This window comes from Carassius auratus, chromosome 28 (genome assembly GCF_003368295.1).
Source record: "Carassius auratus strain Wakin chromosome 28, ASM336829v1, whole genome shotgun sequence".
In the NCBI taxonomy this organism is placed as follows: Eukaryota; Metazoa; Chordata; class Actinopteri; order Cypriniformes; family Cyprinidae; genus Carassius; species Carassius auratus.
The window spans coordinates 10,742,164-10,886,342 of NC_039270.1; the positions used below are offsets into that span (position 1 = coordinate 10,742,164).

Consider the following 144,179-nt stretch of genomic DNA (forward strand, 5'->3'; position numbering starts at 1 on the left):
AACGAATGCATTTGACAGATTCTTGGGGAATTTGAACTCAAACTGGAGTCTGTGATATCAGTGACTTCTGATAATGCTGGGAATTACGTGAAGGCAGTTGAGAGCAATATGAAAAGAATCATACGCACACGCTAAATCTAATTGTATATAAGGGGCTTCGTGGTGTTTGAGCTATCGAAACAGGGATTAGCAAACTCAAGATGATCGCTGGCCATTTCAGCAAGTCAGTTGTCGATAGCTACCTGCTGGAGAATAAACAAAAACTGCTTGAAGTTAAATCTGACAAACTCATCAATGACTGCCCGACCCGATGGAACAGCACATATGACATGATCGCTCGAGACCAGGAGCAGCAAGCACCTGTGACCATTGTAATCTTTGAAAAGAAGCTGTCTCATCTGGAGCTGGCTACAAGTGAATGGGTTCTGATGGAAATGGTTAGTATCAGTGTTATTTTTGTATTATCGAGATATTGTATTATATTTTATATTGATATTTTGAATTCGTTTTTAGTTTCATTTTAATTTTATAGTAAGTTTTGTGTACGTAGTGTTTTTATTTCAGTTTTTTAAATAAAAAAAGATAAACTACATGAGAATGGCTGGCTGAAATAGATAAAAAAAAAAAAAATCAGTTTCATTTTTATTTATTTGGTTTATTTCTTTACAATTAATGAGATTGTTTATTTACAGGTTAAATAAGCGTATTTAAATGAGTTTTTTTTTTCTTCTGTCATGGGGGCTGAGAGTGGACGGAGGAGCTGAACAAGCGCTGGATGAAACTCTATGAAGCCTCGGTGCGGGTAAATAAGGAGAATTTATGTTGGTTGAGAGGTTATAGTATGGGAAGTGTCAATGGTCCATTTCAAGATAGGTGGCGGTAATGCACATATTTGTCTGTGATCCACCGTAAAAAAGCAAGAAGAAGAAGAAGAAGTTACTTTTAACACTGCTTCAGAGTTTATATACGTCTACACTCAGAGTGTTAAATTAACACTGGGGATTTTGCTGTGTATATTATGAAAAAATAAAAAGAAAGTACAGGTAGCCTCTGATTGTGGTTTAATATGTACAAGATAAACCTGACAGGGTGATACATAGCATCTAAAACCAAGAAGGAGGAGTGCTGGCACTGACCTGAAGCTCTGAGGAATCTGGAAATCCCATCAGATACAGACCAGCAGCAGCAGAATGGAGACGCACATCTGGATTCTCTTCATGTGGGGTGAGAGATTTCTCCATAAGATACAAATCATCCATTAGTAAATTATGTTTAAAACAATTTGTGTTCATCTAGATGTTTTCTTACATTTACATTAAGTTGGAGCGGGGCTGAATGGCTTGTGTTCTAGAGCCAGAGCTCGTTCTTGTGAGAATTGAACTCTTTCGTAACGCTGCTGTGTGTGTGTGTGTGTGTTATCCTGACTGTAATCAGTGTCAAACAAACACTGTTCATCCCGGTCTTTGTGTGAGTAATGCAGCACTTCTGTTATTAATCTGTTCACTGAAGCTGGAGAGATTCTAGCTCTCATATTCACTTGTGAAATCTGTTTCAGTTTCAATATCACTCAGAACAGAACAGTTTATTCACGCGCTGGGTCTCTCAACTGCAGCATGTTGATGATTGTGATTGTTTCATTCGTTTGATATCAGACTGCAGATGAATGATGCTGATGTCTGTCTGTGCACATGTCTAGGTAGAGACAGACTCACTGATTCTCTAAAATCAGAATGAATTTCTAGGCTGGTTTGTTTGGCTCAGCAATCCAATCAGATGTCAGAAAACTACAAAAGACAGTCCAGACTGCAGAGAAGAGTATAGGCTAAGGTTTTAGTTTAGGGAACACTGAAAACACATTCATTATTAACTCTAAATTAGTGAATTGTGTCCACTAAAGGTTTTCTGAGTATTGTTGCTCCTGCTCGCCCTTCAGGAACTGAACACACCCAGAATAAGAAAAGAGGTCAGGGCTGCCTCACAAGCAGGGCTTTTCCTTTTTGTACGGCTTTCGGACACTGTTGTTTTTGGCTGTTCTGGTTCTCAGTTTCTTTCGTCAAACCATCAACCTCACCAGCAGCTACATGCCCTCGTTTTCTCCTCACTGTGTGAATGAACACCTTCTGCAAAACCATACTCACTTTTAATATTTAATAAAACACAACACTTATTCCCTCAGAGGAAAGAAAAATCAAAAGTGAAATGTCTTTACACTCTAAAAAGAAGCGCTGGGTTAAAAAAGGGACCAACCCAGCAGTTGGCTTGTTCTGACCCAGCGGTTGGGTTATTTTGAACAGAGGTGGGTAGTCCAGGGGCCAAAGAGTAAAAGTCCTGACATATTTTTGCTCCACTCAGTAACTCAGCAGCTGATTTAGCCTGGGGAAGGAACCAAATCATTCCTTCCAAGTCACAAACGAGTCTCAAGTTTAACTCTTAAAGGACTTGGGATTTAAGTTAATGAGATAACTAAGTGACTAATTAAATGATGATTGTGTGTTAATGATGAATGCCTGCTGTTACTGAGAATTACAGCGGAACAGATATTGATGTTTTATTGGTTAAAATGATGCCACCATCATGGAGATCAGGGTTTGCTTTAGTTGATCTCTTGACCCCTGACTTGCTGTGTTAGATTTCTCTCTGTAGAAATGCATGTGGTGTTGTACAAAGATGAGATATTAGCTGTTATCATTTGCTGAGATGAGCTTCGTGAGCTGGCCTGAGTTTACTCTGATTGGTTTGATTTGTCTTTCATAGACATACATGATAGGAAATGTCGTAGTTTGTGTAGGAGGGGGTATGTTGTTTAAAAAGCTAAAACACTGTGCAGTTTTACAAAGCCTTTATTATAATGCACAAAAGAAGAAAAAACAATAGCCTGTAACCCTCCCTGTCCCTGAAATGATTGTTTTGCTAAATTAAGCTGATCTTTAGGCTAACAGACAAACAACCCACTATATTTAATACATTAATTGGGTTTATTTTCCACAGTAGGAGGATCAGGTCTTCAGATTAGAATTCATTAGGAATTAAATAATTTTTATACATTTGATTATTTCATATCATCAGAGTATAAGAAAGGAAATAAAGATGTATCAGTATTGTTTTAATTTATATAGCGTAAGACAATTATTGTTACATATAATTATCTGTCATGCAGATGATAAACACCGCAATAGGCTAATGTGTCTGCTGTGTGCATTTTTCTCGGCGTTGGTTCATGTGCATTCGACACTCAAGCACCAGCATGCCTAGCCTTTCCTGTCCAACTGAGGACCGCGGCTCTATTCTGATTATTCCCAGCTTTTAGAAGCTCCGCTCGCCTGGGGCATTGGACATCATCATGCACAGATAGATGCGCTAACCAATTTCGACATTTGGAAACATCTGCGAAAGATTTAACGATGACAAAAGCTTGTACAAGCTCTGCTGATTCGTTCACAGTCACCGGTTTCTGAGTGCAGCAAACTCAGATCAGCTGATTTTGACCGATTAATAATCAGTTAAACGGTTTAAAGAGTCATTTATTTATTTTCAGTAAATCATCAAAATATATAAAAAGGTTTGCTGCATGGCTGCTACGCGTATATATATATATGAGAGAGAGAGAGAGTTTCAGAGAAATAAATAAAATAATTAAAAGAAAATATTTCATTCAGAAATACACATAATGCTGACACCAAATTTTTACAAACATTAGGCTATAATAAACACTAGGCTATTTTGTATAATCATTTGTCATTCAAATACATCGCGAATAGGAAACTTTGATTTTGTGTCAAATGAGAGATCCGTTGGTTTCAGTTTCATTTTAGCCTAAAATAATTAGTTTTAGTTTGTCGTTAATATTGATATAGCTTCTTATATTTTAAATTCTTGTTCTTTTCTAAATACTGTTTTTTGAAATGATTTGCTGTGGAGTGAGGGGAACTAAAATAGCGCAGCGGAGCTGCTCAAATTTCCCAGAAGCTGAACAGTTATCATTTGCTATATTAACCTTAAAATAATTATTAGAAGGAAATTTGGAGTCCGACTTTCGTAATGCATATACAGCGCTACATATTATACATTTAATATTATTCTATATTCCTTATATTAAATATCCAGATACGTCGGGAACATGGAAACATTTGGATTCGAGCAGAATGAGAGAGGTAGGCATCAGCTTCACCTTAGATTAATTTGTTTTTGGATTGACGTTTTTATAGCCTAAACTTGAGAGGACTTGTTTTGGAGAGAAACTAATAACTTTTTTTGTAGCACACTTGAAGGAATGAACAAGCGTGTGTTTTGGTTGGGTTCTTTTATTCAGCCAGCGTCATTCGCAACAGCTCCGTACCACACAGTACAACATGACTCAATACTGATAGTCTCGTTAAAACCTCGCGTGAACTAACTTTTCTTTTCTAGGTTTTTCTCCGGGGGGGGGTTTCTCTGGCTTACTGCCACCAACTGGACACCCATCACATAGCTGTATACTACAAATTGACATGCATGTACTGAATACTTAAATAACCATTATTAATAAAATAACTGAAATTACAAAAACTATTACATGGGGGGGTCTAGCTTTTAACTCACAATTATCTTATAACAATTTGCTATATTAACCTCAAAATAATTATTAGAAGGAAATTTGGAGTCTGACTTTCGTAATGCATATACAGCGCTACATATTATATATTTACTATTATTCTATATTCTTTATATTAAATATCCAGATACGTCGGGAACATGGAAACTTTTGGATTCGTGCAGAATGAGAGAGGTAGGCATCAGCTTCACCTTAGATTAATTTGTTTTTGGATTGACGTTTTTATAGCCTAAACTTGAGAGGACTTGTTTTGGAGAGAAACTAATAACTGTTTTTATAATGTTTTTAAACATTTTGCTTTAGACTACAGGCATTTAGCCTTCATTATTTCGGAAGTAATAGGGCTAATAAAATGCGACGTGATCCGCAACTTTTTTTTTTTTTTTTTTTGCTCTCAAAACGCAATCTGATACAAGTGTTTTTTTTCTTTTAACAATGCAGCAAACATTTTTAAATATCTATTTTAAATACTTTGTCTTTAAAGTGTTGATAGATTTTTTTTTTTAAGTAGCTTACATTTGGCAAAAATCTAGAGATGATGATGCTGTAGCCTATTGGCTGTGACTAAGCGTTAGATCTCTATTTCTTTCCTTTTCTTTTTGAGTAAAGAAAATGCTATACTTTATTATTATTATTATTATTATATTATTATTATTAGGCAAATTATAGGCAAATAATATTGTTTTTTAAAAATAACGTTATTAACCAGTATTTCTTCCACCCGAACCGGTTTCGGAACGGTAATAATATCAGAGGAACGCAGAACATAAACGTTAAAATATCGATTCTGCTCGGAGTGAACCGATTGAAAATTTTTTTTCGTTTTCAAGCCCTGATAGAAAAAGAGGTTTTTAGATGTTATATTGTTTCATTTGAAATCAACATCACAGAGAACAGCGTGTCCTTTTATAGTTGTCCTTGTAAAGAAAAATTTAGCTTTTGGAGCTGCTGTGACACTGTACAAATGCTTGCAGTGTGAAAACGGTGTAAGCCTTGGTTCCTGCTCTTGTTACTCTGTCTGTTTTTGGATTAGCCTTTAGCCTGTGATTTTTGCCCTGTTGTTATTGTCTGGACTGATGTATGTTATTGTTTGCCCTGTGTATATGATTGTGGATTATAATATTATATTATAATATTATGAAATATATTGCCTTTGGATCCTCTACCTTTGTGTCACCGTGCAGTTCATGACTGCTGCATACTGTATACAGTGCTGGGTAATGAAGAGAAACTTAAACTTGACTGTTAAATGTTTAAAACTAGCACTAAGTATTGACATCAAGGCTCAACTGCTCCTCAGACAGCAGGAGTTTGAGTCTGACTGAAGGTACTTTCCGGCGAGTCAGTAAAGAGATCTCCCATGTTCCTCACACCACATTCTCAAGACCAGAAAGAATAATTTAGAAGAAGTCTCACAAGCATCTCCTGATGTCTCAACAGTCTCTCTCTTGTTTCTCCAGCGTCTCTTTCAGAGGCCTTCAACATCGACACTGAGCATCCACTGAGATTTAACGGCACGCCGGAAGATTTCTTTGGTTACAGCGTTTATCAGACTGAGTTTGGAAACAGGAAGCAGTGAGTCAGACACACACTGGTTGCTAGGTTGTTCTGTGTGGTTGCTAGGTGTTTCCTGATGGTCTTGAATGTCTGATTGGTTGTGTTTCTCAGGATCATTGTTGGAGCTCCATTGGAAGGAAACTCAACAGGGGAGATGTACAGCTGCACAGCAGATCTGCAGTCCTGCAAACGGCTGCAGCGTCCAGGTATCAGCATCACAGCCAGTGGTGGACAGTAACGGAGTAGCTTTACTTCGTTACTGTACTTAAGTACATTTTTCAAGTATCTGTACTTTACTGAAGTAGTTTTATTTTGAGTAACTTTTACTTTTACTTCACTACATTCCAAAGCATAAAATCGTACTTTTAACTTAACTACATTTCATAAAACATATCGTTACTCCCTAATATATCACGTGCTCCGACACGCAGAAGCGGTGTCTGATTCATCATGAACGAACCGAGTCTTTTCAAAATAAACTTAAATCGGATCGCAAATTGTACCAAGCGATTCGTTTACGAATTAGAATTATCCGATTGCAGCTGTTCTGGAGTTGACCACTCACTGATTCAAATGAACCGTTTAGTGCGAGTCAGTAAGAACCGGGAGATCTTGTGAGCGTGCGTGCGTCTGATATTGCTAAAGTAAGTTATTAATGTCGAAATTTAGGATTAATTATTGTAACTGAAAATCATATTTAGGTCAAAATTGTCAGTTGTTTGGGAACTAAATCCGCTGTAAAGAGTGATCTATTTAAGCCCACTGAAATGCTCGAGTGCAGACGATGCAGACAGCAATCAGCGTCTCTGTGTTTTAGGTAAAAAAAAAACAAAAAACATTAAACTAACACATATTATATAAAATAATATTATAATATAATATTAACAGTTTTATTAAAATGCTACCATGTCCTATGTGACCTCTGTTTTATATTGTTTATCAACGGTAACGTTATATTGTTTGGATTAACTAGACGAGTAGACATACATGAATGTTTATTCATAACCGTACTGAAAATAAGTAAATATTATTAGCTGATGCTAACTTTCTAGCTAACAAGCTTGCTGGTGCTAACTTGAGGTAATTTTTATAAATAATGTCCAAATATTTTTCTTCAACCACCTATATTCAAGATATATACATCTATATATAGATGTACAGTGGGGCTCGAAAGTTTGGGCACCCCTTGCAGAATCTGTGAAAATGCGAGTAATTTTCAAAAAAATAAGAGAGATCATACTAAATGCATGTTATATTTTATTTAGTACTGTCCTGACTGAGTAAGATATTGTACATAAAAGATATAAACATTTAGTCCACAAGACAAAAAAAATTGCTGAAATTATTAAAATAACCCCACTCAAAAGTTTGGGAACCCTTGGTTCTTAGTACTGTGTTCTGTTACCTGATGATCCTCGACTGTCTTTCTGTTTTGTGATGGTTGTGCATGAGTCCCTTGTTTGTTCTGAACAGTTAAACTGAGCAGCAGTCTTCAGAAAAATCTTTAAGCTCCTGCAGATTCTTCAGTTTTCCAGCATCTTTGCATATTTGAACCCTTTCCAGCACTGACTTTATGATTTTGAGATGCATCTTATCACACTGAGGACATTTGAGGGAATCAAACACAACTATTTAAAAAGATTCAAACATTCACTGATGCTCCAGAAGGAAACAAGATGCATTAAGAGCTGGAGGTGAAAACTTTTGAACACGATGAAGATGGCCAAATTTGTCTTATTTTGTTGAAATAATTTTTTTTTCCATTTAGTTCTGCCCTTCGTAAGCAACAGAAGATACTTGAATGCTTCCCGGTACACAAATTAAGTACAATTTACCTTGATCTTCAAATTCTCTTAAAGCTCTTAATGCATCTTGTTTCCTTCTGGAGCATCAGTGAATGTTTGAATCTTTTTAAATAGTTGTGTTTTAGTCCCTCAAATGTCCTCAGTCTGAAAAGATGCATCTCAAAATCATAAAGTCACTGCTGGAAAGGGTTCAAATATGCAAAGATGCTGAAAAACTGAAGAATCTGCAGGAGCTTAAAGATTTTTCTGAAGAACGCTGCTGAGTTTAACTGTTCAGAACAGACAAGGGACTCATGCACAACCATCACAAAACAGAAAGACAGTCGAGGATCATCAGGTGACCACACACAGTATTAAGAACCAAGGGTTCCCAAACTTTTTAGGGGGTTATTTTAATAATTTCAGCAATGTTTTTGTCTTGTGGACTAAATGTTAATATCTTTTATGTACAATATCTTACTCAGGACAGTACTAAATAAAATATAACATGCATTTAATATGATCTCTCTTATTTTTTGAAAATTACTCATATTTTCACAGATTCTGCAAGGGGTGCCCAAACTTCCGAGCCCCACTGTACATCTTGGGACAAAAGTAAGGATGTGATGTTCAGAACATGTTAACTACAGTAATTATCAAAGAGGGGAAGAGATGCACCCCATTTGGCCAGGGGTGTTTTTACACCACAGACAAGATTTGAAAAGGAAAAGATCATTATATAATTATATTTTCCTTAAAATGTTCTTCCTAACTTCAGGCCTTATTATCATGTCATATATAACTGTGATGTTCTGTAAAACAACAAACTTTAAAATATTTTCTTCTTACTGGTGAAGATCAGATGGTCATCTCTGCTTTCTCTCGGGTAAATCACAGTGTAAGCTTCACAGTTAACATCACTCTCATCAACGTAGTCCATATCAACAACAAAAATATATCTTGACTCCATATAGTGGTTATTTTGGAAAAAAATCCCAGTTATTTTGAGCAGTAGGATTCTAAAAAATATGTGCTAATATAAAATTAAATTAAGTAGCCTATATAAAATTGCAAACACCTATCTTTCAGTACTTTTTTACTTAAGTACATAAAAAAATGAGTACTTTTGTACTTTCACTTGAGTAAAATTGAAAAAGGAGTACTTTTACTTTTACTGGAGTAATATTTTACTATACGTATCTGTACTTTTACTCAAGTACTTGATTTATGTACTTCGTCCACCACTGATCACAGCTATCTCTCAGTGACTGCTCTGGACTTTCACTGCTTTACAGGTGCTGGTCATAGAAGTAGAATAGCATCAAAAAGTTGGCTTATTTCACTAATTCTATTCAAAAACTGAAACTTGTACATTATATTCATTCATAACACAAAGACTGATATATTTCAACTGTTTATTTCTTTTAATTTTGATGATTCTAACTGACAACTAAGGAAAATCCCAAATCCAGTATCTCAGAAAATGTGAATATTACTTAAGACCAACACAAAGAAAGGATTTTTAAAAAACTTGACCAACTGAAAAGTACGACCATGTACAGCACTCAATACTTAGTTGTGGCTCCTTTTTCCTGAATTACTGCAGCAATGCGGCGTGGCATGGAGTCGATCAGTCTGTGGCACTGCTCAGGTGTTATGAGAGCCCAGGTTGCTCTGATAGTGGTCTTCAGCTCTTCTGCATTCCTGGGTCTGGCATATCACATCTTTCTCTTCACAATACCACTGAAACCCATGTTTTGCATACAGAGCTAGACTGAGAGACCATTTAAAAGGCTTTGCAGGTGTTTTGAGTTAATTAGCTGATTAGAGTTTGGCACCAGGTGTCTTGAATATTGAACCTTTTCACAATATTCTAATTTTCTGAGATACTGAATTTGGGACTCTCCTTAGTTGTCAGTTATGTTCATCAAAATTAAAATAAACCCTTTAAATACTATAATGTACAAGTTTTACTTTATGAATAGAATTAGTGAAATCAACTTTTTTGATGATATTTTAATGTGTGACCAGTACCTGTATACTGAGTTTATATGTCTGAGCTCTCTCTCTCTGAGAGAGCTAATTGGTGTTTATTGTTGTTTTTTCTATTCTTTCTTTATTTCTAAAAACATATTGAAAGTGTTTCTTTTTCTTCTTAATTGCTGTGTTTTTTTTTTTTCATTCATTCAACCTTTATTTTTACAGGCAAGTCATTAAGAAATCGAGCATCGCGTTAGTTCAGTCAGGTCATGTTAGTCATGCTTGCATCAGCTGACAGTCAGCTGTTCCTGACGTGTACCAATCCAGTCTCGACACCTATCACCTGCGGTCTATTTAAATTCCCATTATTCAGTGTCTCTCCATCTCATTGCTGCTTGCAATTAATTGATCGCATCGCTGCTTGCAAATCAAACTGTTGCAGTTTGTTTCAGAACATCTGAAATCCGCATCTAAGATAAGTGAATGCTTTTTAATCCATATCGCTGTGTATGTTGCCTGGTGGTTAACATGGTTTTGCATCGGTTGCAGGAACGAATATTAAGCATATTTGCAGCAGCATTTATACATCTGTGTTCATATACCTGGAGCAATACGCAGCTAGAGCATGCAATCACTCTAAGGACACGCCGATTAAGCCATAAGAACAGGGTTAAACGAGACCAGCATTCTCGTGTAAGCGTTTCAACGGTTTGCTGTATTTAGCGGTGAAATATCAATGTCACGGGTGTTTATTTCTAAGGTTGATATCACATTAACTGTTTCAGATGCACGCAGCTTCAAAAACAGGCATTTATCGCTCTATGGCTTCTATACATAGGGTTATAAGAACGTGAAAAACATAGCCACGTTTACATGTATTTTATTTCTTCATCCAGATTTAAAGATTCGGTGGACCACATGAAACGTTATCTAATCCGATGTGGTGTTTACATGTGCTTGTGCTTCGATTTTGGGACATAAGTGGCTACGATGACATGCAAATTATCAGAGAGAAAAAGCAGAAAAAAAAACGGGGTTGCATTAATATTTTTAATAGCTGCTCGCACTTGCTTGGAATTAGCAGACTAATAAAGTGTGTATGTGATCGTGTTCAGGCCACATGACTAAGGCCATCTGGTGTGGTCGGGGCCATTAAGTGTAACAGTTATACCCATTTGTTTTGTAGTTTCGCAAAATCTGTAATTTACTATCAGGAATCGTTCCCTTTAATGGTGTACCATACAGTTGAGAAACTAGTGATTCTTTTGTTGTAATTGGTGCATTATCAGTTCTGTCACCTCACATTTCCCCGCCCATCATCTACTGAGTGCGCGTGTCCGCTGCAGCGAGAGAACTCCGCTCAAATGCCGTCGGGTGCACCGGGACATTTCTGGTCCGGTTGAGTGAGAGCTGATCGCCAAAGCGAGGGAATTCTCCCCCACTTTAGGCACCGTTTCTAAATTACACAAAACTGCAAAAAAGTGTGAGGCGGCGCTACGCACTGCATCCGTCAGCTGAATGCAAGAGCAGAGTCTTCCGCGCAGCGCTGCATTTGCGCAACAATGTAAAGTGATAAACCGCTTCAGCCATTCAGATGTTACACAGAATTATTGATACTGTCGTGTCGTGTGACACATGAGAAGATTAAAGGTTCTGTAATGTTGCTGGCTGAAAACATCCAGAATAATGTTAATGGCATGAAGAGGAAAACAGGAAAATACCAAGGCATGTCAATTCAGCAATGGGAAATAACTGGAGCCTAAGACCTTCTTTAATGAAGCTCTGAAATTAATTGTATTATGATATACAAAAAAAAAAAAAAGTTAAATTTAAATGGTAAAATACATGATTCTCCCCAAGTTTTGTTAAAACATGAATCACGAGGGGGCAGCTTATGAATGCAGAGTGCTTGAAATGAGCAATCTTACAACATTTACAAATGGGATTATGAATCTTTAATAATTCATACAATAACAAGCAAATTTTGGTCAAGTGTTTTCAATGAGCTATTCACTATGATAGGCTGCATCCAAAAACTGAAAAATGCTGCCTTCGGAGGTCGCATTCCAAGGTAGGAAGGCTTCAAGGCACGTCCGAAATCAATGTCAGCTTCATTTCCTGCCTCCTGAGATTACTTCATCTGGCCGGTTTTTGAAGGCAGCAGATGTATCAGATGTATCCTTCGCTGCCTTTGATATTCCACAATCCCGTGCATTCCATTCTGTGACAGTTAAGCAAAAAATAAAGATGGCATCTGAAAGTTGCGGTCGGTGGTCAGTTTGTGTGTAAATGTATGTTTCTGAACAACATTTTCCACTTTTGTAATTTCTAGCGAGAAATTAATATTGCAGTAATGAAATATCCACCTAGTTATAACCAAAGCTCTCTATATTTTGATGTAGATCATTAAACCATTACTCTGCCTCAGAAGCCTGTCCGAAATCCGTTGCATGAGGTGCCTTTGGGAAAAACGCTGCCTGCAAAGTCATTGAATGATTAGACAGCAGCCAGCAAGTCATCTGCCTAAGTTTTCAGATGCAGCCATAGTGTTGTTTCTAAGCTGAAATTGCAGTTAATTGTGCTTCACTTATTACATAAGCTTTCTGCTCTGGTCATGAGATTACAGATTCCATTCTAATGTGTGTTATTGTATAACTGGAGTTTTATTATCTTTGTCCACGATTTCCCAGTCTCTACTGTAATGTCAGTGTCTACTCATCACTGAATGCACAGCGTTGCCGACATCACATTCCCATTTTGATGACTGACATTGATGCAATTACATGGGTACAAGTAATCAGTTTAACATGTTTACATGGCAGGATTTTAATTTAGTTTGGTTATAGAAGGTTATCCTACCTCTCAACAGATTACCATTTCGGTTTAGGCATTTTTATTTTGACGGAGGTGTTTCTATGGAGCATTTTCATTCATACTGGACGCCATTCTAAGTTTCCGAAGGGTGCATGCTTCCCCTGCTGGACTACCACCCTCCATTATGCAATCTACAGCATTAATGCATATTACGTGTTCCTCATGCCGCAGCAAGGGGTCGTACGTCACACGATTGCTTAAAGGGGGGCTACAATAGTGTTTCATGGATTCAGAGTTGTTCAGTGTTAAAGATATGGATTTTCATGCTAAACATGGCCAACTCGGATGAGTGGAGAAATCTTATTTCTGGGTGGTACAAGTTTCGGTAGTTTTCGATGATGGATCTATGATGTAGACGATGGTGGAACTCCTTATGAGCATTTCTCTTGGGAAACCACGCCCATGCACATCTCGACCAGAGGAGAGCGAGACCTCGCCCGTAAACCCGCTTCATCAGGAAATCGTTGGCAGCGCTGCATAGGATTTGTTTGAGAATGTCTCCAAATAAGTGTGTTTTGGATGTGAGGGGAAAGTTTACCACGTTCAGCTTCTCAAAAAACCAAGCGTTACATGGACCGTGGATGCAGTTGCTTTTCTGGGGCAGCAATGGAGTGTAGCAAGTGTTGTTTTCGTCATTTCAGTGATTAATGTTTTATAAACAAGACCAGGTGATGCTGGATTTGCACATCGTTTGCTATTAAAACATGGTGGAAAACCCCAGTAAGGTAAGTACAACTGCATCAGATTCTGTCTTTTGTTGGAAATCAGCACATAAGTGAATATATGTTATGGAAACCACACAAATCAGTATTCTAGCTCCGCCCACAACATGCCTACAGGAGCTTGGTTTTTCCAGAGAGAATCGGAAGCTGTATTTTTGTTTTGCAGATATGACCAGGCTGGGGACTTTTGGAGATGGGGATTCGTACTGCTCTGTGGGTACTCGGGATTGGCATGAGATTTAAGCATCTTTAAGAAACATGCTTGTTGCACATCCTCAGTTGCTTAACTTGGGGTGACGCTTCCTTTGTGATTTTTACAGCATGGTAGATACACAAAATTGGATAATACTGCCATCATATCAGACTGCTGCTGCTAGGGGCATATGCTTCCCCCTTTACAATCACAGTTGCTTAAGCATTTTAAGAACATACTTGTTGCACATCCTCTATTGCTTAACTTTGGGTGACGCTCCCACCCCCAACCTTAATGTGATTTTTCAGCATGTTAGACTTAAATTGAATGATATACAAACTTCCATCGTATTAGGCTGCTGCTGCTAGGGGTGCATGCTTACCCCTTAATGTGATTTTTCAGCATGTTAAACTTGAATGATATACAAACTTCCATCGTATTAGGCTGCTGCTGCTGCTAGGGGTGTATGCCCCCCCCCCCATACTGTTCTCTCAAATATTTTGCATAAGGAGCTAAGCAACATGCTTGTTGTATGCTTCTCTCTGAGTTTGGGTGATACTTCCCCCATAAATGTAGTATCAAGCAACAATTCTCATTGCTGGCCATTCAAATTGCATCAGTTGTGTTGGGGAGTTTTGGCATATGGTTGTTTTGGGGGTTTGTCTTGCTGCTCTCCCCGCTCTGTCCAAGCATGGCTGCATGGACAGGCGTGTGGAGTGTTGCCCAGAACATAACCATACCGCCAACACTAACTGTATGCAATTATAATTGTCATTAAATATACTTGACGGAAGTGGTCCTGATTGAACAGGTTCTTATTTACAATTTTCGGCCTGACAAGTGGAATGACCACTTAGGGAAAGGGAAGTAGGGCTAAAATAAATACAGAACATTAGAAACACAGGTTAGCATTTACATAAAAACATATTAAAACATCAAACATCATCAATCTATTTACTGTAAAAAAACAAACAAAAAAACCCCAGATAATTATGTAGTGAAGCAACTGCATTTGTCCGTGAACAAGTATGATATACTAGTTTTGAAGGATTAAATTGTAATTAGTTTATCTAGTTTGACAATGTTTTGCAGAGCATTCCAATCGCGATCGGCAGCAGATTTAAAATATGTAAGAACAAATGCAGAATTAGTTTTGTGAATGCTTAGTTGAAGATGAAGTGAGGACCGAGTGTTATATGTGACGGGCTTTGGCTGCAACAGGTGACCTAAGTAAGGAGGTGAGTGGCCGAGAAGTGTCTTGTAAATGAAGGTGAACCAGTAAATTTGACGGCGCTTGTGAAGGGAGGGCCAGTTAACAGATGAATATAAAGCACAGTGGTGTGCATAGTGTCTCCGTAGTCTAACATGGGTAGAATGGTCATTTGAATGAGAGTAAGTCTGGCAGAGGTGGTGAATGAAGAGTGGTTTCTGTAAAGGAAACCAAGCTTGGCTTTGTCCTTTTGATTGCAGCTTTGATATGTGAATGGTGAAAGAAAGTGAAGTTTCTAGAATAGTCCCCTTGCAGGTAGTGATGTTAAGTGCAGGAGGAGGCGTAGTACCCTTACGGTAAAACCACATTATTTTTGATTTGGAGGTATTGAGAGTGAGTTTGAGATGTGTAAAAGACTGCTGTAGTTGGTAAAAGCTATCTTGCAGGGTAGCTTGAACAGCCTCAGGGGAGGAACCTGTGGCATAAAGGATTGTATCATAAGTGAATGAGTGAATTACCAACTGCCTGGGGAATGTTATTAATATAAATTAAGAAAAGTGTAGGGCCAAGGATTGAGCCTTGGGGGACACCCCTGGTAACTGGGAGAGAATGGGAGAAGCGGTTTTCAAATCTTACACGTTACAACCCGGTGAGACAGATAATTTGAGAACCAAACCAGAGAGTGATCAGTGACACCAATGCTGCTGAGTCTGTGGATGAGTGTATTGTGGTCCACGGAGTCAAAAACTTTTGCAAGGTCAATGAAAATGGCAGCACAGTGTTGTTTGTTATCTAACGCAGTTGTAATATCATTGAGCACTTTAGTGGTGGCTGTAACACAACCATACCCTGATCGGAAGCCAGACTGTGCCCCGAAGATGATACTTTCCAAGCAGGTGGAATCTCTGCTGTATTGAGGGATAGATTAATGAGGGCTTTGAGAGGAGCCGCAATGACGGGGCAGCAATTTTAATGAAAAAGGCGGCAAGATCATCTGACCCAGCTACTTTATTGGGGTCCAGAGCGGTCAATTCCTTCAGGACTTCTCCCACTAAAACAGGCCAAATAGAAAAAAATGTGAGAAGGGGCTAAAAGGCTGCAGGTATTAGAGGCTGCAGGGGCTGTAGCAATAAGGTTTAGTGCATTGGAAACAAAGCCAGAATTTATGAAGTGGTGATTGAATGCTTCAGCCATGGAATTTTTATTAGTGACAACAATGTCATCCTCTTTTAGGGACAATGGTATGGTCCGGGGTTTGTTTTCAAGTTGTTTTACCGTATTCCAAAATGCTTTTGGATTCGCACCACAAAGTGTGAACTGTTTTTTTAAAGAATCCAGCTTAAGCCTTCCTCACTGCTTGTGTGGCCTTATTCCTAATTTGGCGAAATAAAAGGTTGTCTTCGACAGAATGTGTCATATGTGCTTTGTGCCAGGCTGTGTTTTTTTTGCTGAAGCAGAACAGCTAAATCAAGATTAATCAATGGGCTATTGTGGTTTTTTTTTATGCATATCTTTTTATTTGGGGCATGTTTGTTGATCACAGCAGTAAGAAGATCTTTAAACAACAACCATGCATCATTCACGGTGGGAATCAGGCTGACTCTATACCAGTTTACATTGGTCAGATCACGTAAGAAGGCTTGAGCATCAAAATGTTTCAGAATGCATTTGGTAGTGATTACGACAGGCTGTTTGACAGAAGTTTGTTTCCTAACACAGGCAATGAAACAGTGGTCGCTCAGGTCATTGCAAAAAACACCTGAAAGGTACATGAGTGGGGCGTTTGTAAAAACAACATCTATCAATGTGGCCTTGTCACAACTTTTTGGGTTGTATCTAGTTGGTAGGTTTATGACTTGATGAAGATTTAGGCAGTCAAATTGTTGTACAACATTCTCAGGGGGCTTAAGCATGTCGCAGTTTAGATCGCCAAGTATGATCAACTCGGACCTGGTGAAAGGTGCAAGAGCATTGCTTAAGGCCTGGTTCACACCGGACGGCGAAGCGACGCAGAACGGAAAATCACGCGCGGTCTGGCGCCTGCCTGTTCACACTAGACGCGTATTCTCCGCGGCGGTCGACAAGCGAGCGCTTCTGCTCAGACTAATATTGTGCATATTAATCACCGCAATATATCGCATTATCGAATACCATCACAAGTCTAGTTAGAACTCTCAACCGATACTTTAAGCTGGACCAGTTTAGATAATATGCTTCTTGCGTTTATATGCAAAAACCCAAGATTATTGCGGTTACAAAAATCATCAAAACATATGTTATTTAAGGCCACACTTTCCGGAGGAAAAACAACATCAGAAAGAACATCAGAAGAAGGGCCAGGATGGACATGAACATTACCAGAGATCATTAGTAATATAATCAAGGCCCTACAGAGCACAGCTGAGGCACTACAGTAATGTTGCTTTAACAAAACAGTTGTATGCATCTTGACATGACAGTAGAGCCGGAGTGTCAGAAAATCTTTCAGGCATTAACCCAAAAGTCTGTAATATCATCAAAGGGGCAGAATCTCTATCATTTGAATAGACTTTGTCTGTTTTACTGCCTAAATGCACAAGGTCATGTTGTTTGATTGTGCATGAAGTCACGCAAGGTACTGAGAGATATGAGAAAAGTGCGGAAAGAATGCAAAATAGTTATAATAGAGTATATCCATGGTTCAACAGAAGAAGTCAAAAAGTCAGCAAAAAGTCCTAATTCCAGGGTGACTTGCACTTACCGATGCAATGTACTGTCATTTATCCAAGTAGAGCCACACAGCTAGCCAGCGAGGCAGACCGCAGCATCCCCCAAGGAGAAAGTCTTCAGCTCCCTCCAGCCCCCGAAACGGCCGAGCGAAAGCCACACTCCGCCCCCCAAATGGCCATCAACAAGCCACCGCGGCTCCGCCGCCAGACCAAGGAGAGGCTTTCCGATGAAAATGCTCCACGATAGATCCATGATCCGAGCTCCTTGCAATCCGTGCCAGACCACGGAGAGGGTTTCCGATGAAAATGCTCCACGATAGATCCATGATCCAAGCTCCTTGCAATCCGTGCCAGGCCACGGAGAGGGTTTCCGATGAAAATGCTTCCAGATCCAGGGTCAGGACTCAGAGAATATCAGAACAACAGAGAAACTGTCTGTCCTATTTACATGTGTTACTGTAACACATACTGGGAACAGTGTCGGTTTCACTCCGGAATGGGTTTATATGTGTACCGGAGCCGACAGCTTCGATTGAGGACGTGTTGATTGTAGTTGGTGATCAGGTAGGTCATGAAAATATAAACTCAGCCTCGCGAATGAACAAAGCCGTCATGGTTTTTTTTAAAGACTGAGCAACTCGTGAATCAAATAATTGAAAATGGGCTTTGGGTGAAAGGAATGTTTGTGCCAGTAACACTACTGTATGCACCGGCTACCAAAGTAACCATTTCAAACGTCCCTCCATTAATTAAAAGTGAAGTGATCATTAAAGAATTATCTCGTTTTGGGAAAGTAGTCCAGTCAAGGTGGTACCTTTAGGGTGTAAGAATCCAGCGCTAAAACATGAAATGTCATTCAGAAGAAAAGTTCATATGTTTTTAAATTCTCAGGATAAAACTTTGGATGTGTTTTTAGAGTAAATGATGGGGATAGTTCTTACGTGTTATATGCAAGCACTGAAAGCTTAAGATGCTTTGAGTGCAGCGATTTATAGGTCACAAACGTTTCTCGTGTCCGCATAAAAATAGACCAGAGGAGACTCGGACAGGAGAAGAACAAGAGGCGGAAAGTGAAAGTACAATGGAAAGTCAGGGTGACCAGAATGGGGTACCAGAGAAAATTTCTGAAGGCCAAGGTGTGGATATTGGTGAAGAAAATGAGGTGAGTACAATATCTAGTGATTTCTGCTGGTTTTGTGCAAGAAGAGCAGCCTTGCTGTAGTAGTAAAATAGCCGTAAAAGCGGCAACTGCGGTTGAAAATGTGCTTTCTGATGGGGTCTTCTCAGTGAGTCAGGATGTAAAGGTGGTGAATACGGCTGAAGATGTAGGCTTTGACGAGGTTTTATCAATGAGTCAGACTCAGGATGATGGAGGAAAGGATGAGTATTGTTGTTCTGATATATGATTGACCAAAGGTGGGTGATTTATATAATGTGGAACAGATTAATGAGTTTTTTGATTAAACAAAACGTAAACATTGCTGATTATTTCCCAGATGTTGACAAATTCGTTGCTTCAGTTGAGTGGGCATGGAAAATTTATAATTTCTCTGTGTTATCACAACAGAAACGTTTTCAGTTGAAAAAACATATAGCTACGATTAGGCTAAACAAAAGAGGAAAGGAAAATTAAGAGACATCTTAAATAATTATAATGGCTTTTTGTCTGTCTCTTTGTTTTTCCTTTTGTGTAAGCAGTACACATACAAACATGAACAATAAAAATGCTGTACATACCAGATCCATCGTAATAACGAGTCATAAACACATCCACAGCTGTAAATCCAGGTTTAGTTAGAAAGGTAAGGGTCCACTGAACGACATCTCATGGAGCACGTTTGGTCAAACGAAGCAATAAGGTTGTAATATGGATCATAATTCCTTTGTTTACATTTCAGTTCTTCAGCGAGAGAACTGTTTATGTCTGTTATGGAATAACTCACGGTCGGAAACTGCATCTTGGTAGTAAAAACACGACATGGTTTCGCAGCGTACAGTGTCACAAACAGAATGAGACGATCCACTGGAAAAAAGAATGAATGAAAGATAGGCGAAAGATAGTATATTTGAATTTTGGCGCTCTCTCCTGTGGGCATGTGACGCGCTTTGACGCACCTGTCAGCTGATGGAGGCGGAACTTATAGCGATCGCCTTTTTCTTTGTTTCTTTTATTTTTCAACAGTTTTTATATATGTGAGAGTGTGTTTTATGTTGAATGTGAATTTATCTGCATGATTACCATCTGTTTGAGTGCAAATCAGCCCAAATCAGCTCGCTATTACTGTATGATCACGGCCAGGGGCATTGCACAAGATCCCGGGCCCTATACATAGGCAGTCCTGATGGGCCCCCGTGCCCCCCCCCCCCCCCATACTATTTTAGTTTTTTAATCCCTACATGAAAAAACTGCGTATTGTATGATAACCAAACAAGACTTGATTCAGTCATATTTTATTTGCAGTATGAACAAGACAAAGAGGATGAAGGGTCTGTTGCTATTCCACTCCTTGATGTGACAGTTTCTGAAACTGAGGGCCATGTGTTTCACAATGTTATGATCTGCAAAAATAATGTTAATTTGTAAACATTTGTGTACATAATGTAAAAGTTAATTTCAGTAATTCAAATTAAAAAGTCAAACTAATATATTACATAGATTCATTACATGCAAAGTGAGATATTGCAGGCCTTTATTTGTTGTAATTTTGATGATTATGGCTTACAGCTCTGAAAACCTTTTAACAATATTCTAATTTTGAATTTGGGGTTTTCATAAGCTGTAAGCCATAAATAATCATCAATATTAAAACAAATAAAGGCTTGAAATATCTCACTTTGCATGTAATGAGTCTATATAATATATTAGTTATACCATTATATTATATATTAGAATTACTGAAATAAATGAACTTTTGCACTATAGTCTAATTGTTTGAGTTTCACCTGTAACTACCAATGAGCTAACAAGCTACCTATGACACTGATTAGCCTACTATTGCAAATTTTTGATATTATAGCCTATTCATTTAAAATTAAACATGTTTCAAAATTACGCTATTGTAATGGTGTGTTGTATGCAAACAACATTGTTAGTGTACAGTTTATTTATTTAGCCTTTACCTGAGATTACATGTATAACCAAATTGCCATCTGAAAGTGAATGTTCTGCTCTTTCAATGGGTTGTCTCAGTTCATATTTAGCACTAATCATCGCGGATTCGCAGGGATTTTCATGCAGTTTTGCACTATAAATTTCAGTTTCTAGTTTGTGCTCACCTTTCTTTAAAAAGAAGTCAGTAGCCTACCAATTGTTTCCCCTCATTTTGTTTTCTTTCCTTCTCCTGTCTTTCCTTTCTTTTTTGGTGGCCTGATTTGATGTTCTTTGAGAGACATTTCTACAGCGCTCCACCAGATGCTCAACTAAACTAACATAAACAAACTGCGTGCAGATGGACTAATCCATTTGGCACATTAGCAAGGGGGGTGGGATAATGAGACCGTCAGTCAATCAACCAATTTATTCAGCCAATACACAAAATTTACATTTCATTTGACATTCATTATGAAATGTAATTAGGAAATTAAAATATCCAGGTAAAATAAAATATATTCCAGACTTTTCAAGGGCCCTCTCTTCATTTGGGGCCCTGGTAATCAGTACTGGTTTTACCCCCAGTCCGACACCCCTGATCATGGCTATCAAATGCCCCATTTCCACCGCAGGAACTTTACGCAGGAAATAGGGACTTTGGCCTGATACTCGGTGTGTTTCCACCGCAGGAACCAGGAACTAAATAAAGTTCCGGGTAAAAAAATGCCCCTCAGAAAGTCCCTGCTGGCGAGGTGGGTACTTTTCATAAGTTCCAGAGCTTTCGGGGGTGGGACTTAATCTATTCTCAAAGTTGGGTTGAGAGCTGGGTCTAGACGAGCTGTGATGACTTTCACCTTGATATTTTATATAACCGACTGGCTGAGGCCAGTCTAAAAAGATGATCAGGACAGTTGATGGGCCACTGCTGCGCATCGTCAAGAAAGCTTATCTTTCTCACGTGTTTTTAGGCCTTACCGCTTGTCGATTTAAACAATAAAGCATCCAAACACAAGACGCGGAAAAGCTGAACGGAGTAGCTGGTTACTCGAGCGCTGTGTTCGGTGCGGAGAGAGAGCTGCGTATCACAGCGACACTGAACCGAGCTCTCTTCTGTGAAGAGAAAGGCGTCTTAAAACACTTGAACATCGAATTTGCTTATTTTTGCTCTTATGCCGACAAATACATACAAAATAGGTCAAAATATCCAAAAAACGTCAGTTATTTCTTAAGTGAAAGTAAACAGTTGAGGGAAAAAATGGGATGTGTATTATATTGGATGCGTTCATCGTCTCTTAAAGTGACCGCGCCTAATTTAGCTACTGGCTGCTGTAATGTTAATCCAAGAAAATGAAAATGAAAAGCACTCATTGCTCTTGACTGAGTTACTTTGTAGTTTTAACAGACAAACCAAAAATTATTCAGACACCAGATATAATTTTTATATATATATATATATATATATATATATATATATATATATATAGCAAAACTGTAATGTGAGAAATGTTGAAGGTGTCTGAATAAATGTAGGTTTGATTGTATATTTCATTTTTACATTGAAGACTTTCCAGTGCTATTTTACATTTAATTATTTGGTTTCTGTACCTTGGCACCTACAAACTTGATAAAAACGTAAACATATGTGTGAAACCGGCGTAAAGTTGTTTGCACCTTGTGCATTGTGGAATTAGTTTACATCTTTTTCAAGCACTTTGTGATGTATTTTGGAAACAGGAGATGAGCCCCTTTTCTAATGCACCACCTAGCTTGATAAGCCCCTTCTCAAAGACTTACTGTTTGTCAATTTTATTTGGGTAACACACATATTCTGAATGCCTTCGGCAGCATTCGAATGAGCCATTTTAATCTAGATTAATCTAGATTAATTTCAAGATCACGGTGAGATTAATCTAGATTAAAAAAAATTAATCTATGCCCACCACTAATATATATATATATATATATATATATATATATATATATATATATATATATATATATATATCCCTGAACTAAGTACATTTCTGCAGCTGTTCTTATGTTAAAATGAAAACGAAAGGAGGCAGTGGTATTTGATATCCTATTTAGTTTTATTGTATATATACAGAGAGAAAAATTGCAGTAACCAAGACGAGCTGACTGAAGTTATGAAGTACGCTGCTGTTTGCAGTATTACCGGATTCGCGTCGTCGAGGACCTCACACTCCCGAGTCGAATAAGCAAAATCTACCGAGGATGCACGTCCAAAATCAGCGTACTTTGTATTGAGAAACGCGTGCAGACCTACGTCACCAGTCTATTTGCCTAATCTTCCCGGTACTTTACACCGCGGTGGAAACGCAGAAAGCAACAGGTCTGGGGGGAAAAAGGTTCCTGGGAAAAAAAGTTCCTTGTTCAAATGTTCTGGGTAATTTTGGTGGAAACGCGGCAATAGTGAACACGTCTTTATGAATCGAGAGAGTGGATTATATAACTTTTATGGCACATTTGTGTTATTACCATTTGTATAAGTGGCCATCAGCACTTATTTGCATCGTAATTCATTGTAAATGCTGCATTTCTAGCAATCTCACAATTTTCTGTAATTGGCAGACAAAACTTTGCAGTGGAATGTTTACTGACTAAATAGTTTGTAGAAGCCTTCAATACTACTGGGAAATATATTTTTTTATATTTGGGGGGTGGTGGGGGGGGTGGTGGGGGTTAGAAATAGTCTCAGAAAAATATTTGCAGGAGTTTCATTTTTCATTATATCTTATTCAGATTTGAAATAGAAACTCATGAGACATGTGGCTTTCAACCCATTACTTTTCTAGATTGCTCCAAGACTCATTTCATGTGTTTTATATCAAATAAACAAATATTTAAGTCGTAAACAAAATTTAAAGGCACTTCAGTGTCTATAACTTTTAATATTTTTGAGCATTATCAAATCTGGTTGATAAAGTGAAGCCCAAAGTGTCTTCTTTCCAAAGACGCCAAAATTATGTTAGTAACACACTGAAGTAGGAAACTGTTACAATTATAAGTTTGGTAGAGCACTTTCAGCTGTGAGTCCCATAATGGGGGGTGCTGGCTAACAAGTTAACTTTTAAAAATATTGGAGTAACTTTTCTTCAGGAGACCCATAGTGATAAAAATAATGAAGTAGAATGGGGCTTATTGTGGGAAGGGAAACTAGCTGTAAGGTTAAAATTTTATCGGAACATGAGCCAGAGCCAGGTCGGTTATTAGTTGTAAAAGCAGAATTAAATACTTATAATATTATTTTTGTAAATGTCTATGCCAATAATAAAGGGTCTGAGAGAATTGTTCTCTTTTAAGAAAATTAAGGAAGTTTTAAATACATTAAAATCAAAAGATATTGTTATTATGGGAGGAGATTTTAACTGTACTTTAGCTTTAATATGGATAGAAATAACAAAGAAACGCACTCAGTCTTCATCTGTTTTGGCAAATATTGTCAAAAGTTTTGAGCTAAATTACATCTGAAGAACTGAAAACCCATCTTTAAAATAGTATACCTGGGTGAAGGTTTCTGAAGGACACGTTCATGCGGCAAGGTTAGACAGGTTTTTTTTTCAGTAAGCTAGGTCCTATGTGTTCAGTAAGCTTGTTTCAGTAAGCTATGTGTTTTCAAGGCTTCAATGTTTTATTGAATGCTATCTCTATACAAGTGCAAAGTAATGCATTCTTAGTCTTTTATTTTGTAATTTTAAGAGCAATAAACATATATTGCAATGTTAAGGAATTCATGTTTTTTTCATTCAGATATGTAAATCAACATGTATAAATTGTTAGTAGTCAATTAATGGGGAGATAATCGAAATCGAATCGGTCTGAAAAAATTAATCGTTAGATTAATCGATGCATCGAAAAAATAATCGCTAGATTAATCGTTTAAAAAATAACCGTTTATCCCAGCCCTACAATAGACTGAATGAAGGTATGGGAGAATTAATTCACAAGGATCAATCTTATTGTATAAAAAACAGGTACATTAGAGATCATTTGTTCCTTATAAGAGATGTCATTGAATAGTCAATGTTAAATAATATTGATCTAGATCAAGAAAAAGCTTTTGACAAAGTGGATCATTCTTATCGGTTTGATGTTTTAAGTGCATATGGCTTTGGAAATGGTTTTATTTCATGGATTAGATTACTCTACGAAAAAGCAGAATGTATGATATATGATAAAAGTGCCTGGAGGTTTAAGTACACCCATTAAAGTCCAAAGGGGGATAAGGCAGGGTTGCCCACTTTCGGGTCAACTCTATAGTTTGGTTATTGAACCTTTACTGTGTAAATTAAGAACCTCATTAAAAGGTTTACATATTGAAGGATCCTTTAATAAACCCATTAAACTTTCTGCTTCTGCTGATGACCTCACTGTGATAATTAAGGATAAAGAAGATGTACAGAAAGTATTGAATTGTATCCAGTGTTATGAAAAGACTTCTTCAGCTAAAATAAATTGGGGGAGATGTGAAGCTTTATGGTGTGGGACTAAAAGTTCAGTAACAAAGTTGCCTGGAAATGTTGAATGGAGTAGAGATGGTTTAATTTTTTTAGGAGTTTTTTTTTAGGTTCTGATTTATATAAAAGTAAAAATTGGGATGGATTGACAGAGGTGTGTATGTTTTTTTTTCAACTGGAAGTGGCTTCTCCCTCGATTATCATATAGAGGAAGAGTTTTGATAATAAATAATCGTATTGCATCTTCAATGTGGCATAAAATGGCTGTTTTGGATCCTCCTCCTAATCTTGTAAAAGATATCCAAAGACAACTGGTTAATTATTTTTTTTTTTTGTCAGGACAGCACTGGCTGAAAGCAGCTGTCCAGTATTTACCAATATTTGAAGGAGGACAAGGACTTATTGACATTGAATGCAGAGTTGCTGCTTTTAGATTACAGGCTGCTCAAAGGCTCTTGTGCAAATGGCACATCAGTTTGACAGATGTAGCCTGTGGATTGTTGAGAAGAGGATGACTGTTGGGCCTGGACCGACATCTGTTTTTAATGGATCTTGATGGAGTGGAATTAACTGGACTAACACTTTTTTACAAAACAATGCTTAGAATATGGTAAGTTTTTTTTTCAAACTCTCGAAAAGAAGGGTCTGTCAAAGGTTTCTGGGGAAAAGAAGAACCCATAATGTATAATCATGTTTTATCTGTAAAAAGTTTTAACTCTGTTTCAGTGAGAAATGCACTTGTAAGAGCAGGTTTTACTAAGGTGTCCTCTTTTCTGAATAAGGAAGGGTGGTTATCCCCAGAAAATATTGCCTCAAAGATTGGTGTTAAATCCTTTCTGAAAGACTTTTAAATGAAATTGTGGAAACTGTGCCTTCTGAATTTAAATGTGCTCTGGATAAGGAACAAAATGAGGATGATAATGTGAAAGAGTTCCCAGGATTGGACGTAAAAGTTTCTGTGGACTTATGGCAGGAGGGAGAGGAAAAGTTACTTTTAACACTACAGAGGCTACTGCAGCACTCTGGGGAAAAAACAGAGAACTCAGTCTCATATGAGAGGAGAACTCCGGCCTCAGTAGCGCGCTCATATGTGACCCTTTTTTTTGGAAAAAGGGGAGCGCTGCTAAATTACCACGAGAATCACCCAAAAAGCCTCTAATGTTGAGGGAAGCGATGCTTGAGGTGTATAAACAAATACACACTGGCTGAATGGAGCCCAAGGAACCAAGGTCTAATCATCTCAAGAAAGGGAATGAAGCGGAGCACGTAACCCTTATCATACAAGATTTCAGAAAGTTTGCAGTAGGGGTGCTCCGATCACGATCGGCCGATCGTTAATGCGCATCTCGTCAGTAAAGCCGGTTCTCTAATCAGCGGTAAATTCCATCAGGTGCGTGATTTCACATAGAGCAGCTGTTACTACACAGAGCCATTGTTAACTGAGAAGATGCACCAAAAAATGCTGAAAATGAAGTGGATTTGCGCATCTTCTCTATTAACAACGGCTCTGTGTAGTAACAACTGCTCTATGTGAAATCACGCACCTGATGGAATTAACCGCTGATTAGAGAACCGGCTTTACTGACGAGATGCGCATAACGATCGGCCGATCGTGATCGGAGCACCCCTAGTTTGCAGAGTCTTGCGTGCAAACGTACCACTTGTGGATTTTTAGAAAGTGTGCAAAGTGATCACGTGCACACTGATCACCATATGGTTTTGAGAAAGTACACAAAGCTTAGCGTGTGTACTTAAAGGTTCCTAAGCATCCCAGAGGCGCTGAATCTCATGGGAGAGGCAAGCTCAATTTTACAAACCTTGGACAAGGGGAGCATCACCTGAGGCAGCATATACAAGAAGACTTCTGTAACTGCCACCTCCACTTCCCACTAGATGCGACAGCACCCCTAAGCAGCCAGGAGACCCCTCGGGGTGACCTGGCCATTCATCCATGAAATTCCCTGCAGTGCTGTGCCAGGCCTGATGATCAAGGAGGCTCCCTCAGAAGCCTGTGATCTCAGCCGCCTAATACCGGAACATGAAGCCGGATGGCTGGTGCTGGCGAGTGTTTAGTAAACACTGTAACTGAGCACTGCAAAGGAAACTAACAGAGTTTATTAGTAGACACGTAACCACCAGCAATTAAATACACATAAGTATATACAGAGAGGGTTACATTTACTCCCCCACCCTCCTACGCCGGAGCCCCGCTCAAGGGGCGCCTCCTTTTAGTCTGGACCATCAGGCAGGTGGTTGCTATGAACCATAAAAACATTATAGGTCCAGCATACGAGACTGTTATGCAAGAGGTTTCCACCTAACCTCGATCAGGTGGAGAGCTGGTGGTAACAGGGGAATTAGGAAGGGGAGGATAAAAGCAGAAGTTAGAAGGAATCTTCCCGGTTGGATGAGGTCATTGTCAGGTGAAAGGTCATCATGTTGGTCATTTTATTTACGGCTAAATTATTATTAATAAATTGTACTAATATTATGATTGTGCGTGGGCAGGCATTCACAAAAGTTTATGTTATTACAAAAAGAATTCAAGGAAATTTTGCTTTGACAAAAGGGCACTTAAGGGGCAAAGGAGCAGGTGCTCAAGTGAACCGGTTCTTTCGGACAATTCATCAAATAAACCAGTTGAAAAAAAATAGTTCACCGGTTCTTTTGCGCTCGATGTAATGCCGTCATTGGCGATGATTGCCCTTCATTCAAGCCTTTCGTTTACCCACGCTTATAACATAAGCACAGAATCAGTTCAGAATCAATATGCCAAAATAATCAGTTCGGTTCAAATGTGCTCTGTGTCAGTCTGCTTCACGCTGAATCACACATGCGCAGTATCATCAGCTCATCGGTTCTCGAATCGGAGGCGTCCGACAGAAACGGTTCTCGGTTCAGTGTACGAATAAATGTCGAAATAATTATTATTTATTATTGTTCTGCGTAGTTTGAAGAGAAACATTTTTGGATCTTTATCCCGAATATATATATATTTTTAATCAGGAAGAGGGTGGGGGGTCAAATGGGGGGTCAAGGCATTTTTTGGCAGGGTCTTGAGACCCCCCAAGACCCCCCCTTGCTTCAGCCTTTAATTCATTTCTCAGCTTTATATGCTCCTTCAGTTCTAAATCTACCCAAGGAGCAGCAATGGTTCTCACAGTTATTCGTCTCAATGGCGCATGTTTATCCATTATTGGCATTATTAAACTAGTAAAAGTCTCTAAGGCTCTATCAGGATCATCCTCAACTAATATCTTTGACCAATCAACATTTCTGACTTCTTCACAACATTAATTTGTATTAAAATGTTTAAATATCCTTTTAACAATCATTTTCTGCCCTGATTTGGGAACCGTAGTTTTCCTATTAACTGAAACTAAATTGTGATCACTAAAACCTACCGGCATAGAAATTGCCTTTGAACATAAGTCTGCGGCATTTGTAAAAATTAAATCAATACATGTAGCTATTTTTGTGCCATCGGATCTCAGTGGTAGACTACAGGAGCACTGAGCAGCATAGAGCGCCCTCTCGCGGCTGTAGACGGTAATGATTTCTCTTGGTTCATATCTCTTGGTTCATGTCAAATTAATTTCGATAAATAAGTCGCACCTGACTATAAGTCGCAGGACCAGCCAAACTATGAAAAAAGACCAAAAGACAAAAAGACTTATAGTCCGGAAAATACGGTATACAGTTTATGCAACGTCTGAGAACATAGTGAAGTCAAATTCAAAGTCACCTTTATTTATATAGCGCTTTAAACAAAATACATTGTGTCAAAGCAACTGAACAACATTCATTAGGAAAGCAGTGTGTCAATAATGCAAAATAATAGTTAAAGGCAGTTCATCATTGAATTCAGTGATGTCATCTCTGTTCAGTTAAATAGTGTCCGTGTATTTATTTTCAATCAAGTCAACAATATCGCTGTAGATGAAGTGACCCCAACTAAGCAAGCCAGAGGCGACAGCGGCAAGGAACCGAAACTCCATCGGTGACAGAATGGAGAAAAAAACCTTGGGAGAAACCAGGCTCAGTTGGGGGGCCAGTTCTCCTCTGACCAGACGAAACCAGTAGTTCAATTCCGGTTGTGGAAAAAGTAACCATTTGACATGTGCTTGTCCTAAAAAGATAATGCTACTGTACAGACATCCTCTGAGAATAATCAGTCTAGAGTTGTGTCTGTTGCAGAGGATGTTGGGACTTCTGTTGCTGTTCAGTCAGTTTCTGATGGGGTAGTTGTGAATAAACCTACTATGGCTGAGATTACTGCAGGTTCGCTTTCTGGACATGATCTCAGTAAATTGGAGCTGTTTTTAATCAGCAGACGCAGAAATTGTAAGTACAGATAACATGGCAACCAATAATGTTTTGGTTAGTGAAGCTGTTGTTGAACTGGCGATATGGTGCGTTCAAGTCATCTCGTATAGATGGTATTTACGAGTTGAATGCACATGAATGCCACCACAATATCGTAAATACCACTGGGGAGCTTGGGATTTTCTTTAAGCCCCGATCTGTACGAGTTGGGGGCGTGTCAGTGATTAACATGGTAGAATATACAATACTTAAAGGTATTTAGCTGTGATATTGTCAGGCTTTTCTATTTACAGCTCAGTAAGTCAATCGACGATGCATAATATGATGGCATTATAATATAACAATGCAAATTGTAACGGTAAAGTTGGCGGCAGCTTCATAAAATAATTTAAAACATTAAAAAACGAAGTATACCTAATGCACATTTCTTTGTTCTTCATTTTCTACAACAAGAGTTTTAGAACATTGCGGTATTTTTGTGTTTTTAATTAAGAGAAAGTACTCCGCCATCTTACTCCGACCAAAGTGACTTGAACACACATGGCGTCATAAGCATAACTTCCCACCTCGTGCGTACGAACTTCCCAGGAGGACTTGAACGCACCAATAGAAACAGAGTCTATTTTCAAAGTCCCTATCAAAAGAAAAAAAAATAGCCAAAGCAAGGCAATTAAACAAGTAAAATAAAGACAAAAATGAAGCTGAAAGTTTAATCTCAGATAATGAGGCTGATTCTTCACTCAAATACCTCTGACTGTTCTTATCTTTCATCCCAAAATGAAAGTAATACAACACTATATAAAGTTTATGAAATTAGCAAATTTTTGAAAGAAACTAAAGGATTACCTGGAGTTCTGGTTGAAGCAAACTCAAAAAGAAAATCCTTAAAGATGAACAACAAGAAATGGTTTAACTCATTTTTTTCTTAGCTTTGCTGGCTGTTTCTTTTAATTTTAGGTTTTTAATAAAATCATTTATTATGAGAGATTTTAAAATTGGAACTCTCAATTGAAATAGTGCTAGAGACCGTCAGAAGAGAATGGTTTTGTTTGAATTTATAAAGCAAAAGCGCTTTGTCACTTTTGTTCAGGAATCACACAGTGATTCAAAAAATGAGATAAACTGGAAAAAAAGAATGGGATGGTCAAGTTTTTATGAGTCATTCGGTTTCTAACAGTGGAGGTGTAGCTATTTTGTTTTCAAAGCAATTTTTACCAATTTCTTGTGAAATCGAAGAAATATATATATATATATATATATATATATATTGTGATGAGCACTCCCAGAGGAATCAGCGTCGCCCTGGAAACCAACGGAGAGCACCTGCATGTCCTCGTCACGGGCTGATCGGTCACAGCTGCTCCCCATCAGCCCACACACTTTTAAGCAGCACACGCTGCACTCAAACGAGGTTCTTGAACCGAATGCAACGCTGGTCTAATCCCTCTCTCTTCACTTTACAGAAAGCAGCGAGTGACCGACAGCCCAGCCACTTTGGAGCACGTTTGGACACCTACTTTCACCTTAACTGGCACAGAGGAGCACACGGGAAGCACCGGCCACCAGATAGCGGAGCAGCACCTTTCACCAGGCATCACTGTGACAATAAATCCACCCTCCGGGGCTTTTGATTTCACGTACCTCTTGTCGAGTGATTCTTCACCCCGTGACAGTGGTGGAGAATGCGGGCAATACAGTGAGGAATCACCGACAAGATCACCGCCCCAACTCCTATTTTTTTTCCTTTTTTTCCTGTTTCTGTCACCAGCACCGCGGAAGGCGACACGCGCGTCCCCGCGATGGAGGACATCTTACAACGCCTCGCTGAAGTTAGCATCCGCCAGCAGCAAATAGCGGAACACCTTGCCACTCGCCTGGGCAGGACGGAGGATGAACTCACCGCCGTCCGGGCGGCCACGGCCCAGCGCGTTCCGGTACCTGAGCCTCGGGCACAAGCCACCCGTCTGTTACCTAAGATGACAGCCGATGACGATGTGGAAGCCTTCCTTCAACACTGCCCACCGAGAGGGATGGCCAGAGGACGAGTGGGCACGTGCGCTGGCACCCCTACTCACCGGTGAAGCACAGAGGGCTTACTTCTCGCTCCCCCTGACGAGTGCCGACAGTTATGTCGAAGTTAAGCGAGAGATCCTGGCGAGGCTGGGCCTCTCCCCTGTAAGCGCCGCCCAGCAGTTCCACGAGTGGGAATACAAGCCCCGGGTGCCAGCCCGTGCCCAGGCAGCCGAACTCAGCCGCATCGCCCAGCACTGGCTGTTGGAAGGAAACCCCACACCAACACAGGTAGCGGAACGAGTGGTGGTCGATCGCCTCCTGCGCGCACTACCTCGGGCCCACCGACAGGCCGTCGGCATGAGGAACCCACGTGACGTCCGGGAACTAGTGGAGGCGATCGAGCTGGCGGATGCTGTCCATCCCAGCGGGGCAGGGGACCGGCTGCCGCCATTCTTCCGGAGGGTGGTCCAGGAGCGACGGCCGCTCGAAGGCATCCCGCGACCATTCAGCAGGCCGACGGTTCCCCCACCGCGAGATGAGCCCATGCCAAGTGCCGAACCACCGTCGCCTCCGCGAGCCTGGCTGGCAGGCTGCATCCTTCACCAACGGGTGCCGGTGGGAGCCCCCGAAGCAGACGTGAAGGTGGATGGAAGACGGTTCCGGGCCCTGTTGGACTGCGGTGCGGTCACCCTCATCCAGTCGCGGCTGTGCGCCCCTCGAAGCGGCCGGAAAAACTTCCTACAGATTACCTGTTTGCACATAGACACTTGCCAAGTACCGGCCCGTGAGATGGTCATTTCGTCCCCCCAAGGCACCTGGCCGGTGGAGGTAGGCCTAGTGAAGGACCTGCCGGTGGCCGTACTGCTTGGAAGGGATTGGCCCGGTTTCGAGAAGCTGCTGACCGCCGCTACTCAGCCTGCCAGCCCCAAGGGGAACCGTCGAAGACCGAGGCGGCCGCCTGAACCCCGCCGCTGACCGGCCCTCCTCGTCTCCGACAGTGGGAGAGAAGGTGAGGCCCCCTCCCAATCTACTAATCTTTTTTATGATGTCTACCAACAGGCCTCTGGAGGGGGCTCTTTCGCCAAAGAACAGCGGGAGGACGACCGACTCAAGCACTGTTGGAGCCAGGTGCGAGTCGTGGATGGAGAGGACGTCCTCCCCCGGCCCCACCCTCTCCCACATTTTGTTGTATAGAATGGCCTGCTGTATTGTGTCGCCCAGCGTAGGGGGGAGGAGAAAAAGTTACTAGTTGTGCCTCGAGCCAAGACCGAGACCATTCTAGAGCTGGCCCATTCCCACCCCATGGCAGGACACCTCGCGGCAGCCAATACTGCTCAACGCATCCGCGACCGCTTCCATTGGCCGGGCCTGGACGCCGAGGTAAAGCGGTTCTGCCAAGCCTGCCCGACCTGTCAGGCCACGTCGCCCAGGACTCCTCCCCCCAGCCCGCTCATCCCGCTGCCTATCATCGAGGTGCCCTTCGAACGGATTGGAATGGACATAGTGGGGCCGTTGCCAAAGTCTGCCCGAGGGCATGAGCACATCCTGGTCATCGTCGACTATGCCACCTGGTACCCAGAAGCAGTCCCCCTGCGGAAGGCCACCGCGAAGTCCATCGCCCAGGAGCTGTTTCTGCTGGCCAGCCGAGTCGGCCTCCCCTCGGAGATCCTGACTGACCAGGGAACCCCCTTCATGTCCCGGCTAATGGCTGACCTCTGCCGGCTGCTGCAGGTGAAGCAGTTGAGGACCACTGTTTATCACCCCCAAACTGATGGCCTCGTAGAGAGATTTAACCAGACCCTCAGGCAAATGCTCAGACGTGTGGCGGCAGAGGACAAGCGGGATTGGGACCTCATGATCCCCTACGTGCTCTTTGGGATCCGCAAAGTTCCCCAGGCCTCAACTGGCTTCACCCCCTTCGAGCTCCTGTCTGGCCGTCAACCCCGGGGCCTCTTGGACGTGGCCCGGGAAGCGTGGGAGCAGCAGCCGGCCCCGCATCGTACCATCATCGAACATGTCCGGCAAATGAGGGAACGGATCGACCGAGTGATGCCGTTAGTCCGGGAACACCTCACCAGGGCCCAACAGGCGCAGCAACGTCGTTACGACCGGGCAGCCCAACCACGGGAGTTCCAACCGGGAGACCGCGTCATGGTCCTGGTCCCCAGCTCCGCCTGCACATTTCTGGCCTCCTGGAAGGGACCCTACTCGGTCGTGGAGAGGATTGGACTGGTCACTTACCGCCTGAGACAGCCGGGACGACGGCAGGCGGAGCAACTCTACCACGTCAACCTCCTAAAGAAATGGGTGGGGACCCGGGACCAAGTAGCTGCCCTGAGCCTCACCGAGCCCGTGGTTGTGGATGTCAACCCCCACCTTTCGGCTGCCCAGAAGACGGAGCTGCAGCACCTGGTCAGTCAGTTCCAGGATGTGTTCTCCTCTCAGACCGGGCAAACCAACGTGCTTCAACACCATATCCGGACGCCCCCAGGAGTCGTCGTTAGGCAACTGCCCTACCGAGTCCCGGAGGCTCGTCGGCAGGCTATTGAGGAAGAGGTCCAACAGATGCTAAAGTTGGGGGTAATAGAACCATCCCGGAGTCCGTGGTCCAGCCCCATTGTGATGGTCCCAAAGCCGGATGGCACCCTCCGCTTTTGCAACAACTTCCGCCGCCTGAACGAAGTCTCCGAATTCGACGGGTACCCCCATGCCTCGGGTGGACGAACTGCTGGACATCCTCCTGTGGCCTCACCAAGCTTACGCGGCCGCCTACCTGGATGACGTCGTAGTCCACTCCGAGGCGTGGGACGAACATCTGGATCGTCTGCGGAGGGTGCTCTCGGAGCTCCGGCGGGCTGGACTTACCGCCAACCCCCGAAAATGCCACCTAGCCCTCTCTGAGGCCAAGTACCTGGGCTACCAAGTCGGCCGAGGACTCATCCGGCCGCAAGACAAGAAAGTTGAGGCCATCCACGCCGCCCCAAGACCCGAGACAAAGACCCAGGTACAAGCTTTCTTGGGGTTGGCGGGTTATTACTGTTGTTTTATCCCCAACTTCTCCTCTTTAGCCGCCCCCCTGACAGACCTGACCAGGAAGGGGCAGCCGGAGAAAGTATGCTGGACCCCGTCAGCGGAAGAAGCCTTCTCCCAGGTGAAAGCAGCACTCACGTCCTCGCCGGTACTCCGCGCCCCGGACTTTAGCTGCCCCTTCCTGCTGCAGACGGATGCCTCCGACACAGGACTAGGAGCGGTCCTCTCCCAAATTCAGGAAGGTGAGGAGCATCCGATCATCTACATCAGCAGGAAGCTGTCCCCCGCCGAGAGGAAGTACGCCGCCGTAGAGAAGGAAGCCCTGGCCATCAGGTGGGCAGTCCTGGAGCTCCGGTACTACCTCCTGGGCCGCAAGTTCACCCTGGTAACCGACCACGCGCCCCTACAGTGGCTGGCCCGCGCCAAGGACACCAACGCCAGGGTGACTCGTTGGTTCCTAGCGCTCCCAGGACTTCCACTTCGAAGTCCGCCATTGAGCTGGGGCCGCCAACGCGAACGCCGATGGCCTCTCCTGGATCTGGACAGCTTATGCAGGTCATTCCCCACCCTCCCCTAATTTCACCCCTACTCTCTACATGTCTACACAGGACCAGAACGACGCTGGGGGGGGGGGGGGGGTGGTGTGACGAGCACTCCCAGACGAATCAGCGTCGCCCTGGAAACCAACGGAGAGCACCTGCACGGTCACAGCTGCTCCCCATCAGCCCACACACTTTTAAGCAGCACACGCTGCACTCAAACGAGGTTCTTGAACCGAATGCAACGCTGGTCTAATCCTTCTCTCTTCACTTTACAGAAAGCAGCGAGTGACCGACAGCCCAGCCACTTTGGAGCACGTTTGGACACCCACTTTCACCTTAACTGGCACAGAAGAGCACACGGGAAAGCACCGGCCACCAGATAGCGGAGCAGCACCTTTCACCAGGCATCACTGTGACAATAAATCCACCCTCCGGGGCTTTTGATTTCACGTACCTCTTGTCGAGTGATTCTTCACCCCGTGACTTTATTTATTTATTTGTTATTATTATTATTTTTTTTTATTAAAGCCAAGTTTGAAAATGTTGTAATAAATTTTTTTAATATTTATGCTCCTACAAAAGGAGCTGAAAGAATTGTCTTTTTTGAAAACATTAATGAAATTATGAAAGAATTCAGAAGAATTATAGTTCCTAGGTGGAGATTTCAACTGCACAGTAAACGATAAATTAGATAGGAATCACTTAGAGCCACATATTGCATCACAAAAAGCTCTTACTCGAATAATAACAACTTTTTGATTTGTGTGATATATGGAGGAAAGTACATTACAAAAACAGACAATATACTTGGGCACATAGTAGAGATAATCTTATTTCTATGGCAAGACTGGATAGGCTTTGTGTTTAATTTTCAAATAAATCTTGTTCGAGAATGTAAATAATCCCTGTTCAGTTATTGGGAATTTTTTTTGTTAATTATGTGTCTTCAAAGAGTGCTTATTGGCATTTAAATACATCCCTTTTGAAAGATAAGAATTTTAACCTTATTAATATGGTCATATTACACCAATTTAGCAGTCTCTGCACTGGCTACCTATTAAATTCCGTATCAGTTACAAATTATCATTACTTATAAGGCCCTAAAAACTAATTAATTTTACTTTGCTGGATCAGCAGCTATGCTAATGATGTCTCTATTTGTAAGAACAAAAACATTTTTACTCTTCTTTACAGCAGTGGTGGGATTGTGGTAAAGTCCAAATTAAACAGTTGTGTCAAGAATATACTTTCAATGTTTCAAAAGTTTAGTAGAACTTTTGTGCACAGCAGCCTCTACAGGTGATATGAATTGTTTTGGAAGCAGTAAATCTAAGAAAGAAATGCTTGCAGACTTACTAGGTGTGAAAGCACAAGGTGCGTTAATTCACTCGCACTTTCAAAGTATTACACAGATGGATGCACCGTAAAAAAAATTCTTTAACCTAGATAGAAAAAATGGACAAAGTCGTATTCACTCATTGCGCTTTGATCAAGGAAAAGAAAATACAGAGCATAGTGAAATACGCAAACATGCTGTTAAATTTTACTCGGGTTTATATAAATGTTGAGTTGTCTCAAAAACCAAATGAAAATTATTTTTTTAATGATTTTCCAAAAATTGGAGAAGAGGCTAATGATATTGTTACGACCCTATAGTTCTTTTTTTGTGTTTTAGTTTGTGTGTGTCTGCCCAGGTTGCTGCTGAATGGTTCCTGCAGACTCATTGCTGTTGTCCTCTGATTGGTCTTTCACTCCTTTAAAAGAGATGACAGCATTTCCTTTAATGGGGGGTGGCTATTTTGTGAACCATGCTGTTTGCATTGTGCTTGTGGTGTTTTACCCCCATTTGTATATTAGATCGAGATTGTTTTGATATTTGTTGTTTTGTAGTGGAGCTCTGGCTTACTTGAACTTTTTGCCTGTTGTACGATTTTGATTTTGGATATTCCTCTGAACTTGTTTCTTTGTAAATCTTTATTGTGAATATTGTAAATAGTTTTGGGAAAGTAGGGAGTTAGACGCCATCTTTTGTTTTTGTAACATTTGGATCTCTGTTTTTCAAGCTCCATGTGCAGTGCCGCCTTTAATCTCTTTCTTTAATGCATGTCGTAAAGATGATTTGTTAGTGATAGCAGATTTCTATGATATAGTTGTATCTCGAAATGCATTAAAGAAAGTGTTGTTTTTTGCACAGCTAAAGGAAAGGTGTTATACAGATAAATTGTGAAGCTTATTAATAAAAAGGTGTTAAGACAGAGCTGGTACAGTTTGGAGAAACAATTTGGGAATAATAGAGGAAATTAAACCAGAGTGCAGAGTACTGTACAAACCACCATTGAGGAAAAAGGGCTGGTGATCTCCAGTGGAGAATTTTGCACGGTGCCATAGCTGTAAATGCTTTTGTGACAAAAAATGAAAACCAATGTAAATGACAATTGTCCTTTTTGTTTGCAGAGCAAAACAATTTTTCATTGTTTTATGAATTGTGACAGACTTTCTCCACTTTTTGATCTCTTAGATTTTTTTTTTTTTTCATTATTGAGCATTTTATTTACAAAGCAATGTTTTATATTGGGTTTTAAATACAGTAAACTACAGAAATATAGGTGTCAATTAATGAATTTTATTTTTGGTCAAGACAAACAGGCAATTTATATTTCTAGAAAAAATAAAATTGAACAGAAGAATGGACAGGACATAGTTAAAATTTTTAAGAATATGTTCAAATCAAGAATTTTTGTTGGTTTTAACTATTACAAATTGATGAATGCAATCAATGTCTTTTAAAATTAAATGGTGTAGTGATGTTGGAATGTTTTCTGTACTAAATGATGAGTTGTATTTTATGCGTGAATTAAGATAATGTGACACACTCACTCTCTCTCTCTCTCTCTCTTTTTTGTGTGTTTTTTTTTTTTGTTGTGAAATTAGCAGAGAAGCTTAACTGAGTGCCTGCTTAAACCAGTTCCTTTGCACTGGGAAGCATGGCGACTCAAGGGGTAAAGTTTCTCGATTCACTCACGCGGCGCCACAGTGTGAAGGTGGTGGCTGCAGGAGGAGGAGTATAGTGTAGCGGTCGGTGATGTAGTGGGTCAAGAGTGTGTTAGCAGCATCCAAAATGAATAACTCAATTGTTTTATTCCTAAATACAGTAGAGAAAGTGAATGAAGTTGATGGAAAGGGAATAATACTTCAATTCTACCTCCTTCTACTCCCGCTAAAATAGTCACCATTTCAAATGTACCTCCCTTTATTAAAGATGAGATGTTGATGAAGGAATTGTCACGCTTTGGCAAACTGATTGCTTCCATAAAAAAGATCGCTATAGGATGTAAATCGGAGTTAGTGAAACATGTAGTGTCTTTTAGACGTTTCACGTATATGACTCTGAATGGAAATAGAACTGATCTTGACGTAAATTTTAAAGTGGATGATTTTGATTACACCGTTTTTGTAACTACAGACATGACGAGGTGATTTGCTTGCAAAAAGTCTGGTCACTTGATCCGCGAGTGCCCGGAAAACAGCGCTCATCACAGTGGGCAGAATGATGGTGAGAAAGGTAATGCTAAGCAGAATGAAGACGAGGAAGTTGCCAGTATTTCCAATGCGCCGAATTCTAGTAGTCCAAAAATAGTGTCTGTAGAATTTCTTTTTTTTTTTTTTAATCTGAGCTAACTAGACAAAGTGTTGAATTTAATGAAGGTAACGCTAAAAAATCTGAATTTGTAATCGGTGAGAGTGTGGAAAGCAACAGTATTGATTGTGGAGAAGCTCTTGGTAACATACAAATAATGTTAGATCAGTTTTCTGATACTGAGTCACAAGTGGAGAGTGTAATTCAAAATGAGGACACATGGATATGGATCAGATTGTTTTTAAAACACCTCTGAAGAGGAAAAAATAACAAGAGCATGATTCTGAAACAGACTAGAAAGAACCAAAAAGAGAATAAAGTGGACAACAAATGCAGAGAGAGTTAGTGCTCTGATTCCAGCGGCTCCGTTTGTTCTCAATCCAATTGGTCATGTCTTGAATATGGAGTGGATGAGATAAAAAAATTCTTCAAAGTGACCAAAAATATGAGAGGAGTGAAAATTGATGAATATTTTCCAGATCTCAGAAGAAGTGAAGGAAGATTTACAGATAAAGAAGTATATAGTTTAAAACAAATTGTCACTAAAATTCAACTCCAATTGAATAATGATGATGAAATGGTATAGTATTTATGCCCTCATTGGATGTTTTGCTCTCTGTGCTGTAGTTTCTTTTTCATTTTTATTTATGAGTGACATTCGCATTGCATCTTTAAATGTGAATGGGGCTAGAGATTGCAGAAAGAGAGCTCAGATATATGAAGTAGCGAAACAGAATACAATCGATGTACTGTTTTTACAGGAGACACATAGTGACGGGAAAACTGCTGTTGAATGGGCTAAAGAATGGGGCGGTCTTCTTTTTCTGAGTCATAATACTTCATTCAGTGGAGGAGTTGCAGTTCTGTTTAATAAAAATTTTCCTCCCTCATCTTGTTCAGTAGAGGAGGTTGTAAAAGGTGGATTCTTAAAGATAAAAGCTCAATTTGAGGATCATGGTTTTTGTTTTTATTTGTGTATATGCACCAACCTCACAGTTAGAAAGAATGTTGTTTTTAGATCACTTAAATACAGTAATAGAAAAATGTGATAATGAAGAATTTTTGGTTGTGGGAGGAGATTTGAATTGTGTCGAAAGAAATATAGATAGGAATCATGTAGAACCACATATGGCTTCACGCCGGAAACTGATACAAATGACAGAAGGGAATGAGCTTGGTGATGTATGGAGAAACTTTAATCATGATGTTAAACAATACACATGGACGCATGTTCGTGAAAATGTGTTGTCAATGACACGATTAGATAGATTTTATGTTTTCAAACATCACCTTTGTTTTTTGGTAAATGGCTCAATTTTTCCAGTTGGTTTCTCTGATCATAGTGTAGAATGATTGTTAGTTCTGTTAAAATAAGTAGTTCTTATTGGCATTTTAATGTGACATTGTCAGATTTACAGTTTAAAGATGTTTTTAGGTTTTATTGGGAGTCTTTTAGAGAACAAAAACATTTTTTCCTTTTTAAAGGAATGGTGGGACATTGGGAAAGTAAATATTTCAACAACATACTCTAAATGTCACAAGTTTTTTTTAAACTCAGTCTATAAAGAAGTTAGAAGAGGAAATTATTGAAATTCAAGTTTTAATTCAAGAAACAGGAAATCAAGACCATTTGGATTCCCTTTTCGTGAAAAGATCAACTTTGTCTGAATTCTATAAAAGAAAGGCACAAGGGACATTGGTCAGATCACGTTTCCAGGATGTAGAGCAGATGGATGTTCCATCAAAGTTTTTTTTTCGGACTAGAAAAAAAGAATGGTCAAAGACGGTATATTCAGAATTTAAGGTCTGAAGCTGGGGTTCTGTTGTCAGACCCAGTCGAAATGAGGAAAAGAGCAGTAACATTTTATAAAAATCTTTACAGTTCTGATCATAGGATAGATAAAGAGGTTGATGGATTCTTCTTTGAAGATCTGCCAAAATTATCAGCAAGTGCCAATGCAAAACTTAGTAAAGATATAACTTTAATTGAACTGCATGAAGCTCTCCAGAGTAAGCAAAACGGGAAAGTTCCAGGGATAGATGGGATTCCTTTTGAATTCTATAAAGCATACTGGGGCATTATAGGAGAAGATTTGCTTGCATTTCTTAGTGAAAGTTTGGTCGGTGGTTATCTACCACTTAGTAGTCGGAGAGCAGTTCTTACTCTCCTCCCAAAGAAAGGAGATTTGAGTGATATTAAAAATTGGAGACCAGTGTCCTTACTGTGCTCTGACTACAAAATTTGGTCTAAAGTATTGGCGATTAGATTAGGGAAAGTTTTAGATGACATAATTAGTCCTGACCAATCCTATTGTGTGCCTGGAAGATCTATATTTGATTAAAAAAAAATTAATCTGAGATTTGATAGATTTTTCAAAGATTTGTGGTGTTAATTTTGGCTTGATTTCCATTGATCAAGAAAAGGCATTTGATTGAGTAGAGCATGATTATTTATGGAAGATTTAGATGCCTTTGGTTTTAATTTGGTTTTTAAAGGTTATATTAAAGTCATATAATGATATTGAGAGTATGTTGAAATTTAATGGTGGCTTGTGTTTTCCTTTTTAAAGTTCAGCATGGAGTGAGGCAAGGTTGTTCATTATCAGGCATGCTCTATACATTGGCATTAGAACCACTTTTGCAGAGGTTGAGAAGGTTATTGAAAGGCCTCACATTGATGAACTGTGAAAGTACTTTTGTTTTGTCAGCTTATGATGTTGTTGTTATTGTAAAAAGAGCAAAATTATGTGAAACTTTTAACAAAAACGTTGGATTATTTTGAAATGGTATCAGCTGCAAAAGTGAATTGGTCAAAAAGTGAAGCTGTGTGACTTGTGTTGACCCACCGCTACTTTTTCTTGCTAAGATACAATCGATGTTGATAGACTTCTTCTGGGATAAGATGCACTGGGTGATTCATCTTGTATTTACCAAAGGAAGAAAGTGGTCAAGGACTTGTGCATATGCAAAGTAGGAAAGCAACATTTCGTGTACAAGGCCCAGAATCTGTAAGTTGGAGACCAGTGGCAAGTTCTATTTTAAAAACTGGTGCAGGTCTAAATCTGGACAAATTTCCATTTTTTTTTTTTTATCGGAATCTTTTTAAAGTATGGAGTCTTTTTAAACTCCAAAGGAGAAGCAATCTCACATCGTTGTATTGGCTTTTGAAAGAGCCATTGCTTTATGGTGCAAGACTGGACATTACTAATGCATCAATGTCACTGGCAAAAGCCTTTGTAAAGGCTAAAGTGGTGACTCTTCGTCAATTAACGAGTCTGGCAAGACCAGATTTTATGAAAGTGGATGTGGTGGCAACACAATTGGGGTTTAGATCCACTCGAGTGATTGAAAAAATACTATGGAAGATACAGACCGAATTACTCAAGAAACATGGTGAGGGAGAAATTATTCCCAATGATAAAGATTTATTCCAAGTTTGACTGTTTCACCTATTTTAGAGGAGGGAGGTGGAATTTTTCTGGATTCAGAAAAAGTAGTGGTAATGGACCTTGAAGAAGTGAAGGGCAAGAGATTGTACAAGTCGTGTGAAATGTTTTAATAAAAAAACATTAAATAGAAAAAAACTTAATCTAAACCTAACACAATTTGCCAAGGTGTATCAGTTTAAGTCAAATTGGAAAACTTTTTACAAGCCACCATTAAATAAGAAAATTGGAGATTTGTGGTGGAGGATTTTACATTGTATTATTGCTGTAAATGCTTTTATATCTGTGTTGAATCCTAATGTAGGCCATGAATGCCCATTTTGCTCACAAAGGGAGACTGTGTTTCATGTTTTTATGAATTGTCACAGACTTAAACTTATATTTGAGGTTTTACAAAATTTAAGTCTTTTGATGAAGAATTTTCAATGCAAGCTTTTATCTTTGGTGTTAAATATACAAAGAGAGGACAGAGATAGTGTCAGTTGTTAAAAATTTTTTTGGGAAAAAGCAAAATGGCAATATACATGAGTTGGAAAGATAAAATTGAACAAAATCAGGAATTTAATCTGGTGTCTATGTTTGGTGCTATGGTAAAGTCAAGAATTTTGATTGATTTTTAGGTTTTATAAAGTTACTTCATGTCTTGCCATGTTTGAGGATGTTTGGTGTTATGGAGGGGTTTTGTGCTCTATTGTAGATTACAATCTTTATTTTACTCAATTCATGTAATTTATTTTAAATAGTTTGTTTTTAATGCTTTAAAACACTTAAATTGTGTAATACAAGTGTTTTCAAAATTTTCTCTCTCTCTCTCTCTGGGGTTTGACAGGTTCAAAGAGCGTCCGCTTCTTCGGCATGTCTGCTGCTGTGTCTTCTGCTGCTCTCACTGTAAGTTCAGAGTCTCTGACAGTCAGACCTCCTTCATGAGATGCTAATGATATGTGTCTCTTTCTCAGAGCTGCAGTCCGTATGTTCCTCATGAGTGTGATGGAAACTCGTATCTGAACGGTGTTTGTTATCAGTTCAACAGCAGCTTACAGATCGTCTCTAACTTCAACGCCGCTTACCAAGGTCTGAAGAGTCTCACACAATCCAAGGCGTCATTCAGTTTAACCATCTCTGACTCTAACACTGTAAACCCTGTGTTGCTTTATTTCATTTCTTTTTGAGATCTATTAGTTGATAACTGAATTAAAGATTAAATTACATTTACATTTATTCATTTAGCAGATGCTTTTATCCAAACCAACTTAAAAATGAGGACAGTGGAAGCAATCAAAAACAACAAAAAGAGCAATGATATAAGTGCTATAACCAGTCTCGGTTAGGTTAACACACTACACGTAGCATGGGCTTTTAAATAATATAGTAAATACTAATAAAATGAAAAAAAAAGAATAGAGCAAGCTAGTGTTAGAGGTCTTTATATATATATATTTGTTTTTTAAGAATAGAATTAGAATAGTGAGTGTTAAAGTTAGAGGGTCAAATAAAGATGGAAGAAATGGGTTTTAAGCTGATTCTTGAAGATGGCTAAGGACTCAGCTGCTCGGATTGAGTTGGGTAGATCATTCCACCAGGAGGGAACATTTAATTTAAAAGTCCGTAAAAGTGACTTTGTGCTTCTTTGGGATGGCACAATCAAGCGATGTTCACTTGCAGAACGCAAGCTTCTAGAGGGCACAAGTCTGAAGCAACAAATTTAAGTAAATGGGTGTAGAGCCAGTGGTAGTTTTGTAGGCAAACATCCTTGAATGAACAATGCCTTTAATTTGTATGTGAGCAGCTATTGTAAGCCAGTGCAAATTGATAAACAGAGGTCTGACGTGTATTCTTTTTGGCTCATTAAAAATTAATCTTGCTGCTGCGTTCTGGATTAATTGTAAAGGTTTGATAGAGCTGGTTGGAAGACCTGCCAAGAGGGCATTGTAATAGTCCAGCCTGGACAGAACAAGAGCTTGAACAAGGAGTTGTGCAGCATGTTCTGAAAGAAAGGGCTTGATCTTCTTGATGTTGAATAAAGCAAATCTGCAGGATCGGACAGTTTTAGCAATGTGGTCTGAAAAAGTCAGCTGATCATCGATCATAACTCCAAGGCTTCTAGCTGTTTTTGAAGGAGTTATGGTTGAAGTGCCTAACTTGATGGTGAAATTGTGATGAAACGATGGGTTTGCTGGAATCACAAGCAGTTCTGTCTTGGCAAGGTTGAGTTGAAGGTGATGGTGCATCATCCAGGAAGAAATGTCTGTTAGACAAGCTGAGATGCGAATAGCTACCGTCGGATCATCAGGATGGAATGAGAGGTAGAGTTGAGTGTCATCAGCATAGCAGTGGTATGAAAAGTCATGTTTCTGAATGACAGAACCTAATGATGCCATGTAGACAGAGAAGAGAAGTGGTCCAAGAACTGAGCCCTGAGGCACCCCAGTAGTTAGATGTTGAGACTTGTACACCTCACCTTTCCAAGATACTTTAAAGGATCTATTTGATAGGTAAGACTCAAACCATTGAAGTGTGGTTCCTGAGATGCCATTTGTCAGTAGGGTTGATAGGAGGGTCTGGTGGTTAACAGTGTCAAAGCAGCAGACAGATCAAGCAGGATAAGTACTGAAGATTTGGATTCTGCTCTTGCCAGTCTTAGGGCTTAAACAACTGAGAGCAAGGCCGTCTCAGTAGAATGTCCACTTCTGAAGCCAGATTGGTTGCTGTCAAGGAGGTTGTTGTGTGTGAGAAATGTAGAGACTTGGTTGAACACAGCTCGTTCAAGTGTTTTTGCAATGAAAGGAAGAAGGGAAACTGGTCTGTAGTTCTCTAAAAGAGCTGGGTTGAGGGTGGGTTTCTTAAGTAGAGGAGTTATACGTGCCTGTCTAAATGATGAGGGAAAAACACCAGTCTGGAGGGATGTGTTGATGATGTGAGTGAGTGCAGGTACAACTGCTGGAGAAATGGCTTGGAGATGAGATGGAACAGGATCAAACGGGCAAGTAGCAGGGTGATTAGAAAGGATTGGTTTTGAGACTTCTGCCTCAGAGAGTGAAGAGAAGGATGATAATGAGTGTAAGTTTGCTGGTGATATGAGCTTGACTGATTGTGGTGTGGAAAATTGTGCACTGATGTGTTTGCCAAATTTTTCATTAATAAAATTAAAGTCGTCAGCTATTAGAGATGAAACAGGAGGGGGAGGAGGAGGACAAAGTAGTAAGGAAAATGTTTTAAAAAGAATGCAAGAGTTAGATGAGTTGTTAATTTTGTTATGGTAGTATGTCATTTTAGCAGTGGAGACATTAGCAGAGAAGGAAGATAGGAGTGACTGATACACATTAAGGTCAGTAGTATTTTCACCCTTTGAGCAGCTCTAAGCTTAGAACGGTGTTCACGTAGAACATCAGATTACCAAGGGGCAGAAGGGGTGTTATGGGCTGGCCTGGACGATAAGTGGCAAACAGTGTCTAAACAAGGTAAGAGTTGAGCAGAAAGTATCAGTAGCACTGTTAGCATCCAAAGATGCAAAGAGTTTAGGGGAAGGAAGTGAAGATGAAACCATTGCAGAAAGCCGGGAGGGTGAAAGTGTGCGTAGGTTACGTCAAAAGATGACATGTGGAGGGGTAAGTGATGTGTTAGGGACCATGTTGAGGTTAATGGTGAGGAGGAAGTGATCCGACGTGTGCAGTGGAGTAACCAGAACATGATCAGTAGAGCAGTGTCGTATATAAATAAGGTCCAGTTGGTTGCCTGATTTGTGAGTAGCAGTAGTTGACACTCGGTTGAGATCAAAAGAGTTAAGCAGAGTGTTGAAATCAGCATACAGAGATTTATCTAGGTGGATGTTGAAATCTCCAAGCATAACTAGGGGAGTACCATCCTCAGAAAAGGTTGAAAGCAACACATCTAATTAATCCAAAAAGTTACCCAGTTGTCCTGGGGGTCAATAGACCACTACAAAATGTATTTTAAGAGGATAGGTAACAGTAACTGAATGAGATTCAAAGGAGCTGTTGATACCCAAAGATGGTGAAGGATTAAATTTCCAAACATTAGAGATGAGCAGACCAGTACCTCCACCTCTTCCAGTCAAACAGGTGGAGTGGGAAAATGAGAAATTATTGGGGAGTGCTGCAGGTGTAGCAGTGTCCTCTGGTTTGATCCAGGTCTCTGTTAGGGCCATGAGATTCAGCTTTGAGTGACTAATTATAGAAGTAATGAAATTGGAATTGCCAGTCTGCTGTAAACAAAGCCGGAGACCAATAGAAAAAGAAAGTAGTGTATTAGCAGATATAGGCAAAGTGCGCAGGTTGTTAAGATTGCGCTGTCTACATTGTGTGATGTGTGGTTTGTGAGTGGTAGTGATAGTAGGGATCTGGAAACACATAGTAAGAATTGGTTATAAATAAAGAACAACTGAAACAGAAATGAAACCAGGAGAAAGAAAAAGAGATTAATCAAAACAATACTTATGTCCCTTGCCGGTGTCCCTGCCCGGTGGAATCGCACGGTAGAGTCGATGGTATTTACACTCTTCGGTCTTCACATGAGGAGGGCTTAACTGGAGGGCTGCTGCGGTATAACGTTACTAATCTTTTTTTATACCCGACAAAATGGAAATTGAATTCAGCTGAATGCACTTTACTGTTTATCACAACAAAGGTCTAAGCAAGTGCACAACACTGACAACGTATGCGATAGAGTACGAGACCAAACGCAGCACGTCTCAACACAGTAAACAAACAAGTGTTTCCTAGCAACGACAACTGCGCTAAACACTAATGAGACAAGAAATAAATACACTTACGATCTGCTTTTAACTCCCACTGATTTAACTGCTTATTTCTTTACACTGTCTTGGCTAGCGCTTGAACGCACTTTACTGTTTATCACAACTAAGGTCTAAGCAAGACGTATGCGTTAAGAGTACGAGACCAAACGCAGCACATCTCAACACAGTATACACATGATATTATGTTATACTTGTTATATTTGAAGTAACAGCAGAGTTTATGTTGTGGTGTTTCTGCAGAATGCACCAATAGAGAAGTCAATCTGGTGTTTCTCTTTGATGGATCCGCCAGTATGAAAGCCCACGAGTTTGAAATTAACAAAAAATTAATTCAAGAAGTTATGAAAAAACGTTCTAACTCATCCATAAAGGTAAAATAACATCTGATCACTAACCAGCAGAATCAGCATGTGAATGTCCATATTATAAACATGTGTAATGAGGTGTGAACATTACGTCTAATGATGATAATGTTGTTGTTATTGTTTGTTGTCAGTTTGCTGCTGTTCAGTTTTCAATAGATGTACGAACTGTGTTTGACTTCAACGATTATCAGAACGGCTCCGCTGAAGAGAAACTCATGAGAGAGAAACACATGAAATCTCTCACAAACACATATAAAGCAATCAACTACATTCTGTGAGTGAAACCTTCATATGATCATGAGCATTCACTGAATTACACTTGAAGAGTTTTTAATTGTTGCTATCAAAAAAAAAAAATTATATATTTCTCTATCAAACACTGTTGCTGAAGTTGTACTTTTATCATTTTTTAAATTTAAAAGTAAAAAAAAAAAAACACTGGCATGCAGGCAGATTGACCCTGATGCTGAAATCTGTTCATATGTCATGATTTATGATTTATTATGTCATCAGAAAGAATCTGCTGAATAGCGTGTCGTCTGGAGCCGATCCCTACGCTCAGAAAGTTCTGGTGATCATCACAGATGGTGATCCCATTGATAACGATTATGATTATGATTATGTCCTCAAGAGATGTGATGAGCAGAATATCCTCCGTTACGTCATCGGGGTGCGTTTCTCTAAAGCTCAAGCATGTCATTTATTCTGTATGCTCAGATAGTTTGGTGACTTTGTGTCACTAGTCACACAGAAATGACACATCTCACACTGTTTTTCAGGTGGGACATTTAGATTTATTTGAACTCTCTCAGATGGCGTCAGAACCAAAACAGAACAACACATTATTCACTAAAAACTACAGAGGACTCGAAGGACTTCTTGACAACCTTCTAGAAAAGATCCACAATATTGAAGGTAAGATGTACATGTACAGAAAATGGACAGTAAATAAAAGACTTAAATAGAAGCAGCTAATGAAGAATCCACAGATGGTTGTAAGATTTGTTCTTTTGTGTTTCGGGGTTGATAGAAGCTCACAGAAGAAGTAGACAGAGAGATTTATCACAGAGTGGATTCAGTGTCGTCTACCAGGAGGTGAGAGATATGAATAATATAAAGGACATTTTAACTTTTATTTATTTTATTTTTTTGATTTAAGATTTTTTTTTTAAACAAAACAATCAAAAACAATTGAAATTTATTTGTGAATATAAACCATTATTCCGATAACTGTGAACATGAATTGAAATGCCAGTTTCAGCAGCAGTTCTCTCCACAGTTTTGAAAATGCTCAGAAAGTGGCTATTGTTGAGTTAAAACCATGAACCGTGAGCCGGTTGAAAATCAGTACAAATACGTGAGGATTCAAATCAGTTGAGATATTAAAAGATGATATAAACATTGAGTTGGGTGACAATTTCTGCTGGTCAACAAAGGTGAACGTGGGAAGAGAAAACTGGCAGACCGGTGGGAGTCCACGCTTAGGGTAGTTGCGCTGAACCCACTGCCACATTTACCACATACATAGCACCAAAACAGATCAGGATAAAACTGTTCACCGCAACTTGCTGTTGTAAGCAAATTTCCTTCCAGTTGAGTTTGAAGAATCTGAATCATCTTAGGGTAGTGGTGGATGGCAGTACAAGTATGTCAATGGATGTTGTTGGTCCTGCATCTGATTTGTGTTCTTTGTCTGAGCATGTCGTCAGTTGGGTGGAAAAGACCGCAGTTACTGACGACCCTCAGCAGAGGTTGTCCTGCAGATCCGAAAGTGTTGAATCATTGAACAGATTCCCTGAGTCAACCGGACTGGAGCAATTTGGTTCAAGGAATGATTGTACCAAGGAGAAAAGCAGTGTAAGCAGTCCAGATGAAGGACGGAGTTGTGATTCTCGCAGTTCTGTTTCTGTGGCAGTTTGCCATAGTGACCATTGTGTTTCACCTGTTGAAGCTGTTGAGCCACCTCCTGGTTCAGGGGATATGAGAGTTTGGACCAGAGTGGGTAGGACTGTGAAACCAGTCAACAGATTGATGGAGAACATGACTCAATATATCAAAACTCCTGAAACCAGTTGATTGGGTTGTGAGATACTTACTGTTGAAATACAATACATTCTCATCTCAATGTTTTTGTCATTTTGAGTTCTAGAATACAGCACACATGAGTCAATGTATTACAGTATGTTGTTCCAGATCTGAGATGAATTGTGTTTAAGGCACCTTTTGCAGGTGACTGCAGTAGGCCTGATCAACCTGCTGTACTTGCCTTCCCTGAGAGTGGGAAACATTTTTTGTTGCACAATGTTCTGGAAAAAAGTTGGCCTAATGACCTCAGTGTACAGTCGTGGCCAAAAGTTTTGAGAGTAACATAAATATTGGAAATTGGAAAAGTTGCTGCTTAAGTTTTTATAATAGCAATTTGCAATTTGCATTACTCCAGAATGTTATGAAGAGTGATCAGATGAATTGCATAGTCCTTCTTTGCCATGAAAATGAACTTAATCCCAAAAAAACCTTTCCACTGCATTTCATTGCTGTCATTAAAGGACCTGCTGAGATCATTTCAGTAATTGTCTTGTTAACTCAGGTGAGAATGTTGATGAGCACAAGGCTGGAGATCATTATGTCAGGCTGATTGGGTTAGAATGGCAGACTTGACATGTTAAAAGGAGGGTGATGCTTGAAATCATTGCAGGTCACCATGGTTAACAATGGAAGAACAAAGAAACACGTGCAGCCATTGCGTTGCATAAAAATGGCTTCACAGGCTACTAAGATTGCACCTAAATCAACAATTTGTAGGATCATCAAGAACTTCAAGGAAAGAGGTTCAATTCTTGTAAAGAAGGCTTCAGGGCCTCCAAGAAAGTCCAGCAAGCGCCAGGATCGTCTCCTAAAGAGGATTCAGCTGTGGGATCGGAGTGCCACCAGTGCAGAACTTGCTCAGGAATGGCAGCAGGCAGGTGTGAGCGCATCTGCACGCACAGTGAGGCCAAGACTTTTGGAAGATGGCCTGGTGTCAAGAAGGGCAGCAAAGAAGCCACTTCTCTCCAAAAAAAAACATCAGGCACAGATTGATCTTCTGCAGAAAGTATAGTGAATGGACTACTGAGGACTGGGGCAAAGTCATAATCTCCGATGAAGCCCCTTTCCGATTGTTTAGGGCATCTGGAAAAAGGCTTGCCTGGAGAAGAAAAGGTGAGCGCTACCATCAGTCCTGTGTCATGCCAACAGTAAAGCATCCTGACACTATTCATGTGTGGGGTTGCTTCTCATCCAAGGGAGTGGGCTTACTCACAATTCTGCACAAAAACACAGCCATGAATAAAGAATGGTACCAAAACACCCTCCAACAGCAACTTCTTCCAACGATCCAACAACAGTTTGGTGAAGAACAACGCATTATCCAGCACGATGGAGCACCGTGCCATAAGGCAAAAGTGCTAACTAAGTGGCTCGGGGACCAGAATGTAGAAATTTTGGGTCCATGGCCTGGAAACTCCCCAGATCTTAATCCCATTGAGAACCTGTGGTCAATCCTCAAGAGGCAGGTGGACAAACAAAAACCTACTAATTCTGACAAACTCCAAGAAGTTATTATGAAAGAATGGGTTGCTATCAGTCAGGATTTGGCCCAGAAGTTGATTGAGAGCATGCCCAGTCGAATTGCAGAGGTCCTGAAAAAGAAGGGCCAACACTGCAAATACTGACTCTTTGCATAAATGTCATGTAATTGTCAATAAAAGCCTTTGAAAAGTATGAAGTGCTTCGAATTATATTTCAGTACATCACAGAAACAACTGAAACAAAGATCTGAGGCAGTTTAGCAGCAAACTTTTTGAAAGCTAATATTTATGTAATTCTCAAAACTTTTGGCCACGACTATACTATCCCTGAAATAGTCAAAATTCGTCTAGTTCGGGGGGAGAATGTAACTGGTATGTATAATTAACTGACAATTTAAATAGCTTTCTGTAATTTCCTATATAGTAATCATTTTATATATATATATATATATATATATATATATATATATATATATATATACAGTATTGTTCAAAATAATAGCAGTACAATGTGACTAACCAGAATAATCAAGGTTTTTCGTATATTTTTTTATTGCTACGTGGCAAACAAGTTACCAGTAGGTTCAGTAGATTCTCAGAAAACAAATGAGACCCACCATTCATGATATGCACGCTCTTAAGGCTGTGCAATTGGGCAATTAGTTGAATTAGTTGAAAGGGGTGTGTTCAAAAAAATAGCAGTGTGGCATTCAATCACTGAGGTCATCAATTTTGTGAAGAAACAGGTGTGAATCAGGTGGCCCCTATTTAAGGATGAAGCCAACACTTGTTGAACATGCATTTGAAAGCTGAGGAAAATGGGTCGTTCAAGACATTGTTCAGAAGAACAGCGTACTTTGATTAAAAAGTTGATTAGAGAGGGGAAAACCTATAAAGAGGTGCAAAAAATGATAGGCTGTTCAGCTAAAATGATCTCCAATGCCTTAAAATGGAGAGCAAAACCAGAGAGACGTGGAAGAAAACGGAAGACAACCATCAAAATGGATAGAAGAATAACCAGAATGGCAAAGGCTCAGCCAATGATCACCTCCAGGATGATCAAAGACAGTCTGGAGTTACCTGTAAGTACTGTGACAGTTAGAAGACGTCTGTGTGAAGCTAATCTATTTTCAAGAATCCCCCGCAAAGTCCCTCTGTTAAAAAAAAGGCATGTGCAGAAGAGGTTACAATTTGCCAAAGAACACATCAACTGGCCTAAAGAGAAATGGAGGAACATTTTGTGGACTGATGAGAGTAAAATTGTTCTTTTTGGGTCCAAGGGCCACAGGCAGTTTGTGAGACGACCCCCAAACTCTGAATTCAAGCCACAGTACACAGTGAAGACAGTGAAGCATGGAGGTGCAAGCATCATGATATGGGCATGTTTCTCCTACTATGGTGTTGGGCCTATTTATCGCATACCAGGGATCATGGATCAGTTTGCATATGTTAAAATACTTGAAGAGGTCATGTTGCCCTATGCTGAAGAGGACATGCCCTTGAAATGGTTGTTTCAACAAGACAATGACCCAAAACACACTAGTAAACGGGCAAAGTCTTGGTTCCAAACCAACAAAATTAATGTTATGGAGTGGCCAGCCCAATCTCCAGACCTTAATCCAATTGAGAACTTGTGGGGTGATATCAAAAATGCTGTTTCTGAAGCAAAACCAAGAAATGTGAATGAATTGTGGAATGTTGTTAAAGAATCATGGAGTGGAATAACAGCTGAGAGGTGCCACAAGTTGGTTGACTCCATGCCACACAGATGTCAAGCAGTTTTAAAAAACTGTGGTCATACAACTAAATATTAGTTTAGTGATTCACAGGATTGCTAAATCCCAGAAAAAAAAAAATGTTTGTACAAAATAGTTTTGAGTTTGTACAGTCAAAGGTAGACACTGCTATTTTTTTTAACACACCCCTTTCAACTAATTGCCCAATTGCACAGCCTTAAGAGCGTGCATATCATGAATGCTGGGTCTTGTTTGTTTTCTGACAATCTACTGAACCTACTGGTAACTTGTTTGCCACGTAGCAATAAAAAATATACTAAAAACCTTGATTATTCTGGTTAGTCACATTGTACTGCTATTATTTTGAACAAGACTGTATATATATATATGCTCTTTACACCGCTATAAATTGTTTCATAATAAGAAAGGGATAGTGAACGCCACAAAATTTAAAGGTCCCATGACACAAACATTTTTTTTTTTACATTAACATGAGTTTCCCTAGCCTGTCTATGATCCCCCAGTGGCTAGAAATTTTTATAGATGTAAACCAAACACAGGCATTACAAACAGACGTTTACGATACTGATTCGACAGCGACGCCACAAACAGTGAGTAACAGTGTTCATTAATGCCTGATCTGTGATCAGTGATTTCTGATGTGTAGCTAATTATTCAAGTTCATACAGACTTTCTTTCTAAATCGTTTAATACTGTTTATGCATCAGTGAATCAAGCCAGTGACTAAACGATCAACTTCATGTTGTTTCTCTTAGTAGCATGAAACAAATCTGTTATTTAAATTTAACTTTGTTTTAACTACAGAGAGCGATTAAAGAAGCTCCCTTTATATTGTTCAGAGCTTTCAAACACATCGCGAGTATATCTGCACACTTGCCCAAACTGCCGTTATAATCAATGATGCTGTTATGCTGTACAGCGAAGCTCTTACTGTATTCATGTCGATATTCGGTTTGCTGTTAATTTTGGTGAAAGCATTTTGTGAGAGAAAACATGTTGCAATGACAAGATCACTGCATTCACTCGATAAACAGACTCTGTCTACTCAATGCTCATCACTGCAGCCTTTCATGTGATGGGAAAAGATTTTTAAAAATGCTATAATCAACACCTCCACAATTCGTTAATCTCGACAGTTATAAAAGTAAAAAAAAAAAATTATAGTAAAAGTAGAGCCCGACCGATATGGATTTTTGGGGGCCGATGCCGAAAAAAGCCGATTTATAAGCCAATATTTTGATTTCGAAAATAAACTGGATATTAGACCCATTTCCTATAAACTGCACTTACACAACATTCAATAGCAAAATATCTGCCTGTTCTATGTATGTGGGCTGTATAAACCATTTTCCAGAAGGGATTTATGTTTAAAAAAAAGCCTTAGATTACGGTCTCAATGACTAAACAATTGCACATCAAAAGTATATATTTTTTAATGATCAAAAAACAGTCTGATTTTAAACATTTAACACTTTTACTTTCTTCCAGTTGAAGCTGGTTTTAACAGTCTGTGTGTGTACTGTAAATAAATTATAATACTAAAGTTAAAGTATTTGCAGAAGTAGTCCCACACTTTGCTGCTACAGCATTCACCTTTTTCAGGTATCTGTAGGGCAGAAAGAGAGACAGAGAAAGAATAAGCATGTGTATTAATAATATCACCATGTATCATTACTCATGTCATCATTAGAATTATAATTATAATAAACAGGGATCTCCTACATAGGCAAAAATTATATATATATATATATATATATATATATATATATATATATATATATATATATATTATTTGTCAAGCAATAGGTATGACATATTACCTACTTACAGTATTGTTCAAAATAACCAGAATAATCAAGGTTTTTCGTATTTTTTTTATTGCTACGTGGCAAACAAGTTACCAGTAGGTTCAGTAGATTCTCAGAAAACAAATGAGACCCAGCATTCATGATATGCACGCTCTTAAGGCTGTGCAATTGGGCAATTAGTTGAATTAGTTGAAAGGGGTGTGTTCAAAAAAATAGCAGTGTGGCATTCAATCACTGAGGTCATCAATTTTGTGAAGAAACAGGTGTGAATCAGGTGGCCCCTATTTAAGGATGAAGCCAACACTTGTTGAACATGCATTTGAAAGCTGAGGAAAATGGGTCGTTCAAGACATTGTTCAGAAGAACAGCGTACTTTGATTAAAAAGTTGATTAGAGAGGGGAAAACCTATAAAGAGGTGCAAAAAATGATAGGCTGTTCAGCTAAAATGATCTCCAATGCCTTAAAATGGAGAGCAAAACCAGAGAGACGTGGAAGAAAACGGAAGACAACCATCAAAATGGATAGAAGAATAACCAGAATGGCAAAGGCTCAGCCAATGATCACCTCCAGGATGATCAAAGACAGTCTGGAGTTACCTGTAAGTACTGTGACAGTTAGAAGACGTCTGTGTGAAGCTAATCTATTTTCAAGAATCCCCCGCAAAGTCCCTCTGTTAAAAAAAAGGCATGTGCAGAAGAGGTTACAATTTGCCAAAGAACACATCAACTGGCCTAAAGAGAAATGGAGGAACATTTTGTGGACTGATGAGAGTAAAATTGTTCTTTTTGGGTCCAAGGGCCACAGGCAGTTTGTGAGACGACCCCCAAACTCTGAATTCAAGCCACAGTACACAGTGAAGACAGTGAAGCATGGAGGTGCAAGCATCATGATATGGGCATGTTTCTCCTACTATGGTGTTGGGCCTATTTATCGCATACCAGGGATCATGGATCAGTTTGCATATGTTAAAATACTTGAAGAGGTCATGTTGCCCTATGCTGAAGAGGACATGCCCTTGAAATGGTTGTTTCAACAAGACAATGACCCAAAACACACTAGTAAACGGGCAAAGTCTTGGTTCCAAACCAACAAAATTAATGTTATGGAGTGGCCAGCCCAATCTCCAGACCTTAATCCAATTGAGAACTTGTGGGGTGATATCAAAAATGCTGTTTCTGAAGCAAAACCAAGAAATGTGAATGAATTGTGGAATGTTGTTAAAGAATCATGGAGTGGAATAACAGCTGAGAGGTGCCACAAGTTGGTTGACTCCATGCCACACAGATGTCAAGCAGTTTTAAAAAACTGTGGTCATACAACTAAATATTAGTTTAGTGATTCACAGGATTGCTAAATCCCAGAAAAAAAAAAATGTTTGTACAAAATAGTTTTGAGTTTGTACAGTCAAAGGTAGACACTGCTATTTTTTTTAACACACCCCTTTCAACTAATTGCCCAATTGCACAGCCTTAAGAGCGTGCATATCATGAATGCTGGGTCTTGTTTGTTTTCTGACAATCTACTGAACCTACTGGTAACTTGTTTGCCACGTAGCAATAAAAAATATACTAAAAACCTTGATTATTCTGGTTAGTCACATTGTACTGCTATTATTTTGAACAAGACTGTATATATATATATGCTCTTTACACCGCTATAAATTGTTTCATAATAAGAAAGGGATAGTGAACGCCACAAAATTTAAAGGTCCCATGACACAAACATTTTTTTTTTTACATTAACATGAGTTTCCCTAGCCTGTCTATGATCCCCCAGTGGCTAGAAATTTTTATAGATGTAAACCAAACACAGGCATTACAAACAGACGTTTACGATACTGATTCGACAGCGACGCCACAAACAGTGAGTAACAGTGTTCATTAATGCCTGATCTGTGATCAGTGATTTCTGATGTGTAGCTAATTATTCAAGTTCATACAGACTTTCTTTCTAAATCGTTTAATACTGTTTATGCATCAGTGAATCAAGCCAGTGACTAAACGATCAACTTCATGTTGTTTCTCTTAGTAGCATGAAACAAATCTGTTATTTAAATTTAACTTTGTTTTAACTACAGAGAGCGATTAAAGAAGCTCCCTTTATATTGTTCAGAGCTTTCAAACACATCGCGAGTATATCTGCACACTTGCCCAAACTGCCGTTATAATCAATGATGCTGTTATGCTGTACAGCGAAGCTCTTACTGTATTCATGTCGATATTCGGTTTGCTGTTAATTTTGGTGAAAGCATTTTGTGAGAGAAAACATGTTGCAATGACAAGATCACTGCATTCACTCGATAAACAGACTCTGTCTACTCAATGCTCATCACTGCAGCCTTTCATGTGATGGGAAAAGATTTTTAAAAATGCTATAATCAACACCTCCACAATTCGTTAATCTCGACAGTTATAAAAGTAAAAAAAAAAAATTATAGTAAAAGTAGAGCCCGACCGATATGGATTTTTGGGGGCCGATGCCGAAAAAAGCCGATTTATAAGCCAATATTTTGATTTCGAAAATAAACTGGATATTAGACCCATTTCCTATAAACTGCACTTACACAACATTCAATAGCAAAATATCTGCCTGTTCTATGTATGTGGGCTGTATAAACCATTTTCCAGAAGGGATTTATGTTTAAAAAAAAGCCTTAGATTACGGTCTCAATGACTAAACAATTGCACATCAAAAGTATATATTTTTTAATGATCAAAAAACAGTCTGATTTTAAACATTTAACACTTTTACTTTCTTCCAGTTGAAGCTGGTTTTAACAGTCTGTGTGTGTACTGTAAATAAATTATAATACTAAAGTTAAAGTATTTGCAGAAGTAGTCCCACACTTTGCTGCTACAGCATTCACCTTTTTCAGGTATCTGTAGGGCAGAAAGAGAGACAGAGAAAGAATAAGCATGTGTATTAATAATATCACCATGTATCATTACTCATGTCATCATTAGAATTATAATTATAATAAACAGGGATCTCCTACATAGGCAAAAATTATATATATATATATATATATATATATATATATATATATATATATATATATATATTATTTGTCAAGCAATAGGTATGACATATTACCTACTTACAGTATTGTTCAAAATAACCAGAATAATCAAGGTTTTTCGTATTTTTTTTATTGCTACGTGGCAAACAAGTTACCAGTAGGTTCAGTAGATTCTCAGAAAACAAATGAGACCCAGCATTCATGATATGCACGCTCTTAAGGCTGTGCAATTGGGCAATTAGTTGAATTAGTTGAAAGGGGTGTGTTCAAAAAAATAGCAGTGTGGCATTCAATCACTGAGGTCTTCAATTTTGTGAAGAAACAGGTGTGAATCAGGTGGCCCCTATTTAAGGATGAAGCCAACACTTGTTGAACATGCATTTGAAAGCTGAGGAAAATGGGTCGTTCAAGACATTGTTCAGAAGAACAGCGTACTTTGATTAAAAAGTTGATTAGAGAGGGGAAAACCTATAAAGAGGTGCGAAAATGATAGGCTGTTCAGCTAAAATGATCTCCAATGCCTTAAAATGGAGAGCAAAACCAGAGAGACGTGGAAGAAAACGGAAGACAACCATCAAAATGGATAGAAGAATAACCAGAATGGCAAAGGCTCAGCCAATGATCACCTCCAGGATGATCAAAGACAGTCTGGAGTTACCTGTAAGTACTGTGACAGTTAGAAGACGTCTGTGTGAAGCTAATCTATTTTCAAGAATCCCCCGCAAAGTCCCTCTGTTAAAAAAAAGGCATGTGCAGAAGAGGTTACAATTTGCCAAAGAACACATCAACTGGCCTAAACAGAAATGGAGGAAAATTTCTGGACTGATGAGAGTAAAATTGTTCTTTTTGGGTCCAAGGGCCACAGGCAGTTTGTGAGACGACCCCCAAACTCTGAATTCAAGCCACAGTACACAGTGAAGACAGTGAAGCATGGAGGTGCAAGCATCATGATATGGGCATGTTTCTCCTACTATGGTGTTGGGCCTATTTATCGCATACCAGGGATCATGGATCAGTTTGCATATGTTAAAATACTTGAAGAGGTCATGTTGCCCTATGCTGAAGAGGACATGCCCTTGAAATGGTTGTTTCAACAAGACAATGACCCAAAACACACTAGTAAACGGGCAAAGTCTTGGTTCCAAACCAACAAAATTAATGTTATGGAGTGGCCAGCCCAATCTCCAGACCTTAATCCAATTGAGAACTTGTGGGGTGATATCAAAAATGCTGTTTCTGAAGCAAAACCAAGAAATTGGGAACCTTGATTATTCTGGTTAGTCACATTGTACTGCTATTATTTTGAACAATACTGTATATTAAACCATATTATTTCAACATTTTCCTATTATGTCTGTAAAGCTGCTTTGAAACAATCTGTAAAAAAAAAAAGCGCGTGTTCAGCTCACATTTATTTACATGTCCCCTCTGGTTTAATCATTTCTGACACATCTACTGTAGTTACTGAACTACACGACATTTGCTCTCACAGACACATTCACAACAAATATCTTCTCCTCTTCTCTTTGTGCAGGGAAGCGACGCGCACGCTGTGCCCGTTTTTTCTCCACGCGCGTCCGCACCGCATCGAGTTAAAAACATCTCAACTTTTCAGAATGCCGCAAGCGCACCGCGGGTCATGTGACAAGAACTAACCAATCAGCTTCATCCTTTCCTGTAACAACGTTGAAAACTGAGCCAAGATGAAGGAACAGCTGTTCATAGCTGTATATGGATTGCCATTTTGAAATAAATTTAGTAGCAGAGCTACTGCGAGCGATTTTTAGTGCTGCAAATCCATTTATCTTTTGCTGAAATTTACGTGTCTTCATGGAGAGAGCACGTCATGGTTGCTTAGCAAAGGCAGACACCTCAGGAGCGCTTCTGCCCGAGCGCTTTGGAGAAGGAAAAAGCGTTTTCCATGCGTTTTTAGGCGCGATATGTGAACGGCCCCTTACTGTGCGTTCACACCGCCGGCGTCGAGAGCGTCAAAGTGGCCGGAAGTCATTCATTTCCAATGTGACCCGGCGTCGAGGAGCGGCGCGGCGCGACTTGGCCGCTGACAGCGTCGAGGAGAGTTGAAATCAAGGCAACTTTATGGTAATGAGCTATGACGCGGTTGGGCAGCAACCAATTGGAACGTAGAAGTCCGTCGCTAGAGAGGATTCCAGAGAACGCAGTCCTGCAAACTTTGGTTCCGACCACATTAGTTCCCAAGCGAAATGGAGGAGAGATTGATCATTGCTGTTGCGGGTTTCCCAATCATCTACGACGTGTCCTTGTTTGCGTACAGGGACATAAATAAAAAAAAATTATGCGTGGACCAAGGTGTCTGAGATTGTTGGTGTTCCTGGTGAGTTGATGATGTGCATTAATGTTAATGTTATATATTTTCTGAAAAAAAAAAAAAAAAGCGGGAATTCCATGCTAACTTTAGCGCCCAGAACTTGCAAAACAGTATTCTTGCTGCAGAATATTTCGGACATATCGACACATAGTGGAATATATATATATATATATATATATATATATATATATATATATATATATACAGTATATCTATCTATATATATATATATATATATATATATATATATATATATATATATATATATATTTTTTTTTTTTTTGGTTTAACATACATCTGATGGAGACCAGATGTGCTTGTCACATATTTTAAAATGAAAGCAGTCCCTTCTGCCTATTTTTTATTTATTTATTTTTAGGGTTAGGGTTAGCAATGTTAGTTCTAACCCTAACCCTAATCTAGCTGGTCTCCCCTTTGGTATTGTCAATAAATTGCTTAGCTGGAAAAAAATAATGATACATGTCATTAGGCTTAAATATATATACAGTCAGTGGCACATACAGCTGTGCCATTTCAGACGTAGCATATAAACCAACTATTCTGAATTGTGGGTAATTAGGTGTTTATATTGAATATGTGTTTTCTATTGTCTTCTCAATAGCGGATGAGTGTAGGAAAAGGTGGAAGTCTCTTAGAGACACCTATAGAAGAGAGAGAAGGAAGGAGTCAGAGAGGAAGAGGAGTGGAGCAGGGGCGAGCAGTGTCCGGCCATGGCGCTACAGTGGGGTCATGGGCTTCCTCAACCCCTTCCTAGAAGACAGAATAACTGCCAGTAATATGGTAGGTGGGGTTTGGGAAGCCCTGACCCCAGAGGAGAGAGAAGATGCCGTGGCCGGGCACAGTCAGTCAGCACAGACAACATGCATACACAATCAACAGTGTGAGGCAAACCAGCTGAGTGAGAGCCCGAGCCAGTTCAGCATTGAGGTTCAGGCAGGACCATCAAGCCCGACACAAACCAGCATTCAGGAACAGACCGGGAACTCACACGAGAAAGAGAGCACACAGCAGCACACAGTTTGAGGAGAGGCTGTTAACAGCTTTGGAGGCTGTGAGTATGAGAGCTAGCACTCCTCAGGAGGACAGTGACAGTTTATTTTTTAAAAGCCTCCTGGAGGACTTCAGGACCCTGTCATTGAGGACCAGGCAGGATTTAAAGTTCCAAATACATAAGCTGGTGTATGATGCAAAATGTCAGCAAGCTGGACTCACTGAACACTGGGGAGAGAGTAGCGGGGGGCAGCTGACAAGTCTGTGAGGGGTGTTAGTAAGCTTATTTCCCTCGCAGTCTTGTCAGCTGCACCTTGTGCTTTCTCCCTCATACAAAGTAAACCTGTATGAAATGTTTTGTTCCATCAGTATTAGAAAATGTTAAGTATAAAAATATTTGCTCCAACAGTGTTCAAAAATGTTCAGTACGGTAACAATGTTCTAAACTGTTCTGCATATAAGTATTTCTCCAAAAATAAAAAATGCAAAAACTTGATTTTCAGAATATTTTATTATTTTTAAGTTAATGTACCCGGCAATAAATTGTCAACATTCTGGTCACTTAATATACTACAAATTCTTCTTTAGTAGTTCTTAAGAACATCTAAGTGTACTCAACTGTGCTATTATGAGACACCTTGAATATGAACTAAAATGTGCTTTTTACGTACAATCTCTTTATTAAAAAATATATTTAGTTAGCACTTTGTATGAAAGAGTTCCAAGTGTTACCTAAACACATTTTCTAAATACATTTTCAGCACATTTTAGTTCATATTCATGGTGTCTCACAAATAGCATAGTTAAGTACACTTGGATGTTCTTTAAGAGCTACTAAAGACAAATTTGTAGCATATGAAGTACAAAATTAGTGCGTGAAAGTAGACCACATTAAGCACATTATGGAAGTGTAATTTATTTTCACCAGGGAAGAATGGGTGTTGCCATAATATACTTATGGAACTCATGCTTTTTTTGACTAATTTGAGGCTCTTAAAAGAGCCGTTAACAAGCAATGGCTTATGCCACAGGTTTCCAGGGGACAGCTCCCTCTGTGGAGAAATAGATCATCAATTTCTCCCGGACACGGATAGCCTCCCATGTGGGGTTGTTGCTGCCCACTCGGGTGACCTCCTGTAGACCAGCAGCTTCTCCGTCTCCAGCTGATGGTATGGACGTCCTGGTGCTGTTTGTTGATCTTCTCAGGAAGTTGTGCAGGACACAGGTAGCCTTCACACAGGCATCCACGTTGGCAGGGCTGATCTCAATGACTCCTCTGTACATACGCCACTGAGCTGTGAGAATACCAAAGGTGTTCTCAACAATCAGCCTTGCCCGTGCCAACCTGTAATTGAATATTCTCTGCCTGCTGGAGAGATTGTGTCCTGGGAAAGGCCGCATGAGGTCTCGGCGGAGTGGAAAGGCTTCATCAGCCACAAACACGTGTGGCTGGGGTCCCAAATGCTCTGCACTTGGCAGCAGAGCATCCTGTGGCAGGCCAAGGGTCCCATCTCGTAGTGCCTGGCCGAAGGTGGAGTTAGCCAGCGCACCGCCATCACTTGTCCTCCCATAACTGCCCACATCAACTACCCGGAAGCAGTACTGGGCATCTACTACTGCCAGGAGCACAACCGAGTAAGTCCCCTTGTAGTTGAAGAACAGGGAACCTGAGTTGTCAGGGGCCTTGATCACAACATGTTTTCCATCGATGGACCCAAGGCAGTTGGGGAAGTTCCACCGATGGAGGAAGTCAGTTGCGATGCTTCGCCATTCCTCAGTGGTGGGGACAGGCATGACCTCCTGCACCAAGGCATCCCATATTGCCCTGGCAACCTCTCCAACAATCCCTGCCACGGTGCTCACTCCCACACGATAGCTGAAAGCTATGGTCCTGTAAGAGTCTCCAGTGGCCAAGAATCTGCAAAAACATCAACTAATTACAAAATGAACAAACAAAAAATCTTGGGTGAACAGAAGAACATTTACTGAAGTACTGTAGCCTACTTGTGTACAAATTTGAGGTACTTGTACTTTGCTTGAGCAATTTTTTCATGCCCTTTCTCTATTCTACTTCTACTCAACTGCATTTTCAGAGGGAAATATTGTACTTTTTACTTAACTTACTTTTTTCCACCATTAAAAAACTTCAGCAGTAAAATCATGCTTTTACAATAATTAATTAGTAATAATAAAACAATGATATTATGTATAATAGTATCATAGTCCCAGTTCATTTTTAAACCTTTAAATTAATTTTCCTGATTATACTTGCATTAATGTTTATACCTGATTATACTTAAATAACATTTTCAGTGCAGGACTTGTATTGTATATACTCGTATCAGAGTATTTTTTACAGTGTGGTATTAGTGCTTTATATACATTAAGTAAAGGATCTTAATACCTCGTCCACAACTGCAAAAAAAAAACAAATAAAAAAACAGCATTTGCCTATATTACAAATTAATAAATAGCCATGTAACAACCCATATAAATGGCAAAACAAAATGTCAACTCATAAAGAAAAAAAGAAAGAAAGAAAGAACTCACCATAGACAAATTGCGAGGCGCTCAGCCGGCTCAACTGCGCGCCGATAACTGGTATCCTGCCTCGCAATTCGCGGCCCCACTTTTCACAGCAGGTTGTCAAACTGGTCCCTATCCAGTCTGAAATATCGCTGGAACCTGCCATCATCCAGTCGCAGCTCCTGCACCAGCCGGTGATATTCCCCAAGCTGCTCACGGGCTTGGAGAATGTCATGCACCCACACCGATCTCCAACGTCTTCTTCGCAGACAGAGCAATGCCACGCCAAACGCAACAACTTGATCCTCCATCGTGATGTGAATTTAATAAGGCGCACAACACTATTTATAGGCAACATTTTCCCGCTAGAACGTTTGACTTTCAGCGGGAATGCAATTCATTTACTCAAAATAACAACGATTTGACCAACTGCATTAAAGCTACACTCCAGGAGTTTGAAATGTAGGTTGCACACAGATTAATGGCAAAGATAAATAAACACCAAGGCTATGTCTCCTATAATGTTGAAATTAGACTACCATGAACACAAAAGACACAACACAAATGGCTTTTAACTGGTTTATTTCGTTAGCAAACATGTAACTACAATAAAGTTATTTCCGCCGATCAATTTCTTACTGTTACATCTAAGTTTATTTAATAATGTTAACTTTTAAGATTACCCACCTTGTGGTCAGTCTGCACAAGATCAACAAGCTTGTTTGCTCTGCGGCCCCTTTAAATACAAGATAATCATTCGATCTACGTCAGAGCGTCTGAGCGCTAACGAATCTTTCTGCAGCGTCGGGAGCAGAGCGGCAAGAGCGTTTTTTGACGCTCTTGGCGCCGGCGGTGTGAACGCACAGTAACGCGGTCATTATGTGGGAAACACTGCAGATATATTTAGAATAAGATAAACGCTAAAGTTATAGTTTGACCTCTTATTAACGTTAGCGCTCTTCCACTGATAAACATGGTATTAGCTTTGTGGCTAATCTAATATAGCAATGCATTAGCGGCTGTAAGTGATGTTACAGAATATTTAGAAGTGATAATGATAGGACCGTTAGCTAGAACTACCACACCGTTTTTATAGACAGTGTATGAACTAAATCATCTCACATGACGAACGACAGACTCACCGTCAAAACAGTACATCTCTTGTGGCTTGGCTGATCGCTTTCTTCTATAGTGGAGTTGCAGACTCTCTGCAACTGCGGAGCTCCCTCTGGTGGGCAAACTATGCAACACTCATAACATGAGTTAGCTGTGGCATTTGTAAAGTGCATTTGCAGCTTTTGACCGCGGAGTGGTGCTTTAACCACTAGTTATCAAACAAGCGCATCAAAGCACATTTTCGCAAATAGATGTCAGTTTTGCCTCGTCTATGTGTTACATTTGACGGCTGCAGTCTGGGAAAATGAAAGAAAAACACTATAGTTCAAATATTTAATATATTTAATATTCACAGATGAAAGTTTGGTACTTATGAAGTTATGTGCATTTCTTAGAACGAATACAAGCAGGATAAATGTCAAGCCTGTTCCTGAGCCTGAGCTTGTATTTTCTCTAAGCTACATAGTATTAAACCATATTTTAGATTTGACACATTTAAAAGGTATGCATTATTATTTATATTATACTAATTATTTGTTATATTATTCAAAAGAAATTGTGGTTTACTTTGCATCGGAGCATTAAAAGTGGAATTTTAGTGAGCTAGGCTACATGGATTAATATGCGAAATGTCAATATTTTCATATATTAGAATCAGAATCAGAATGAGCTTTATTGCCAGGTATGTTTACACATACGAGGAATTTGTTTTCGTGACAGAATCTCCGCAGTACAACAGAATGACAGCGACAGAACATAAAACACATAATAAGAGAATGAAAAATACAAATAAGTAGATAGTGAATGACAATATACAAATTGACAATTGTAGGCAGGTATTTTACAAAATGCAGTTATGAATGTACATGTATATTATGTGCAAAATTTAAGTGTATACTAAGTATGTGTGTTAGATAAATAAGTGTATGTGTATATAAATATAAATTGTAGTGTGTTCACAGTTATTATCAGCTGTTCATAAGATGGATTGCCTGAGGGAAGAAACTGGTCCTGTGTCTGGTCGTTCTAGTGCTCAGTGCTCTGTAGCGTCGACCAGATGGCAACAGTTCAAAGAGGGAGTGTGCTGGATGTGAGGGGTCCAGAGTGATTTTGACAGCCCTTTTTCTCACTCTGGATAAGTACAGTTCTTGAATAGATGGGAGGGTTGTACCGATGATTCGCTCAGCAGTCCGGACAACCCTCTGTAGTCTTCTGAGGTCAGATTTAGAAGCTGAGCTGAACCAGACAGTTACTGAAGTGCAGAGGATGGATTCAATGATGGTGGAGTAGAACTGTTTCAGCAGCTCCTGTGGCAGGTTAAACTTCCTCAGCTGGCGAAGGAAGTACAACCTCTGCTGGGCCTTTTTCACGATGGAGTCAATGTGAATGTCCCACTTCAGGTCCTGAGAGATAGTGGTGCCCAGGAACCAGAATGACTCCACTGCAGTCACAGGGCTGTTCATGATGGTGAGTGGGGGGAGTCCAGGGGGGTTTCTCCTGAAGTCCACGATCATCTCCACTGTTTTGAGCGTGTTAAGCTCCAGGTTGTTGAGACTGCACCAGACAGCCAGCTCTTTTACCTCCTGTCTGTAAGCAGACTCGTCACCGTCCTGAATGAGGCCGATGAGTGTGGTGTCGTCTGCAGACTTCAGGAGCTTGACAGAGGGGTCCTTAGATGTGCAATAATTAGTGTACAGGGAGAAGGGCAGCGGGGAGAGAACGCAGCCCTGGGGAGCTCCGGTGCTGATTGTACGGGTGCTGGATGTGTATTTTCCCAACCTCACTAGCTGCTGCCTGTCTGTCAGGAAGCTGTTGATCCACTGACAGATGGAGGTGGGCACGGAGAGCTGAGTTAGTTTGGGCAGGAGGAGGTTTGGGATGATCGTGTTAAAGGCCGAGATTAAGTCCACAAACAGGATCCTCACATAAGTCCCCGGTCTGTCTAGGTGTTGCAGAACATAATGCAGTCCAATGTTTACTGCATCGTCCACAGACCTGTTTGCCCTGTAGGCAAACTGAAGAGGATCCAGCAAGGGCCCAGTGATGTCCTTCAGGTGGGCCAGCACCGGTTTTTCAAATGACTTCATGACTACAGACGTTAGAACCACAGGCCTGTAGTCATTTAGTCCTGTAATTTTGGGTTTCTTAGGGATGGGGATGATGGTGGAGCGTTTGAAGCATGAAGGGACTTCGCACAGCTTCAGTGATCTGTTGAAGATCCGTGTGAAGATGGGGGCCAGCTGGTCAGCACAGGATTTCAGACAGGCTGGTGTAACACAATCTGGGCCTGGTGCTTTTTTCCTTTTCTGCTTCCGGAAGACCTGTTGCACCGCATCCTCGCTGATCTTAATTGCAGGTGTGGGGGAGAGGGGGGATGCAGGAGGTGTGAATGGTGAGAGTGCTTGATTGGAGAGGTGTTCAGGATGGGTTGCAGGAGCTGTTAATGGTGTTAACGGTTGTTTGGAGAGGCATTCAGGGCTGGTTGCAGGAGTTGTGAATGGTGTGAATGGTTGTATGGGGAGGCGTTCAGGGCAGGTGATGGGTGTTCTTTCAAACCTGCAGTAAAACTTGTTCAGATCATCTGCCAGTCGTTGATTCTCCACAGTGCTGGGGGGTGGTGTCTTGTAATTGGTGATCTTCTTTAGACTTTTCCACACTGATGCTGAGTTGTTGGAAGTGAACTGAGTCCTTATTTTTTCAGAATAATTCCTCTTTGCCACTTTGATCTCCTTTTCCAGTGTGTGTTTAGCCTGTTTATACAGGACATTGTCCCCCTTCACGTAAGCATCTTCTTTGGCCTGACGGAGCTGTCTGAGTTTTGCAGTGAACCACGGTTTGTCATTGTTGTAGTTTAGTTGAGTCTTTGTAGGAATACACATATCCTCACAGAAACTGATATATGATGTTACGGTCTCTGTGAGTTCGTCCAGATCGGTGGCAGCAGCTTCAAAAACACTCCAATCAGTGAGGTCAAAACAAGATTGTAAATCCTGCTCCGTTTCGCTGGTCCATCTCTTCACAGTCCTTGATACAGGTTTAGCTGATTTTAGTGTCTGCCTGTAGGACGGTATAAGATGAACCAGAAGGTGATCAGAACGTCCCAAAGCTGCTCGTGGAACAGAGTGATATGCATCCTTTATTGTGGTGTAACAGTGATCCAGTATATTACTGTCTCTGGTGGGACATGTAACATGCTGTCTGTATTTTGGCAGTTCACGGGAGAGATTGGCTTTATTAAAGTCCCCGAGAATTATTAAAACAGAGTCCGGGTGTTGTTGTTCGGTGTCTGTGATCTGATCAGTGAGTTTCTATAAAGCTGAGCTCACGTGCGCTTGTGGAGGAATGTAAACACTGACCAGAATGAACGAGTGAAACTCCCGCGGCGAATAGAACGGCTTGCAGTTAATGAAGAGTGTTTCGAGATTTGAGCAGCACATCTTCTTTAACACAGTTACATCTGTACACCACCATTCATTGATGTAAAAGCATGTCCCGCCGCCGCGCGATTTCCCCGTTGATTCTGCGTCGCGATCCACTCTAAACAGCTGAAAGCCCGGCAGATGGAGCGCGCTGTCCGGTATGGTGTCATTCAGCTAGGTTTCCGTGAAACACAGAGCAGCAGAGTGTGTGAAATCCTTATTTGTCCGAGAAAGCAGAAGGAGTTCGTCTGTTTTGTTGGGTAGAGAGCGGAGATTTGCCAGATGGATGCTAGGCAACGGCTATCGAAATCCGCGCTTCCTGAGTCTGACGAGTGCTCCCGCTCGCTTCCCCCATCTGCGCGTACTGAAGCGTTTGATCAGCGCCGCTGCTTCTCCGATAACAACGTTCACTAAAACGTCTGAATAATTGAAATCCGGAAAAACATCTTGTGGTGCGTTCTGCCGAATGTTCAGCAGTTCATCCCTGGTGAAACTGATGGCAGGAATATAACTAAAGACAGGACAAACTAACAAAAACATATGCAGAGCACGTCACGGAGGCAGCCATCCTGTATCGGCGCCAGTAGTAACTGGCCCTTGTCATCTCTGTAAGATCTCGCATGTAAACTCTCCTGTGTATTTTGTATGTGTGTTGGCTTTGCAGAACTCCCAGATTCATTGTTCTATTGTCCTCACCAAACAAGTCTTTCACACCTCCGCCAGGTATGACACATTATCCGCATTATTCTTTTATCATTATTCTTTAGTTTTTATTCCACCTTTATTAGCCTTTATTGTGGTTTTTCAGGCTTTACAAAGACACAAAGCAGCGATCTCACTTCAGTCTCTGTTTGCATTTAGTCCTTATTTATCAAAAGTCTTACTATAAAAATACTAAAATAGAATACTAATAAATATTAGAGCTAACTTTAGCATCAAGCTACATCAGACAATTTATTAAAATATTAGTACACTTTTACTCAAAACTCACTTTAAACCCCGATCGAGTGTTTATAATAACTTCCTTTAGCGATCAGGGGTGGAATTTGGTCGTTTACTGTTGTAAAAATATGTTATTTATAGCCTTTTACATCGCTGCACAAGTTAGCATTTCCGATGTACATTTTCAATTTTTTTTTATAAAAACGCCCCAGATCTCAAGAAAATCTCATACCAAGCTTTACTATCGTAATCACGGGTTTATTATTCGGATATTTCGTGTGTACAGAGGTGTTTTAGTGTTGTTTTGGCCATATAACTACCAGGAAGTGTGCAGGAAGCATGTGACACGATGTGGCGGTGTCCGGATATGACACTCTGAGACTGACATGGCAAAGGCCCAATCGGAGTCTGAGTGACACACAGCACGAGCTGACAGCACTGCACACACACACAGATCGCTGGGAGAGGCTGTTTATCATCAGATCGCGTAAATCCATGGAAAATGAATAGAAATGACGATTCTGTCTGAAGAAATATGAAGTAAACATCAGTAAATATATCCATATATCTCCGCAGATATGCATCTTTGGTCTATAAATCCTTATTGATGCTGTTCAGTGAGTCTATGTGAACACAAATAAACCGCTGCTGGCGTGACTGAATATGAATGAGTGGTGAATTTCTATTCAAAATGTGGCATAATATGGATTTATTATTTTGCACTCCTGACATAAATCACTAAATAACTGTCACTGCAACAATGTTTTATCAAAATATTGGTCAAATATCGAAGCTAGAGTCTTTAAACTTTCAATTGATGCACAGTTTGTCCAGATGAAGTAAGACAGTGATGTTTAACGTGCTGTGAAAGTGAAACAATAATAAACTGGGGCCTTCTGCGATGTTTGCACGTAAAGGGGTTAATAAAACAACATGCATTTTTGTTATTAGTTACCAGTGATGCACAGGTCAATGTATAAATAACCCACACCGGACCGATGTTTTCAACTAACATGCCTGCAACTCGGACCGCAACAAATGAAAAATACATTTTGTATATTAATACATGTAGCCTAGCTCACTAAAATAGGCTACCACTTTTAATGCTCCGATGCAAAGTAAACCACAATTTCTTTTGAATAATATAACACACAATTCATATAATATAAATAATATTGCATACCTTTTACCTATTTATTTCAAAATTGTGTTTAGTACTATATAAATTACAAAGGTATAATTGGCATCTTTATTTCAAACGACCAGACCAACCACGACCCGAATATAATTAAAAATATTTTTGGATGACTCGTAACCGTGGGTGACCGCAGACACCCACTCATTTTGGATCAACCCGTGCGTCACTGAAATTAACAGAGACAATCTTTTCTATAGAGTAACCAGAGATCAGAATGGAAGAGAAAGATGTCAGTTAGTTTTACCTGAGAAGTGTCACCTTCAATAATGAAGTCTTTGCATGATGATGCTGGGCATCTAGGGGTTGAGTGGACAGTTGAACTTCTAAGAGATGGGTTCTACTGGCCCAATATGAACCAGGATGTTGAACTGTATGTAAGGAATTGTGGGAGGTGTATTGCAAGAAAAACATTAACACAAAGATCTGCCCCACTAAAACACATTACTAGCAGTGGGCCTTTAGACCTTGTATGTATCGACTTCCTTTCTATCGAACACGATTCAAAAGGGATGGCAAATGTCCTGGTCATAACAGATCATTTTACACTGCATGCACAAGCCTTCCCCACAAAGGATCAAAAAGCTGTCACGGTTGCCAAGGTTCCCTTTCGAAAGCTTCAGTCGATGCTGCGCTGCTCAGTGCATTGGGAAACGTCTTATTCGTGACCAGCTGTGAATAATGTGGGTAACACGTCGATAAAATTGACCCGGTGGTAATATAGCCTCGGTTGATGACGTCATCGGGGCGCGCGCCCGCAACACGGGGCTATAAATAGATATGCCACAGGTGCATCAACAGGTCTTTTGTCTTCAGATCATTCTGTACATGTGTGCGTCAGGAAGATTCTTTTAGTCAGCTACAGATCTTCGTAGGATGAGCCAATGAATCAGTAAGTGTTGTGTTCCTCCATGCTCTCGTCTACTGTTTACTGTTACTGTTTTGTTTGTTTGTTTGGGGGAAGAGCATGTGGTTCTGGCTTTAGAGATGGGGAGTGCGAACATTGTGAACTGCTCTCAGTGAAGATGCTTCGTGCTCGTCTGAGCTATTTTCAGACCACACCCACCTTTTCATCAAAGGGCTCTCGTGCGGATCTGCGTGACGAGCGAGCTACGGGCTCTTCCCTTTCGCTTGCGGTGTCACCAGATCTACACATCCTCTCTCATAATCTTGAAGCTCCGGTGCTTCTTCGGTTCACGAGGAGGATGAGATATCTCTTTGGTCTTCAGGCCATGACCAGCCTGCCTCTGAGCATTCCTCTCGCGAGAGAGGTGTCATTTTAAATTATATGACGTCATTACGTTGCCGTCTTGTCGCCAGCCAATTGCTGCACTGCTGATCATGGTTTTGAGTATCGATACATATCCCCTTTTAAGCCAACACGTGAACGCGCAATTATCTCAGATAACTCAATCCAGCGATACTAATCATACACAACAGGTGTGTTCGAAGAACCCAATTAACCGGATCATGATTAGCACGATGATATCATCTTGGATGTGTCATTTGATCTCGGATGTAATAAGCGACGTACGAAGAACGGGCCCCTGATGTCAATAACTCCACTCCTCACTTCTGGTTCAGTGGCTGTGGTTCTGAAACTGCTGGTGCTGCCGGTCTGCAGCTGCATATATAATATAAAAAAATAGTGGGAAAAAAAAGATTTTAAATTTAATTTTCCAGACTTCCGGTTTCGGCGAAAGCAAGATGGCAGCGTGAGAATGAGTCGTTCCTGAATAAAGTGACAAAAGGGCCTAAACTAATAATATTACTCGAATTTATTTACTCTAATCGACTTGGAAAAGTCTTGGGCCATGACAAAAGACAAAAAAAATAAGGCTAAAGGTAAGAAGACCGTACAGACCATTGAAGGCGCCTCCGGGGCTAACGACACCGAAACGTTAGCTAATCATAGCGATGAGGACATGGAAGTAGATTTGAAGATGATATTCAGAGAAATAAAAGAATTCCATCAAGACAACAAGAAAGAGTTTCAAGAGCTAAAAGAGGACATCAACAGAGCAAACAAAAGGCTAGATGAAACGGAAGAACGGATAACAACAATGGAGGATCGGATGCAGGTTACAGAGGAAGTTATGACGGAGATGATAAAACTTCACGGCCAACTTGAAGCAAAGCTAATTGACCAGGAAGGATGTGACAGGCATAACAACATAAGAATCTACTCTGTACCCAAAGGATCTGAGAAAAACCACTCTTCAATGACGTCCTTCATTGAACAGTTGCAAACAGAAAATTTGAGACTTCCAACGGACATGAATCTACAGATTGAAAGAGCCCATAGAGCTCTTACTCCTCTTCCGCCTTCTGGATCAGCACTGCGGTCTATCATTGTCAGATTTTTAGACTATAGAATAAAAGAAGAAATCATTAAAACTGTGTGGCAAAACGCAGTCATTTGAAATCATAAAAAAAAAAAAACGTGGCAAAAAGGGTTTGTTTGGAAGGGCAAGCAAATAAACTTTGATCATGATTATGCATCAGGAGTGTTGAAAAAATGAAGCAAATACGCGGAGGTAAAGAAAATTTTAAAAGAAAAAGGGATACGTTCCAAACCCCTTTCCCTGCCGGAATGAGGGTCTTCTACCAGGATGGAGTATGCATGTACAATTCCGCTATAGAAGCGGTGCGAGACATGGCTGAGAGGGGATTACCTGTTGCCGTAGTCAAGCAGCTGGATACGCTGATGGAGAAAATCCAGAAGATGATGTGGTCTACGAGCGATCGAAGAGGAAGAAGCAGTAACAGAAGAGAATGTAGGAGACAAGCAGATCAGTCGGAAACCCGGATACACTTTGGATAAGTGTCTGTTCCACCCATTTTTTATTTTTCGTAAAGCGAACCTTATAAAAGAGACACATTTAAGTGAAACTGAGCATTTAAAAGTTAAACAAGGGGGGTTTAAGTATCTATTTTCAGCTTACATTTACATTTACATTTAATCATTTAGCAGACACTTTTATCCAAAGCGACTTACAAATGAGAACAATAGAAGCAGTCAGGTCAACAAGAGAACAACAACAGTATACAAGTGCCATGACAAGTCTCAGTTAGTCTAGTATAGAACGCATAGCCAGGTATTTTTTTTTTTTTTTTTAATTAAATGAAAAAGACAAGAAAAGGAAAAGTGCTGGTGTTAGTTGGTTAAGTGCAGGCGAAAAAGATGAGTCTTTAGATGTTTCTTGAAAATGAGTAAAGACTCAGCTGTACGATATAAATCTTCTTATAAATCTGGACATAGACGGGGGGTTGCGATTCTTATATCAGATCAAGCATCTCACGAGCATTTGTCAGAAAAGAAAGATAAAGGAGGTAGATATTTCCTCATTAAAGGGAGGATATAAATGGGTTTTTAGTAACTATACTAAACATCTACGCCCTCCGGGTAGTAAATGGTCATTTTTCCAGCAAATATTTAATATAATATCTAAAGAATCTGAGGGCATACTTATAAGTGGAGGAGATATGAATATTCGTTTGTCAAAACTGGACTATTCAGGGAAAAATCCTATACTTCAAAACTGGGTAAGCAAGAAAGTCAATATCATGTTAAGAGAAAGTGGTATTATTGATATTTGGAGAAAGTTTTATCCAACTGGAAAAGATTTTTCAGCTCCACATTAAACATGGGCTCTCCAAATTAAACATTGGGCTCTCCAAAAGGGGGAGATTCTCCCATCCTGGAGGGAAGCTACAATAACGATAATTCCTAAAGACGCAAAAGATAAATTAGTGTCAAAACCATCGTCCAATTTCGGTTTTAAACATAGATTATAAAATATACACATCGATTTTGGCTAAAAGACTGGAGACTGTATTGCCTAACCTTATTCAATTAGACCAAACAGGGTTTATTTGTTAGAGACAGACACAAGATAGCATTAGACGAACATTGCACATCTTATGGCATATACAGCATCACAAGATAAATTCTATGTTTTTGGGATTAGATGCTGAAAAAGCTTTTGATACAGTTAGATGGCTATACCTTTTATAAAGTATTAGAAAAGTTTGGCTTTCATAGCACTATTGTTAAAGCATTCCAGGGACTATACAATAAACCTACAGCAAGAATCAAAGTCAATGGAAACCTTTCACAAGCTTTTATCTAAGAAAGATTGTGTAGGCAGGGATGTCCATGTTCCCCTCTTTTATTTGCTTTATTTTTAGAACTTTTAAGCCAATATATAAAACAAAATACAAATATTAAGGGAATAGGCATAAATGGTGAAGAACAGAAATTATCACTTTTCGCAGATGAAATATTAGTTTATTTAGGTCAACCAAATGAATCATTAGAAGTCTTGATGGAAACATTAACCATGTTTGGAGATTTATCAGGCTATAAATTAAATGTCCAAAAAAAACCAGATCTTAACTTTTAATTGCCAAATATCTAGTTTAGGGGTTTATCTAGTTTAGGGGTGCAAATACCCAAAGATATCACAAGACTATTTGATGTGAATTACAAACCACTGTATTCTACAATCAAATCAGATTTGGCTAGATGGAATCTTCTACCATATCTAGGATTATATGGTAGAGATGAATCAATTAAGATGAATATACTTCCACAATTTTTGTATATTTTCCAGACACTTCCAATCGAGATAAGCAAACAAAACTTTATTGAATGGGATAGATTGATATCACGATTTATATGACAAGGAAAAAAAAACAAGAACAAAATTTAGGACACTACAATTACAGAAAGAAAGGATCTCACCCACTAAGACCGGACCTAGTATAGTAAAAATAATAAAAATATTATTGAATAAAAAGAGAAACAAAAGATATAAGGAATAAAAAAGCAATGGTATGAAAAAAAATACCCGCATTGGGAATGATAGTACTTCTGGAGTAAAATGTATTGTCCTCAATGTTTGTTTGTTTTTTTTTTGTTAGGAAAAAAAATTTATAATTTTGTTTTGCAAAATTTATAATTTATTTTTTGCAAAACTGATCAGATCAGGTACCCAAACTACTGGCAGGGTAATAAATATAGAACTATATAGTTGATTAAATCACACACAGCTGTTATGTGTTGGCTGACATTGGCTTGTTACTAACTGAATTGGTACAACAAATTATGTCTTTTATGTTCCTTTTATGTGTAATTTCTTTTTTTTATTGGTATTATATATTTTTTTTTATTCAGTCAATACACACAACTATTGAATGTCTATTAAGGTACCATCCAATTGTATGTGAATGTTGTAATTACTGTAATAAAAACTTACAGTAACTTACTTACAATAACTTACACTTATTGTTAGTCAGTTCTTTGAAAGCGGAGCTGGTTGAGAGACACTCATGGCTTGTGCTGAACGTGATGCGAATTGTTGACTGCCAAGAGAATAAAACCAATGGATTGTATGAAATATGGAAAACTGTCACAGACTTGCCATTGCCTTAAGCCTGGGACACACTGCAGGAGTTTTGATCGTTTCAGATGAAAGATTGGAATCGTGAAACAATTATGGCGATCTCTGTAATCCTGGCTCATAATCGATGGTCCTGTGTCTTACAGTGAGAGAGGTTCAAAGAATTGCCATTGTCAGGGTCTTAATGGTCAGCAATTTTAATGTAGATAATATGCTTGTTTTTAAGGACTTTTTTTGTTTACGATACAATCTGATATCCAACACTTGGTCTCTGATGTTAAATCTGATACTGCTGTAAAAATGATTTGAGAGATGATGTGGTTTATTTTCTGCTAAAAATCAATCCAAACTCAAAGAGCTGTCAATAACCTCAAACAAGTGCTGCGTGAAAACCGCTGAATCAAGATAAATCTGTTCACACTGGCTCCTGGAAATGTATTAAAACAGCCAATCATATCAGAACTGCTGTTTTCAGAAGTCTGTTTAATGTAGGCTGTGTAAAATGCAAATGGTTGGTGTTCTTTATCTGCTGTGACTGAAGCTGAGACTGCAGTGTTTGTTTCAGGACTCTGTGATCATGGGTTCGGTTGGACTGAATGACTGGCGTGGAGCTCTGTATGAAGTGACGGGATCAGGATCTGAATTCAGACAGACAGAGATCCTCGGTCCAGCTTTAAATAAAGACTCGTACATGGGTATGTTGGAGTTTTTGTTTGTCCTTTTGTGATGTGAAGAGTGTGTGTGTGTTTTAATGATGGTGCTGGTGTTCAGGTTTCTCTACTGTGCTGGGAATGAGACGCGGCGTCTCTCTTCTGTTCTCTGGAGCACCGCGGGCTGAACACAGGGGTCTTGTGACCCTCTTCACCAAGAATGAAAGCACATGGACAGTGACGAGCAACATCAATGGAGAACAAGTCAGTGAAAAACCCTCAGACACAATATTATCTCTCTCCACCGGTGAGATCAGGGGCTCCCAAACCTACAGTCAACTGAGAAGATCAGCAGACCCTTCAAACACACACACACACACTCATGAGATTTAGTGTTTCACCAAATTAACCAAAACAGTTATTTGTATTCTGTAAATATAAACAAATTTTGATTTTGATGGCTGCAACAAACTCCCAAAAAGCTTGGACAGAGGCATGTTTAACACTGAGCCACATCAACATTCCTTATAATTACAATGTTTAAGTTTTGGGGAATTGAGAATACTAATTGTTAAAGTTTTGCAAGCAAAATGTTTATCCAATCTTGCTTGATACAAGACTTCAGAAGCTCAGCAGTCTGTGATCGTCATGGTCTGATTCTCCTTTTCATTACTGGTCATACACTTTCAGTAGGAGACAGATCTGGGCTACAGTCTTAGACATTTAATATGTTTCTATGAAACAATACTGTTGTAGCACATGTAGAATGAGACATGGCATTGCCTCGATCTAATAACCGTGGACTTCCCATGAAAGACTTCATCTTGATGGCACTATATATCTCTATAAAATTAATGTCAATGGTACCTTCACACATATTGCAGTCACCCATGCCGTTTGCTATTGCGTCTGTCACTGGTGGAAGTCTGGATGGTGTCTTTGGTCTTTGGGACTGAGAACTTGATGTCAGTCTTTCCTGGTGGACTCATTTGAGCACATTACACACTTTTTGACTATCAAAGATGAGCTCTGGCCAAGAGAAGCCTGCGGCATCACTGCATACAGCTGATGTATTGCTTTCTCCTTGAGTAAAAGAGACTCAAGTTGCATTTCTTGATGCAGCAGCAGACTGTGTTAAGTGACAGCGGTTTTCTCAAGTGCTCCATGTGGCTATATTTCACAGGACAGCATGACGGTTTCTTATGCAATGCCATCTGAGGGGTCAAAGGTCAAGCACAATCACCTAAGGTTTCCTGTCTTGCTCCACACAGACTGAGATTTAACTGGATTTCCCAAATCTTTTCACAATATTAATAACAACATTAAATTGATGAAATATCTAAATGCTTTGCTATTTTCCATTAAGAAATGTGAAATGTCGATATTCTATATCCTTTTAACATTTATTTAGCCTCATTTTAGTTGGTCCATTGGAATACATTGGAAATCTTTACTTTTTTAAAAAAAAAATTTCAATTAAATAAAAGTTAAAGAGTTAAAGAGAACAAATCTAAAATTCTTGATTTCACTGCGTTTTACAAAATGTCCTAACTCTTTCTTATTCTGGATTGTAAGTTTTTAAAAACCTCTTCAGTTTCTAGCCAGTATAATGTGACGTTGTGTTTGTGAAGCAGAAGAACATGAAGTTTTCATTTCTTCTATAAAAATCAGGCTATAAAAGCATGTGCTAGAATGCAGTTTGTGTTCATTTTGATTGATTTCTGGCATCAGATTGGCTCATATTTCGGAGCGTCTCTGAGTCTGTTGGATGTGGACTCGGATGGAGACTCAGATTTCCTGCTGGTTGGAGCTCCATTATTTTACCAGTCTCAGCCAAAGGCTGAAGGGAGGCTGTACGTCTACACTTTATCAGACCAGGTACACACAGATTCATGACTATTATTATGATCTTAATGAACAAGCTTCTGCCTGTAACTGGAAGGCTGCTAGTCGTCACCAGTGTGTTACTCCATTGGGATTGCTGTTGTAATAGGTTCCTATGACATGAAAGTTGTGGAAATTGTTCTAGTGCTGATGAAGAAATATGCTGTTCACTTTTTCAGAAGTATTTTCAGAAGACACTGGATGTGAGCCAGTCAAGCACAGGTAGATTTGCTACATCTGTGGCTTCACTAAAGGACCTGAATGGAGACAGTCTGTCAGATGTGGCAGTCGGGGCGCCGCTGGAGAATGAAGGTGTTGTCTACATCTACCTGGGTGATGGGATGCATGGCATAAACCCTGAACACACTCCTCAGGTGAGAGTTTGCTGTTCTTCCATCAATCCCAAATGCCAGATGTTCACAGATAAACAAACCTGTATAATGATGAGCCACTTTGACACAGTAGATCTTTTTGTATGTGTGTGTGTGCAGCGGATCCCAGCACGGTCAGTTCTCCCGGGTCTGCAGCAATTTGGAGTGTCTCTGTCCGGTCAGATGGACATGAATGATGATAATCTGACAGATATCGTGATCGGAGCACAAGGAGGGATCGTCCTGCTCAAGTATGTCATTTCACAACACATTTAGAAATAATGTAAAGATTCTCTAACCATCTGTGGGTTAGACATCAGAGAGCAGTTTTTAAAGTAACCTTCACTTTGTAGAATAAAAGAGAATAAAGTAAAATCTATTAGGTGTTAGCCTTGTCCAGCAATTCTCAATTCCATTCCTTGCGCCCTCCTGCTCTGCACATTTTGTATGGGTCTCTTATGGCTTCAGATGTTTGTTGTGTTCACACGTAAGTGCCCTGCGAAGTGGACATCACAGGATATTCTGCCATGAATCCAGTTCGAAGTGAATGTATTTGGGCCATTCACGAGTACTGAACTGTGCAAGACGTGAATTTAAATTGTATTTATTTGAGAGGTATATGATGTCACACGTTGTACAACTTAAAACTGTGAATGAATGTTCAGAAGAGAGGTAAACCTCAAAAGATATCCCCTGCTCAGGGAGTAGGGAGCAATGGACACTGTGTAGGGACCACAGTTTGTGCATGGAACTCACTTCTAAAGAGCTGATTATTTGAATCAGGTGAGTTAACAAAGAGAGACGTGTGAAATATGCAGAGTTGGGGGTGCGAGGACTGAAATTGATAACCACTGGACCAGTCAGTCTGACAGTCTGGTATTATGAGCTATTTACTCTTTTCTCTGTTCTCAGGGCTCGGGCTGTGATGTCTGTATCTGCGCAGCTCAGTTTCAGTCCAAAGGAAATTAGTCTGAACAACTTTAAATGTCCGGGTGACAACACATTTAATGCATTTAATCTCACGTCATGTTTCACGGTGACTGAGAGAACGAGCAGCAAAGGTAACATCAATGAAGTTTCAGAGAGTCTCTGTCACATGAAGAATATGTCTTACCCCCTCATGTCTCTCAGGATCTCTGGAGAAGAATCTGAATGTTTCTCTGAATCTGAATGTGGATGTGGATGTGGCACGAGGAATGAGTCGAGGATTCTTCGATCCAATGGATTGGTCGTCCAGTTCTCTGCAGCAGTTTGTTCTGCTGGATTCTGGCTTCTCCTGTTTCAGCTTCTCCATCTTCATGCTGGTATGCAGGGTTGGGCAAAGATGCAGCAACATTTATTTTAAAATAAACGACTGTATTTTTTTTTTTTTTTTTTTTTTTTTTTGTGAAATATATTTATTAATTTTTAAACATTACAAAACGAAATTTAAATCAACCAAATAAGGAAAAAAAGGTTAAATCAATCAAACAAAATAAAATAAAAATAATAATATGGCTTACCACAATAAATCAGTTTAAGAAATAAATGAAATAGAGAATGGTATAATCATACAAACAATATATCTTACATATTTTTTGCACCAATGTGCCACACATTTAAACTTCATTAAACAAACCCTCTAATAAGAATAGAGGATATATCTAAGCCCATATATATCAGAAATGGGTCCCACCTTCTATTAAATAGGACATCTTTATTATAAGATGCACAGGTTAGATAATCTAATGATTATCTAGATTACCTAGTGACCTAATAGTGACCTAGAAGGGGCTTTATCAACTAACCAGTTCAAGAGAATACATTTTCTTGCACAGAATGTAAGGAACTTGCAAAGTGTCTTTTTATGTTTGTCTATAACCATGTCATTATATATTCCAAGTAACATGTGTTTTGGACCGTAGCCAATATTAATAGATAAGATAGGATTAAGTTCTTGTTCAACCATAACCCAAAACTTCTGAATCTCCTTACAAGACCAGAAACAGTGAATAAGATCTCCTTCCTCTGTTTTACATTTCGGGCACATTGGTGAGCAGTCTTCTTTAAACTTGTGCCTCCGCAAAGGAGAAATGTGAGCTCTGTGCAAAATTTTTTAACTGCATTGCTTTTACTCTGTTACATACGCTTAGGGTCCCAGCATTCCATGCTTCCTCCCATTGATCGTCTATGATTTGTATATCAAGTGTCCTCTTCAGTAAGTCCGGATTTGAAGATCCACAATCCTTGAGAACCTTATAAAAAGAACTTGTAGAACTGTTCATTTGTGAAAAAAAGTTGTCTGTCCACACCCGAAATGTCCCGATTTGTGAGCAGAGTAGTGTCCTTTTTTACAAAGTCTCTCAACTGTAAATAACGAAAAAAGTCCTGTCGTGGAATGCTGTACTTGGTGGTTAATTGGTCAAATGACATAAAAGTGTCCCCTTCGAATAGATCATGTAAAGTATTGAGGCCTTTATATGCCCAAACTTGAAAAAGTTGGTCTACAGTCTCCGGCAGGAAGTCTTCATTCCTATCACAAATAGGAGTAAAAGTTGAGGTAAGTTGGGGTCGACCCTCCAAACGCCTGATAACTTTCCATGCCTTGACAGCATTAATTGTGATGGGGTTCCTACAAACGACTTTCAAGGACTTAAACTTTTTAAGAAAAAGCAGATTTATTAAAGGAAGTTTACTGAGTGAACTTTCAATATCAAACCACACTGTTCTGGACCCTCTATGTACCCAGTCAGAAATATAATGCAAGTGAACACTTAACTGATATCTCCGTATATCTGGAAGGTCAAGACCTCCCGCCGAAGATGGAAGCATTAAAGTTGAAAGTTTTATATGTGCTCCTTTTTTTTAGCCCATATAAAGAAACTAAACCAACCATTCATTTCTTAATAGTTTTGTGTGTCAAATTTAGTGGAATCATTTGAATGGGGTAAAGTAATCTTGGAAGCATATTCATCTTCAGGAGGGAGATCCGTCCCAACCAAGAAACAGGAAGAACATTCCACCTTTCTAAGTCTAACCGAATGCGTTCAAAAAGTGGAGGAAAGTTTACTTTATACATCTGTTCAAAGGAGGGGGTAACATTAATGCCCAAATATATTAAACCCTCGGGGGCACATCTAAATGGGAAAGATGGTAATGTTTGGGGTACTTGTTTTAAGCTGCCTATAGACATTGCCATTGACTTATCATAATTAATTTTATATCCTGAAAAAGTACCGAATTTGTCAATTGTGTCTAAAAGAGCTGGAGTAGAGGTATCAGGATTCAGCATGAATATCAAAATATCATCGGCATATAGGGCAATCTTATGTTGATTATTTGCTATTGTTAACCCACAAATTTCACTATTTGTTCATACTGCTTCTGCCAACGGTTCAATTATCAAAGTAAATAAAAGAGGAGATAGAGGGCAGCCTTGCCTCGTCCCCCTCCCAACCTTGAATGTAGAGGAGCGGCATCCGTTAGTCAGCACGGCACTAAGAGGTTCACTATACAATAACTTAACTTACTGTGTCAATAATAAAGTCTTCACCAAGACCAAATTTATGTAACGTATGAATGCCTTCTCCGCGTCTAGCGAGATCACATACTGACTGCTGCTTAGCAAACTGTATCACATTCAACAGGCGACGCATGTTATTGACAGAGTTGCGTCCTACAATAAAGCCTGTTTGGTCATCCTTTATTAGAGTGGGGAGAAGGCATTCTAACAGTGTTGCTAATATTTTAGAAAGAATCTTCAGATCTACATTAAGTAGTGAAATAGGTCGGTATGATGAACAATCCTCCGCTTGTTTACCTTTTTTCAAAATTAAGGATATATTCACTTCTCTCTGGCAAATGGCCTTTCACAAACGAGTCATTGAGCACATTTAGTAAGGGGTCAACTAATACATTTCTAAACTCTTTATACAATTCATTACTAAGCCCATCTGGGCCAGGTGCTTTCCTAGACTGCAAACTCTTTATGGCTAGAACTTCATTTTTAGATATAGGAGCATTAAGGGAAGAGGTCTGATCTTCTGATAAACTGGGTAGGTTGAGGGTGGAGAAGAAAAGCTCTGGGGATTGTGTTGTATCTCCTTCTAATTCTGACCTATATAAATTCTCAAACCATTATTTAAATGTATTATTAATAGATAAGCTGTCTAGAAAACGTTTACCGCTACTATCCACAATGGACAGGATAGACTGAGAGTCAGATTTTTTCTTTGTTAAGAATGCTAAATATTTCCCCACTTTATCCCCATGTTCATATAGTTTCTGTTTGGCAAAACGAATTTTCACTTCTGCTTGTTTTGTTAAAAGAGAATCTAAGGCAGATCTAAGTGCTAAAATTTCCTTCATCTTACCAGGGTTTTTTTTTTTTTTAAATATGATCTCTCAGCATCCTTTAGCTTCATTTCTAAGATCTCTTTTTGTTTGGCTTGTCTGCATCTTTTACTTAGTGTGTATGATATAATAAGGCCTCTAGAAAAAGCTTTGGCTGTTTCCCAAAGTAAAGCTGGATCTTCGGTTGAGGCAGAGTTAATAGACATGAAAGATTTAAACTCCTCTGTAAAATATGATATAAAATTATGATCAGCCAAAATTAATGGGTGAAATCTCCAACTATTAGATTTAATATCTTGGTTCCTGAAGGAATATTCAGCAAAAACTGCTGCATGGTCGGATATAGAAATATTACCTATATGGCAAGACAATACATGCTGCAACATTTTTTTGGAGAAAATAAATAATCTATCCTAGTATAGCTGCTGTGGACTCTAGAGAAAAAAGTATACTCCTGTTCTGCAGGGTGGCAGGCCCTACAAATATCTACATAGTCAAAATATTCACAGAGAGCCCTAACAGTTTTAGCCTGGGTTGATAATAATGATTTAGCTGTTGGGAATTTATCTATAATGGGGCATAAATGACAATTAAAATCTCCCCCAATAAACAGTGTCTTAACTCCCCACTCTGCTAATTTGGCAAACGCTGTAGTCAGAAAATCACCTGGGTGGCCAGGGGGCCAATAAATGTTAAAAAAAGCAATTTCCTCCCCATATAATACCCCTTTCATAATTAAATAGCGCCCTTTTGTGTCTTTGACAACTTCTACTAATTGGAATGGTATACCTCTCTTAACCAAAAAATAACTATGCCTCTGCTACTCGAGGTAAAAGATGAGAAAAAGACCTGGCCAAACCCCCCCTGTGATAGCTTAGCATGTTCCTGATCATTTAAATGGGTCTCCTGTAGTAATAATGCAATTTGTACCCCCTCCTTTTTTAAAAAAGTTAAAACTTTTCTTCTCTTAATAGGCATATGAATACCATTAACATTTCACGTACACACTTTAAGCTTCAGCATTCCAATTGTATATCGTACATAATGTAATCTAAATGTACAATTTGGACGATGTAGATGTCAGCCAAACAGAAAAGTGGTAAGCCAAAAGAGAAAAAAATAAATAACAAATAAAAAGAACTTGAACAGGAGTTACTGAACACTAACGGAATTACACACTTTACCTCCCGTTGCATAACGTGAGTCCCAGTGAAAAGAGGTCCCCTAACGACGAAAGGAAACGAGGAAATATCCAACCAGAACGTCAAGCGGTAGTGCCACCATTAATGACCGCACCACTTAATAAACAATTCGATAAGCACACGTTTCAATGCCTCAATTAAATGTTCAATATTTAAACCCGCACCAGTGTATGATAGTCTGTAACGCATACCATGTAACGTTACATTGGGCAATCAAGTGTTACCAACAGGCTCCGCATCCAGTGAATTTAGGAACGCCTCGACAGCGGCCGACTCATGAATCACTTTCACCGAGCCACGGATGTTCACCTTGAGGAGGGCAGGGTAAATCTGCCTATATTCCGCACCTAGGGATTTTAGCCGTTTCTTAACTTCGTCGAACATCCTGCGCTTACGAAGGACAGACGCAGAAAAGTCTTGAAAAAACATCACAGTGCTGTCTCCAAATTTCAAAGGAGCTTTTTTATCTCCAGCTCCCGCGCAGCATTTAACACTCGCTGTTTGTCTTGAAAGTTGTGGAATCTCACTAAGATGGGTCGCGGTCGCTGAGTAGAAGAAAGTTTGGGGGCGAGTGATCGATGCGCTCTCTCTAGCTTTATTCGACCCGCTTTTGAAGCAATACAGAGAGTCTTAGGAAGCCATGATTCGAAAAACCTCAGGAAAGCCCTCAGGTAATCCAACAATGCGCATATTCTTCCTCCTTCCTCTGTTTTCAAGGTCTTCAGCCCGTTCGCTCATGTCATGTACGAGTTTCTCAAGGGACTGCAGCTTAGCCTTGATCGGGGTTACCACGTCTTCCATAGCAGATATCCTCGTTTCCGCTTCAGTGATCCGCTTATTATGATCGTCTAGTTAAGAACGATGTAGTTGTAACAGCTGTGATATTGGGTCAATTTTTTTTTTGCTGTAATCTCCGCAACCGCGTAAGAAAGCAGAGACCCGGGCGAGCTCATATTAGCATTAGCAAGGTCGGCTCGCTCATCGGCCTCATCAGAGCTGTTGGTTTTCTTACGTGGCATGCTCTCTGTTTGCCTCAGAAAGTAGTTATTTATGATCATAATGGCAAACAAAAGACATGAGCATGCTAAAATTATAATATTCGGGTTGTGACGGTTTTGGAATAAACCGCACTGTTGGTTGTAAGAGCTAATCAGGAGAAAGGTGTGAAGGATTATGAGCGGAAATGGAGGAATAAAAGAGGAAGTGGAAGGAGAAAAAAAAGGAGGAAGAGATGGTGACGTGTTGAGTGGCAGTGAGAGGGCAGGCAGGCTGCCGAGTTGCGGGCGGTTTAACTTATCATGTACATGCCAGTTTGTGAAAAAGGTACTACAGCACTGAAAGCGGAATGGTTTACCTGCTGAACGTGTTTGATCCGGTGTCTGACGCCGACTGCAGAGCGTGAGTAAGTCCACTCGCTGGCATTCTGCCTTGGGTCTTCGATTTCGGCGGACAAAGAGGATTAATCGCTATCCTGGCGTATTGTCTCACCGATGTCCATAGAAGAGAGTGTTGATTCATAAAACTGCTGAGACTCAACTCAGTGCGTGATCGTTTGCTGAGCTCTTGCGTTTCTGACGCCGACTGCAGAGCGTGAGTAAGTCCACTCGCTGGCATTCTGCCTTGGGTCTTCGATTTCGGCGGACAAAGAGGATTAATCGCTATCCTGGCGTATTGTCTCACCGATGTCCATAGAAGAGAGGGTTGATTCATAAAACTGCTGAGACGCAACTCAGGTATTCATTACCAACGACGCACTTTAAAACTTCCAAAATCTTCCGCATCATTATTCACGTAATTCAAGAACACACACACACACACACACACACACACACACACACACACACACACACACACACATATTTTCCTATGCCTTCAAAGTTTTATTTATTTAGTTTTCTTTTTGGGGAAACATTTAAATATTTGATTCTGAACTGTTTTTGAATATTTTGATTGTCTGTTTGATTATTGAACTTTTGTCACTTTGTATTTTTGAGTAACAAACACTTTTTTTTTTTCTTTCTTGACTAATCATTTCTGGTACTTGTTGCACCACAGGAGTGATTTGTGTATATGCATTTGACTTTGTGTAAAAATGTTTCGTCATCTTGATATTACACATTACAATTTGATGAAAATGAATTTTTTTTTGTGTGTGTGTTTCATTACATTGATATCTATGTGTGTGTAATGGTGGATTTAAGTCTGCCTGGCGCCCGAATTAGTGAAGATTAGTTTTGAGATTAATTTTTTAATTAATTTCCAATAGTTGGTGTAACCACCGTTACATAAGTGGCGCCCGAACAGGGACCAGACCCCCTCAGAGTGTGAATAATTTTGAATGTAAATTTGACTTTGAACTTGGTACTTGAATAATGTTTTTTTTTTTTTTTTTGAAAAGTAATTTAAAGGGAGATTTTGGAATTGAAGTGTGAAAATCCTGTTAATTTTTTTTTTTCTTTTTCTTTTTTGTGGTTGCTCCACATTTATGGAACCGCATTGAATATCAAATGCTGTAATGTGTATTTGGGACTAATTATCTTATAATTTGTTGTTCACTTTAGTTTTGTTTAGGTCTATGGGACAACTGCTTTACTGCTTTGCATTGATGAAATGTGAATTACATTTGGGAAATTGAAAGGGAATGTACATCGAATATATACACTGATATACACAATATAGGATCACAAAATTTTTTATTTTTGATAATCCATTTCCTTTTACATAATCATGGCAGAGCAGCCTTCACACTCCACTTTTGTTGAGATGGAAGTTCCTGATGTGGCCACTCCTAATTGGCCACCTGTGCATAATCAAGCCCCACAGGAATCCTATATTCCTACGTTTTGTCATACGCCCACCCAGTTTCATCGTATGGTGCAGCCAGGAGCCCGTGTGCAGTTTGCATCTCCACCATTAGGTGGTAGTACTCCAGCTCAAAGCTTCTCACAGGAACAGAAAAATCCAGTACCCATGCAATTATGCACTCCACCACATGGAAAATCAACCTCAGCCATTGCTTCATCACCTTCTCCTTCATCTTCAGGAGTACAGTATGACCTGCCTGGTACTCTCCCAACACCTGGAAGAGAGATTGGTCATCTCACCACACAAGCACAAGGTAACTGGGATCAGTTGCATGATTTCATGACCAAACAAGAAAAGGCTGTAATTGCACTCACCAAAGAACTAAAATCCAATTCGTCCAGTCATGAATGTCAGATCACCCAACTTGCTGGGAAGATTGAGGAAATCAAGCAACAACTTTCCACAACTTTATCTACAAACAAGCAGCAAGCTGAAACTGAGTCAGACCAGACAATTAAAGCTATGAAATTTATGATGACTAAGGAACTCCAAAAGATGGAGAATACCTTAGTGTCAGAAGTGCGCTTTATGGTGCAACAGTTGCAGTCTGAGATACAGCAGGACATTAAAGCAGTTCAACAGTGTTTTCAGCGTGATTATGGTCAACTGCTGAAAGAAAGTAGTCAATTGACTTTACTCACCGACAAATTGTCCACCAACATGAAAGAACTGCAAATAAAAATGGAAGCGAAATTGGAAAGTCAAGGAAAAAGAATCGCTGACCTGAGGGGAACAGATATTTCTTTTCATGACCCCTTACCTCAGTCAACTGTAATTTCTCCAGCAGTCCCAACTACTTTTGTTAAAAGTGACCACATCAAGCTAACATTTCCTACCTTTGGAAGGTCAGTTGATGACCCAGATTCTTTGTTATACATTACACGTTGTCAAGACTTCCTTGCTGTACATCCTTTAGTGGACACTGACATCTTGGCCACCTTCAGGACTGTTTTATATGGCACTGCCCGTGACTGGTGGGAAGTAGCAAGATCATCGATCACCACATGGAGTGAGTTTCAGTCTGCTTTTCTTGTTGCTTTTCTAGCTGAGGACTATGAAGATGAGTTGGCTGAACGCGTCCGCCACAGGATTCAAGGAGAAAAAGAGTCCATTAGGGATTTTGCCTTTACGTACAGAGCTCTCTGTAAAAGGTGGAAACCAAGTTTAACTGAAGCAGACATTGTTAAGATGATCCTTAAAAATATAAAACCTTACCTTGCCAGTCACCTTCGTAGCCATGTAACCACCGTGGAAGAGTTGGTTCGACTGGGTCACCAGTTGGAGAAAGACCATGAACAACAGAAGCAATTTGATGGTAAAGCTGGTTCCAAATCTGTTGTAGCACAACCTAGAGGGGTTACTTCTCCCCAACCTACCATACAATGTTGGCGGTGTAAAGGATTTCATGCACCAGGTACTTGTCCTTATTTCACTTCTCCAGCTCAACAACTACCGGTTTCAGGTCATCAGTCACACAGCAACAAACGGAATTTCCACTCACCCAAGCAGCCTGGCCCATTAACCAACAATTCAATTACTTCTATATCCACTGAGAATTCTCAAATGCTCCCAGACAAACCCATTTCGACTATCACAACTGGAAGTACATCTGCCATTCCTAAAAATCCTGTCAGTGTACCACAACAGTTAATTGTTCCTGTCAGTGTTGGCTCGTGGAAGGGGAAAGCTATTGTGGACACTGGTGCAAGCTATACCCTCATCCATGAGACCCTTTGGAAGAACTTTGCTCAATCGCCTAACGATCTCCAACCTTGGACATTGGGGCCTTTGTATTTGGCTAACGGGGAAGCTGAGGTTCCTCTTGGATGGCTGAATGTCGAAATTAACTTCCATGACCAAATGTTTACCATACCAGCTGCAGTTCTAGCACCCAAAGCTCTGGCATATGTAGTAGTTCTTGGCCTGGATTTTATTTTCTTTAGTGGCTTACAGATAAATGTAATTGATAAAATGTATACTTTCAAATCTACTCCTGATGTGGATTATCCATTTCAACCAGGTAGTGCAAGTGTACCTGTGAATAGACCCAGGAAAGGAAAGCACCAAGGGAATACCAACCAGAGTATTTCTATCTTGAGTTCAGTTCCTCCCCCTCAACCCAAATTTACATTCAGCACAGATGACATGGACATCCAAAACTTTTTTGATAATGCTGTGAATGAAGCCCACTTACCAGCTGATGGAAAATACCAGCTACGGAAAGTTCTGGAAGCCAATCCACAAGTGTGTGCACTCAAACCAGGCCGTACTGATGTCCTTCAACATCATATTTACCTCACTCAGCAAGTGCCCATAAAGCAACGACCATATCGTATGTCTTCGACCAAACAAGCTGTTGTGGAACAACAATTGGAAGAGATGTTAAGTGCTGGCATTGTGGAACCTTCCCATTCAGGTTGGGCTTCGCCTGTTGTTTTAGTCCCTAAAAAAGATGGGAGTCTCCGGTTTTGTGTAGACTACCGTAAGGTAAATGCTATTACAGAAAGTGACGCATACCCACTACCAAACATCACAGAGATCTTGGAATCTCTCTCTGGAGCTTCTATTTTCTCCACTATTGATTTGAATAGCGGATACTGGCAGGTGACCATGGATCCTGAAAGTACAGCAAAAACAGCATTTATTACTCCATTTGGATTATTTCAGTTTAATGTTATGCCCTTTGGTTTGAAAAATGCTCCAGCCACCTTCCAAAGATTAATGGAAACTGTTTTAGGGGAACTACGTGGTCACAATTGCTTTGTGTATATAGATGATATTATTATCTATTCTCCTACTATTGAACAGCACTTCCTTGATATCCAGAGCGTTCTCAACAAGCTGCAAAATGCTGGTCTGACTATTAACCTTAAAAAAAGCAAATTCTGTCTGCCGGAATTAACATTCCTGGGCCATGTCGTGGGTATTCAAGGTATATCTGCTGATCCCAACAAAGTTGAAGCTATTCGCTCTTATCCAGTCCCAAGAAACCTTAAGGAGGTCCAGCGATTCCTTGGTTTAGCCGGATGGTACCATCGGTTTGTTCCACACTTCTCCCAGATCGCTGAACCCCTTAATGCCCTGAAGAAGAAAGGCAAAGCCTTCCAGTGGACGCCATGTTGTCAGCATGCTTTTGAACAGTTGAAAATAAGCTTGATGACCCCTCCCATCTTGGGACACCCAAATTTACAACACCCGTTCATTGTCTACACAGATGCTAGTGAAATGGGTCTAGGTGCCGTGTTGACCCAGAGGGACCAGGGGAAGGAGGAAGTCATAGCTTATGCTAGCAGAGCTTTGAATAAAGCTGAAATAAATTACTCCGCAACGGAAAAAGAATGTTTGGCAGTGGTTTGGGCTCTGGAGAAGTGGCAGCATTATCTTGAACACAAGTTGTTTACTGTTGTTACTGACCACTCTGCATTGCAGTGGGTGATGGGGTCCACCAAGACCTCCAGTCGTCTGATTAGATGGGCTTTGCGACTGCAGAGATTTGATTTCATTGTTGAATACCGGAAAGGAAAGTTAAACGTGGCCCCTGACGCACTCTCTCGAATCCCCATCGGTATCCATTGCAATCTGTATGCCGGCCGCAAGGAGTCAGAAGATCTTCCAATTTCTCTAGATAATATCTGGGAAGAACAGCATAAAGACTCAGTAATCATGAAAATATTGCAAACCATGGCACAAGGTGATCTCCACTTGAAAGAACAATATGAGGTACTCGAAGACAAGCTTTATCGTAAAGCTCACCTGGCTGACAACCAGCTGCATTATCGGGTGTGTGTTCCAGCTAGCCTGATTCCACAGATCCTTCAGCATTATCATGCCAGCCCCTTGAGCGGTCATGGAGGAATATTTAAGACCTATAAGAGAATTCAAGAAGTGGCTTTTTGGCCAGGAATGTGGAATGATGTTAAACAGTGGGTAAAAAGGTGCATAAAATGTCAACAACTCAAGAGTGACAACCAAAAACCTGCTGGAAAAATGCAGCATCCCACTGTCACTCACCCTAATGAAATGCTGGGTGTGGACATAATGGGGCCCTTACCATGTAGTTCCAACCGAAATGAATATCTCTTGGTGTTCATTGATTACTTTACTCGTTGGGTTGAGATGTTCCCCATGAGAAATGCCATGGCAAAGACGGTTGCTGAAATCTTCAAGAAGGAAATTCTGACCAGGTGGGGTGTGCCTAATTTCTTGTTGTCTGATAGAGGTACGCAATTTGTGTCATCTGTTTTCAAGGAGCTCTGCGAAAAATGGAATGTAACACCTAAACTGACTACTGCGTACCATCCTCAGACCAACATGACTGAGAGAGCCAATCGCACCATTAAGTACATGATCGCCGCATACCTGGATGAAAAACACAACAAGTGGGATCAATATTTACCAGAGTTCAGATTTGCCATCAATTCAGCTGTACAAGAGACCACAGGAATGACCCCTGCTGAACTGCAATTGGGAAGAAGGCTACAGGGTCCAATGGACAAACTCCTCCAAGGTAGAAATCTTACTCCTGACATGGCAGCCTATGATGTTGTTCATTGTTTAACTCAGCTTAAATCAAAAGCTATGGAAAACAGCAAAAAAGCTCATGTTAGACAAACACGAAATTACAACAAGCATCGACGAGAAGTAACATTTAAAGAACAAGACCGTGTGTGGATCAGGAACTTTCCACAGTCTAGTGCAAAAGCTAAATTTACTGCTAAACTAGCCAGCAAATGGAGAGGTCCTTACCGTATAATAAAACCGCTGGGTCCACTCAATTATCGTGTGGCACTGGAGACTACTGGGGAGGATGTCCGCACAATTCATGTTTGCAATATGAAACCGTGTTACCCGACAACTGGAGAATTAGAGTCCCAAAGCAAGGAAAAACTCCTAAAAATATTCCAAGACACCTCTGATGAAGAAGAGGAGTTTCAGGGATTTTAACCATGGGTTGTTTTTCCAGGGTAGGGGGAGTGTGACGGTTTTGGAATAAACCGCACTGTTGGTTGTAAGAGCTAATCAGGAGAAAGGTGTGAAGGATTATGAGCGGAAATGGAGGAATAAAAGAGGAAGTGGAAGGAGAAAAAAAAGGAGGAAGAGATGGTGACGTGTTGAGTGGCAGTGAGAGGGCAGGCAGGCTGCCGAGTTGCGGGCGGTTTAACTTATCATGTACATGCCAGTTTGTGAAAAAGGTACTACAGCACTGAAAGCGGAATGGTTTACCTGCTGAACGTGTTTGATCCGGTGTCTGACGCCGACTGCAGAGCGTGAGTAAGTCCACTCGCTGGCATTCTGCCTTGGGTCTTCGATTTCGGCGGACAAAGAGGATTAATCGCTATCCTGGCGTATTGTCTCACCGATGTCCATAGAAGAGAGTGTTGATTCATAAAACTGCTGAGACGCAACTCAGGTATTCATTACCAACGACGCACTTTAAAACTTCCAAAATCTTCCGCATCATTATTCACATAATTCAAGAACACACACACACACACATACTGGTTTTTGTGGTTTAGCAGTACTCTGATGGCCAAACCAGTTGGATGGTGGTTTAAGGGGACACCCCTTTCCCGGTGTCCTACAGAGATGATAAAACTATCAAAAAATTTGTTTTACTCTGCAGAACACAAATATCACTTTGGATTTTCTTTACACACAATAGAATTGATAATATGACAATATGATATTTTGGTGGTACACAAGGACTGTCACGCCCCTCCTATAATGTTCCCGCCCATTACATAATTGGGACTTATAGGGTCCGATTGATTTATGAGGACACTCGTTTTACAATACACAAAACATGTCCATTCTCTGTATTACAGGGACCAATGTGTTTTACAGGTACGTGACCCCATACACAACACACAGACATGTCCCTATGCTGCATTACTAAGACTGAGGTGGTTAAAGAGTACAGGATCTTTAACACAATACACAACATTACAGACACCAATGTGTTTTAGAAGTACTTTAAAAATGACTTAAATTTGTGAAATAAAAATAAACATGTTGTCAAATTCGCCAATTAATTAAACGGGTAATCTTTAAAAAAAAAAAACGAATGCCACACAAAACAAACATCAAATAATTAAGTGTAATTCACCAACTAAAAAAAAAAAAAAAAAACTATAAATCAAATCAAAAGGCAATCCTCATGTTGTAAGTACCTCACTAAACACACAGTGTACATGAGATTAACTCTCTGAACACACAATACATGCTGCAGATGTGTAGAGAAACCGATTTATCTGTAAAGGAATGGTTTTCTTCCAGAATGAAAACTGTCATCATGTACTCACCCTCCACTTGATCCAGACCTGCATCAGTTTCTTTCTTCTGTTGAACACAAAAGAAGATCTGTTAGTTTATGAACAGTTGATGGGCACCGTTAACTTCTATAGTACGAAGAAAAAAAAAAAAATACTATGGAAGTCAATGATGCCCATTAACTGTTCAGATACTAACAGATCTTGTTTTGTGTTCAACAGAAGAAAGAAACTGATGCAGGTCCGGATCAAGTGGAGGGTGAATACATTATGACAGTTTTCATTCTGAAAGTTAAATTCTCTTTAAGGGACAGGTCATCCAAAAATCAATGAGAAATTGACACAATTTTGTAATTTTTGACAAACTAACAGTCAACCTCGATTTCTACAAGGAGATATTCGTATGAACTGCTGCCATAACAGTATTGCACTATGGGAAATAAAAACAACAGCCAAAGTGCTAATGTTAACTGAATGGCATCAAGAACACACAAAATGTACTGTAACATCACTTGCTTTGGGTTTTCCTTTTTAAGCTAATTCCTCGATTTCTTACAAAATCCCTTATGTTCTGTGCACTGCGTCTCACCAAAACAGGATCCTCAGCAGATTTACACTGCTGGCATTCAGTCAGTGTGGCCAGTTTTCCTTTAGCTATGTGGCCCTTAAAATGTTTCATTACAGCTGTAACTTCAGCGTTTGACCAGGACACCTTCTGCCCTCTCCGTGGGTTTTCAGTTTCTGCCTCACTCTCACTCTCTGTAGAGAAGAATACATACTTTAGTGAGTTCTAACTCTACGAGAGCTCATGTGCTTTGCAACATTGATGGTGCCATTGCAATTTAAACCTCTGGTACCTTCAGGAAGTTCAGTGGTGCTCTCAATGGGCATCTTCTGAACACCTGCAGACAATCAGTCATTAAAAAAATAAATAAAAAATAAATAATATATATATATTTTAGTAATATCCTGTTATAAATGCTGGACTAATATAATACAAGGTAACACTTTATAATAGGGAACACTATTAACTACAACTTTTCCCTCAAATTCCTAATTTTCTGCTTATTAAAAGTAAATAAGATAGTTGTTACATTAAGGTATTGGGTAGGATTAGGGATGTAGAATAAGGTCATGTAAAATAAGCTATTAATAAGTGCTTACTACTACTACCACCACCACCACTACTACTACTACTACTACTACTACGCACACTAATAAGAAACTACAGCGGTGTGAAAAAGTGTTGGTTCCTTATTTTTTTGCATGTTTATCACACTTTAATGTTTCGGATCATCGAACAAATGTAAATATAAGTCAAAGAAAACCAATGAACACAACATGCAGTTTTTAAATGAAGGTTTTTATTATTAAGGGAAAACAAAAACCAAAACTACATTACCCTGTGTGAAAAATGTTTGCCCCTACACCTAATAATCGGTTTGGCTACCCTAAGCAGCAACAACTGCAATCAAGTGTTTGCGATAACTTCCAATTAAATGTAAAGTCTGTTACAGCGCTGTGGATGAATTTTGGTCCACTCATCTAAGCAGAATTGTAATTCAGCCACATTGGAGGGTTTTCAAGCATGGACAACTTTTTAAAGTCACGCCACAGCATCTCAATAGGATTCAGGTCAGGACTTTGACCAGGCCACTCTTACATTTTGTTTTTCTTCAGCCATTCAGAGGTGGACTTGCTGGTGTGTTTTGGATCATTATCCTGCTGCAGAACCCAAGTTTGCTTGAGCTTGAGGTCACAACAGATGGCCAGATATTCTCCTTCAGGATTTTTTGGTAAACAGCAGATTTCTCCATTTATCACAGTAAGTTTTCCAGGTCCAGAAGCAGACCATGACACTACGACCACCATATACAGCAGCTAGAGTCCTTACGAGGTCAAGAAAATATGATCATATTACCCCAATTTTACAGTCTCTGCACTGGCTACCTATTAAGTTCCGTATCAGTTACAAATGATCATTACTTACCTATAAGGCCCTAAATGGTTTAGCTCCAGCGTACCTAACTAGCCTTCTACAGCGCTACAATCCATCACGGACCGTAAGGTCACAAAACGCTGGACTTTTGGTAGTTCCTAGGATAGCAAAGTCCACTAAAGGAGGTAGAGCTTTCTCACATTTGGCTCCCAAACTCTGGAATAGCCTTCCTGATAATGTCCGGGGTTCAGACACACTCTCTATGTTTAAATCTAGATTAAAAACATATTTTTCAATGAGCAATAATGCATCTCATAATTTGTGACTGCAGTTGTATCTGATCAAATTTAGCTTGGGTTAAACTAATTAATTGTACTTGGTTGGAACAGCAGCTATGCTAATGATGTCTCTATTTGTTTCTCGGTTTCTGCTGGGATTGACATCCTGTGGAAACTAGGATTTACACAAGCTCCAGTCTGGATCCAGAACACCTAAGAAGAGATGATGCCAACCCCTCAGAGGAACTCAGATGATGTTAACACTGAAACAACATACAGAACTAACAAATATTGCTGCTTACTATGCAAACACATTATAATTGCTGTTAATAGTTTTCATCGTCTGGTTGATTATGTCTGATTCCTGTCATATGCACATAAACTGACAGTCACCACTTATAAGCTACTACTAAATAGTGTAGAAACTTAATTTTATGTGAAGTTGCTTTGCAATGATTTGTATCGTAAAAAAACACTAATCAAATAAACTTTTTACTTTTTTTAGTTTGTGAAAAATGGCTCTCACTGTGGTTCATTGGAGTCCCAAAACTGTATAACCTTTTCCAGATTGATAGATCTCAATTACTTTCTTTATCATTTGTGTCTGCATATTTTTGAATGTCGACATGATGTCTAGTTTTTTGAGGATCTTTTGGTCTACTTCACTTTTTATCAGACAGGTCCTATTTAAGAGATTTCTTAACTGTGAAGAGGTGTGGCTGGAGAAACTGAACTCAGGTGTGATAAACCAGTTTCAAAGGTGGGGGGGGGGGCACTTCTGAACAAAGGGCAATGTAGTTTTGGATTTTGTTTTCCCTTAATAATAAAAACCTTCATTTAAAAACTGCATGTGTTTACTTTTAAATTTGTTACCTTTGACTAATATTTAAATTTGTTTGATAATCTGAAACATTAGTGTGACAAACATGCAAAAAAATAAGAAATCAGGAAGGGGGCCAACACTTTCAAACCACTGTAGTTTAGAGACCCTAAAATAAAGTGTTACCCAATATAATTTTTGACTTTGATGATTTAAAAATAAAAAAAACTTAGCTGACACATACCAGCATTACTGGAGTTTCCCGCAGCTCCAGCAAGAGCCTCATCATCAGATTAACTTTCTTCAGGATCACTGTCATCAGAATCGGTCATGTTGATCTCATCTTCAATGAAAAATAAAACTCAGAACATGAAAAACATCTGCATTCAGAAGTGAAATAACACAATCACACACCATTTATAAACCATTCCTAATGACAACGAACACAAGACATATTTCAGAGATTACTTTTCTTAAACCTCCCTGTGAGTTTAAAAGACCCGCTGTGCTAAACATGCTAGGATGGACGTACCTTCAATCTCAATGTCATCAAGGGATTTGCCTTGAAGATTAGGAAGGCAGCCCTTTTCCATGGCTAACAGTAGCTTTGATATTTTAGCAAGCTGAGTAGTGGCTTCTGGCAGTCTGTAATAGTCACGGTGGACACGGATGTCATGCCCTAAGAAATCAGCAACCTGATCTAACTCGTTGTTTTTCAGGTTTAGGATTTGAGAGAGCGTAGCCACGTGCTTGCGAAGATGAGTGGATCTGAGAAATTCTGGATTTTGAGCTCCACATTCCCTTGCATATACCCTCAGAGAGTCCTGGCCTCTGTTGTAACTCTGGCAGTTTGGCCGAGCAAACAAGAAAGTATTAGAGTCTAGCACTCCACATGTACCTCTCCTGCTGACCAGTAGCATCAGGGCATCGACCATATCAGGAGAGAGAAGAACCGCAACCTTTCTTCCCCTCTTCCCCCTGATCTCAACTCGACTGAAATGGCTGCAGAGTTTCTGCTCAAACTTGCTCAGGCCCATCGCTACATCTTCATGGAGAGAAGTGCCGTCCCTTTCATTGAAAGCCTTCAGCGGCATTTTAGAGACCTCTCCTGCACGTCTGCGGTTGAAAACAATGATTCTGGTGAGTGTTGCTTTGGCCAGTTCTGCATAGCTTTGAGGAGATGCAGTCTCTTGTAGTTTCTGAAAAGCAGTATCTGCAGTCTTCTCAAGGAGCTGATGAAGAGACTGGACATCCTGGGTGAAGGGAAGTGTTGATGGCTTGTTAAATTTGGCCTCATTCAGTGTCACCAAAGCAGTGTGTGAGATCATCTCAGACCACTTTGAGGAGTAGAGCTTTTTGAAGGTCTCTGTTGATGAGATCAATTCCTTGTCTTCAGACATCAGTGCTCGGCACTGAATGATTTCGCAAATCTTATTCAACGAATGCCCCAGTTTCAGGGCAAGGCTTGGGCTTTGGTAGCAGTGGCTCTCATCATCATAGCCAGACACCATTTGAACCGCTCGAATAAGTCTATGAAAATTGGCAGGTTTCAGAGCTTCTTCAAGACTGTACACAGAAAACTGTCTACGCAAAGTCAGCAACAATCTTTCAACTTCACGGAGTTTTTGTCGAATATACTCAAATTTGGTAGGGTCATGACCATGTTTGTTAAAAAACGACTGTGCAAGCTGAAGAATACTCAGGTCATTTTTGACCACAGCGGAAATGTCATCCTGCTTCATCACACCTAAGAGTTTCCAAACTCCTTGTGATATGTGCTGACTGAATGAAGACTCTGCCATAGATGCCAGGCCCAAGACTCTCCTCCTCCCTTGCTCTTCACTGTCAGCTGCTGGTTTTGAGGGACATCTTTTTAAATGACGCCACAGATCTCTCCGTACAAACAACCCTTTGCAGTACATGCAATGCAAAAACTGCTTTGAATCACACTTTCTTTTTGGTGCTCGTTTTATTTTAAGAGCCCCCTCTCCAGACTGTAAAACGTCAGTGTTATGCTGAAAGTTGCTGTCACGCAGGTAAAAGAAGGATCCAAAAGCAGAGATGACAGGAATAACAGTCTTTAATGAAATAATATATAACAAAGGCAGTCCGTCCTTACAGCACACAGAACTGGTAAATAGAAACTAGAACAAACGGAAAGACTCCTGTCTCGAAGAGTAACAGAACAGAACTCCCTTGAAGCAGACTTGAGGCTCAGGAGTGGATAATTCAGGCAGGGTGAGAGAACCACATAGGTTTACAATCAGCAGCAACGGCAGCAGAATACAGCAACAACCTTGGGGCTAGACGGTTCCAGGCAGACGAGACAAGAATAGGTGAGTACCTCTCAATGCGGACAGGATGTAACTGCTTGACAAAACGCATGACATGTAACAATAATCCAACAAAGAATCTACCAGAGCAACCACCAGATAAAGGGTGAACACTTAGGGCAAAGTAGAAACAGGTGTCAAAGCAAATCAGCGCGAGCGCTGATTGCAATGACAAGCAGGTGCATGAAGAGAGAGAGGTCAGCGGGACCGAGAAAGAGTATTATAATAAAGCTAATAAGGTGTGTGAGTGTGTGTGTGTAAAAGAGTGAGAGAGCGTGCGAGAGAGAAAACGGAAGAAAAACCTGACTTATGACAGTACCCCTCCCTCAACGAGCGCCACTAGGCGCTCGAGGAAGGAGCCTGACGGGACCGGTAGAAGTCGTCAATCAGCGAGCGGTCCAGGACATCCCGGGCTGGAATCCACCGCCTCTCCTCAGGACCGTACCCCTCCCAGTCCACCAAAAACTGGTGACCACGCCCCCGGGGACGAACGTCGAGTAGTCTTCGAACCCTGTAAATGGAGGCCCCCTCGTCAATAGGAGGAGGGGGAACGGAGGGACGTGCGGGCGCACGAATAACGGGTTTAATGCAAGACACATGAAATACCGGATGAACACGGCGCATCTGACCCGACAGTCTTAGCTTTACAGCGACTGGACTGATGACCTTAACAATAGAAAAGGGTCCAATAAAACGAGGCATGAGCTTGCGAGACGTCTCCTGAATAGGCAAATTGCGGGTGGATAACCACACCCTCTGTCCGCAAAAATATCTGGGAGATCTCACCCTGCGGCGATTAGCGGCACGACGAGTACGTTCCCTAGTCTGACATAAGGCAGATCTCACCCTCCTCCAGGTACGCTTACATCTCTGAATAAAAGCCTCGACGGACGGAACCGAGGCCTGAGACTCCTGGGCGGAGAAAACAGGCGGTTGGAAACCAAGGCAACCCTCAAACGGAGATAACCCGGTGGCGGACGAAGGGAGAGAATTATGAGCATATTCGGCCCATGGTAACTGCTCGCACCAAGACGCGGGATTCTGAGAGGTAAGACTACGCAGCATGCGACCAAGAATCTGATTGGTCCTCTCGGCTTGCCCATTGGTCTGTGGATGGAATCCTGACGACAGACTGGGGGAAGCCCCTATCTGGCGACAGAACTCCCTCCAGAACAGAGAAGTGAATTGCGGACCTCTGTCAGACACAATGTCCGAAGGAAGACCATGGATCTTGAAAACGTGATTAACCATAATCTGTGCGGTCTCCTGAGCCGACGGTAATTTAGGGAGCGGAATAAAATGCGCAGCCTTAGAAAAACGGTCCACGACGGTGAGAATGACCGTATTGCCAGACGAAGAGGGAAGCCCAGTAACAAAATCCAACGCAATATGCGACCAGGGACGCGAAGGAACGGGAAGAGGTCTGAGAAGACCCGCCGGAGGATTATTACTAGATTTAGTCTGAGCGCAGATAGAACAAGAAGCAACAAAACGACGAATATCGCGTTCACGAGTGGGCCACCAAAATCTCTGACGGATGGTCGCTAAAGTACCTCTAACTCCGGGATGCGCGACTAATTTAGAAGAATGACCCCAGCGAAGAACCGTCGAACGAGCAGCCTCGGGAACAAACAAAGTTCCCTCAGGAGCGCGGGGTGGTCTTACAGTGTGAGAAAGAGCACGCCTGACCGCTTGTTCCACTCCCCAGACGGCTGCCCCGACCACACAGTGCTGAGGTAAAATCCTCTCATCGGTCGAGGCACCCTCTGATGAGTCAAACTGCCGAGAAAGGGCATCAGACTTGAGGTTCTTGGAACCGGGTCTAAATGAAATAGAAAAATCAAAGCGATCAAAAAATAATGCCCAGCGGGCCTGACGAGCATTAAGACGTTTAGCAGAGCGAATGTACTCCAGGTTGCGGTGATCCGTCCAAACAATGAATGGTACACTGGCTCCCTCAAGCCAGTGTCGCCACTCACCTAGCGCCAGACGGATAGCCAAGAGTTCTCGATTACCTACGTCATAGTTGCGCTCCGCGGGCGAAAGACGGTGGGAGTAAAATGCGCAAGGATGAACCTTGTCATCCTGGGAGGAGCGTTGCGACAAGACAGCTCCTATCCCAACCTCGGAGGCATCGACCTCAACAATAAACTGACGTTCTCGATCAGGAGTGATCAGGATGGGCGCAGACGTAAAAAGCCTCTTAAGACGGTCAAACGCATCCTGAGCAGTCTCAGACCAAGCAAATTTGGACTTGGACGAAGTGAGAGCGGTAAGAGGGGCGGCAACCTGGCTAAAGTTACGAATAAAGCGCCTGTAAAAATTCGCAAACCCCAGAAATCGCTGGAGCGCGACTCGAGAATCGGGAACAGCCCAATCAAGAACCGCTCGAACCTTGTCAGGGTCCATACTAATCCCCTCCGCTGAAACGACCGAACCGAGAAACGTAACCGATTGGGCATGAAAAACGCATTTCTCAGCCTTGACGAATAGGCGATTCTCTAATAAGCGCTGCAGGACACGGCGAACGTGTTGAACGTGCACCTGGAGAGAGGGTGAGAAAATCAGGATGTCATCCAAGTAAACGAACACGAAAACGTTTAGCATGTCTCTTAAGACATCGTTTACTAACGCTTGAAATACAGCGGGGGCGTTGACCAAACCGAAAGGTAGAACCCGGTACTCAAAGTGACCGACAGGAGTGTTGAACGCGGTCTTCCACTCGTCTCCCTCCTTAATACGCACTAAATGGTAGGCGTTGCGCAAGTCTAACTTTGTAAAAACCCTTGCGCCCTGTAGGATCTCAAAAGCCGACGACATAAGAGGCAAAGGATAACGGTTCTTGACTGTTATGTCGTTCAGCCCTCGATAATCGATACAAGGACGCAAAGAACCATCCTTCTTCTTTACAAAGAAAAACCCAGCGCCGGCGGGGGACGAAGAAGGAGTAATGATCCCCGCATCGAGAGACTCTGCAAGATATCTTTCCAGAGCCTCTCGTTCGGGCGCCGAAAGAGAGTACAGTCTACCGCGAGGAGGCGTGGTGCCAGGAAGGAGCTCGATAGAGCAGTCATACGGACGGTGAGGCGGTAAGGATACCGCCCGGGAACGACTGAAAACCGCCCGCAGATCATGGTACTCCTCCGGGACACCAGACAAATCATCAGGCTCCTCCTGGAAAAGAGGAACAGAAGACACGGGAGAAACAGCGGAAACCAGACAATTTACATGACAAGCTAAACTCCATGAATGAATAGACCCCTTAACCCAATCAATGTGAGGATTATGTTGGATAAGCCAGGGATGTCCTAAAACAATGGGGGTAAAGGGAGACTGAAAAACATAAAACGAGACTGTCTCAAGATGATTACCGGAAACAATGAGACTAACCGGACTGGTGACACGACAAACAGAAGAGAGCTCTCTGCCATCCAGGGCAAAGACAGTGGCGACATCAGTCAAATCAACTAAGGGAATCTTGTTCTCACGAGCCCACATCTCATCGATAAAATTGCCCTCCGCACCCGAGTCGACGAGGGCAAGACCGGTAACAGAAAAACCAGCCCAACGGAGAACAGCGGATATAGTGGTTCGAGACCTTGGTGATGAGGAGATGACAGAAGCGCTCACCAGTACTCCGTCTACTGGCGAGCTTTGGTTTTTAAACTGCAGGATGAAGCGAAATGGCCCGCCGTACCACAGTAAAGGCAGAGACGGTTAATAATTCGCCGCTGTCGTTCCTCCGGGGAGATGCGTACGCCCCCCAGCTGCATGGGTACAGCATCAGGTTGGTTCTGAACAGAAGCAGTAGCAGAAGGAAAGTTATCACAGGATGTGAAAAGTGGAGAACGAACTCGACGCCTCTGCTCGAAACACTTGTCAAGGCGGATGGCCAGGTCGATAAGTTGATCGAGCTGAGTTGGCGACCCCCGCGCATAGATCTCCTCCTTAAGGTCTGCATTCAACCCTTCAAGAAAGCGAGCAGTTAGTGCAGGATCATTCCACTCACTTGTAGTAGCCAGAGTCCGGAACTCTATCGCGAAATCTGCTACAGATCTTCTGCCTTGACGTAGCACAGCAAGTAGACGAGATGCCTCGCTGCCGAAGACGGATCTATCAAAGACCTTGATCATCTCATCCTTGAAAAGAGTGTACTTGCTGCAGCATGCAGATTGCGCCTCCCAAACTGACGTACCCCACTCGCGTGCTCGTCCCGTGAGGAGAGAGAGAACATAAGCAATGCGGGCCCGATCCTCTGCATACGTCTGGGGCTGAAGGGAAAAGACAACCTCACATTGGATGAGAAAAGCTCTGCACTCAGTAGGCTCACCCGCATAACAGGAGGGATTGTTGACTCGTGGCTCAGAGGGCAGCTGACGGTTGTGAGACATGGCAGATTCCTGATGCAGGTGAAGTAAACGGGCAGATAGATCAGCAACCTGAGCTGAAAGACTCTTAACAGCCTGATGAGCGGCGGCCAACTCCTGCTCATGCTTTCCAAGCATAGCTCCCTGGATCTCGATCGCCGACCGGACAGGCCTCTCATCTGCTGGATCCATGATGGTTGGATTATTCTGTCACGCAGGTAAAAGAAGGATCCAAAAGCAGAGATGACAGGAATAACAGTCTTTAATGAAATAATATATAACAAAGGCAGTCCGTCCTTACAGCACACAGAACTGGTAAATAGAAACTAGAACAAACGGAAAGACTCCTGTCTCGAAGAGTAACAGAACAGAACTCCCTTGAAGCAGACTTGAGGCTCAGGAGTGGATAATTCAGGCAGGGTGAGAGAACCACATAGGTTTACAATCAGCAGCAACGGCAGCAGAATACAGCAACAACCTTGGGGCTAGACGGTTCCAGGCAGACAAGACAAGAATAGGTGAGTACCTCTCAATGCGGACAGGATGTAACTGCTTGACAAAACGCATGACATGTAACAATAATCCAACAAAGAATCTACCAGAGCAACCACCAGATAAAGGGTGAACACTTAGGGCAAAGTAGAAACAGGTGTCAAAGCAAATCAGCGCGAGCGCTGATTGCAATGACAAGCAGGTGCATGAAGAGAGAGAGGTCAGCGGGACCGAGAAAGAGTATTATAATAAAGCTAATAAGGTGTGTGAGTGTGTGTGTGTAAAAGAGTGAGAGAGCGTGCGAGAGAGAAAACGGAAGAAAAACCTGACTTATGACAGTTGCCCTTGTTCCTGAGCTTTTGCAGCATTGCTTTACGTTCTTTTGAGTGAACTGGGAGTGACAAAGCCTGAACAACTTCAACTTCAGCCATATGAGTTTTCAAATGGCGCGCTAACTTGGACTGAGGTTTGCCACAGATGTAACAATAATTCTTCCTATTTGCTGAACAGGAGATTTTTGGTGACTGCACACAATGATCACCTCCAGCCATGCTGCGTTCCCTCTCTTCTCTCAATGTTACTGTGCTTTTTGAATTCAAAAGCTTACTATTGTGTGATTGAGGTGATGACATTAGCACATCTGTTGACCTGCATACCACTGAGCCTTGCTTTCTGGGAAAGTCTGATTCACTGTCTGTCTCAAAATTAGTAAACTGCTCCTCATGACACATTAAATCAGACTCATCATACACACTTGCTGCTTCCATGACCTTCAGGACTCCTTTTCCTTTGCCCTTAGACACATTCAGGGTAGTTACATCTGATCTCAGATGTTCACTAAACTTAGATGACGCAGCTTCCTGTATATCTAAGAGTTTAGCTTGGTCGTAACGTGCTGGTCTTGTTGTCAACTCATCTGAACTGTCTGACTGATGGTCTGACTCTGACTGAGGTATGTAATCCTCATCTGACAGCTCATCTTCCTCTGAACTTACTTCCTATTGTCAAAATATTTATGATTAATTTACAGCACCGATAACTCAAAGATATGGAACAATGGTATCAAATCAAATATTTTCTTACACACGATGACCGTCTTCCATCCCATTCATGAAGCTTCAGATAGCAGGACTTATGCCAAAAACTGGAGCACACTATAAAAGAAATGTCACATGTCAGGACACGTTCAACCGCTAACACGAGATTCTATGCCTAAACGTAGAGTAAGGTGAAAACAATGTAACACTCCTATTATTATTAATAGTATTACATATCTGTGCATTAGCAATGGTCTGAAATCTCCTTCTCTCCTACTGCCAAACTCAACAGTTATACCATTTTGAACTGACTTCATAACGTTGATTAGTGATACTAAAATGATAAAAATAGAAATGTCATGATGTATAGAGTACAAATCACCATACTAACATTTACATCTCAGGCCAATCCACTTGAGAGCTGCAACAGGTCCCACACATTCAGCACATTTATCCATGCTTGATATTGCTGAAGTGACCACAACATGTCTGCAGACCTGTGAAGAAAAAAACATCAGTGAGTGTTAAATTAAAGCAACAAAGAAAGATTCTAAAACATACATGTGATACTACATTACGAGCTGCATTGTCTTTCAATAATAATTTAATATATTTTTAATGACAGGGAAGTTGTGGTCATTTAGTTAATAAGATCACTTACAATCATTAAAAACATTTACGTTACAGACCTTAAAAGGTTCTGGTCAATATATTACTACAAATCTACATTTAGAGCGGTCCTGGAGGGCCGGTGTAAACTCTGCAGGACACTGACCCTCCAGGACCGAGTCTGGACACCCCTGATTCAGACATCGACTAATATTACTGAAAGTGAAAACAGGTCACTAAATACATGCATTTAGTAACAGCAAAGTGTACAGTTCATGCAGACATGGACTTCAGAGCAATCACTGTTGCACTGAAATAACAGTTCATCCGAAACATGTGAATACCTCCTTAACTCCTTCAACTGGGGCACAAAAGCTCTGCTCCTCATTCAACACATGCTCTTTGACAGGTGACATCTGAAAACAATGAAAAAAAGCAAGACTTATGTAGAGATGATTTCTTGCAACATCAATCTAACATTTCATAAAATATGCAATGCACATTTAATTACCTTCTCAACACAGTCCTGATCATCCAATAGTAACTGGTCCTTCTTCAGAGTCACCTGAAATTAAGGAAACAGAAATAAAAAAATAAATAAACATTCTACTGCAGACAAAGGATTCAGGGACTGTACAAATTGATAATGAATTACCTTTTCCAGTCCTTCAGAGGCTGCACAGATACTGGAGTCCAACTCTGACTGATCACTGACAACTTTCAGCTGAAAACATGAAATCAAAAAATTAAATTAAAATAAAATAATTATGTTATAAATGAGTTACCAAAGCAAAATAAATAAATACAGTTGTGTTCAAAATTATTCAACCACCTAGAGACTGCAGTACTTTACAAATACACGCTTTTCTGAAGATCCAGGATATAATAAAACTTGGATCTATAACAGTTCACTTGAATATTAAAAGTGATATTGTCAATATATAATGTAATATATTTGAGTTATAAGATTTTTTTAATAATACTGCTATGTCATAGTTATTCAACCCCTATTCAACATTGCTGTTTTTAAATCACTTATTTGCATGGTGGGGAATGTAACAGTCTCAAAACACAATTAAGCTTTTAGAAACTCTATTAAAAACAGAATTAGCTTGAGCCGTTACACATACAGTTAGCCCATGCATGTGTTGAAGTTAAGTAGCTAAAATATCAAAAGAGATCTCACAAAAGCTAAAGAGAAGAATTATTGTATTACTTTAGAAAGGCTAAGGCTATATGAAGATTTCCAAGACATTGAAAGTTCCTAGAGACACAGCTCTCAGCCTTATTTCTTAGCTTAAAGTGTGTTTTACCAGAAAACATTTGAGGTTGTGGAAGAAAAAGCACAATATAAAATGTTTAATCAGAGCAACTGAGAAAAATCTGCAATGTACAGCCAAAGACTTGCAAGATGACCCAATGAATGGAGGAAACCCATTTCAAAGCAGTGTGTAAGAAGAACACTAGACAAGTATGGCCTTCATGTTGAGACATCTTGATGAATACCACTCTTGATCAAGAAGAACAAAAGGCAGACTTGAAATAACTAAAGTTCATTTGTGTAGACTTGTGGAGCTCTGAGCTGAATGTTATATGGAGTGATGTGAACAAACTGGAACTTTTTGGACCCATGGATAACCGGTATGTCTGCTGCAAAAAAGGCAAAGCTCATAAGCAGGAGAACACCATCTCCATCCTCAAACTTGGAGGTGGATCAGTCCTGTTATGGGGTTTTTTTACTGTAGAAGGAAGTGGAAATCATGACTGTATGAAGGACATCATGGATTCTTTGAAGTATCAGGCCATTTTGACAAGAATTGTGATGCCTTTGGTGCAAAGACTGAAGCTGATGATCAATGGACTTCCCTGCAGGACAGTCATCCCAGAGTACACATCCAAATCTACTTCTGCTTGGCTCAGGGATCAGTCACAGAGTGTTCTTGAGTGGTCTGTTCAGTCTCCAGGCTTAATTCTCATTGTGAATATCTGGTTGAATTTGAAGAAAGCAGTGGCAATGTGAAAACCCAAGATTATCAGTGATCTGAAAGCTTTTTCAGGTGTGGAATGGGCCAAAACTGTAGTAGAGAGGTGACAGAAACTTCTAAACACTTACAGACAGCATTTATTGGTGATTTTAAAGAATAAAAGATTCTGCACAAAGGGGGTTGAATAATTTTGAACATGAATGTTTAGAGCCAATTCGAATTTTATCATGATTCATCAATTTTCCATTCTCAGAATCACTCAAAAGTGTATTAACAAACTTTCTCTAATACTTTACTGATGCCTTCGTTAAATTGATTTCATAAAATGTTATCCTCCACAGCAAATTGTCTTGCAAGTCAAGGGTGTTGAATAATTTTGAACACAACTGTAAATAAATCAGGTATGATGCCACAAAAAATATAATAAAATAATAAATTAAAACGATAAAATAACAATAAAATAAAATCACTCAATCAATTGCAGTACCTTCTCTACGTCTGTGTCTTCTGACTCGGACAGTGTGTTGACTTCAAGAGTGGACGGTTCAACCACACTAAGAGTCTAGAAAAGAACATCAAATTAGTCATCTGTGACATTGATTGAAACAATAAATGTGTGGATGAAATTCTAATTTAAAACAGATATAAAACTAAAAATGATTTTAATAAAAGTACCTTCTCTACGTCTGTGTCTTCTGACTGGGACAGAGTGTTGACTTCAAGAGTGGACGGTTCAACCACACTAAAGGGGGTCGCACACCGGACGAGAAGCGCAGCGCCGCGTCGCGTCGCGCCACGTCTTTAAAATTCGAACACATTATTCTCTATGGGTGTACACACACCGGCGGCGCCATTCGGCGTCTGTCCGCGGCGCCCAGCTACGACTCAGAACGCTGTTCAAATTTCTGCCGCGCCACAGAGCGCCATCCACATAGTTTTATATTAAAAAAACCCAGATGTAATAAACTGAAACTGAAATTAAAATACAGTACACTTGTTTCATTCAAATAAAACATTACAAAGTGTTTGGTTACGTTTTCAGCTGCACAGTTGCCTAGACAACAGATACAACAAAACAATAACAGACTTATTATAATAACACAGATTCTTTTCATTAATTAACGTTCAAAACTCAGCTTTTATCAATTAAAATCATATATTTAAAATAATAATAATAGATGAAGTTAAAACTCCCATCTTGCTGCGAAATTGCGCTCACGCATATAGAATGTGCGCGTCCGGTGTGCGATACCTCGAGTTGTCCTACATGTGGCGCGACGCGACGCGGCGCGTCTCGTCCGGTGTGCGACCGCCTTAAGAGTCTAGAAAAGAACATCAAATTAGTCATCTGTGACAATAAATGAGCACATAAAATACTGATATAAAACAAATTTTATAATCTTGCTTATATTTTATCAATGTGATTTAAAAGTAAGATTACAATATTTCAGATCAATATTTCAATTTTCAAGTGTTACCCAAGTTAATGTTCATGATTTTGTATGCATTACCTTACATGCATATATATATATATATATATATTAGTGCTGTCAATCGATTAAAAAAAATTAACTAATTAATTGCGATTAATCGCAATTAAAAGACTGAAACTTTTTGGATATGTAAATGTAAAATGTAAATAATTAATGTAAACTCAAGACAAAGAAACTATTTAAATTCAAAATATGATTATTTATTGGAATTTTTGTTTAACTTGTAACACAGATTTTCTCATGTAAACAACATACCTGCAATAAACCATCAATATCGTCCAAATTAACTGTTGGCTTGAAAGCCATATTTATTACAGAAATAAAAACACAGGCATGTAAGTACCATTTGAATTTCAAAACAATCAATGCCAATAAAAAACAAAAATGATTTCCATGTTGAATTCTAAGTGGACTGCAAAAAAATTCCAAAGTATAGTCATTGCCAGTGCTTTAAGTGGGCCAGTATGCACAGGTACTCAGTACCGCCACTTCCAAATATAGCTCTTGAGCGTACCGCCACCTCTCCGTGCGCCCAGAACGTGCTTGTAGCGTACCGGTACGCTCATTTGGACATCTGTTTTAATAGAGGTTTTAATCTTTTACCTGCACTGCCGATTTTCAGAGCGCCCTTCACAATGCAAGCTTCCTAATTCATCCCACCCAGAGCAGAAACTACATTACCCATTCACCCTTAAATAATACAAGTGAATAGCGCATGTGTCGCTTTTCCCACTGTTAAGTGTCAACAACTCAACGTGGCCGGAGAAGGTGTGTGAAACTCGTTGTGAGTTATACTAAAGCAAAATCTTGAGTATTTATTGTCTGATAAACATTAAAAACTGTCTGCGGAGGTTGAGTCGTCCTGCAGCCCCCGCTGGCTGCTCATTGGCTGCAGCATCTTTTTTCTAAGTTCTAAAAAAATACCGTAGACGGCAAGGCACAAATTTAGATATTCATTTATCTAATTAATCTATAGCCTATGCACAAAGACAATATGATCTTTTTGTCCCCTTTTTGTTTTAAAGCTTGATGAAGAGAGAGAGCGCAAGTTGCTGCAGCTGCGAGGAGGACAGTGATGCACGCGCACAGGGGTGATTGACAGTTCGCGGCACTGTGTACAAAAAATACTCCACTACACAATTATTTCTTTATTTTCGTTTAAGCTTATTAACGTTAGCGTTACAGAAAGGTCTGATTTACGCACTGTTACAGTCATACAGTCATAATGTTTCTTGTGGCAGACTGAAGAGTAATCCGGCAGAGTTTTATACTGAAACTTTCCGTCTAAAAGTCCTTCCTTGGTCTTATCCATATTTCTTTGCACGTTGAACATACATAGGCCACAACTGGAAATAAAAAAAACTGCAACCGCGTTAATTGCGTTATTTTATTTTAACGCGTTAAATATTTCAAATTAATCGAATGCGTTAACGTGCTAATTTTGACAGCACTAATATATATATATATATATATATATATATTCCAGTATTTCAGGTGGTGTGTGTGTGTGTTTACACCTGTGTTACAAGGACCCTGTTTTATGAGGACCGTCATAAGATCATAGTCTTGATGTCACATTGTGTGTGTGTTTAGACCCGTGTTATGAGGACCCCGTTTTATGAGGACCATCATAAGAACATGGTCTTGATGTTTGACCGAAGAATCTCAGTGTGTCTTTTGTTTGACAAAAGTCTGGTATTTGAAGACCCTAGTTATCACCATGACATTGGGCTGCGTGGATGTGAAATATTAGGCTAAATATGGATCATTCACATCCCATTGTGGCCATATGATATTGAAAATGTCTAATTGTTATATTTAGATTAAGTATCTTGAAATAGGAGTTGGTAAAAAGTCAGTTTTATTTAATCACCACATATTTTTAAATGATAACTGAGTAGAATCAGTGTCTAAAGAACCTAAAGAACTCTGAACAAGGCACAGCAGCTATAAAGGTATCCAAGAAGTTCTTGAAATAATTGTGTTTGTCCTTAAAAGAATGGAACAGATTACATTCTCTCTTAGAAAAAAGTCTTGACTTGACTGGGACTCTTCAGTAAAGTCAAGACCAAGTTCTTATGATGGTCCTCATAAAACAGGGTCCTCGTAACACAGGTGTAAACACACACACAATGTGACATCAAGACTATGTTAAGACTATGTTCTTATGATGGTCCTCATAAAACAGGGTCCTCGTAACACAGGTGTAAACACACACACACAATGTGACATCAAGACCATGTTAAGACTATGTTCTTATGATGGTCCTCATAAAACAGGGTCCTCGTAACACAGGTGTAAACAAACACACAATGTGACATCAAGACCATGTTAAGACTATGTTCTTATGATGGTCCTCATAAAACAGGGTCCTCGTAACACAGGTGTAAACACACACACACAATGTGACATCAAGACCATGTTAAGACTATGTTCTTATGATGGTCCTCATAAAACAGGGTCCTCGTAACACAGGTGTAAACACACAAACACAATGTGACATCAAGACCATGTTAAGACTATGTTCTTATGATGGTCCTCATAAAACAGGGTCCTCGTAACACAGGTGTAAACACACAAACACAATGTGACATCAAGACCATGTTAAGACTATGTTCTTATGATGGTCCTCATAAAACAGGGTCCTCGTAACACAGGTGTAAACACACAAACACAATGTGACATCAAGACCATGTTAAGACTATGCTCTTATGATGGTCCTCATAAAACAGGGTCCTCGTAACACAGGTGTAAACACACACACAACCACAAGACTATGTTCTTATGATGGTCCTCATAAAACAGGGTCTTCGTAACACAGGTGTAAACACACACACAACCACAAGACTATGTTCTTATGATGGTCCTCATAAAACAGGGTCCTCGTAACACAGGTGTAAACACACACACAACCACAAGACTATGTTCTTATGACGGTCCTCATAAAACAGGGTCTTCGTAACACAGGTGTAAACACACACACAACCACAAGACTATGTTCTTATGACGGTCCTCATAAAACAGGGTCCTCGTAACACAGGTGTAAACACACACACACAATGTGACATCAAGACCATGTTAAGACTATGTTCTTATGATGGTCCTCATGAAACAGGTGTAAACATACACACATGCTGACATACTGGAATGTACATGCATGTAATGTAAAAAATAAAAAGTTACTAACATTAACTTAGGTAACAACTGATGTTTAATACCTTTACTTTACTATAATCCAATAAGTCAGAATGGACAGTATAGAGGTGTCAGTACCGTGCATCTCCATGGCCACTCAGAATCACCATAATCATATGTGATCTCTTCACCAGGACAGATGCTCCTTGTGGCAAATAAACATAAGTGAGGTTTTCCATCCACACGAATCGTCTTCATCCTGCTGTTTGGGTTAATATGGTCATCGTTTACAAGCCGCCCAAGAGAACCGTCATCTCGGGCTGCATCGACACTAAACAAGAGACAGAAAATATCAGCACTGAAACCTTAGGACCAGCAGATGTAATATTCTGTGATCACCAATCATTTAACACTCATCACCAAGCTTTGAAAACACATGACTGATAATTATAGCAAAATATGACCTCTAATCATTGACATTTCCACTGACACATTTTGAATCATGTAAATTAATTACCAGTTAACATGTAGATCAAACACGTGTACATACCAGAGGAGTTTTCCATTGTAGTGAAACTCAAACATGAAAACTTTAAGTGCATGGTGATATATTCTTTGCCTCCGCTCACATTCTTCTTTGCTGATGAGGTCTCCTCTGTATTCCAGCAGGAAATCTCCTTTCTCAAAGTCAGTACAGCTGAACACACCCCTCCCTAAACAACAACAGAGAGGTGAAACCATCACGAGAACCACACGTCATCAACCGGAGACAGATTTAGTACACGAGTCACTTTAAATGCATAGAAAGAAAATTCTGTCATCATTTACAAACCATCAAATGGTTAGTAATGTCTTATTTTGCCCAACAAAAGATATACAGGACTGAGACAACCTAATGGTGACTATATGATGACAAAATCTTCACTTTTGGGTGAACTATACCTTTAACTTCAATCAATTAATTTACCTCACCTTTAAGATGACTGATGAACCTGCCCTCGAGTCCATTCTTGTCTTTCTGTTCAAGTGAAAACTGTATGGCCTCCTCCACGGGCTTCAGCTTTCTCCTTCGCCTCACACCTTCAGCCATCCTCTGTGTCTGCTTTAATAACAATAAGAACTGTTGGACAGAATATATGTGGAATATGATGTATTCTGAGCATATGCTGAATATACTATTTTGACTGGTTATCTTTGTAAAAGTGCTTTGACACAATATGCATTCTACAAAGCACACTACAAATAAAGGTGACTTTAACTATTATATACAGTACATATTGGGAAGTGAAAAGAGCACATCTCTGAGTTTATTAATTAAAACAAGCTGAACAGTAATAATAGTAAACAGAACTGCCCCTCCCCTTCTGACTGTAGCCATGACAACAGATTATTATGATGGCTCGACTGTTTTATTACTTTTACAGTTATACTGTGAACGAAAAGAATGTAAACTGACAAGCACTGCTGATTCTCGTCTGATGTTACTCTTTATAGACGAGACTTACAGTAATCACGCTAGCGCCATTAGCATCATGCGCTAGCTGCTTTCTAAAGAGCACTGAAGACACTCACGAACAAGCCAAACTGAGCCACAAGCTCTCAGAGAAACGGTTTAACAGCAGTATTACTAACCTTTCATATAATAGTTGTTTCCAACAGCTTCACACCACAGATGTCTTCGCTTCAGGTGCACAGATTGTGTCCGGTCCAAACAGGAAGTTACAAACAGTCACACTTGCCTCGCTGATTAAAGCACGTGTACACGGGATTTATAATTATAATAATAATAATTATTATATATTTAAATAACCATCTATGAAACGTTACATTAATAGCGTTACATTAATTTACAGATATTAAACCGAGTAATTACAGCTTTGATGTCACATTCATACTTTATATGATGATATTTAAGGAACATGTTTAATTGCACGATCAGTATGCATTTATATAATTAAATACAATCGATAAATTATTACAAAAAATGTTTAAATAATTACCAAACTGCATTAACTTACTTGTACGGCGCTATTAGCTGCAGAATGTAGCCCCGCCCACCGCCGCCATTTTGTTTTCCCGCCTTCCGATGCCGATCTAGCCAATCAGCGGCCTCCAAACTTACACAAGTGTAAAATATGCAAATTTTCGATGACGCGGATGCAGTACCGGGGCCGGGCTGCAGGGGCGCACTCCCGAGCTCAGAGGATACACAGTGTATAGTAAAATTTCAGATTTTTGTGGTATATTAGGACATGGCGCGAAACTTTGAGAGGGAGCTTCTGGGACATAGAGAAAGGCATCTACACTGTCGGAATTATAAGGACATGGGCCCTGTCCTCATAAACCCAAATGTCCCTGTAATGCTGGTGCGTATTCAGGTCAAAAGTCCTTGTAAACCACAAAAACCAACACACACACACACACACACACATATTTCCCTATGCCTTCAAAGTTTTATTTATTTAGTTTTCTTTTTGGGGAAACATTTAAATATTTGATTCTGAACTGTTTTTGAATATTTTGATTGTCTGTTTGATTATTGAACTTTTGTCACTTTGTATTTTTGAGTAACAAACACTTTTTTTTTTTCTTTCTTGACTAATCATTTCTGGTACTTGTTGCACCACAGGAGTGATTTGTGTATATGCATTTGACTCTGTGTAAAAATGTTTCGTCATCTTGATATTGCACATTACAATTTGATGAAATTGAATTTTTTTTTTTGTGTGTGTTTCATTACATTGATATCTATGTGTGTGTAATGGTGGATTTAAGTCTGCCTGGCGCCCGAATTAGTGAAGATTAGTTTTGAGATTAATTTTTTAATTAATTTCCAATAGTTGGTGTAACCACCGTTACAGGGTTGTAATAGTAGGAAACTTAACAAAGAGACACTACCGCTCAACTACACACAGCCTTCCTTCAAGCCGCCATCTTGAAAAAACCTGTATTTTGTATTTTTTAAAATACTAGAAATACTTTTACAAGAGAGCATTATTATAAATATAATAATACATTATTTGTCAGGCAGTCATTAATGCAATGGTATGCAAAATCATGATCCTACTGACAAGTTACTTCAATTAGGGTATGATATTCAGCAGTCAAATATGTATTTATCAATCATTTGACTCCTGTTTGGAAGTTGAAAAACAAACATTTTTGCATTACAACAATTATAATATGATCAATATGTTTTGATTATGTAGCCAGAAACATAATCAGAACTTGTCAACCACTGAATCTATTGAGAGCCATAGAAGTGTAGAGGACACACACACATACACTTTTAATAAGTGCAGTTGCACCAAGCACATCACGCTCTATTACTCATAAATCCATACTTCCCATTCCACTCCAACGTTCCCATAATTCCTGTCCACTAAAAGATGAATGGATATATTTGCTTACCCGACAAGCCTATCTATGTAAAGCAGCTTCAGTCTGACAGTGAACATTGTCTTTGTTTCAGCGCTGTGTTGCAGACACAGTAACTCCTCTGAAGATACGAATGAATTTCTCACAAACTGAGAAGTTCTCTGGAAACTCTCTGGCTGTTCTTGATGTCCACAGCAGGAGGGAGGAGTATGTTGAGGTGAGCCGATTAAAAACTAAATATACACATCAAAAATGTGTACACAATTAAATTGATCTGTTAAAAACTACAATAGTTCATGGGTTCAGTGAGATCAATGCCCCTTCAGTGGCGAAACACTGAAAACTTGACAAGCTGAGAAACTACTATGACAAAAGTAACAAAAGATTTGAAACAAAAAAAAGAGTGTAGTTGTTATTGTCACATATGTGACCAATCACGGAAAGCAGGGACACAAGTTGGTTCTGGTGCATTTTGAGTTATTCACAGATTCTGAAAGTGTAGTCTCCAAGCTTTCCAACGATGTGTAACACATGGAAATCTGATAATATTTGGAGAAGTTGTGGCCCTTTGAAGGTAGGCACTCAAAAAAGCTCAATAGGGAGAAAATGGCCTCTAAAGATTGTGCAGTTCTCACCTGTTCTCACCTGCTGGGAGTGATAATAGGGATCATTTACATTTCATTTAGATAAGCCATAACCCCTGTAAAGCTGCATGGTTGCATAGCAACGACAGATGCAATGGGAAAAATCGGACCGCATGCTATTAATAATAAAGGATAATGTGCATTGTAATGTCAGTAATTTATCTTTTTTTACTTTTATAAAAATGATTTAGAGGCTGAAATATGTGAGTTTTATCTTTTTATAAAACCTTTTTTGACCTATTTGAACTTGTGCATTGTAGATAACATGTTGCAAGACACTCCTTTAAAATCTGGACATCATTTTAAATGTTATTATTTAAATGTTTATGTAAACAGAAAGTACATATTGATGCTAATTTTATTTGTTATTTGCTGGTTTTCTACATAAAACTTGGTGAAATGATTTCATTGTGTAGCATTAGGACTTTTTGAACAGGATTCTGTGATAACCGTGATCATTTTGGTCACTATAATCATGAAATGAAATTTTCATGCCATTTCATCTCTAGTTATGATCAACTGATAAACTAAAATCAACTATAATTATGTGTTTTTATAGTATAATATGCTTGTAATAAGCTTGGTCAACTTCAAATTCAAGAACATTGACTAAACATGAGATAACGTGTACGTGTTCTTAGAATGAACACAAAACGACAAACTTTGATGTTTATGGAAACTCACCCCATAAGAAACAGAAAAGTAATCTTGCAGATCTCGTTGCCTCCAATGAAATAAGTTGTTCGGGCACACTTTCTCTTTGTCGGGGTCTTCTTTTTGTATGTAACCATCTCCGAAGGTTGCACTGTGCATCTGTTTGCCTCCTAAATTTGCATGGCCTGCCACTCTTTTTCCGCAGCTAAAGAATCCAGCCGTATGTTGTACATAATGTCTGGAGAAAGCTTCTGGCTACAGGACTGTCTCCCATGCAGAGAGTTCTCTTTTCTCCTCGTGTAGCATTTACGGTCAAAGTTACGGATTTTCTCCATTTCTCTGTCTTTATCCCCATCAAATGTTACTATCGATAAAGCCTCTGTTATCTTATGGTCCAACTCGTCTGACGCCAGTCCAATACATTCTTCCTCGTCATCATCTTCGCTCAGTTGTAGATCAGGGACATTATTCAGTCTTATTGTGCCGCTTTCATCATCGCTCAGATCGTCTTCTGAATCAGTGAGCGCTTGTTCATAAGCATCCGGCTTGTCGAAGAAGTACTTCAAAACATTTTCGCTGTAACTGCCACGGTTCAGCTCGTCTGCGATTATCTTTGCGCCACCCATCTGTTGTTTCACTGGTTTCCATCTTCATAATAAGCAGCCACGCTTCCCTTGGAGGGCGGGGGCAATAACAAAAGAAAAAAATGCTGGCATTATCCAGTATGGAAGTATACACAGACAATGACACGCCCCTAATACGTGCTAGAATCTCTGAAAAACAAGCCAATTTCAACCTCAAAATGTACGCTTTTAAATATAATAATACTGTTATCTCAAACACGGAGAGGCTTCTTTATGATTGCAACTAACAGATTCTGCAAAAAAAAAAACCGCTTCTTTTTCATTTTGCTCGAAAGTTGTGCTGCCGACTTGTGTCACTGGCTTCCGTGATGGGTCACATATCACTTTTAAATTGTGACTATAAGATACTAGCTAAAAGTTCTGCTGCCTAGCCTGCCACGATCGATCGATTAGCCATCGCTGTCTTTCCCATCTCAACCATGTAGGTCATGCTCAAACTGAATTATCTGTCTGTCCTGTCATTTGGTCTGGCTTACACCATCCCTGATAATCCTGACTACTACTGACAAGAAACGAGGCAGACGATAACTATTTCTTTTTAGTTTAATAATGAAAACAACAAAAGACCAGTTGTCCAGATACACACATGCTTCTTGTTAGAGTCCTTACATTACGTGCTTTTTGTCCAGTACCTGGGCTTCCCTTAAAAACACATACACAATACTCGGACACCTCCCCCTTTTAAGAATTTGCTATAACCTTTTATGTTACAGGAGAAATTTTATCAAAACATTACAATGAACATAGTATATTTACTCTACATACATTAGTACATGACTGTGTTTTAAAGATTCAACTTAAATCATTTGTTCTTTTCTCATCATTCAACTCTCAAATTCTCAATCTAATCTGTGTGTGTGTGTGTGTGTGTGTGTGTTTTGTGTCTGTAGTCTGTTTTTTTTTAAAGAAATCTCCCTGAAGAGCTCGTTCAGAAAATAATTGCATTTGAAGACTATCCTCTCATGAACGTGAATGCAAAAGAAAACTGAGTCTGTGAGAACAACAGCACAGAGAAAGAGAACCGAGTGAAGGAGTCGAGCCCCAGTCCTGATCCTCCAAACACAGACCAATAAAATATCACTTTATTACACAACAACAAAAGTAAAGATGTTTGCTTTGATGGAGCTGAAAATTGTGTTTTAATGGTCTAGTTGAATAAAGATATGATTTAAGGTTCAGTATGGTTAGTTCATTGATATGCAGCATGTTTATAATAACCAAGTTTTATTCTGATATTCTCTTACATGGAACTTTTTTATATAAGAAAAAGTATTGTATTAATATTGCTTTTATTCTTTTTCTTTAGATTATTTTTTATTTTATTTTTGATCTATCTTTTGAATCTCAAAGAAAGTGTTCTTTAACTAACCCTCACACCAAATATTGGTAAAGAAATGTATAATCAATCAGTATAAATAAATCAGTTAACTGAATGAGATACTGAGTTATGGTTTATTGTTAAGCTGATGTTTTTATGGCACTATGACTACACAAATGAAATGTAGCAAATTAGCTTAAAAGGGAAATGAATATAAATAATTACAGTAAATTATAATTCATTAAAATTATTTATTTCACTGACAGTAGTAAATGTAGCACAATTATTATTACATTGAACTAATCTGTTTGTCCAACTCTAAGAAATATTTTTAGTGGCCACAGAAAATAACTTTCTTACAGTATTAATGCATTAGAGAATGTAGCTAGATTGGAATAATAAAAGGGTCATTATTCACAAGCGGTGTCAGAATCAGAGATTCATTATTCATGCTAAAAAAGTTTTATTAACTAAACGCTAACACATAACTAGTCTTAGAGAAACAAACATACATTGCTCTATTGCTGTGTTACAGGCAGGTTTTTGAGCCCGTAAATCATGACTTCAAACCACGACTCGTGCCTTTGTAGCGTTCCAGGCAAGTCACGCCAAACTGCCTGAGCGCAAGGAATTGTAGCTTGATTATTACATTAACTGCCACATTATATTGTCCTAAAGTCTATTTCTGTCGTGTACCACTCGCATAAACATTGCATCCGCAGGCAATATTATCAGTAGGGGCTGCCATAGTTGTTTGGTGGGCTATGTGATGTCAGAGCACGGAACTGGGAGTACATCAAACTAGCACGAGTTCACGGGTGGGAAGTCACAGGTTTGACTGCCGTTCTGGTGCACTTTCACGGGTAGAAGGTTGGAAAAACACGGGTTATGGGTTGCCCGGAACGTGGCATATATGTTAGTGCCCACTGGGAACTGGAACTGTACATGAACCCTTTAAAGCCTCTCAGGATGGGCCTGACCAATTAAATGCTATATATTCATGCGGGAGGTTGGAAATGCTGTGGGTTTTATGACCCTTTGTCTGAGAGCATGGTTCGAATGGATCTGGCAGTCTATACTCTGATAAAATTACAAACAACCATGGCATTCTACATGGAGGTGGATGTACAGCAAAGTGTGCATTGTTAAATGAGCATTAATTTGATAGGAGACACGATATAGATGGGGTTACATTAACAAGTTCTTGACTCATAAAGCGTCCATAAATCAAAATGCAATTCAAAAGACAATATACAAGAACAATTATAATATACACAATGACGTGAGGATATATGTGTTAATTCAAAGAAAGGGTTGTTCATGAATTAATTAGAGAAGGTTCCATTTTTATGGGGAAATATAGTGAACTTTACTCTGCCCAGATTCCTTTGGGCAATAAACTAGTGTTATCAAATGATTTGTCTTTGATTACCATGAGTGTTAGGGATTATTTGTTAAGTATAAAAAAAATATTCTGTGTCTGGTTTGTCCAGGTGCTACAAGAAAATTCTAACTAATTACATGTTCTCATTACAAATCTCAAAATTATAATGTCATAAAATACACAGACAACACACATTTTTAATCAACAGAGAATATAAAACTTTATAAAGTCAGATGGATGATGATTGGCTGTCAATGGTTTTTTATCCTCATCAGCTGGAAGCAAAACAAAACTAACTCTCTGGAAGAGATTCAAACAGCATTGTTCCTCTGTGCCATTAACGTTAAAGTTGAGGTGTGGATTTCAGAGTTGCATTGTATCTACACTCTCGTCCAGACTGATGCATAGGCATTCTAGGCACCTTCCTATGCTCACACATCCAGGGGAATGCTCAACTCCAATTTACTGAAGCACAATAATAAACAGTATGAGGCAAACGGCTCCAGACCAGTTCTGGACCGGGAGGAGACGGGAGAATGTAGAGTCAGACAGTCCACCAGCAACCGAAGGACAAGAATCAGGGTCAGACAGGAGAGAAGGTCAAGCGAGGTGGAGACAGATCAAACCAGGGAATCCAAAACTCACAGTCCAGAACAGACTGATTACAGCAAGCAGTCCAGAGAGGCAAGCAGAACACAGTCCATTGGGTCAGCAGAACGAAGAAAAGAAGAAACGAGAAACAAAACAAAAGAATGAAGTAAACAGGAGATCAAACCCAAGTCCTGATAATTTATCAGTGTGCAGGTGGAAATGTAACAGTTCTTGAAGCAGTTCAAATGAAAGATTCATCATTAGCTGAGACAGTGCTACTGTATACTGTTAAGAAACATTAATGAACATATGAAACATAAGCGTCTTGTTGAATTATAAAATTAATGCACACCCAACTGGGGAAAGTAGCCTTGAACACCACAGTCAATATTCCTCACAGTCGGCAGTTGGGGCCTAATGGTTAGAGATTGGGCTTGTAACCCAAAAGTCATGAGTTCAAGTCTTGGGCAAGTATTGGTGGGGAGAGTGAATGACCAGTGCTTTCATCCACCCTTAATACCACGACTGACCTTTGAGCAAGACACCGAACCCCTAACTGCTTCACAGGGGGGGTTGTTCACTACTTACTGCTGTGTGTGTGTGTGTGTGTGTGCACTTGAAATGCAGAGCACAGATTCTCAATATGGCATCACATAACTCAGTTTCATTTACTTAATTAAACAGCCTTTCTTTCTTATCTGAAGAACTACATTTGAGCAGCTGAAAATTTGAACACTGTTATGTATTACAATATGTTTTGTTTGCTGTTTTGGGTGGTAATATTATTATTAACTCTTTCCCCGCAATTGACAGAGTTTTACACAGCAAAATCCCTGTGTAAAATGTAAAAAAAATATAAAATGTTAATATAACACTGAGGGCCCTATCTTGCACCCAGCGCAATTGACTTTGTACACCGACGCATGTGTCATTCCTATTTTGCACCTGCGCAAAGCGCGCTTTTCCCTCCACAGAAGCACGTCGCTAAACTAGTGAATGAACTTGCGCTCCTTGGGCGGTTCAGCGCAAAAAAGGAGGCGTGTTCCGGCGCAAACAATCCCTGGTGCTATTTTGCTGTTCCATTAAACATTTGCGCCACTGACCAGAAAAAACCTAGTCTAAAGTCAGTGGCGCGTTGCGCGTTGTTCATTATGCTATTTTAAGGGCGCATGCTTGACCATAATGTATAGCGTGCACAACGCGCATACACTTTGCTCATGTAATCTACACAGATGCAACAGTTATTTTTGCAAATCATAAATTGTTACACTAAAAAATATTAACACATAAGATGACGGAAATCATTGTGGTGTGCCACGAACATGTGCAAAAATAGGCATAAATCTAGCTTACAAATTATTCAGGCTAATTGTAGTAATTAAGGATCAGACCTGTTTGAGGTCATATATGTATATAAGGACATCTGACAAATTGGTTTGTCCGTCAAAAATCGATGAAATAATTGTGGCTATTTCCTCCCACGCCTGTTTAACCGACGCTATTTTGGGTGGGTTTCTCCCATCCTCATACAACACAACTTCTCTGTCTTTCACTGCTCTTACAAGAACTTCAGTCTCCTCGGCTGTGAACCGCTCCTGGCGTGCGCCTGGTAAATACGTCATAATAATAGCAATCCATAATGGAACTTGCGCACCTGCTTTTAAAGGGAATGTTGGATGACGCTCTGATTGGTTTATTTCACGTTACGCCCAAACCACACCTATGAATAATGAAGCTACTTCAGACCAACCCATTTTAGATTTGCGCCGGGCGCAAGAGCCATTTATCCCGCCGGGAAAATAGCAACAGCGCCGAGACCCGCCCACAAACTTACTTGCGCTTCGCGCTTTGACACTTGCGTTTCAGATCGTTAAAATAGGGCCCTGAGTGTGAACTCATATAAACACTGAAGTACTAACTGTTTTATGATTGACCATTATTGAAGACACCTGATAATAACAAGCAGAATCACCAAAGAGAAAAATCACAATGTATGTGTCACCATTATAGAGATCAGTGTTTGTTTGGTTTAGTTGTGATCTTGACCATTAAGTTGTTAACTTTAGATTTTGTGTTGCTGTAATAACTAAGTTATAACAGCCAGACAAACCAGATAAAAAGTGATCATGTGGTATTGATTATGTTTTGAACTAATCGTCATGTAGTTATCTGAGATGGGTTTTCTTTATCGATTGCATAAACCAGGTGAAATAATACAAGATCTGACATTTCTGGCATAATCAGCGAGATGTTTTTAAAAGTTACCTCATCTTAAAAATATAAATGAGTTCTCTACTTTAGACACACATACATCAAGAATCAGCATGAGCATCACAACAATGGTAACCATCAAAAAAGCATGTTGTAGCCAACTCATCAAAAACTCATCCATGAGTCCCATCATGCATTGCGGCCTGAATAAATTATGAGCTGAATTGTTCTTTTATTCTTACTATATCGTTTTATTTTTGCTGTATTTATGTGACACTTTAGTAGCTTGTTTTGTAATGTTCAGAGTTGATCTGTTTATCTGAATATGCTGTTTGTCACTGTTTTAGGCACACACAGACATCAAGAATCAGCGTATGAATCTCAACAACAAACACTCAAAACAGCTTGCAAGAGACCCTTAAATAAAGTATAGAAAACACAGACTCTTTCACGGTGGAATCAAAGCTGTTCTAGTCAATAAAGGAAACATAACTCAGAGAGCAGACTCTAGATAAATTCAGGACAAACAATGATTTTGTTAAAGCATAATCATCACCACCCAATGACTTTTGCTGTTGGCTTGTCTGTCCCATAATTCTGTTTTATAATTCTGCTATACCAGCCAAACAAAATTTAAAAGAGTCTAGGGTCAAGATCCCAACTAAAGCAAACACTGACCACTATAATGGTGACACACAAATTGTTATTTTCTCGTTTGATTATTCTGCTTGTTAACATCTGGTGTCTTCAATAATGGTCAATCATCACTCAATTAATCACATAATTATCTCATTAACTTCAAAACTGCTTCAGTGTTACTTTTAACACTGCTTCAGAGTTTATATGAGTCTACACTCAGAGTGTTAAATTAACACTGGGGATTTTGCTGTGTATATTATGAAAAAAAAAAAAAAAAAACCTTACAGGTAGCCTCTGATTGTGGTTTAATATGTACAAGATAAACCTGACAGGGTGATACATAGCATCTAAAACCAAGAAGGAGGAGTGCTGGCACTGACCTGAAGCTCTGAGGAATCTGAGTAATCTCATCACACTCAGACCAGCAGCAGCAGAATGGAGACGCACGTCACGTGGGGTGAGAGATTTCTCCATAAGATACAAATCATCCATTAGTAAATAATGATTAACTTTCTTAGTTGATGTTTGTGTTGGTCTGAGTCATGATAAGTTAATGTAAAACAATTTGTTCAAACAAATTGTGTTTTCTTACATTTACATTAAGTTGGAGCGGGGCTGAATGGCTTGTGTTCTAGAGCCAGAGCTCGTTCTTGTGAGAATTGAACTCTTTCGTAACGCTGCTGTGTGTGTGTTATCCTGACTATGATCAGTGTCAAACAAACACTGCGTGTCCTGGTCTTTGTGCGAGTAATGTAGCACTTCTGTTATTAAACTGTTCACTGCAGCTGGAGAGATTCTAGCTCTCATATTCACTTGTGAAATCTGTTTCAGTTTCAATATCACTCAGAACAGAACAGTTTATTCACGCGCTGGGTCTCTCAACTGCAGCATGTTGATGATTGTGATTGTTTCATTCGTTTGATATCAGACTGCAGATGAATGATGCTGATGTCTGTCTGTGCACATGTCTAGGTAGAGACAGACTGACTGATTCTCTAAAATCAGAATGAATTTCTAGGCTGGTTTGTTTGGCTCAGCAATCCAATCAGATGTCAGAAAACTACAAAAGACAGTCCAGACTGCAGAGAAGAGTATAGGCTAAGGTTTTAGTTTAGGGAATACTGAAAACCCATTCATTATTAACTCTAAATTAGTGAATTTGTGTTCACTAAAGGTTTTCTGAGTATTGTTGCTCCTGCTCCCTCCAGGAACTGAACACACCCAGATAAAAAAGAGAACCAGAACAGCCAAAAACAACAGTTTCTTTCCTCAAACCATCAACCTCACCAACAGCTACATGCCCTCGTTTTCTCCTCATTGTGTGAAGGAACACTATCTGCAAAACCAAACTCAGTGTTAATATGTAATAAAACACTACACTTCTTATTCCCTGAGAGGAAAGTCTCTTAAAAGATGCTGGGTTAAATATAACCCAGCGCTGGGTTAAAAAGGGACCAACCCAGCGGTTGGGTTGTTCTGACCCAGTGGTTGGGTTATTTTGAACAGAGGTGGGTAGTCCAGGGGCCAAAGAGTAAAAGTCCTGACATATTTTTGCTCCACTCAGTAACTCAGCAGCTGATTTAGCCTGGGGAAGGAACCAAATCATTCCTTCCAAGTCACAAACGAGTCTCAAGTTGGTTTTATACATTGTAACTAGAGTTGGGAATCGTTAGAAATTTTCCGGTTCCGATTCCGGTTCTTGTTCCACCTAACAGTTCCGGTTCTGATTCCGGTTCCATTAAAATCATGAAACAATTATTAGGAATTAGTGGTAAGGAAAAATGCACAATACTCAACTACTCAATGCTCAATATTGTTTTATTACTTACTGTCAACTTAATTAAAAGGTTGGCAATATCAAAATGCAACATGTATTACAGTGTACAGATCTTCATAAGCAGGGTCGGGTATTTTTAGAAATGTTCTGGTTCGGCTTCTGGTTTCATTTAAATGAACTATGTTTTTTTACTATTTTACCTTCACTGAATGTAGCGTTGCTGGAAGGGAGTAAGTAATGTTGAGTAATGCTAGTCCATCAATCAGCATGTGTTTCAAAGTTGATGTTTTATACACTATCAATAACGTTTCGCTTTTCAAGCAGGAATAAGCTTGTTGGTCAAATAGTCCCTTGAGGGCTGAGACACTTGTTAATTCTCAGCAAACACAGAACGTTGTGAGGACGTCGCCAGTTAGTCGTCATTTGGTCAGTGCGACATTACTTTATAGCGACGTTGTGAGGATGTGGTGGTAAAGTTCCATTTTTTGGAATCTCGGCTAACTTCCCAGAAACGTTGTGGGCACGTCCTCAAAAGATGTCACTAGTTAGTCCCATTGGGGACGTTGTAGCGACGTGGTCAGTTGGTCTTCAGATAATATTTAATATTATTGCACTACATGTATTATTATTATTAAGATACCATTTGAACAGCCTATTTTTTGGGAAATAAGTTATACAAAAAAATCATCAAGCATGTTAAAAGATGGCATGAATTTTATATATATATTTGCCATCAGTTTAAGAACAAAAAAAAAAATAATAATTTACTTAGCAAATGGGGATAATGTTTGTCAATGAAAGAGAGTACAGGACAAATGAACATTTAAACCTTAAACTAGCAGCACACGTCACTTTCTGAGTGAAGTGCGCGACGAGCGCGTGCCCGTCATTTTGTAACAGTCAACTTCCAGCGGACGGACACGGAGGAAAGGTAAGCGCTATAAATCTACTTTTATTCATATATTTTAACCGATATAACGTTAAATGCCATCAAAGAGGAGTAGTGTTTTGTATTTTTGTAGGTTTTCTCATTCAATTTAATAAATAAATGCTGTTTCGTTAATTAGCTCAAAAGCAGTCTCAGAGGTGGTCTACTCTAAGGTAACGTTAACTGTTAAAAACGAATGTAACCTTAACGTTACCTGTTTTAAATTATTTGAAATTTAACACGATAAACTATACAGTATTTACTTTCTAATTATTAATTTTTTTAACCGTAGTAATGTTAATTAGTTTGTTTAAATGTCTGCTGCTCGCTCTTGATGATGTTCATGCTAACCATGCTATGAACTTGAATATAAACTGCTTTATAAAGTTTAACGTTAATTAGACCGAGGCTGCCGAAATCATGTTCAGTGTATGTGGGTTTAATAAATTCCCCTTTTCTCCCTCAAGTGGCAGGCTTGTAAATTCTGTCATCTGTTCGTTATTGGTGTTGATGGTGTTTTTCACATGCATGCTTTTTAATGCTAGTTTAATTCTCAAATTGATCTGATACTTTCGTTTCACAAAAAGTAAACAAATTGTTCACTTTTTTAGGGCCTGGCTGCTACCAGTTGAGTCAATGATTCAGTGAGTTCCTTATAAGGAAATATATTTGTTACCACCTAGTAATTTAAATGTATTATTTATTGCTTTAAAATGAACACCTATATTTATCATCAGGTGAAGAGACAGTTTGGGCAGCAGCAACAAGACAACTATTACAAGTAGAGATGGGTTTCAAGAACTGGTACTAATTTGTTTCCTGACTTGTTCGGTACTAAAAACATTTATATAAGCCACAGGATCAATAGTGCTGCTTTCAGTATTCTTGTAACCAGTGTTGGGCAGTGGCGTCCCTACAAGCAGCGAAGCTACTAGTTTAACTACATTTCTCAGTAGCTTGGTCGTAGCTTCGCTACTTTCTGAATCAAATAGCTTTTCAGTAGCGAAGCTCTTTTTTTTTTTTACCAAGTAGTGCGGTAGCTTCCACACAAGCTAAATTTTCGCAAGCATTTCTGAAGCTCAAACTCAAATCGTGAAATACAACTGCTAAGATCGCTGATCCTGGATCAGTAAGTGACACGACAGCGCTACTTCATCTTGTTCGTGTTTACGGTGGATAGCAACCAACCATCTTTATGATGCATTACCGCCACCTTCTGCTCCGGATGGTACCACTCCTTGGCCAGTCACGCAAAAAATTATTGGATGAAATGATGGCATAGGATGAGGTCGGAGAACAGTTAATCCAAAGGAGTGAGTCGCCGTGGCAGTACCTCGACAAGTACATGACACTGACCGAGATAACAGAGAGAAAATATGTTTTCAGATGCGGCTTGTAAAAATTATCAGGGTCCCCCTTACGAAAGGAAAATATTTACCAATATATTTCTTAAAATATATTGTGATATATTGTAATATATTATTTTCCTTTTTATTTCTAATATTTTATATATTTGAATACATTTAATAATATATTGATGACACATATATTATATAATATATTGTGAAATATACAAATGATTGCCGCTTTCAATATATTGCAATATATTGGAAAAAATAAATATATATAAGAATATATGCCTAATATATTACATGATATTTTCCAATATTCTGCTTTTTTTTTTTTCATAAGGGGCCAGCCTGGCCATTTTTTTGTACTGTTTGGAGGTCTTGCATTTTGTTTAGCAAAGTCCTACAGTATATTAAGCATGCCCATGCAACAGGTGCATACACTTCCCAGCCGGCACATGACCGACCTTCAACGTTGAAATATGGTTGAAATAAGGTCAGTTGTGGTTTCAACGTTGAAACAACGTTGATTCAACGTTTAAAGCTGAATGGTTTAAAAACATCCATCACATGACCAACTTTCAACGTTGAAATATGGTTGAAATAAGGTCAGTTGTTTTAATGAAACAACGTTAAAAATGTTTAATGCTAAATGGTAGAAAAAGGTTAACAAGCTTTTAAATTATTTATATTAAATTATTTAAATTAATTATTATTTTAATAGCATTTAAATATATTTTAGTCATGATACCTATTCTAAAATCTAAAGGTATATGTTAAATATTATCATCATTAACAACAATAAAACGATACATTTCGCTGCTTTATCACACTGAAACAACTCCCATTGGTAGTTTTATTTTATTACTTCTATCATGATTGGTTAATCTGGCTGTCATTCAGGAAACTGGACAATGAATCGGTTCGCGCTTTTCTACATTTAAAAATATGACCGTTATTGTCGTCTTTCTGTGAGTGAGGCGGATAACGAGCTGCTGCTCGTTATAACTGACTGCTCGGTCGGTCCCGAATTATTTCATATTTGCCTGTACATTTTTTATTTATTTTGAGCGAATTTGAGTCGTGACATGTCAATGGAGAACAAAAACTGTGAACACAAGAAGGGTCAGGTGTTCTGCGAGGTCCTGAAAACATCCTGTCAAAATGAGGTAAGAAAATCGCTAACTTTATCTTTATTATCTTTTGAAAATAGTAAAGTATTACCAGAGTTTACAAATGGGTAGTTTAAAGGACATGTAACCTGCAGATAAATAAATACCCGTGTGTCTATTTTTGCATTGCTTTATCACAGATGATCAAGTTAGATGCTCACCTAATGTGTTGCTGGTGAGTTATGTGTTAATGTCTGTCTTTTAGAGATTTTCCCATATTTTCCTGATATGAATCCCATGCATTAGGTGTGTTATATATGTTTGTATTCTTATAATAGTTTCAAAGTGTTTTCTGCAACATATAAGTGCAAATGTCGGTATTTAAATAATATAATTTTAATGAATTAATGAAAATGAAAAAAAAAAAGGATTGTTTAAAGCCATGGTTCTCAAAGTGTCAGGCCCCCTCTAGTTGTTATGCAGGCGAATCACTAAATTAAACTAATTAATGTTAATATATTTTAACTTAATCTTTGAGTAAGTTTTTTTTTGCACATTTAAGTATGTTACAGTTAAAGTACAGTACAGTTTTGTAACTTTTGTTACATAATTACATTTAAAATTACATTTTAATTTAAACTTTTTTTTTTCATTTACCTGTGTATGTAAGCACAGTTGTAGTGTTAATGTTCAAACTGTATTTACCATGGTAAAGTGTCTGACAACAATTAATATTCTTATTAGAATAAAACTGACTCATTTTTTAACTGTAGACCTGTAGCTGAATAGTTTGGCCTACTTCGCTGCTGAAATGTAATGTTGGTCATTATGGTGGAACTTAATATTTAATAACAAATATTTTCTGAAGTGGTACTTGGTATAAAAAGTTTGAGAACCAGTGGTTTAAAGAAATGGTATAATATGAAATCCTGCTTTTTAAGAACTTTTCAGTAAACCATTTCTTCTTTCCCCTTGTAGAGTCATCGAGGATCCAGCTTGTTCTTGAAACATTGGTAAGAAATTGTTCTTCTGCTACATGGCACTGTCACTTCTGCTAGAGATGCTTTGACCTTTTGTGATAGGTTTTGATTGTGCTTAGTTTAATAAAAATGTACTGAATTTGATTTGACTTGTTTTACTACACTGTAATGTTAGTGTTCTGATTAAAACGGTGTAACTGGGGGCTCTGAAAACACTGCTTGTGAATAATTTGTTAATATTGTACATTTTCATCTGAATACATGAAATAAGTGTTTAATGAATAGTGTTGTCCACTTTGTTTCCAACCTCACTGTTACTGAACTTTAAAGTGAAAATATTGTGTGATTTATTTTGCATTCAGATTTCAGTTAAATATATTTCACAATATCAAAGTTATTGTCAAACATTGTGAACATACCTAAACTCACTGGTTAAATCCTATGTGCCCTCCAGAAGTTTGCACTCTGCAAGTGAACGACGCCTTGTGGTGCCATCCCAAAGAGGTTCATAATCACTCTCAAGGACCTTTTCCTGGACTGTGTCCAGCTGGTGGAATGACCTCCCAATCTCAATCCGAACTGAGTCTTGACTCATTTTCAAGAAACATCTTAAGACTCATCTTTTTCACCAGAACTTAACCAACTAATGCTAGCCCTTTTCCTTCTTTTCTTGTCTTTTATATATATATATATATATATATATATATATATATATATATATATATAAAAAAACCTGGCTATGCGTTCTGTACTAGACTAACTGAGACTTGTCATAGCACTTGTATCCTGTTGTTGTTCGCTTGTACACCTGACTGCTTCTGTTCTTCTCATTTGTAAGTCGCTTTGGATAAAAGTGTCTGTGAAATGATTAAATGTAAATGTTTATACAGGACAGTACAGAAAGTGCACAAGTGGGAGAGAGTGGAGGGGACGGCGTCAGGACCTAGCGCTGGGACACTTTCAAGGATCACCCGAAGCACAACCACACTGTATACACTAAGGCTGCTGGTTCTAACATTTTAGAGTGCCCTGCGGTAGAAATCTCATTCTGCATTCCCCACGGTAAAGAAGACACAGTCCGGGGGGTTCCCATTAGAAATCAACTGGTGGAAGGTTCCCTTCTCGAACTGTTCAACACATTATCACTGCACAAATGTACACAACTCTTGTAATGAGACACATTACTAAAACATGTTTTTGACAGAAACTGTAGGTTTCCACCAAAATAAAAGATCCACTGGTTTCAGTCATAAAGGTACAAGGGTTTGTCTTGTAAGTGCTGCAAAAAAATATGCATTTATGTGCCAAATTATTTCACAAAAACCTTTAAATATTATTGTATTTGGATTGTTCTACTACCTGTTTTTAGCATTACCTCCATGCATACTCTGCATAATAAAGTGTGGGATTATTTTCATCTGTTTTATACAGTATGTTTCCAAAATTAAACTGCTGTTTGACAATTTTGAGCATGTGGTAGTTTATTGAAGTTGTTTGTAAAGCCATTGCTGCCAGTCATTAGATTTTTAGCCTTGCATGTACCGTGTTGATCTAAATGCCCACTAGGATCTAGGTGTATTTATACACAGTGCAAGGTACGACGGGGAAACAACGTTGTGTTATCAACGCGGATTAACTTTTCAAAATCAACACCTCATTCAGCTTTCATCCCAGGTCTGCAGCACGACCCTAATTCACCCGTCATGCAGGTAAGACGGTGAAACAGCGGCGTGATTTCAACGTTGATCCAATTTGCAAAATCGAAAGGTTATTCAACGTTGATTCAACGTCGGGATTTCAACGGTGAATCAGCGTCGTGATTTCAACCATACATCAACGTCACGATTTCAACGGTGAATCAACGTCGTGATTTCAACGTTGATCCAATTTGCAAAATCGAAAGGTTATTCAACGTTGTTTCAACCATGGTACCTGACGTTGTTTCAACGTTGAATCAACGTTGAAATGCCGGCTGGGTTACTTGTGCGCACATTGTTAATTACATGTATTTTGATTGTTTTTGTTGCCAAATTGATAAGGAACACAAAAAACTATTAAACTAAACAATTACACCTGCCTATCTGTTTGACTGACAGTTTTAAGCACTGAGATAGCATTGACTTGTAATAAAACGTGTTCAACATAAAAATGTAATTTTAAAAGTAGCTTAGATGTAGCAAGCTACTGTTGATGTAACTTAGATTGCTACATTCCCCAGGGGGTTAGCTTCAGTGTAGTGAAGCTTCATTTACTGTAGAGTAACTGGTAGCTTAGCTCACTACATTTTCCAAGTAGCTTGCCCAACACTGCTTGGAACATTGATTCGTTACCCTTTAGACACAACCACATATCCTCCAAATCATCTCCGAGTGGATGGCAGCAAGGATCCGCCTCTCGTTTACTTTTAAATGGCAGAAGTTGAAAACTTTTAAAGCGCCAATGCAGCCGTCCTCCAGTCAGAACGTCTTATGCAAATACCCTAGTGCAGACACAAGCCAATCGAGTGCATGCAATACCAGAAAACTAATGTGATTGGCTGTCACTATGAGAAGAGACAGTAATTCTGATCAAATATCAGTGTCGTTTTTTGAATTTTTTTTTTTTTTATCAATGTAGAATTTCTATACTGCATTGTAGGGATGTCAATTTTCAATAATTTCCATGATCGATTGTTGTTTAAGTTAACAATCAATCAATCGATTAATCGTTAACCTTAATGCTGCAAAATGAGTCTATTGCAGCAACATCCAGTCAGGTTGTGCAAAAGTGTGTATGTGTGTATATATATATATATATATAAATATATGTATGTATGTGTATATATATATGTATATGTGTATGTGTGTGTGTGTGTAAAATACATCTCTTTTAAATGTATAGTGTGGTGTATTTTGCCGGTTCTCCAAAGAATCGAACTCAGTCAGGGATTTTTCTCTCAGAAGAAAAGACTTTATTTTAAACAAAACAAAGCCGAGAGGTCCTTGCAAGAAGATCTCCCGAAATGCTATGTAGCATCTCATTATATACCCTATACAGGGCGTTTCCAAATAGTCAAGACTTTTCCTTATGCTTGCAATTTTAATATCTCCCTACAGAAGAGAGGCCCTCTGCTTGATTTACTCTAAACACAGGCCCGCAATGTATGTCTGACCATGTGTTTCTCATTAGTTCTGTACATTCCTGCACGTAGGCATATTCCTTTCTATCCATTTCCTATAGGATTATAATGGAAAAACAACTAGCAACAAAAATGGCTAGATTCACATTGATTATTCTTGATTGATGAAAATCTTACTAATAAAAATCTTCCACATATTCTCCCCTTTGAGACTTAAGTCTCACATTTGATTATTCTTATCCAGAGTGCTACTCCACAATCCAGTCATATTAGTTACACTACCTAGTGACTAAATAAGTCACATTGTATTATCACCAGTGACTAGATTATGAAATTCCACTCTGAGGGATTACTGGACCAAACATCTCTCTCCTAATTTGACAAGGAGTGAGTAAAAGATCCAGTCTCCCTAACACCTCTTTAATAGTAAACATTGTTAAAAGCATGAACATGCAATTGGCTTGGCATTTGCCTGGTTATCACAGTTATGTATAAAAGGCATACAAATACATACATCACATCACACATTGGATATCACAAGATTATAAGAGTTGATCTTCAGTTTAGATACCTTATGTATCAATTTCCCATTATCTTGACATCTTTGAATTTAATTTGCTTAACTGTGGCTTTGACTTGTGACCTCAATATAGGAAGTATACAGTATAATAGTAAATCTCCTGTCAATAATGCAATTCCTAAAAACTTTCCCAATTCAGTTATAAACTATACTCCACATGCTCCTAACTGTAAATCAAACCAGTCTTACATTTTACCCTCTTTTCCAACATTTTCTTTATCTACCATTCTTAGCCTTTTCAATTTGATCATTACTTCATTAAATGCTCCCTTCTATAAATACAGCATTGTCCCTCAAACATAACACATACCTTTCCTTATTCAATTCTCAAATCTCGAGCTTTTCCATTTTGCTCCTTTCATTCTATTTGTTGCATCCAATTGCTCTATTCTCCCTTCTATCCTTCCTACATCCATATTTCCCTTCTCATAACCTTCAAATACTTCATCTACCATTACTTGACATTCTCTTTCCACTTTTTCTTTTCTATTTGTTGGCTCATATCTGCACCCAAGTATTTTGATCTCAGTAGCAGTCCCATCACTCTCTCGTTCCATCTTCACCAGGGAGACTCTTTGCAAGTCGTTGCAATGGTCTTTCCCTCGTTGGCAAGGGTGGGTCGTTACTAGCACGCCCTTCATCCCTCACTTCATGCTGTGTGGAGTTGTTGAAGCTGGTTGGGGTATTTTAAGGTTAGAGATGTAAACTCAGGGTCACTCTGTAAACGTTTTGCTGATTAATGCAAGGCTCTCTTGAGATCATTTCTGCACCCTCACTGGTTCTCTTTCATGGAGCGAAGCATTCTTTGGTCTTACTGGAACTGCTGTCACCTGTAAATGGAAAACTTAAGAATTTTTTGTTAGTGTTATCAAGCATGCTAATTTGTTCATCTTGCCAGTCGTCCTTCTTGGTGTGACCTGTGGAAATGTAATGTGGGTTGAGGGCTGTCTTGGCCCCTTTTTGAGCTTTCACCATTCCAGTGCTGTCTTCACTATTTTTTAATTCCTTTCAATTTTATTCTCAACAATTTGCTTATTTAGTTATCTTCTTTGTTTTGTAAACTGAGTTCCACTATATCACTGGATAATTTATCTAAGCCTATCTTGCTCAGTAGCATAGGCCTTTTGCCCTGGAAAACACTCAACCCACTGTATTTATTTTAACAGTCAGAAAGACAATATTTCATCCTTTTGACACAATCAGCTCCATCATGATATGCTGAAAAGAAAGTTAGATGTGGGGTGGACAGAGCAAGCTTGCTTTGCTCTGCTTTGCTCTGCTCTGCCTTCCCATGTTATACGCTGCGCATGTGTGGCACTGTTTTTCTTTCTGCCACAACAAAGACCTTGGTACTGACCAGGAAACTTAACCAAATTCATCCATGGTCATTATTTTACTGGGCATAAGTTTGCCCTGTGGGCCCACATTCAAATTTGTATACAGCTGTTTGGGCAAATTGATTGAATTGCCTCAGTGTCTCGTCAGACACTCTCTTTCATGCCATACAACACCATCATTCATACTTTTCACACACTTTCACTCCCCCCTTTTTTTTTTTTTTGCCAAAAACGTTTCTTTTCTTTCTTTCCTTCCTTTTTTCAAAATCTCCTAGATGAATTTGTTTAGAATATTAGGCCTAGGCATTGGGCATTTGAGAGAGCCAATAATAATTTCTCAAATGTCATGTGTTTGTCTAATTTAATGTTTAGTCAAATACTTTTTTGTTATTGCTCATGAGCGACTCTGAGAAGAGGATTGGAGATCTCTGCATAATCTAGGATCCATGACCATCAACATTTCCTTCTTGTTATCCCCAGTGATTACAGCATATTTGATTTCATGATTTTGGATCTTTGGAATAATTTTTTATTCAATATTATTTTATTCAGTTTTACCTTAGAAAATTACCTGTAAACAAAATGGAGTGACCAATATTTCTATTTTTTCAACCATATATATTTTTTCTATTGTTCATCAAGGTTCCCCTGTTTATTTTTTTTTTGTTTTTTTTTTTCTTCAAAGCACTCAGCATTGTTGTCAAGTATTCAGTTATGCATTTTCCCCTAGTTGTTTAATGAAACAGCCTTACTATGCCAAATCCAGCTCCATGTTTATCTGATCGGTGAGTCAAGTACTCACTTCTGTCTGTCAAAATTATTTTTTTTCTTTAAGACATGAGGCTGGATTGGAACCTATTGAAAAGCAGATTGAGAGAGTTAGTTAAAACACAGAATTTAAAGAAATGCTGTGAGACCAGTGGATAATCAAGATTAAAACATAGTAAATAAGATAATGAAATAAAATAATTAACATTTGAAGCAGTCTCTATGTGTTCATTGAATCTGCAGGACCTGTGCACTGAAGGGATGGAAGTCCTTCTGGTTAGATCATCAGCCTGGGCTGTTGTACTGGGTCGTCAGTCTGTGATGGCACTTAAAGACCTGATGTTGTGGCGTACGGTCTCCGTTGTTTTTCTGCTTCTTCTCAGTCTGGCTTCTGGTTGCTTTCTGCCAGAGTTTGGCATTTCATAACGTTCTTTTCACCCTCAGGAAAAGTCTAAAGTGAAAGATTCACCTTTTCCTGCTTTAATTCAGTCTTTCTCCTTGCTGAAGTGTGTTCTTCTCTTTCAGGAGGGGAGGGGAACATCCATCAGCCCCTCCCTCTTCTTCTCTCTGCTGCTGTGTTTGCTGCTTTGTCATTCCTCGACAGACTCCAGTTCATTGCCTCCTTTTGTCAAGGCACTGTTCCAGAAATCATCTGAAAGTTTAACACTCAGAGACTGCATTAATCAAATGTACCTATGTAACTTCTGACCAAACTGTGTCTGAGCAATCAGCTCTTTTTCTAATTTTCACTTTTCAACCTCTTCTTTCAGTGGTCCCTTAGTAAAAACACAATCATCTGGTTGAAAACAGCAGTTCTCTTATTCTATGTTAGTAAAGCAAGTTCTTCATTGCAGGAAAATAGCAAGCATTTTTTTTTCTTTGCAAGATGCAGAAATCAGTTACCTTTATTATCTAAGCATACTGCAATAAAATAAAATAAACCTTCCTTTTATAACAGCATGACATGCATATGGTAAAATAAAGACTTCAATCATCATCTTTCTTCTATATTTGCATATATGATTCAGAATAATCTGATATTGGTGAATTAATGTTTCCTAACCAACATAAAATAATTCCTATTACTGTAAATAAAATAATTAAATATAATTATTTAAGCAACTAGTTCCCTTCCTATTGTAAAATGCCTATGGCTTTTGTATCAAAATGTCTATTAACTTGGTCACCCAATCTTGCTTTCATTCCACATTGCACAAGTTATTTATTTTATTTTTTACATTTACACAAGCCCAATCTCTGAAACTCTGTAATGGATTAACTTTCATACTGTCCCAGGGATAACAAGATAAAAATTTTAGATGTCTTCACATATTAGATATAAAGTTTTAAGCACGTGCATCTTTTAAATTAATCTATTAAGACAAGTTATCAAATAATAAATGCATATCTTATTTTAATTAATTTATTATTATTTCTATATTCCACCATATCTGTCATCTCTATATTAGTCCATTTCTTGGAACTTTTGTATTTATTTTTCTCTAAAACAACCTTCATACAGTTAACTTTATTGTTTTAGGGCTCCTGCACTTATCCTTTCTGAACACCAGCCACACCCGTCTCTGTAACCTAATCACTCTCAAGTGATGGTCCAGAAGCGGAGAGCACCTCTTGCTTCACCCATGTAATACAACTTTACTGTGGAAACGTCCTCCTTTGTTCTCACTCCCACTGCGCTGGGCTCAGAATATTTTCTCCCCTTTCACACAGACATCCAAAATGCAAAACTCTATTATAGATCTTGGTTCAAACTTTATTGATACTATTTTCCTAAGCCCTTTCACACTTGCTACACTCTTTATTGAGCCAGAGCGCTTATTCTTGCATACTTTTTCCCTTGATCTAAGGGATAATCAGTCATTAATTGTCCTTTTATTATCAAGGCTCATCATTCATCCCTCTCAAGTGGATACTAGTTGCGTCCAACTCCACCCAGCCACCCTGAAGGACGGTCCAAGAATGGTGCGCAACTTTTACCCACCCAACACAGAATTTATTTGTTCACACATTCATTCGTCCGGACACAGATACATCCACACAACAAAACACAGCTCTACCTAGAGCGTCCTTAAGGGCCCACCTATTTCTGTCCTTCCAGAATTTCACTTATACATTCTCAAAGCGGTATCCGTGGGACTTTTCCTCGCGATTCCTTAACTAATCTGCTTATCCGTTTATCACTGTCCTTACCTGGCACAGCTATCCAATAAACACAGACCATTGCATACAATGTCTTTCTGCCTACACCATATTTGTCTTAAATCAAGATTGCCTTCCAAGGCTTTCCTATTAATAACCCAAATATGTGCATGCAGTTATTTCTTCTGGAGTAAAACCCCTTTTTCAATTTAGATATCCTATTATTTTTCTACATTTGGAAGAGCAGATTTTAAGTGTCCTTACCACTCAGAACTGACCAGTCAACAACACACACTAATTATATAAGCAAAAATGCTTACCTTATTCTATGGTGGCCACCACTGTGTGTGTGTGTTGCTCATCAGTCAGCTCAAAAGCAGTCGTCCACTCTGCTCCTTTCCAGTCCCATCTGGGTCGCCAAATCTGTGGTGTCTTTTGCCGGTTCTCCAAAGAATCGAACTCAGTCAGGGATTTTTCTCTCAGAAGAAAAGACTTTATTTTAAGCAAAACAAAGCCGAGATCTCCTTGCAAGGAACTCTCGGCTTTGTTTTGCTTAAAATAAAGTCTTTTCTTCTGAGAGAAAAATCCCTGACTGAGTTCGATTCTTTGGAGAACCGGCAAAATACACCACAATATATCGAACGATATGATCATGTGCATCTCGTCAGTAAAGCCGGTTCCATGATTAGCAGGTAAATCCCCATCACCAGCTTTCAAAAGAAGCAGCAGTTAATACACAGAGCCGTAGTTCACTGAGAAGCTACGCTATATCAAGTTCATTATTGAAGATGAATCTCCTTCAATACTGAACTCGAAATAGAATAGCCTGTCAGTAAACTACGGCTCTGTGTATTAAAACAGAGCATTTAAACACTGCCTTCATCTTAGACAACAAAACATTTTTCTTCCATTTATTTAGAATTCAACAACCAAATAAGATGACAAATTTAAAATGTTACATTACTACATTCATTCATTACAACAGATACAATAAAAAGCACAAAACTGATTATAAGTTTCACAGCACAACATGACAAGACATCATCACAGATTAACCTTGAAAATGTCCTAACTCTACCCCTATCATAATGCAATTTAGTTTTCATAAAATAATAAACAGGAAGATGAAAACACTTGTAGGCAAATGAATGTAAATACTACATGAACGTTTAAGAAAAGGAGCATGAAACATTCATCTAAATCATAACATGACAAACTTTAAATCTGTGTTCTTAAAAGTAGCAAAGGCACAAAAAGAGCCTAAAGTTCTTTGGAGTAAAAAAAGCTACTTTTTACAAAATGTAATGTTCATGACAAGTTTTGCAGAGCCTCAAAGTTATATTTCATGTACTTAGGGTAGTGGATGTTCACCACATACAAAAGACCCATTAAGAGTGCAAATGCTTTGGAGACACTGGATATGTCAGTGATGATAAGATCTTGCAAAACAAGAGCGATGTCGAATATTTAAATGGTGAGTACATCACATTGCTGCTCCTCAGTTATGATCAGAACGCCAATTTCAATTCCTTTCATCACATCCTCAATTCCACTGGATGGTGTTAAATTAACTACATCTCATTAAAACAACTGAATATTCGCACCCATATACGTACACTACTATTTTTGTGTGTATTGTTAAAGGTTTAGCATGTTTATATTAGATCTGCGTGACAGTTAGGATAGGGTACCAGTGCCATATCGATACTTTAAAAAATGCTACTGGTGCCTAAACCGATACTTTAAAAAATATATATAAATAAATTGTTGGATAACATTAAAAAACAATTTATTTAAAATAAATATACATAGCGTTCAGATGCTCCTAAAATGCTCTAATCCGTAGTTGTGCTTCCCTTTCTCTAAGACTATTAAATGTATTTTGTGATTTGGGTCATTATTTAATATGAAACCACACATAATGTTTATACTGTATCTCTGTCAAATCACTCTCATATTTAGTTAAAACGAGTGCTTTCTTTATAAAGTAATAGGGGTGTAAGAAAATATTGATACATGTGATTATCAAATATTTTTATTTTTAACATATCGCAATATTTTATGGCTTTTCTTTTCAATACTGTATCGATTCCAAACATTTAATATCAATATTTTAACCATAGAATATTTATTTATTTATTATTTATTTTCCTTTATTTAACCAGGAGAGAACCTCACTGAGATTAGGAATCTCTTTTAAAGGAGTGTCCTGGCCAAGATAGGTGGCCCAGTTATATAAAAACATATGAAAAACAACAATACGTCACAATTTAGGACCTGATTAAATATAACTCTAATATACAGAGATTTGTAAAATAAAATTCCACAACTTTTTCAAAACATTTTTAGGCCTGGAAATTGTTGTTTTAAAATCGCATGGCATTTCCATGTTATTCATGACCTTAGCAACTGATGCACTCTCTTAACAAAGAAACACAGACAACAGAACAACAGACAGCTCAAATTAATAATCAGTGAATAAAGCAAAAGAAAACCAGATCAAGCTCAGATCTTCAGGAGCAATATCAGCTGTATATCACATTTATCAAGCACAACGGCTTTGCTTTATAAACATTATTAAAACAACAAATAATTAGTAACACGTGTGTCCAGTAGAATAGGAGTGTATGTGAATCACGCCGCAGGGATTTTGTCCTTCTACATCCACAGATCTGAAAATCATACAACAGCGAAACTCTTGTCATCTGACTAATTATACTGACGATTTCATCAGAAATCAGTTTCATTAAGATTACTTTTTATTAAATGAAATGATCTGTGCTTCTATTGTATGTGCCATTTGTTTATCAAGACATGCAGTTTAATGTTCATGCAGAAATGTGAAATGCAGTTTATGCCAAGTGTGTGTTTTTGGTCTTGTTAACAAAGATAATTCATAATGATGTTCACAAGCTTCACAAATCATTAGCTGTAAAATAGCTCTGTGTCCATTAGCACTTTAAGTCAGTAGCATCCAGTCTTGATCCTAGATGGCCACAGTCCTGCAGAGTTTAGTACCAACAGCAATAAAAGACACCTGAACCAGCTTACGAAAGTCTTCAGGATCACCAGAAACTTCAGGTTTGGGACAGGTTTGAGCTTAACTCTGCTGAATCACAAAACACTGAATACGGTTCAAATAATTTGAAGGTCAGATGCATCACAGAAGTAAAGCCTTTGTATCTAAATTTAAAAGCTTCTTGAAACTCAGGGTTGGAGGTGAAAGGTTATGTAAGCTTAAATCACTAAAGCTTGACAATATTGACTTTATTGTGTGTTTACAGATTAACGGATGTCAGTGCAGTGTATTTACTGGATTTCACTTTCATTATCAGCACAGTTTACAGGAACGAGGGCAATTATTAGCTAGCGTTCATGCATCTGCACACTTTAAACCGTTATCAAGGATAGAATCCACCATTCAGCAGGTGGTGATTCACGAACAGTAGACATTTCATATCTCTGGAAAACTTAAACTTAACTGTTTTTTTTTTTCAGTAGCATAAAATATTTACTGTAAAAAACTGTTATGCTTAACTATGTTACACATGCTGACTTAAAATTTCACGTTGTTGATGAGTTGTTACTCCACTGCTTTTGAGTTAACATGTCAAACTGTTTTGCTTTATAATAACTTTATGACTGAGACAAATTTCTACTCACTTTTTTTTACCATTTTTATTTCTTTATTTTTCATATTCATTAATTTGCAACGAGTATAACACAGTTTTTTTCCCTCAAACAATAGCTTTACACACTGACGAAAACATGCCAAATTATATTAAATGAATATTTTCGGTGCTTAACTTATCACGGCTATATTTTTATATTTAGTGTTATATATCCTTATTTCCTCTTCTTTTGTCATTGTGTATGTCAAACGCTATTTTAAAAAGCTATTTTATTGCTCAGTATAAAATAAATGTAGTCCTCATACACCTTTATTGTGTATTTTCTCTCCTGCATTTGAGGGATATATCCACAACATAATATGCAACCGACTAGAGAAGAGTTTTGAATCAAATTGAAGCTAAATCCTATAGTCCCCAGTACAAGCAGCAGCCGCCTCATTCACTGACCATTCAAATGAGACACACACAAATTGAGGAACAGATATCTCCATGCACAGCAGGGTGAGTGAAATTTTATATTTTAAAATAATCTAATAATTATAAATCAAACAGCTTATCCTTAAGTCTTGTGGAATAAACACAAACATTAGCCTGTCCACTTTGCAATGTTAACATTCCCCCATTTATATTTTTAGTGCGCCAGGCTACTGCTAACACGTTGTGGGTCTAATCTACACTTTGGATCTGGTAAGAGCTAGAGATGCTGAGACATATATCATCAAAAACACTAAACAAAGCCAAGGGGTAACAAAATAAGGGCAGTGCCAATATCATCAGTAGTTGCCATCTTTTTTTACGTTCAAATATATGCATTATGAACAAAGAACCATCATTATTTCCAAGTTGAGCTAGCTAGCTAACATTAGCATGTTCTTACCTTGGAGCAAACTTAGATGTGTTTGTTAATCCGGTCAACATTTAGTTGTGTATGGTGTGCCTCTGACACTGTTTGAATTCGATTCCCGTTTCCCGTTCGGCGTGTATGCGTGAAAACCCAACATCATGATTTCAAGCGGAAAATGGTGTGCTTTATTATCTCAAACGTCAGTTTTTTATGTTATTTCCTACTTCACATCAAAAACATAAGTAAAATGTATTGTTTTTGCAGTTTTTTTAGCTCAGTCTTTCGTGGTTTAGGCTACAGCTAACTTTACCTTTTGAGAAACTCTGTATAAAAGCTAATGCATCGTTTAAAAAACGAATTTTGACAGTCCTTTACATTATTATATTATGTTGTTTTTGGTGTGTGTCGAGGTTGACACACCACCTTATGTTTGACATAAATAAACCATACTGCAATGTACAACACTATGTTGTTATTATTATGAAGCTACTCACCTCTTGAAAAACTAATCTTCTTATTAAAACTAATTTACAGAACAGTCTCATACACCGAAAACACGAGGGAACAGATTTTCTTAAAGGTCTAAGAAATACGGTTCCCTCCTCCCACATTATCTTCTGAGGCTTCATAAAGCACTGCAGTGATGCTGGTGATGTATTTAAGGGTCTTCATCATGCATAACAACTTTCATCTATGGTACGATCCCATATACCGAAAACACAGGGGAAACAGATATATTTAATTATAACAATTATATGTAATAATAACAACATGCAATTATTACAAAAACAAATTTTGAAAAGTTAACGTGACATCCACTGAAAAGTTTTATATCATTTAAATGTTGCAACATTTAATCTAATTATAACACCATTTTATATTATATTTATATATTACCAGATTACTTAAATATTGCAACATTTAATCTTGGTCTTCAGTATACACACAAGGCACTAATAGTCCTCCTCCAATGGTGGATTGCCAACACATGAGTGGTGGTACCACCTGTCGCAATCTGATGGGGCAATGCAAAGAACAATCAAATTAATGTTTTTTTTTTTTTTTTTGCTTTTAAAATTAAAGTGTCACAGTGTCTAGTTTGTGTTCCCTGGGTAACCACTAGATGTCATCCTTCCCCACGGTGTCTGTCACTTCCTGACCTACATTCCCCAAGATCCCTGTCTCCTCATTGCACTCAGCTGTCCCTGGTCATTAATCATTGCACTCAGCCAATTCCCCATTAGCATCTTCATTTCCCTGTGTATATATACCCTGTCTGTTTTAGTATGTGTTATGGAGTCCTTGTATTTATCACGCCACTCCTGAGTTCTAGTTTTGCCAGTTTGTTTTGTGTCTGTTTTATGTTGAATTGCCATTTTGGTTTTGACCCCTGCCTGGATTGGATTTATGGAACAGTTTTTCCCTTAATAAAACTTGCTGCAAGTGGATCTTCTTTTCCTCCATTTTTGTGTGGATCGTGACAAAAAGCAGGTTACCCAAACAGGTGTCAACACTGGATCACTTGGGTTGATGTCTCCCCCACAGAACTGACAGAGATCATTTAAGTATTCTGGAAAGTGTACAGATTACAGATGACACTGAGACACTGGATATATTTTACAGCAATCAGTGTTAGGGTGACTCAGACAACAATGATCAGATGTAATAAATCAAATAATTTTATTTATTGAGAACATGACTGAGCAGATAATTGATAGACTTAAAACAAAACAGATGAACATGAACCAACAGTGAGGCAGGTAAATGGTGTGGATGCATTTAACTGGAGGTAATAAAAGTTCAGGGGGAAAAAAATTGCGAGATGAGATGGTTGCCAATAAGTGTATGTTACAGTAAGGCTGCTGGAGAACTGTGACAGGGACATCACTCTAAGTTGTTGAGCAAATGGAGATACAAACCTGATTAACAAACTCCCTGCCTTGGTCTGTTAGAATTCTCTTCGGTGCCCCAAAACGATAAAATAATTGAACATTGCACATTGTTACTTCCTCTGCAGTTTTGGAGGTAAGTGGATGAGCCTCCAGCCACTTTGTGAAGTAATCAGTGAACACACAAATGTACCGATTACCAGAAGAGGTCATGGACAACTTGCCTACCAACTCCCATGATTCCTGCATCTACACAAACAAATTAGGCAATTCATTATTTAAACAAAAATTGTATAATAATAACAATAATAATATGAAACAATTATTGGAGTGTACTGTTCCTGGACTGTGACAGTCACGCAGAACACTGTTTAATCTGCAAATTGGTAAAAAAAATAAATAAACGAATAAATAAATAATAATAATAATACATGATTTTTACATTTTATTCATTTTCTCATTTATATCTAGGAACTGGAACTGTGTACTTAAAAATAAGAGTAAAACTCACCCAGTTTTCAATGTTAATAGTAATTCCAGGCCAATAATAATCTTTTAGAAATAGCATGTGTTGTCTTCTCCTTGCAACTATTGCCACCTGCCTCACTGACATGAATTTTCTAAAAAAATTCAAATAAAAAAAATAATAGTTTTCAAAACATGTACTTTTTATTGTTAAAACTGTGATTTAATAATATGTAGATATGAATCCATCTGAAAAAAACGTGGGAAAGTATTTTTCAGTTAG

At 39.4% G+C, this 144,179-nt stretch overlaps 2 protein-coding genes across 3 annotated transcripts; one reads left to right on the forward strand and one right to left on the reverse strand.

The window, feature by feature from the left end:
- The first annotated feature begins 1,048 nt into the window (after nt 1-1,048).
- LOC113047355 (integrin alpha-L-like) lies at nt 1,049-116,031 on the forward strand. Its single transcript, XM_026208718.1, has 19 exons — nt 1,049-1,224; nt 6,052-6,166; nt 6,260-6,354; nt 43,012-43,070; nt 43,139-43,253; nt 47,197-47,327; nt 47,453-47,595; nt 47,835-47,991; nt 48,101-48,236; nt 48,352-48,416; nt 75,999-76,128; nt 76,205-76,347; nt 77,815-77,961; nt 78,147-78,341; nt 78,459-78,589; nt 79,251-79,399; nt 79,470-79,642; nt 114,967-115,089; nt 116,026-116,031. Exons 1-19 carry the CDS (start codon nt 1,191-1,193, stop codon nt 116,029-116,031), a joined length of 2,247 nt encoding a protein of 748 aa, XP_026064503.1. The 5' UTR covers nt 1,049-1,190.
- LOC113046779 (histone-lysine N-methyltransferase, H3 lysine-36 specific-like) lies at nt 93,302-113,283 on the reverse strand. 2 transcript variants are annotated; one of them, XM_026207751.1, is made up of 13 exons: nt 113,127-113,283; nt 112,467-112,596; nt 112,045-112,207; nt 111,633-111,825; nt 107,354-107,428; nt 105,537-105,605; nt 105,393-105,446; nt 105,226-105,297; nt 104,664-104,769; nt 104,319-104,389; nt 96,288-96,386; nt 93,864-93,908; nt 93,302-93,765 (listed from the first exon to the last, which is right to left on the reverse strand). In XM_026207751.1, exons 2-11 carry the CDS (start codon nt 112,582-112,584, stop codon nt 96,372-96,374), a joined length of 936 nt encoding a protein of 311 aa, XP_026063536.1. In that variant the 5' UTR covers nt 112,585-112,596; nt 113,127-113,283; the 3' UTR covers nt 93,302-93,765; nt 93,864-93,908; nt 96,288-96,371. The 2 variants fall into 2 exon arrangements, with proteins under 2 accessions (XP_026063536.1, XP_026063535.1); XM_026207750.1 differs by lacking the exons at nt 104,319-104,389; nt 104,664-104,769; nt 105,226-105,297; ... (5 more) ...; nt 112,467-112,596; nt 113,127-113,283 and adding an exon at nt 96,576-97,644.
- Nucleotides 116,032-144,179: the final 28,148 nt, after the last annotated feature.

What these genes read in the sequence shown, in the direction of transcription:
- LOC113047355 (XM_026208718.1), top strand. Translation starts at nt 1,191, where the DNA reads ATGGAGACGCACATCTGGATTCTCTTCATGTGGG. An exon ending in TCCTCCGTTACGTCATCGGG is followed by an intron (nt 47,992 to 48,100) that starts GTGCGTTTCTCT and finishes ACTGTTTTTCAG; the next exon opens with GTGGGACATTTAGATTTATT. An exon ending in GCTTCTCCATCTTCATGCTG is followed by an intron (nt 79,643 to 114,966) that starts GTATGCAGGGTT and finishes TCTTTGTTTCAG; the next exon opens with CGCTGTGTTGCAGACACAGT.
- LOC113046779 (XM_026207750.1), bottom strand. Translation starts at nt 97,554, where the DNA reads ATGGTGTCTGGCTATGATGATGAGAGCCACTGCTACCAAAGCCCAAGC. An exon ending in TGATGACATTGAGATTGAAG is followed by an intron (nt 96,387 to 96,575) that starts GTACGTCCATCC and finishes TTTTCATTGAAG; the next exon opens with ATGAGATCAACATGACCGAT.